The 135632-nt window shown below is 49.1% G+C and overlaps 9 protein-coding genes across 16 annotated transcripts in view; 4 read left to right on the top strand and 5 right to left on the bottom strand.

Annotated features, from left to right (window-relative positions):
* The window catches only part of PRPF31 (pre-mRNA processing factor 31), a 5804-nt gene extending 5178 nt beyond the window's left edge, over nt 1-626 (top strand). For all 3 annotated transcript variants that reach the window (XM_074308082.1, XM_074308083.1, XM_074308084.1), the window contains exons 13-14: nt 107-205; nt 396-626. In XM_074308082.1, coding sequence (XP_074164183.1) covers nt 107-205; nt 396-521 — 225 coding nt within the window. In that variant the 3' untranslated portion in view covers nt 522-626. The remainder of the gene's footprint in view (nt 1-106; nt 206-395) is intronic.
* A 906-nt stretch (nt 627-1532) lies between these two features.
* CNOT3 (CCR4-NOT transcription complex subunit 3) lies at nt 1533-9677 on the top strand. 2 transcript variants are annotated; one of them, XM_074308079.1, is made up of 18 exons: nt 1534-1835; nt 2655-2727; nt 2802-2869; nt 3003-3077; nt 3220-3309; nt 3400-3528; nt 3617-3712; nt 5850-6069; nt 6161-6294; nt 6487-6543; nt 6628-6928; nt 7013-7133; nt 7369-7567; nt 7720-7819; nt 7905-8103; nt 8294-8426; nt 8545-8670; nt 9418-9677. In XM_074308079.1, exons 2-18 carry the CDS (start codon nt 2703-2705, stop codon nt 9514-9516), a joined length of 2172 nt encoding a protein of 723 aa, XP_074164180.1. In that variant the 5' UTR covers nt 1534-1835; nt 2655-2702; the 3' UTR covers nt 9517-9677. The 2 variants fall into 2 exon arrangements, with proteins under 2 accessions (XP_074164179.1, XP_074164180.1); XM_074308078.1 differs by having other exon boundaries at nt 1533-1835; nt 6628-7133.
* On the bottom strand, nt 8965-11159 carry LENG1 (leukocyte receptor cluster member 1). Its single transcript, XM_074308102.1, has 4 exons — nt 10835-11159; nt 10330-10500; nt 9991-10244; nt 8965-9893 (listed from the first exon to the last, which is right to left on the bottom strand). The coding sequence occupies exons 1-4, from the start codon at nt 10964-10966 to the stop codon at nt 9701-9703; spliced, it is 750 nt and encodes a 249-aa protein (XP_074164203.1). The 5' UTR covers nt 10967-11159; the 3' UTR covers nt 8965-9700.
* A 143-nt stretch (nt 11160-11302) lies between these two features.
* Nucleotides 11303-17174, bottom strand: TMC4 (transmembrane channel like 4). The gene is made up of 15 exons (XM_074308081.1): nt 17038-17174; nt 15819-16032; nt 15531-15676; nt 15215-15447; nt 14577-14713; nt 14310-14457; nt 13936-14103; nt 13696-13859; nt 13466-13592; nt 13170-13267; nt 12682-12865; nt 12284-12414; nt 11889-12044; nt 11740-11818; nt 11303-11645 (listed from the first exon to the last, which is right to left on the bottom strand). Exons 1-15 carry the CDS (start codon nt 17093-17095, stop codon nt 11577-11579), a joined length of 2112 nt encoding a protein of 703 aa, XP_074164182.1. The 5' UTR covers nt 17096-17174; the 3' UTR covers nt 11303-11576.
* Nucleotides 17175-17295: 121 nt separating this feature from the next.
* MBOAT7 (membrane bound acylglycerophosphatidylinositol O-acyltransferase MBOAT7) lies at nt 17296-21076 on the bottom strand. Its single transcript, XM_074308085.1, has 8 exons — nt 20948-21076; nt 20415-20494; nt 20154-20283; nt 19902-20028; nt 19558-19705; nt 18652-19009; nt 18138-18314; nt 17296-17979 (listed from the first exon to the last, which is right to left on the bottom strand). The coding sequence occupies exons 2-8, from the start codon at nt 20488-20490 to the stop codon at nt 17568-17570; spliced, it is 1428 nt and encodes a 475-aa protein (XP_074164186.1). The 5' UTR covers nt 20491-20494; nt 20948-21076; the 3' UTR covers nt 17296-17567.
* A 610-nt stretch (nt 21077-21686) lies between these two features.
* Nucleotides 21687-24323, top strand: TSEN34 (tRNA splicing endonuclease subunit 34). Its single transcript, XM_074308097.1, is given in 4 exon segments — nt 21687-22049; nt 22225-22405; nt 22408-22704; nt 23409-24323. Coding segments are annotated over 4 exon segments (909 nt in total). The 5' UTR covers nt 21687-21806; the 3' UTR covers nt 23597-24323.
* A 4331-nt stretch (nt 24324-28654) lies between these two features.
* On the top strand, nt 28655-30085 carry RPS9 (ribosomal protein S9). Of its 2 annotated transcripts, none has more exons than XM_074308103.1 (5): nt 28655-28743; nt 28979-29100; nt 29213-29335; nt 29416-29602; nt 29850-30085. In XM_074308103.1, the coding sequence occupies exons 2-5, from the start codon at nt 29004-29006 to the stop codon at nt 30025-30027; spliced, it is 585 nt and encodes a 194-aa protein (XP_074164204.1). In that variant the 5' UTR covers nt 28655-28743; nt 28979-29003; the 3' UTR covers nt 30028-30085. The 2 variants fall into 2 exon arrangements, with proteins under 2 accessions (XP_074164204.1, XP_074164205.1); XM_074308104.1 differs by having other exon boundaries at nt 28718-28743; nt 28899-29100.
* A 379-nt stretch (nt 30086-30464) lies between these two features.
* LOC141565070 (platelet glycoprotein VI-like) lies at nt 30465-34116 on the bottom strand. Of its 4 annotated transcripts, XM_074308087.1 has the most exons (9): nt 33681-34113; nt 33424-33459; nt 32983-33258; nt 32519-32812; nt 31470-31577; nt 31357-31393; nt 31210-31247; nt 31053-31108; nt 30465-30942 (listed from the first exon to the last, which is right to left on the bottom strand). In XM_074308087.1, exons 1-9 carry the CDS (start codon nt 33793-33795, stop codon nt 30823-30825), a joined length of 1080 nt encoding a protein of 359 aa, XP_074164188.1. In that variant the 5' UTR covers nt 33796-34113; the 3' UTR covers nt 30465-30822. The 4 variants fall into 4 exon arrangements, with proteins under 4 accessions (XP_074164188.1, XP_074164189.1, XP_074164191.1 ...); XM_074308088.1 differs by lacking the exon at nt 33424-33459 and having other exon boundaries at nt 33681-34114; XM_074308090.1 differs by lacking the exon at nt 31470-31577.
* Nucleotides 34117-39533: 5417 nt separating this feature from the next.
* LOC141562650 (paired immunoglobulin-like receptor B) lies at nt 39534-127559 on the bottom strand. The gene is made up of 20 exons (XM_074302654.1): nt 127444-127559; nt 118603-118779; nt 117086-117246; nt 116427-116624; nt 86292-86327; nt 85856-86140; nt 83860-84153; nt 83423-83491; nt 81581-81747; nt 70372-70429; nt 70093-70128; nt 69657-69941; nt 68118-68411; nt 67691-67759; nt 65891-66043; nt 47212-47434; nt 46961-46992; nt 46522-46806; nt 43195-43488; nt 39534-42115 (listed from the first exon to the last, which is right to left on the bottom strand). Exons 3-20 carry the CDS (start codon nt 117177-117179, stop codon nt 41976-41978), a joined length of 3012 nt encoding a protein of 1003 aa, XP_074158755.1. The 5' UTR covers nt 117180-117246; nt 118603-118779; nt 127444-127559; the 3' UTR covers nt 39534-41975.
* Between the last annotated feature and the right edge of the window lie 8073 nt (nt 127560-135632).

Raw genomic sequence — 135632 nt, 5'->3', positions numbered from 1 at the left:
GGCAGTGGGTGGGACTGGGATGGTGGACTCCCGGGGACTGCAAAGTCCCGGAACAGACCCTGCCCAGGGGGAGCCGGGGTCCATCTTATTCTCTTGCACCCTGCAGCGGACCCTGCAGAAGCAGAGTGTGGTCTACGGGGGCAAGTCCACCATTCGAGACCGTTCGTCGGGGACTGCGTCCAGTGTGGCCTTCACACCATTGCAGGTACTGCCTCAGGCCCCTGGGGTGACCAGCCTGGGGGGTCAGCGGGGGAATGGAGGCCTGGGGAAGGGGCTTGTGTATGTGTGTGTGAGACTGGGGGGGGAGGGGTTGGCCTAGAAGTGGCCTGAGGAGAGCAAAGTAGGGGTGGGGGCTGCCCCCCAGCCCCTTCAGCGCCCCTCCCGCCCCTCCCCAGGGTCTGGAGATCGTGAACCCGCAGGCCGCCGAGAAGAAGGTGGCTGAGGCCAACCAGAAGTACTTTTCCAGCATGGCCGAGTTCCTCAAGGTCAAGGGGGAGAAGAGTGGGGTGCTGTCCACGTGATGGAGCCTCCCCAAGGCCCACTATCCTCCCCCTTTTAGTTTTTTCTTGCAGTTTTTAAAGAAAAAGTGGAAAACCAAATAAAAATGTTTATTGAAGGGGCTGGCAGTCATGGCATCCCGGCCTGTAAGCCTCAGTTTCCCTCTGGGTAGCAGAGGACCCGTCTCGGCCGTTGGTCCAATCGGATCTCTGTGCTTGTGGCCCCGCCCCTTCATTGGTGGCTCTGGGATAAGTGGCGGCTACACTAGCCAACAGTGTGCAGGGAAGTCGTGCGCCTGGGGCCGGCCCTCTGCCCGTCCAATGGGCGCCGAGCCGTGGCTGCTGTCGCGGGGGTCCCGGCTGCGGAGCGAGGCCCGGCCTTCTGCACTAAGCAGGGTGGGAGAGCTCAGGCAGAACCGCTCGGCCTATAGGGAAGCGAACGATGTGAACGCGGCCCTGCGGAGGTACGGAGGTCTCCCAAGCTCGGGAACACCCCCGGGCCTCTGGAGGCGGGGCGGGAGTCGGGGCTGGCCAACGGCGAGGCCGTTCCCGTCTGACGGACACGTCGAGCCTCACACTGCCGTGTTGTTGTCCACGGGGGGTATGGCTGGGACCAATGAAGCCCTGCCTTGGCTTCTTCTCTTGACCAATGACAGGCGGGTAGGCGCTACCTAGAGCCCGTGAAACTTGGCCCAGGCTCTGACTGATGCTGCAGCCTCCGGCTCCGCCTCCCCGACCAATAGGGCGAAAGTGGGGCGGGGAGGAACGACGCCAGCCTATGGCGCCGCGACGGCTGCCTGACTGACGCGTCCGTCCTCGCGCCGGCGTGTTGTGCCTGGAGGGGGTGGGAGTCCGAAGGGAGGGGGTGGGAGGCGGGCCGGGCTCGATGTCGCCCAATCGGCGGCCGCTGCCAGCGGGGCGGCCAATGGAATCCGAGCGCAGCGGCGCGGCGCGGCCAATGGGCAGGCGCGGCCGGGGCGCGCGGGCGGGGCGGGGCCGGGCCGGGGGCGCAGACGAGGCCGCCGCCGCTGCCGCCGCCGCCGCCGCCGCCGCCATCTTGGAGCCGGCCAGGGCCGCTTCCGCGGAGCAGCGAGCGAGCGGAACCGCCGCGTCTGGCCCCAGAGCCCCGGGAGCCCTCCCCGGCCCCCCGGGAGCCCGAGCCCGGCCTGCGCCGCTGTCACGAGAGCGCCCGGGCCTGTCGCGACAGGCGCCCTCCCAGGCGCCGCCCCCTCTGCCCGCCCGCCCGCCACCGGGAGCCCGAGGCCGGCCCCGGCCCAGGCCCGGTCCCCGAGGCCGCTGAGGAGCCGCCGAGGAGCCAGGAGCCGCCGGGCCTGTGTGGTGAGAGCGCCGCCCTGCCCTGGCCGAGGGGGCCTGCCTTTCGGGGGGCCCGTGTTCCCGCTTCAGCCGGGTCCCACAAAAGCATCACGCTCCTGCCGCAGAGCCTTCACCCCCCTCCCCCCGGGGGTCGTGCCCCCCAAAGAGCCAGACCGAGACTCTTGCGGGCAGCCGGCCCCGGGGGGCACGTCCCGCCTCCGCGCCGGCCCTCCCCTCCGGGCGTCGTTCCCCCAGGAGCCCCGGCCTCCGCCGGCCCCACAGTCATGCCCCTGCTGTAGAGCCGGACGTGCCCTCCCGGAGCATCGTGCTCCTGGGCAGAGCCGGCCGCCCCTCCCCCAGGGTCAGGCCTGACGTCAGCCAGCCTCCCCAGGTGCTGTACCCCCAAGCTCGGCCCCGCCGCTCCTGCCTCCCCCAGAGCCCCGCTGCAGAGCTGGCCCGGCCCCTTTGTCCGGCCGCTGCCTGGGGGCTGGGCCGGGAGCCCCACGCCAGCCATGCCCCTGCCGCGGAGCAGCGGGCGGCCCCCACACGCCTGCCTGGGCGGGGGTCTCCGATTTCCAGGCCCCAGGTGGGGGTCCCCGGTTCTAGCTGCGGCTGTGGGAGCCCCTCGTCCTGTCACGGGCGCTGGGCCCTGCCCTCCTGATCCTGCTGGGGGGGCGCTGCTGTAAACCCCTCTCCTCCTGGCGGGGGCACTGCCATTTCCCTGGGGGGGCACTTCCTTGACCCCACTCACGTGGGGGGAGGGGCTGCTGCTGGGACCCCCGCCCCCTCCCGGGACCGCCCCTCTGGGGGCCACTGCCCTGATGCCCTTGCCCTCCTCTGCAGTGTCTGACTCTGGGAGCATGAAGAGCAGGTGTGCCTAGGGCAGGAAAGATGGCAGACAAGCGAAAACTGCAAGGTACCGGCCCCCTCCCCCGCTCGCCCTCCCCTCCCCCACGCCGGCCGCCCCCTGACTCTCTCCTCACTCCCCAGGCGAGATCGACCGCTGCCTCAAGAAGGTGTCCGAGGGCGTGGAGCAGTTCGAGGACATCTGGCAGAAGGTGCCCGGGCGGGCGAGGCCGGGGGGGCTGGGCCCGGGACCGGGGGGCTCAGGGCGCGGGTCCCCGACGGGCGAGGGCAGGGCGCCCTCCTCGGCGCCCGCCTCCGCCAAGCCCCGTCTTCTTCCTCCGTCAGCTCCACAACGCGGCCAACGCCAACCAGAAGGAGAAGTACGAGGCCGACCTGAAGAAGGAGATTAAGAAGCTACAGGTAGGAGCGCGGGGGGCGGGGGCGGGCGCCGAGGGTGAGCCAGGCGCGCGGCCCCAAGCCCCGTCCTGCCCGGCCCCTCTCCCCAGCGGACGACGAGGGGCGGGGGGCGCGCGCTCACCCCGCCCCCCGCGCTCTCTTCCAGCGGCTGAGGGACCAGATCAAGACATGGGTGGCTTCCAACGAGATCAAAGACAAACGGCAGCTCATCGACAACCGCAAGCTCATCGAGACGGTAGGAAGGGGGTGATGGCGGGAGACCGGCCGGGGGCGGGGCGCCCCGGACCGCAGCCCCCAGAGCCCGCCCCTCTCTGTCGCACCGCAGCAAATGGAGCGCTTCAAGGTTGTGGAACGGGAAACGAAGACCAAAGCGTACAGCAAGGAGGGGCTCGGCCTGGCCCAGAAGGTGGACCCGGCCCAGAAGGAGAAGGAGGAGGTCGGCCAGTGGCTCACGGTGAGCGCGAGGGCCCGGCGCGGGTGGGAGGCCCGCGGCGCGGGCACCGCCCGGGGCTCACGGCCGCCTCGCTTCCTCCCCTGCCCAGAACACCATCGACACCCTCAACATGCAGGTGGACCAGTTTGAGAGCGAGGTGGAGTCGCTGTCGGTGCAGACCCGCAAGAAGAAGGGGGATAAGGATGTGAGTGTGGGGGCGGCGCTGAGGGGGGGCCGGTGGCCCGGAGAGCAGAATTCGGGGGGCTCCAGGGCATGCCGTGGCTCTGTGGAGTCCGGATGGAGGGGCCCTGCAGCCTTAGTGGCCTACAGGACAGCAGAGGGCCTGTGCTCCACGGTCCTGGAGGGGCCTCGGGCTTGCTTTGGGGCCCTGGTGGCCCGCCCAGCTGTGCCGCCTGCTGGCATTTCGGGACCTTAGGGCCTGGGTGCTGGGGTCTGCAGGCCAGCTAGAAGTCGGGAGCTTTGCGTCTGTGGCAGCATGTGGAGGCCCGGGGGTCTGGGGAGTAAAGTCCTCCACGCGGGACCTCTGCTTGTTAGGGACCTGGGAACTCTTGGGGGGGGGGGGGGTCGTGAGCCAGGTGCTGCTTGTAGAGGCTGGAAGGCTGGGGGTGGGGTCAGCCTCCAGGTGCTATTTCAGGGCTCCAGAGTCCTGGAGCTTCAGTGTCTGGGAACGTTGGGGACCCGGAACCTGGGCTCTGTAGGTACTAGCAGCCCGCTACCTGGCGTCCGAGGGTTGGGTCTGGGGGCTACGAGCCAAGGTTCTAGGCCCAAGGTTCTCGTGTCTGTGAGTCTCAGCCCTCAGCTGACGAGGCCTCCTTTACGCTGTGAAGGCCGAGAGTCCTGGACGCTGGCGATTAGGGTGTGTGGGTCTGGCTGGACTTCCCAGAACCTAGGACAGCATTTGCCGTAGAGGGGCATCTAACGGGTGCCGATTGGCTGACTGGGGGGGGGTCTAAGAGCTGGAGGCTTGGACACAAGGGCCTATGGGATGTGAGGGGCTGGGATGCAAAGGCCTGTGGGAACAAGGGGCTGGGATGCAAAGGCTTGTGGGAACAAGGGGCTGGGATGCAAAGGCTTGTGGGAACAAGGGGCTGGGATGCAAAGGCTTGTGGGAGTGAGGGGCTGGGATGCAAAGGCCTGTGGGAACAAGGGGCTGGGATGCAAAGGCTTGTGGGAGTGAGGGGCTGGGATGCAGAGGCTTGTGGGAACAAGGGGCTGGGATGCAAAGGCTTGTGGGAGTGAGGGGCTGGGATGCAAAGGCCTGTGGGAACAAGGGGCTGGGATGCAAAGGCTTGTGGGAGTGAGGGGCTGGGATGCAAAGGCTTGTGGGAGTGAGGGGCTGGGATGCAAAGGCCTGTGGGAACGAGGGTCTGGGATGCAAAGGCTTGTGGGAGTGAGGGGCTGGGATGCAAAGGCTTGTGAGAGTGAGAGTCTGGGATGCAAAGGCTTGTGGGAGTGAGGGGCTGGGATGCAGAGGCCTGTGGGAACAAGGGGCTGGGATGCAGAGGCTTGTGGGAGTGAGGGGCTGGGATGCAAAGGCTTGTGAGAGTGAGAGTCTGGGATGCAAAGGCTTGTGGGAGTGAGTGGCTGAGATGCAAAGGCTTGTGGGAGCGAGAGGCTTGAATACAAGGGCCTGTGGAAGCAAGGGGCTTAGATACAAACATTAAAGGAGCAGAATAAATTAGAGCCTTCGACAATTGGGTCACCACCTGTAGAGGCTTTCAGGGGTTGGGGGAGGGCAGGGGACTTGGAAGGTGACAGTTAGGTCTGAGTTGGCTTGAAGCTGGGATCCTGGGGGTTCTGTCCCTGGGTCTGAGGGTGCTGGGCCTTGGTGCTGGTGTAAGCGGGCCTGGCTGGCTACGGTCTGGCTTGGCTGCTGGAAGCCTGGAAGCTCGGAAGCTCTAGACATGGGGGATTGGGGCCTGGATTCTAGGAGATGGGGAGTGTCTCTGGGGCGGGGAGCTTGGCTTCTGGGGTTTGTGAGGGCAGGCAGCCTGTGTGTATGACGGGGGTGATGGGGCGCGTGACCTGCGCTGCTTCGTTTGCTCCCTTCCCTTTGTTTGGCCCCGTGCCCGTGCTGTGCTCCTGCCCTGCAAGTAATTCTGCTTGGCAACGTCTGAGGGTGCCGGACAGCTGGGTACCAATGTCTGTCGTGTAGTGACTGGGCTCAAGGACTGGGCTGCCTAGGGCCTGGTTCCCTGGGGCCTGGTTCCCTGGGGCCTGGTTCCCGAGGTCTCGGGCCTGTGGGGTCTGGCTCCTGGGGTCTCTTGGCCCAGCCCCTGGCGTCTCAGGGTTTTGAGTTGGCTCTCCCACGCTGCCCACAGAAGCAGGATCGGATCGAGGGCTTGAAACGGCACATCGAGAAACACCGCTACCACGTGCGCATGTTGGAAACCATTCTGCGCATGCTGGACAATGACTCCATCCTGGTGGACTCGATTCGGAAGATCAAGGACGATGTGGAATATTACGTGGACTCCTCGCAGGACCCTGACTTTGAGGAGAACGAGTTCCTCTACGATGACCTTGATCTCGAGGACATTCGTAAGGAGACGGGGGGCGCACAAGATGGGCTCGGGGGGCCTGGGTCCGAGGCAGGGATTCGGGAGCCTGGCCACGTTCTTTTCCACCACAGCGCAGGCGCTGGTCGCCACCTCCCCCCCGACCCACAGCCACATGGAGGATGAGATCTTTAATCAGTCCAGCAGCACGCCCACCTCCACCACTTCGAGCTCCCCCATCCCGCCAAGCCCAGCCAACTGCACTACGGTGAGCTGAACCCCTGGGACACCCCCAGAGCGGACGGGGATCCAGAAGCCCCTCTGACCTCGAGCCCCCTCAGGGACGACCAGGAGAGCTTCGTGAGGTTCTGGGACCCCGGCTCATCCTTGAGAGGCCCCGAGTGGGTCGGGTCTGGGAGACGGTCTCTTCTGGCCCTTAATTCTATCTTCTGAACCCTAGGAAAACTCTGAAGACGACAAAAAGAGAGGACGGTCGACCGACAGCGAAGTGAGCCAGGTGGGCCCCTGCCTCCCCTTGTCAGAACTCAGGTGCCCCCGGCCCTCCTGTGCCCCTGACCTCTCTCTCTTCTTCCTTCCTCAGTCTCCGGCCAAGAACGGTTCCAAGCCTGTCCACAGCAACCACCACCCGCAGTCCCCTGCTGTGCCGTCCAGCTACCCGGCCGGTCCTGCCCCTGCGCCCCCTGCACTAGGCAATGGGCCTGGCAGCAACGGGGCTCCCGTAGCGCCTCCCAAAGCCAACCCTGCCCCAGGCCACAACGCCAGCACCCCCACCCCGTACGCCCAGGCCGTGGCCCCTCCCGCCCCGAGTGCCGGTTCCGCCCAGCCCAGGCCACCCAGTGTCCAGCCCGGTGGGAGCAGCAGCAAACAGAACGGGGCCACCAGTGAGTGGGGGTCGGGGGCATGGGACATGTCGGGGAAGCGGGGTCTGGGAGCTTTCCCTTGTGACGCTCCCTCCTCGCCCGCAGGCTACAGCTCGGTAGTGGCCGATAATTCTTCAGAACTCAGCCTGAGCGGCAGCAGCGGCAGTGGAGGCAGCCAAGCCCTGGGTCCCCCCCCGGGCCCCCACAACCCGCCACCCACGGCCACGTGAGTCAGAGCCTCAGGCCTCCCCCTGCCCCAAACACAGGCCAGAAAGGGGAGCGGGCCGGGGACAGACAGGCCCCTGCGAGAGTTTGGCTCTGGAGGTGCTCCGAGAGGTCCCCGGCTTCCTCTTCTTCCTTGGGGACCCTCGCAAGAGTCCCAGTGTCTCGTTCCCCAAGGCGGGGAAATTCCCCTCCCTCGGTGAGCCCTGACTTCCTGGTCTTGTTTCTCCCACACCCAGGAAGGAGGCATCTGGGGCAGCGCCAGCAGGGGCAGGGGGCGTGGGCGCAAGTGCGGGGAGTGGTGCTGGAGGACCCAGCCTCCTAGTGCCCCTGCCCGTGAACCCCCCCAGTTCCCCGACACCCAGCTTCAGTGAGCCCAAGGCAGCTGGGGCCCTGCTCAACGGCCCCCCCCAGTTCAGCACAGCTCCGGAGATCAAGGTGAGAGCCTCGGGGCACCTTTTGGCAGCTTCTTCTTCCCCCTGGCTGGCCCTCAGGGGGGCAGCGCATGGAGAGGACACCACCGGGGACTTGGGTCCCCAAGTGCCCTGCTCCCCTACACTCTGGCCCATGGTGCCTCCTTCCACCTGCAGGCTCCTGAGCCCCTGAGTTCCCTGAAGTCCATGGCAGAGCGGGCGGCCATCAGCTCCGGCATCGAGGACCCCGTCCCTGCCCTGCACTTGGCCGAGCGTGGTGAGTGGGAGCCCTGGGGAGCTGGGCCGCGAGAGGGTCCCCGCGGGGGGCTCTCCTCCAGATGCCTCCTGTCCTTCCCCCACAGACATGCTCCTGGGCAGCAGTTCGGCCCCTCCAGCCTCAGCCCAGCCGCCCCTGCAGCTGTCCGAGGTCAACATCCCTCTGTCACTGGGCGTCTGCCCTCTGGGGCCTGTGGCCCTCACCAAGGAGCAGCTCTACCAGCAGGCCATGGAGGAGGCTGCCTGGCACCATATGCCCCATCCTTCTGACTCTGAGCGAATCAGGTGAGTGCCTGGGGGCACCACAGGGAACCTGTGGGGGACAATGGCGAGGCAGCATGCCCTGGGCAGGAGAGAAGGCCCTGGGGGATAGGTTGGCCCCTGTGGGGTCACTTGTGTCTGCGAGGGCAGGGCAGCCCCCTGTGGCGGGCGTGCAGATTTGGGGTTTAACTGGCTGTTCCCTTGCTCTCCACAGGCAGTACCTGCCTCGGAACCCGTGCCCGACCCCTCTGTACCACCATCAGATGCCACCTCCCCACTCGGATACAGTAGAATTCTATCAGCGCCTCTCCACGGAGACCCTGTTCTTCATCTTCTACTATCTGGAGGTAGGGGGCCGGGGAAAGGGCCGCCCCTCGGGAGTCCTGGCCCAGGCAGAGCCCATTCTCACCCCTTGGAAGACTGGACCAAGCTGTCCTTCAACCCCTGCCCTTTGAACCCCACCAGGGCACCAAGGCTCAGTACCTAGCTGCCAAGGCCCTAAAGAAGCAATCATGGCGATTTCACACCAAATACATGATGTGGTTTCAGCGGCATGAGGAGCCCAAGACCATCACAGACGAGTTTGAGCAGGTGAGGGACCCCAGGCCCCCCAGCCTCTGCACCCCGGGGACTGGTGACTTGGCCAGATTTCGAGATGGATTCCCTATCTTGTCCTGTGGATTTTCTGCACGATTCTGAGAAGGGCCTGGATGCAAAGGGGAAGCCCCCTTCTCCAAACACTGGAGTGGGGTGGGACCGTGAGGATGGTCCTGTGAGGAAGCTCTTCGATGCCAAGGCCTCTATTCCAGACTCTCAGACGATTGGCATTGGGCCGGCTCCTTCCCGACCCTGGGGGCGGACATTACCTCTCCATCTCCTCCACACTTTTTTCTTTTTTTTTTTTTAAACTTAAATTTAATTTTCAAAAGTGGATATTGTCTGGGGGGGAAAGAAACATAAATGGACCGTGTAAGGATTGGCGGAGTCCAGAAAACCAGATTTGAATTGGCTTTCGTCTAAACCCGCAGCCCGGGTCCGGCACTTGTTTGATGGCATTGCATGTCTTCCCGGGCTTCCCTGGATACGTCCTTTGTGGTCTTTCATGGCACCACTGAGAATCGAGGGTGGTGCTGGGAGGAGCTTCTACCCCCATCTCTTACCTGCTGGCTCTTGGAGAACATGGGGGTTGGGGGCTGAAGTTCCACCCTCGTTGGGCTAAGAGCATTCGTTCATGGCCTCCCACAGGGCCTTGGTCCCCTCCCTCCCCTAAACACGGAAGGGCCCGTGGCACCCTCTGTGGCCCTCCCGGGCCCTGACTTTCCTGGTCTGTCTTCCTAGGGCACCTACATCTACTTTGACTACGAGAAGTGGGGCCAGCGGAAGAAGGAGGGGTTCACCTTCGAGTACCGCTACCTGGAGGACCGGGACCTGCAGTGACCCCTGCCCGCTGACCCTCTCCCCCTCCCCTTCCTGCCTGCCCCCAGCACTTGGGGCCAAGGACTCTCCTTTCCCCGCCCCTCCCCAGCTGGGGAAGGACTTGTTTTTCGTAAACCTATTTTCATTTTTGAAGATATTTATGAATAAATAGTTTTATATGACGTCCGCAGTCCTGCACTGGGTTCTAGCGCCGCGGGGGCCGGGCCAGCTGGGGGTGGAACTGCGAGTTGTAGCGCCTCTTGCGTTCGTCGGCCTCCTCCTCCTCTTGCGGCTGCTCTCCACGCATGGCGGCCATCAGGGCCTCGGCCCGGGCTCGCTCGGCCGCCTCTCTCTTCAGCCGCTCGGCCCGAAGCTGCTCCAAGGAGCTTCTCCCGGAGCTGTGGGGAGAGGGAAGGGAGGGAGGCTCTGAGCAGCCCGGCCCTGGTTTGCACGTCACTTACCCATCGGTGCCGTGGGGGGGGCCCAGCCCCTTACCTCTGCAGGCGCAGCTTCTCCGGCTCCTTGCGGTGGACGCCCCCTTCGCCGGCACCTCTGCCCCCCTTCTTCTTGCCCAACTGCCTCTTCAGCTCCTGAAGAGGGTCCAGCTGGCTCTTGGCTTTCTCGTTGGGCACAGGGCCGTCCTTGCCCCTGGGCTCTGGGGGCAGCTGGTACCACGGGGGCTGAGTCTGCGCCTCGGCCGCGCTCTGGCCCAGGTAGGTCAGGATCCCCAGGGCCTTCTCCTGTTGTTCCTTTGGGAGAAGGGGGCACACAGGGGTGAGGGGCCGCTGCCGAGCCCGCAGGGGGCAGCAAAGCAGAGCCGCCCCGCCCCCTCACCTTGCTCTGCCTCTTTTCCTCCTCGTATTCCTTGTTGCCACAGGTCTTGCCCTTGCCTTCTTCCACCAGCTCCCGAAACAGGTCCACGGGCCTGGCGCGCGCGGGCGCCGCTGGCGAGCTTGGCCCGGGGACGTTGGCTCGGGCTCGCTTCCGGAGGAGATCGGTGCGGGCCTGGGGGAGGAGCTCGTTAGCATCCTAGCCGGGGGGCACGCGGGGATTAAGTCACAGAGAAGGGAAGGGGGCCGGGGCTCTGCCAGCCTCTCCCTCCCGGAGACGCACTGGCATCCCGGGGAAGCAGGGCCGGGGGCTCCGGGGCCCCCATCCCCGGCACTGCCAGGCCCACGGAACAGGAGGGGCTGAGCCCGGCCCTCTGCGCTTGGGACATCGGTCTTAGGGCACTGCCAGGGGTGCCCCGGCAAGCTCCGCCCGCCCCGCCCCCATCCCCCGCGCGTGCGCAATGGCGGCCACCCCGCCTCGATGGCGCCCGCTCGCCGCCAGCCCGTACCTCCTGTTGGGCCAGCAGCGCCCGTCGTTCCCGCTCCCGCTGCTCGTCCCGGGCCTGGGCTTCGTCCTGTCGTACCCGGGCTACGTTGTCCTTATTCCGAACATGCCAGCTCTTCTTCGGGAGGATATTCATGGTCCCGCGCGTCTATACTTCCTCCGGAGTCACTGGCCCTGGCCCCGCCTCCGGCTCGTCCTCTTAGCCTGCTTCCCTCTTTCCATTGGTAGAAACTGTCTGCCCTGTGATTCGCCCCACCTTGAGGACGCGCCTCTCCTCCCCATCTCGGGCGCTGATTGGTCGAAGGGACCTAGCGTCCCCGAAAAATGGTGCATAGTCGTGGCTTTTTCCTGCTGGCCCCGCCCCATCTGCAATGCTGACAGTTGATTGGCTAATCCATATCCTGCCTTGCCCTATCGTCTTTCCCCGATCGAGCGGAGCTCCAAGGGTGGAGCCGAGAGAAGGAGAAAAACGCCGAGGGGACGAGGCTACGTTTATTAAGAGGGTTTTGGCTTGGCACGCCTGGGCTTCCGATGGGAACTCGGGGCTTGGGTTTCCGGAGACCTTTACAACCCTCCCCACTGCCCGGTGGATTGGCCAGGAGGCCCTCGGTCTCCCAGAAGCCCCTAGGGCACTTTTGCCGCGAGATCTCATGGGACTTGTAGTCTCCGTGCCTCCCACTCCTGGCGGGCGAGAGTTGGACGATGTCGCTCCCGGCCCCCGAGCCCGCTCCGGTGGCTTCTCGGCATCAGAGATCCCGATCCTCCCCGCTGAGCGCCACAATCCTCTGGGCCAAGAGCACTTTACTTTCGCTTTCCTGAGGACGAGGAGAGCGGAGCGCATGAAAAGAGAAGCGGTCCCTGTCCTGTCCAGTCCCCCTCCCGCCCCGCCCCGCCCCGCCCCGCCCTCACCATCTTTATGTGCCCCTTCAGCTTGGAGACCTGGCGGCCGTAGGAACTGGCCAGTGTCAAGGTGTACACCATCAGGACGCTAGGGGAGAGGAAGGACGTGAAGACCCTTTCCCTTTGGCGCCCCCTCCCCCCGGGCGCCCCTGCCCCACCTTGACACGAGCAGCAGAGGGACAGCGAAGCTTAGGGTCCCCAGAAAGAACAGGAAATCTCGGGCAGTCTGGGGCAGGCCCTGGATGGCATGAGGTACGGCCGCCCAAATGGTCCGCTGGCCCCGGAAGGGGCCACACAGCTTGGACGGTGGGATCCTGAAACGGGAATCGGAGCGAGCGCACGGACGGGACCCAGACTCGGGCACTGGAGCGGGCGGCCCCGCCCCGCCCCCGCCCGGTCCCCGGCTCTCGGTAAGGGGGGAGTTGTGGCTCTGCTTCTGCCCCTTGGTCACTAAGAGCAGCTCGCGAGGGCTCGGCGCACGCGCCTTTCTGCAGCGCCCCCGGACAGCACCGAGCTGGGGGAGGGGGAGGAGGAGGACGCCCTGGACACTCACACGAAAATGCCGTAGAGCACGGGGACGGCGGAGACGGCCAAGCCCAGGAGCAGCACGAGTGGGAAGAAGAAGTTCGCGGTGGAGGCGCGGAACGTGCGAGAGGCCGGAGAACAGAAGAAGAAGAGCGAGAACTGCAGCGGGGGAGACTCGTCTGGGCCCGGGGGCGACTGGGGGGGAGACTCGTGGGGGGGAGACTCGTCAGGGCCCCGGGGAGACTGGGGGGGAGACTCTGGGGGGGGAGACTTGTTGGGGGGGGAGACTCGTCAGGGCCGGGAGGGAGACCCATCAGGGCCCCAGGGGAGACTGGGGGGGGAGACTCGTGGGGGGGGAGACTCGTGAGGGCCCCGGGGGAGACTGGGGGGGAGACTCGTCAGGGGCACCCTCCCTCCCGCCCTCACCCTCTTCAGGTAGAAGACGATCAGGAATTTGATTGTGTTGAGCCCCGCTAGGAGGGGGCAGTAGAAGGCCCCTATCCAGACCAGCGTCTGCCCATACACGAGCCCCAGCACCTCCTCCGGGACCTGGAACTCCATGGTCCCCAGCAGACGCCCCAGGCAGCCCCCGCACATACTGCCCAAGAGTCTAGAGGAGGAAGGAGGGGAGGATGCGGCTCGAGGCTTGCTCTTCCCGGGCGTTTTCCTACAGCCCCCGGGCTCGCCGTTCCCAGGTCTGGATAGCCGCCGGCAGCCAGCTCTACTTGCTCCCGGTCTGTGCATTTCTTCCTAGCACTCCCAGGGGAGGGGAGAACGGGGTCTAATGGCGGGGCCATGGTTTTCTGCAACTGAGTATGGGGACCGGGCAGAAGGGGGGGAAATCTTAGGGGACGGGAGGATGCAGAGGGCTTCTAGGCTATCCGAGAGGGGGCGAGGAGTAAACTCGGGCGTACTTGCGCGGGAACTGGACCAGCACCGGGATGGCCAGGAAGGTCAGCAGGTCGAACAGCAGTAGCTTGTACATCTCCTGCCCCACCCGGGTTTCCCAACACTGGGGATGGGGTAGGGGATCCGTCAAGTAAAACCCAAAGCGTCGCTCCCCTTCTCCTGGTCCCCACCCCTCGGGGACCCAGCATCCCTTGAGCCCCTTGAGGCTCCAGATGTCCCTGCCCTGGTCTTCCCCCCCCCCTCGCCCACCCCAGGGCCGGGTGTCCCCAGCCCTGTGCCCTTTCGGGGATCCTGCCATCACCGGTTGCTCCTTGTAGTTGTAGCCGCAGGTGGCACAGGCCTCAGCCTCAGGCTCGCCCCCGCAGGTGATCTCGTTCCAGAGGGACGCCAGCAGGACCACCGGAGAGGCCAGGCGGAGAAACACGGTCCTGGGGGCGGGGAGACAGGCAGTGTGGATGGCGGGGAGGGAGGAGCCCCAGCCAGTGGGGGCGGAGCCAGGTCCAGCCCCCGCCGGCCCGCCGGCCGCATCACCTGAGAAGCAGGAGCTGGAGCTGGCGGCTGCGGGTGTAGCCCTCCAGGCCGGTGATCAGGCCGAAGACGGGAGGCAGAAGGAGGTTAGCGGCAGATATGAAGATGGACGGCAGATAGGCCACCAGCAGCTTCAGGATCGGGGTCTCCAGGACCACAGGGACGTTCTGAGGGGAGGATGGGGCTGAGGAACAGCCCCGCCCTGAGGCTCTCAGCACCCCCCCCCCAGAGCCTGGGTCATACCTGCAAAACCTTGTTGGGGTCCACGGCCCAGTAGATCCCGTAAAAGGCGGCCCCCAGCATGGCGAGCACCAGCAGGTTGAGCAGTATCCGGGCCGCCCACAGGCCGGCCCACTGCGCCCGGCTCCGGGCCTCTGCGCGCTTCCTCAGCGAGGCCTCCTCCAGCTCCACCTGGGCGAGAGAGCGCGGACTCCGAGACCCGCTGGCGGCCGCCCCCCCCCCCCAGCTCTCGTCTCCCGCCTAAATCCCGGGCCGCCCCCTGGCAGCTCCCCCTCCCCAGCCCCGTCCCTCCCCTCCAAGTTGCAAGCCCCGCCCCCAGGCCCCTCCCGGACTTCTGCGCCCTGTCCATGGTCCTGCTCCGGCCGCCCCGGAAGCACCTGCAGCTCGTAGCGGAGCGCTCGCCTGCGGAGCTCCACCGGGCCCGGGCCCCGGAGCCCGAAGTCCCAGGCCGAGAAGATGCGGTGGCTGTAGCTGGTCAGGGCCCCGGATTCGCTCAGCAGGGTCTGCTTCAGTCCGGACACCGACCTGCGTGGGGGCGGGGCCTCAGAGCCGGGCTGGGGGTTAGGCGGAGGGGAGGGAGGGCGGCTCAGGCCCGGGCCCAGGAAGGGCTGAGGAAGGCTGGGGCCGGGGCTCGGAAATCCTACCTGTGGAGAATCAGGAGAAGGCAGAGGAGCCCACAGACGAACGTGCACAGCAAGTAGGCCATGGGCAGCCGGAAGGTGCCGCCGGTCAGCTGCGCCGGGTAGAAACCGTAAAAGAGGGGGGACCACTCTAGATGACCCTGTGAGGGAAACAAGGGGCAGGCGGGCAGGAAGAGACGAAACCCCGGGGCAGCGGGGCGGAGGGGAGCCCGGAATGGGCAACCTGCCCCTGGGGGGCTGCCCGCTCTTCCTGAACCATGCCTTTGGTTGCAGGCTCTTTTTGTGCTCCAAAGCTCTGGGGTCTAATGCTGGGGGAGGGGAAGGGGAGGGGAGGAGGGGCTGACTCTTGGGGCACAGGGGGGTGGGGCCTGACTCTTGGGGCACAGGGGGGTGGGGCCTGACTCTTGGGGCACAGGGGGGGGCCTGACTCTTGGGGCACAGGGGGGTGGGGCCTGACTCTTGGGGCACAGGGGGGTGGGGTCTGACTCTTGGGGCCCAGGGGGGGAGCTTGACTTTGGGGCACAGGGGGGTGGGGTCTGACTCTTGGGGCACAGGGGGGGAGCTTGACTTTGGGGCACAGGGGGTGGGGCCTGACTTTGGGACACAGCGGGGAGCCTGACTCCTGGGGACAGGATCCTTACCTGTCCAGAGAGCAGGTTGATGAGGTACGTGGGGTAGTCCACCAGGCCCTGGGGCAGCGGGTCATAGGGGCCGCAGGGCTGATGGACACCGTGTGAGGGTGGCCCCGGGATGGGCCCCAGCAGGAGGAGGGGCAGCAGGGTCAGAGCTCCTTGGAACAAGGCCCCCAGAATGTTCAAACCCAGCAGAAAGCGAAGGAGTCTGAAGTAGGACTCGGTGCCCGCCCCATACTGGCCTGGACGGAGAAGAGGTGTTAGGGACCCCCTGGTCCGGCGGCTGCGTCCCGGGGGACCCCGGTGTCCCACAGGCCCCACTCACCCCCGATCCTTGTCAGTGTGGTCCTCCAGGGAACCAGGATCTTTGGGGCTCCAGCCAAGCGAGCCCAGGCTCGGCCCAGGAGCAGGGTCCCCTTGGATCCCTGGCTGCCCGACGCCGGCCTTTCTGGCCTGCCAGCTTGGAGCTTCCTGGGGAGAGGGGAGCAGAGGCATGGAGTGGCAAAAACGGATGGGAGAGGAGAGAGAAAACTGGGGGGGGGTTCCCGCCCCTCACTAGCGCCCGGGGCAGGGGAGGAGGCAAGGCAGCAGCTGGGGTGGGGGCAGCTCTCACCACAGAAGCCGTTTGGCCTCCAGGGGCCAGGGCAGCTCTCGAAGGGCCTGGGATTCTGGGGGCGTCCCGGGGGGAGATCCCTCTTGCGGCCAGGCCTCAGGCCCGCTCTGCTCCAGAGGCGGGTCTGGCTCTCCCCAGGGAGGAACTCCCGGACCTCTGTACCTCACTGTGGCAGAGCTCGGGAGCTGGCTAAGTAAGGTGGACAGCGATGCGCCTGCGGGGGGCCGGGAGGAGAAAGGACGGCAAAGCTCTAGGGGATCCAGGACCGCCCTTCCCCACCCTTCCCCCAGCACATCCCCCACCCGCTACCCCGGCCCCGCAGGGGAGGGGGCGCATGGCTCCAGTCTGAGGCTTACCTCCCAGCACGTCCCCCACCCCGTTACCCCGCCCCTCCGGGATCCCCCGCTCCGCAGGGGAGGGGGCGCAAGGCTCCAGTCTGAGGCTTACCTCCCAGCACGTCCCCCACCCCGTTACCCCGCCCCTCCGGGATCCCCCGCTCCGCAGGGGAGGGGGCGCAGGGCTCCAGTCTGAGGCTTACCTCCCAGCACGTCCCCCACCCCGTTACCCCGCCCCTCCGGGATCCCCCGCTCCGCAGGGGAGGGGGCGCATGGCTCCAGTCTGAGGCTTACCTCCCAGCACATCCCCCACCCCGCTACCCCGGCCCCGCAGGGGAGGGGGCGCATAGCTCCAGTGTGAGGCTTACCTCCCAGCACGTCCCCCACCCTGCTACCCCGCCCCCTCCGGGATCCCCGGCTCCGCAGGGGAGGGGGCGCATGGCTCCAGTCTGAGGCTCACCTTCCCCCACTCCGCTACCCCGCCCCCTCCGGGATCCCCCGCTCCCTTTCCTTTGGGCACTAAGCTGTGCTCCTGCCCCCAGCTCTGTTCACTCAGATACTTGGATCCCCCCTCTCCCCGGGGGGCCCCAGGGATGCCCCTGCCCAGAACTCTGGGGGTTCTGAGCATCAGCTTCCTCCCCTGGGCAGCTTATTCTCGGGAGCGCCCCCAGCTCCTCCCCCCGTCTCTCGGAGCCCAGCTTCCCCTCCCCCCATCTAGCCCCCTAAGCTGCCCGGAGCTCAGGGACTTGGCGTCCCCTCCCGCCCCCAGCAGGACTTTGGCCTGGGGCCACTTCCTCCTTCCTTCCGCAGGGCCGGGTCGGAGCTTACACCTTCCTCCTCTCCTTGCTGGGGCTCCTCTCCCTCTCCCCCCCACCCGCACCGACCTCCTCTGCGACCAGGGCCCCTGGGCCTCCAGTCCTCCCCCGCTGCTCCGGCCTCCATTCTTTTGGGTCCCTGGGGCTATGGCAGCGCTCAGGTGAGGCGGGGCGGGGCTGGCCCCTCCCACACCTGGAAAGCTGGCCTCCCAGCAGAGCTCTGGCACCTGGCGCAAGGCCTGGCGGGGGCTGTAGTCTGCGGCCGCCGTCCTGGCAGAGGAAATCTCGAAACAGGGGGGGGGGGCTCCCAGACAATCACACCAAAGCTTTTGTCCAAGGCTCTTTATTGAGAAAATTAAAATTCCACCCCCCCAAGGAGCCAGCCTGGGGGGAGGCCGGCTTCAGGATTCCCAGCCCTGTCAGCCCCAGGAAGACGGCTCATCCTGCCCTAGCTCGGTCCGATCCTCCGGCCCCTCTGGGATCCAGGCTTCCGGGGTCTCCAGCCCCTCAGCCTTGGCGCCCCCCAGGAATTCGGGAGCCCCCTCGGACCTGTGGGGAACTCAGTGCCCGGCCCCGCCCTGCCCGGCTCCAGGGGCTCCTCACTCCTCCCGCAACTTGTCGGGGGGTGGGGGATGCTTGTTTGAGAGGGTCTTGGCTTCAGAGCGGGCACCCCCGCCCCTGCGGCCAGGGCCTCCCCCGCCCAGGGCCAACCCCAGCAGCAGGCCCCCCAGGGCCAGAAGGTGGATGCAGAAATAGATGGAGGCCCAGTAGCGAAGGGTGTCTCGCAGCGACAGCAGGACAAAGCCCATGCACATGTAGTCGTAGGCGCGCATCTTCAGGAACCAGTGGGCCCAGTCCCAGGCCTGCTGGGCCTTGGGGCCCAGGCGGCTTCGAAGGCCGGACTCCAGGCAGCCCTCGGCGGCCAGGCACAAGGGGATGGTCAGGAAGCTCAGGTAGTAGCCGGGGTGGATGCCGTGCCAGTAGGCGCTAAGCAGCATGGTCCAGGCACTCCTATGGGGAGGCGGGAGATGGGACGGAGAGAGTCAGGGGGATGGCAAGTCAGGGGGACAGTGGGGATCAAGGGGATGGGAGATGATGTGGGTGGGGGGGATGGTGGGGGTCAGGAGCACGGGGCCCTCCACTGCCCACCCCCGCTCCCGGGGGCTCACCTCAGCACGTAAGAGCGGGCGGGCGCACTCTTGTAGACGTACTGGGCGAGCCACCACTGCACCGTCATGTTCCAGTACCGCATCCCATCGCGGACGCGTACACAGAAGTCCGTCTGATAGCAGTCGATGTTGCGGATGGTCTCGTAGTCGTATTTGGTGGCTGCTCCGGCTTCTGGGCTGGAGGGACGGCTGGAGGTCGGGAGGGGCCCTGACGCCCCAGCCCAAGGGGACTGGCCTGGGCCCACCGGGGTGACCAGCTCTGCCTCCAGAACCTTCCCTCAAGGCTTGCAGGTGCAATCGCAGGGCAGGGCCCAGCTTAGCCTGGGGGTGGGGGGGCCCTCACCCCTGCATCTCAGGCTGATGGCCACCAGGGGCCCCGGACGGGGAAGAGCACCCTCCCCCACTACAGGATGGCCTGGGTAGTCCCACCGACCACAGCCGCGGAGAGTCTGGAAGCCCACGGGGAAAGGGGCATCCCTGGGCCCCAGCGACCCGACCCGTGGTGGATGCTGACCTGTCTGGCGCAGGATAGGGCTGGGTGGGGCCGCCCCCGGCCCTTGACTTGGCCCCCACGGGGTAGGCCCCGAATCCGGCGGCTATGCAGTCACACTCGGCCGCGATCCAGGCCACGTAGAAGCGCATCCGGAAGGCGAAGAAGACGGGCACCATGTAGAAGAGGCGGAAGGCGAAGGGCCGGTCGTAAAAGGCGTCCTCCCGCACGGCCTCCAGTGGGAAGAGCCAGGAGGACAGCAGGAAGAGCAGGCCAAAGACAGGGGCCGGCCGGGCCCGCAGCAGCAGCGGCTCCCAGCTGGGCACCGGCGCCGGGCCTTGGTGCACCCAGTCGTGGTACGTGCGGTAGCGGTAGAAGGGGCCTGCCGGGAGAGGTCAGGGCAGGCGTGGATGCAGGGAGAGGAGAGGTTGGGGCAGAAGCGGACACTGGGGAGACCCACGGGAGGGAGCACAGCAGACCAGGGCCCAAGGTCCGCCTCATGAGGTCCCCCACGGGAGAAGCTGCCCGGACTTCCCATTCTGCCAAAGAATGGGCGCTTCCGTTCACACGGCTAGGAGGTACCGGGCAGGAGCCCAAGAGAACCCTACCCAATGTGTCACACTGCCCATCGCGGAGCCCCACTTGGCGGGTCTGGAGGCCCCTCACTTTACCAAGGAGCAGTCGGGCCCAGGGAGGTTAAATGGCTGTGGAGGGTCCCTGGGCTGCTGTCACAGGTGGGACTGAACCCACTTTCCCACTTTTCTATCCAGCAGTTGTCACTAGAAGATGCCAGGGAGGTGTGATGAGAGAGCAGGTGTTCTTAGTGGACCACAAGCTCCCGGGTCAGCAGTGGGGTCCCTGTTTAAGAAGGGCACTGCCCCTAGCTGGAGGCCTTCCGGGGGACAGAGGACCCGGGCAGGGGCTGCTCACCCGTCAGGAGGCCCACGTAGCAGTAGCTGTAGCTGAGTATCTGGGGCAGGGAGGGCACGGCGAGGAGCTGCCCCACAGACGGCCGCTTCTGGGGATCCTCTTCCTTGTGCGCCCGGAGCTCCTGCACCTCGCTGGCAAGGCTCACCAGCTGGGAACGGGCACAGGGTCAGGGTCTGCCCTTTTGGCCCATCTCTCCCAGGGAGCTCAGGAGGGGCCAAACTAACTAAGCCCTGTAGCCCGCCTGGGGAGCTGGAATTCCGGGGGGCTCTCGGAGTTGGGGGCCACAACTGGAGATCCCTGGGAGGAGCCTAAGGTGCTGAGAGCTGCAAGTTCCAAGACCTCACCTTGAGTGTGAGCAGCAACTGCACGGCATTGGTGAAGGGTGTGGGGGCGGGGAGCCCCAATACGGTGACCATGCGGAAGAAGAGGAGGTAGAGGAAGGTCCAGGCCAGGGCCAGGGCGTGGCAGGATCTGCCCAGAGGAAGGGGACAGACAGAGACAGACAGAGAGACACCAGTGCCGCTGTCAAGCCGGGCTCTTCCCAACTGGGCCAGAGGGCGGGGGGGAGGGGCTGCCGGGCCGGCCCGGCCAGTTACCTGGGCCAGGTCTCCATGATGATCCAGGTGCCCAGGACGGTGGCCAGCGAGTGCAGGATGTGGGGTCCGCAGGTGAGCAGGGTCAGTGCCACACCCACCCCTGCGGCTCCCCATTGCTTCAGCCCGGGACCTGGAGGGGAGCGGGAGGCAGTGGGACAGGAGGCCGGGCCTCGGCACTGGCCCCCCCCCCCCCAGGCCCTCTGCTCCCCTCCCTTCCCCCATCTGCCCAGAGTCGGACCACAGGAAGGGGAACACACTCACCCGCTTGCTTAAAGAGGAAGCCCACGGGGATGGAGATAAGGAGGATCGCAAGATACTGCCACTCCTCGGGAGTCATGTTTCTGGGTGGGGGTGGGGCCGCAGTCACCCACGCATCCCCCTCCCCGACTCCTTAAGGCTCAGGATGTGTCCTCTCCCGAGTCCTCAGGAGCCCCCTAATCTTCTCCGTCCCTTGGTGGTCTTGGAGCAGACACCTCTCTTCCAGCCTGCCCCCCCCCCCCCCCCCGTCCCGAGAATGCCCCTCCCCCAGGGGATCGGGGATGTCCCCCCCTCCCCGCGCCCCAGGAGGTCCCGGGAATGCCCCTCCCCCAGGGGATCGGGGATGTCCCCCCCTCCCCGCGCCCCAGGAGGTCCCGGGAATGCCCCTCCCCCAGGGGATCGGGGATGTCCCCCCCTCCCCGCGCCCCAGGAGGTCCCGAGCTTGCCCCTTCTCCCTTCCCCTCCGCTCCCCAAGTTGTCCGAGCCTCCCTCAGTCCCATCTGGCTCCAGATGGGGTCCCCGGAACCCCGTCCCACCTGCAGCCCAGAGACCAGGCTGGGACCCGTCAGAATAGCGGAGGCAGCCTCCCAGTCCCACCCCCGGCAACTCCAGCTCAGCCCGCCCCCTCCTGCGGCCGCCCTCCCTTCCGGATCCGGGGCGGAGCCGCAGGCCCCCGAACAGGAGCCCCGACTTAGCAGGGCCTGGCGGAGAGGGGCCGGGCTCTGGGTCTAAAGAGGAAAGGGGGCGGGGCCTGTGGCAGGACCTGACATGTGGAAAGGAGCTGGGCCAAGGCTATCATTTTAATAGAGGGCGGGGCTACTGGCTCCGACCTTCCAAGGGGTGGGGCTGAGGGAAGGGCTACTAGCAGGGGCGGAGCCTGGCCACTGGCTTTCGGGAAGAGGCTGCCGGGTGAGGGTTCCGATGGGGCGTGGCTGAAGTTCGAGGGCTCGAAATGGAGTAGGGAATGAATTAGGGAAGGAGACGGAGGCCGAGGACCGGGCATTCGGAAAGGGGCGGAGCTGAAGCCCGAACTTTGGAAAGAAGTGGGTGCGAGTACAGGGTGGCTGAAAGAGGCAGGGAACGAAGGCGGGGCGTTTGGGCAAGGGGCGGAGCTGAAGGTGAGGGCTTCTAAGGGGGTGGAGCCCAGGGGATGAGCTACGCACGGGGGCGGGTCTGACGTCGAGTCTGGGGAAAGGGGCGGAGATTTGGCAACGGGGCGGGCTGAGGGCAAAATATTCTGGGGGGGGGGGCGTGGCTTTGGCTGCAAGAGCTCGGAAGGGGCGGGGCTGGGGCCGGGCTCCAGTGACGGCTCCGGGAGCTACTGGACACGTGGGCGCTGGCTGGCTCGGCGAGCCCTGCGGTAGCCGGCCCCGAGCGGCTCTGGAGCCCGACTCCATGCTGGTGGTGGAGGTGAAGGCCGGGCAGGCCCTGGTGTGGAGCGCCGAGGCTGCCCAGACGCTGCGGGAACGGCTGGGCGTGGGGGGCCGGCCCGTGGGGAGCCTGGCTCGGGGACCCCGGCAGAACGCGCGCCTCGGTCTCCCGCTGCTGCTGCTGCCGGAGGAGGCCCGGCTGCTGGCCGAGATCGGCGCCGCCACGCTCGTCACCGCACGGCGCCCAGAATCCGGCCAGCGAGCCCAGGTGCCCCGGGGGGAGCGCCGGCGGGGAGCCCGGGAGCTGAGGACCCAGGGGGAGGGGGCGAGGGAGAGGAGCCAGAACCCCGGGGGAGGGCGGGAGAGGCCGGGGAGCCTAGGACTCCGGGGGAGGAGGGCAGAGCCTGGGCCCCTGTCTCAGCTGAAAGCCCCCTCTTCCTCAGGCTGCGGCTGCGTACCGTCTGGAGCAGGAGGCTGGATTCCGGGAGCAGCGGGCCCTGGCGTCCGAGGCCCGGCAGAGGCGCCTACGGGACCTGGCCGAGCACATTGCCCAGGGCCGGGCCAAGAAACAGCGGGGCCCTCCGGAGATGGGGCAAGGAGAGGAGGGAGGTGAGCTGGGGGCCTTTGGGGGAGGGGGCCAGGAGTGCCTGCAGAGGTCCCACCTCTCCCGCTTTGCTCCTCCCCTTCTCCCACAGGGCTGCAGCCCCCTTTCCCGGAGACTGCCATGCTAGTCCAGCTGCCCACAGCTCGCCCCCGAGCAGCCTGGGCCAGGCCCCTGGACTGGCACCATCCGTCCCCAGATTGGCCCCATGCTGGAAACCCAGCTCACGAGCTCCGGTACCAAGTCTACAAGGACCTGTGGGAAAGGGGCTACTTCCTCACCTCCGGGGGCAAGTTTGGGGGCGACTTTCTGGTCTATCCAGGTGAGCTGCTTCTGCCCCCTTCTCCAGGGCCCTTCATGTGTGAGCCCTTTGTTCCAGAGCTGGGGGGAGGGGGTATCACTGCTTCCCTCCTGGCTTCTCTTTAATCTTGAATTGCAGACAAAGCCCCTCCTCCCCCCAGGTTTGGTAGTTTTACCCTAAGGAAGGCCCTGACTTCTGAACCTCAGTTTACTTCTGTGTAAAATGGGGGCGATGGGGTTTGGAGGAGGAGTTGCAGAAAAGCAGATTTGGGTTTAGGGAGCTGCTGTTCTCATTAGGGGGCCTGTTCTCATTGGGGGGCGCCATGCAAGAGCTAGATGACCACTGTCTAAGACAGTGGGGGAGGAGACAGCCCAGTGTGGATTCTGACCCCTGAGCCCATCCCTGAAGTGGAGAGAGAACTGACTCCCAAATCAGGAGGACCCGAGTTCAAATCCCCTCTCAGACATTTAGTACTTAGTAACTGTTGAGATCCTGGTCAAGACCCAGACTGCCTCCACCAAAAAAAATCAGTCAGCTCTGATTCTGTCCCCTTTGCCTTTTGGCCTCTGGTCACTCATTCTTTTCCTGGCCCTCAGTTTCCTCAGCTGTCCTGAGTGAGCCTGGACCCCTGCCCTCCACCTCTTGCTCCTGTCCTACATGTCTGTGTGGGTAGGGTGGCTGGAGGGAGGTTTAACCTGCACTGTCTCCCTCCCTCTGCACTCCAGGCGACCCCCTTCGCTACCACGCCCACTTTGTGGCCCAGTGCTGTGCCCCTGGGGACCCCCTCCCGCTGCCGGACCTCGTCTGTGCCGGACGTCTTGGGACCAACGTGCGCAAGACCCTGCTCCTGTGCTCTCCCCGGCCTGACGGCTCTGTGGCCTACACCTCCCTGCACTGGGCTGGTCTGCCATGATCAGGGAGAGGGCTGGAGGCCTGTCCTGAGCCTTTGGACCAGCTCCTGATGCCATCTAAACCCAGACGTGGATTGGCCAAGGAGAGGGGGAGCCACCTTTTGCTGCTTAACCAGAATCAAAACCTCTCGATGGGTGCGGACTCTGGGGGCTGGGCCTTCCTAGGAGGCTGAGTCAGCTCCAGCCTTTCCTAGAGCTTCCCTCTGGCCTCAGTCTCGTCATCCTTAAAATGGGGATTGCAGTAAGGGGCTTGAGCCTCCTCTTCCCCCATTACATTAATCCTGAGACAGACAGCTAAATGTTGCATTGCTGGGAGGGGATCCTGAAGACCTGAGTTCTACTGTGCCCTCAGACCCGTCGTGGCTGTGTGGTCCCGGGCAAGTCATTTCCCCTAGTTCTGAGCCAGGAAAAGGGGCTAGCAACTCCTTCCCAGGGTTGTTGTAGAGACAAGTTGAAATCATTACTGGAAAGCACTTCCCGCAGTGACTGGCACACAGGAGGTGTGGTAGAAATGGTAGTATTTTGCCATTATTGTCTTCATGTGTAGATATTTTGGGCCCTTCACCTTCCCATTTGCCTCTCTCTGGACCCTGGGAGCAGCCTAGCCCCCAGAGCCCTTGCTGAATCCAGAGACAATCTGCTGAACACCACGTTGCCCCATTATTTGTTTTGTATATAAATTTTATTTTAATACTACTTTATTTTTCCAATTACATTCTCTTGTTGTCATGGTTGTTGGCAGATTCTTTTTTTTTCTTTAAACTTTTAATAGTGTTTTATTTTTCCAAATACATGTGGAGAGAATCTGCAGCATACATTTTTGTAAAACTTCTGTGTTCTAAATTTTTCTTCCTCTCTCCCTTACTTCCCCCTTTCCTGAGACAGCGAGCAATCTGATGTAGGTTAAATATTTGCCATCCTTTTAAACATTTCCATATTTGTCATCTTGTACACGGAGAATCAGACCAAAAAGGAAAAAATAAACCTGTGAGAAAGAAACAAAAAGTAAAAATCCTGTGCCCTGATCCACATTCAGTCTCCACAGTTCTCCCTCTGGATGTGATTGACATTTTCTATTCCTAGTCTATTGGAATTGCCTTGAATCAGAGCTTTGCTGAGAAGAGCTAAACCCATCACAGGTGATCATCTCATAATCTTATTACTGGTACAATCCAACATTCATTTTGGTAAGATTTTGAGTTCCAATTTCTCTTCTCCCTCCATTCCCCACCTTCCCCCTCCACACAACAGCAAGCAATCTGATAGAGGCTAAGTATTTGCAGTCCTTTAAACATATTTCCATAGGAGTCACATTGGGGGAAAAAAAATCAGAACAAAAGAGAAAAAACAAAAGAAAGAAAAAACAAGAGAGCTGAAAACAGTGTGCTTCGATCCACACTCAGTCTCCATTATTCTTTCTCTGAATGCAGATGGCATTTTCCATCCCAAATCTCTTGGAATTGCCTCGGATCACTGCATTGCTGAGAGGAGCTAAGTCTTCCCCTTGCCCTTACTGTGTTCAATGATGCTCATGTCGGCATCAGTTCATTTAAGTCTTTCCATCCAGGCTTTTCTGCTTTTTCATCACTTTTTATAGAATAATAATACTCCATAACATCCATATACCATAACTTATTCAGCCATTCTCCAAGTGATGGGCATCCACTCAATGTCCAATTTTTTGCGACCATAAAAGCTGTCACAGTTTTGCACGTGTGGGTCCCTTTCCCTCCTTTTAGATCTCTTTGGGATGTAAGCCCAGTAGAGACACTGCTGGGTCAAAGGGGACGCACAGTTTGATATCTATTTGGGCATAGTTCCAGTCTGCTCTCTAGAATGGTTGGTTCCATTTACAACTCCACTAACAATGTATGTGTCCCAGTTTTCCCACATCACCTCCAACATTTATCATTATCTTTTCCTACCATCTTTGCTAATCTGAGAGGTAAGAGGTGGAACCTCATGAGTTTTAATTTGCATTTTTTCTAAACAATAGTGAGAATATTTTTTTTCACATGACTGTGGATGACGTTAATTTCATCTGAAAATTCTCTGTTCCTATCCTTTGATCTTTGCCTATTTTTCCAAATAGCTTATGTAACATTGGGATTTTTCTTTAAATATTTGGTAGAATTGACTTCTAAATCCAGCTGGCCTTGGAGATTTTTTGAATTTACCAAGTCAATTCTACCAAATAAATATACTGTCCAAGTACATGGTCAGCTTTTGTGTAGTGGTTGAGGTCCCCCGCTAGTATAGTTTTGCTGTCTATTTCTTCCTGTAACTGAATTAGCTTCTCCTAAGAATTTGGACACTGAACCTCTTGTTGCACACAGGTTTAGTAATGATATGACTTTATTTGTCTAGGCTATCTCTTATCTAGATGATTCCTTATCTCTTTTAATTGGATTTTTGTTTTTCCTTTGTCTGAGATCTAGATTGCTACTCCCCCCTCCCTTTTTTTTTTTTTTTTTTTTGGCAGCTTAATATGTTCTGCTCCAGTCTTTTACCTTTACTCTCTATATCTGTTTCTAAAATGTTTCTTGTAAACAATATATTTTAGGGTTTTGGTTTTAAGCTCTCTGCTTCCATTTTATGGGAGAGTTCATCTGAACTGCATTCAGTTAGCATCATCATCTGTGGATTTCCCTTCATCCTATTTTCTCCTGATTATACATCTCTTGTATATATCTCTTTCCAGCCTGTCCCTCCTCACCAGGGTTTTGTTTCTGACCAGCCCCTCTCTTTTATCAGCCCTCCTTTCTCCTACCTCTTTCTGCGATTTCTGCCCTTCCTTTTCCCATCCCTTTCTGTCCTATTTCTTTTCAGTCCTTCCCTTTTATTTCCCCTTTTTACTACTTCCCTATATAGTAAGACAAAATTTGAAAACCAACAGGGTATGTATGTTATTTCCTCTGAGCTAACATTGATGAGATTAAGCTTTAGACAATGTTCATCCCTCTCCCTTCTTTTCCCTCTAATTGTAATAGGTCTTTTGTGCCTCTTCATGTAATCTGATTTGTCCCATTTTACCTCCCCTTTCCTTTTCTCCCAGGACAATCCTTTTTTCCACTCTTTTTTGTCTTATATCATCACATCAGTCAACTTATACTCAAACCCTCTTATGTATAGCCCTTCTAATTATCCTAATTGTTCTCAAGAATTACAGGTATCATCTTCCCACGTAGGGATGTACACAGTTTTAACCTTTAAATAACATTTTTCTCTTTCCTTTTACCTTTTTATGCTTCTCTGAGTCTTATATTTGAAGATTACATTTTCTGTTTAGTTTATCAGAAATGATTGAAAGTCCCCCATTTCATCAAAGATCCAACTTTTCCTCTGAAAGATTATGCTGGATAATTGCTTTTTGGTTGTAATTCAAGCTCCTTTGCTTTCTAGAATATGGTATTCCAGGCTCTCTAATCCTTATTGTAGAAGCTGTTAATTCTTGGGTAATCCTAACTATGGTTTTTGATATTTGAATTGTTTCTTTCTTGCAGATTGTCGTATTTTCTCCTTAACTTTATAGTTCTGGAATTAAGCTACAATATGTCTTGGAATTTTCCTTGCAGACCTCTTTCAGGGGGTGATTGAGAGATCCTTTCAATTACTTTTGCCCTGCTCTTAAAAAAATATATATATAAATAGCTTTTTATTTTTCAAAATACATGTAAAGATAGTTTTCAACATTCACCTTTGCAAAACCTTATATTCCAAATTTTTGTCCCTTCTTTTCCCCCTCCCCTCAACAGCAAGTAATCCAATAGAGGTTAAACACGTGCAATTCTTCTAAACATTATTTCCACTTTTATGATCCTCTCTTTGTTGACTTCTTTTTAAGATGTTTTCTAGGTTCTTTTTTTATTGATGGCTTTCAGGTAGTGCAGTACTTAAAATGATCTCTCCTGCATCTGTTTTCCTCCTCGCTAGTTTTCCCAGTAAGTTATTTGAGAACTTCTATTTTATTTTTGAGTTTGATTCTTGATGTCTCAGAGTCATTTGCTTCCATTTGCCCAGTTCTGGTTTGTAATGTTTCAGTTAGCTTTCTCACCTCCTTTTCCGTTTGGCTAATTCTACTTTTAAAGGTGTTCTCTTCATCTATTTTTGTCTCTCCTTTGCTAAGCTGTTGACTCCCTCATTTTGCACACCTCTCATTCCTTCTCCCAGTTTTTCTCCCTGTCTTACTAGAGTTTTAAAATCCTCCGGGCGAGGGACCACTTCCCACCTCCGGTAGAGATTTCGCCCGTGGGCGGAGTGGGCGTGGTGAACGTCCCCATCCCCGCAGTAACTTTCGGTGGTCCTGGTTCTTCGTTCCTTCCTTTGGTTTTTGGATGACTCGGTAGCCCAGATGGCCATTAACAGAGAAGGCTTGCAGGGAGAAGCACTGAGGGGATCATCTGGGCCTTTGGTTCTTAAGCAGGCCTTTTCTTCTGTATCCAATCACAAACCCCCATTCTATTCCCTTATAAAAGGACTTGACTGTAGCTCCCCCCCCCCTCCAGCTTTTCCAGGAATTCAGCCCCCGGTCAATGGCACCGCTTGTAGCTACCTCCTTGTGGGTTAGTCAGCCAGCTAAGCAACGATGGCTAACCCCCCTCGGCCTTGAGCCCACTCTTGCCGCGCGCTAAAACCTCTGCCCCCCTTGCAACACTGGCCGATAACCTCAATACGCCTTTGGGGTCCAACGCCCCGAACCCCAACATTTCCCGGCTTTTAAAGTTGAGATCTGCTCCCGGAGGACAGGGGGCGCTGTCTGAGCTTTCTCGGCTTCGCGTGCAGGGTCCCTGTGTCTGCCGACCTGCTTGTAGAGCCGGACTCTTCACCCCGCCTCTGGGGGGGGTTCCTTTCTGCCTGAGTCCCTCCCCCACCGCCTTGTATTTGTTTTGATATAAACGCATAAAACATAGGTTATAGATCATTTCCTGGGGTGGCCGTAGGCGGGATCTAGGTTAGAACCGAGCCTGGGGGCAGCCCCAGGAGGGAGTCGGACTCAGCTCCGCGTCTGGCCACGCCTCTCCGGGACGCTCGCTTCCTGTTGGCCAGCACTGCGCCGGCGCGGTGACGTCAGAACTCCGCCCCCGGAGTTTTAAGGGCCGCACGCCGTTGGGCCGAGTCCTTTCCCGGTCGGCTCGGGGTCTTGCTGTAGGTGAGCGCGTGGTGGCCGGGCACTAGGGAGACTGGGTCAGCGCGGGAGCTGGGACTCGGAGCTCGCCGAGGAGGTTCCCCGACGAGGTTCCCCGACCATCCCCCCTTTCCCCCAAAGCCAGCCGAGCGCACTTTCGGCCTCCTTCCCTCCGCTAGGGCTTGTCTGCGTCTCCGAGTTCTCCGCGCGCAGGCGCCGTAGCGCCTGTGCTGAGCCGCGTCTCTCTCCCCACGCACAGGCGCCGTGAGACCTACTAGGCCAAGATGCCGGTCGCCAGGAGCTGGGTATGTCGGAAAACGTACGTGACGCCGCGGCGGCCCTTCGAGAAGTCGCGCCTGGACCAGGAGTTGAAGCTGATCGGTCAGCGGCCCGCCGAGGAGGGGGGCGGGGAAGGGGTGGCTCTACGGCGGCCGGGAGGGCGCGGGGCACCGCGGGGCTCCTCCACCCACGTGCTCTGCTCGCTTCCCCCCAGGCGAGTACGGGCTCCGGAACAAGCGCGAGGTGTGGCGGGTCAAGTTCACGCTGGCCAAGATCCGCAAGGCTGCGCGGGAGCTGCTCACGCTGGACGAGAAGGACCAGCGGCGCCTCTTTGAGGGTGAGCGGACGGGTGACCCCCTTTCCGGGGTGGGGGAGGCCCCCCGGTGCCAAATTGACAGCGTTTCCGGGGCCCCCCAGGTAATGCTCTCCTGCGGAGGCTGGTGCGGATCGGCGTCCTGGACGAGGGCAAGATGAAGCTGGATTACATCCTGGGCCTGAAGATCGAGGACTTCCTGGAGCGGCGCCTGCAGACGCAGGTCTTCAAGCTGGGCCTGGCCAAGTCCATCCACCACGCGCGGGTCCTGATCCGCCAGAGGCACATCAGGTGCGGCCGAGCCCCCTCCCCCGCCCCCCCAGCTCCCTGCAGGTGATCACGTGGGGGTCTTCCCTCCCCCCCCTGCGCAAGGCTCACTGCGGCTCCGCCGTACACCTTGTGAAGGCGCTCTCGGGCCGGGCCGGCAGGTGAGGGGGCGTGGGGGAGGGTGGTGCCCGGGGCCGCAGCCACGTCGTGGTCCCCCTCCCTCCCCCCGCCCCGGACCCGCCCCCGAACGCCTCCCTCTCCTCCCCGGCAGGGTCCGCAAGCAGGTGGTGAACATCCCCTCCTTCATCGTGCGCCTGGACTCCCAGAAGCACATCGACTTCTCGCTGCGCTCGCCCTACGGCGGCGGCCGAGCCGGCCGGGTCAAGAGGAAGAACGCCAAGAAGGGCCAGGGCGGGGCGGGCACCGGGGACGACGAGGAGGAAGATTAAGAGTTACCCGTCCCTCCCCACAGTCTATCTCCAAGTGGAATAAAGCTCTTTGACTAAATGCGCGCCTGCGGTCTTGGGGAGGGGGGGCGGGGCGGGACCCTGCACTCCCCCCGGGCCGCCTGCTTACAGCCCGGAGCCCTGGGGAGGAAGAAGCCTGTGGCCGGAGGCCCGGCAGTGGAGCCTCCTGGGGAGGCTGGGCCGCCCCGGCCACCGACCCCACCCGGACCACCATTGACCTTCGGGCCTTACTCGAGGAGATGGGGGAGGGGGGATTCGGATAGCGGCGGGCTCCGGGGAAGGGCCAGGGCGTCCAGCCCGAGGTCGCGCGGGGTGAGGGGGCCGGGGCTGGCCGCAAAGGCGCTCGTGGCCACAGGGAGGGTGGGGAGCACCGAGCCCGGGAGGCCCGGGCCGTGCCGTGGGAACGGGCAATCCGGGGAGACGGAGAGCGGAATCGTGTTTATTCACGTGGTGCCCCTCACAGTGCTCCCCTCAGCCCTGGGCTGTGCTCCAGCGTCCCCCCTGCCGGCCAGGTCCGCTCCAGTCCGGAGGGGGAGGGGTGGCGGGTGCGGTGTCCGAGTCGGTCTGGGGTCACTTCACCCAGGGGCCATCCCTCCGTCTGTCCGGAGCTGGGCGTGAGGGCGGTGCTTCCCCTTCCGTCCCCCTGCCTGCCCCGCCCCTGGTAACGTGGACAGAGGAAGGCGGGGGCGGGGGCTTGCGGGCGGCCTCCGTCCCGTTCTGGGGATCCCGGGAGGGCACGTTAGGTGCCGGGCTGCCCTCCTGGGCCCCCGGGCTCGCTCAGCGCAGGGCCGCGTAGAGGCTGGGCGCCGCTGGGCCAGAGCGCGGAGGGTCCGCGGCCCCGGCCTCGAGCTTCAGCTGCGCGTAGGTCACTTGCTGAGGGTCTTCCCCGGTGGGAGCCTGGCCGGAGGGGAGGGGGGGCTGAGCAGGGGGAGGACCCTGACCCCTGACCCCCGGCTGCGTGTGAGCCTGGGAAGCCGCCCCTCCCCCCCCCCAGCTGAGAGACTCACGGCAGTGTCGTCCTGTCTGGCCTCCTCTGTCTGTCTGCCATCCCCCACAGCAGCGTCTGGAGGCAGAGGGGGGGGGAGGGGGGTCAGGACCCCGGCTCCGCCCAGGCCCAGCCTTTCCCTCAGACCCCCCAGCCCCTCCCGCCCTGCCCCCACTCACACAGTCTCTCCTCCATGGGGGTCGCAGCCGGGTCTGAGCTGGGGAACAAGAAGGCAGAGTGAGGGCGTCTGGGAAGGTGGGGGGCGGTGGGGGAGGGTCTGGGAAGGGGGGCGGGGCGGTGGGGGCGGGTCTATCTTGGGCTCCTACCTCTTGAGGGTCTTCTTGACCTCTCTGCTCCCTTTGCCTGTGGGGAGAGTCGGGGTCAGCCTTCCCTGGGGTGCAGGCCCTCCGCCCGGCTGCCCCCAGCCCCAAGAACTCACTGATTCTGGCCCGATGGCGGCGGCGGAGGAGGAGGAGGAGGAGGAGGAGCACCGCTGAGACCCCCAGCAAGATGCTTGCCGTGAGACCCGAGGAAGCTGGGGCTGAAGCTGGGGGGGGGCGCAGATTAAGGCCGCCTGGTCCCCGGGAGGCCCAGAGCCGGCCACTCGAGCCCTGCGCACTCCAGAGCCTGGCCTGGTCTGGGTGGTCCGGCCCGGAGGTCCTGCTGGCTCCTCTCCCCTCCAGGCAGGCGGGAGACAGGAGGCAAGCACTGAAGTGCTCAGCTGGCGCCCAGGGGTGGGGGCGCCGTGGGGAAGGAAGGCCAGTAGGGGTGCGCAGGCCCAGCCTGGACCCCTCCCCAAAGGGAGGGAGGAGGGGAGAGGAGCCTTCAGGAGCACTCAGCCGGCGCCACGCACCCTGAACTTGGAGCTGAGTCCAGTCCAGCCTCAGACACTTGCTAGCTGTGTGACCCTGGGAAGGGGTCACTGGCACTTTACCTCAGTTTACTCATCTGTAAAACTGTCACATGATGAGGGATTAACGGGGATTTCAGGAAAGACATTTTGTAGGAGGTGAACCTTAGAGGGGAGTGAATAAGGAAAATATGCCAAGCACAGCTCGGGCAAAAGTCCAGAGGTGGGAGAAGGGGGGGTAAGGATGCGGTCAGGGAAGAGGGAAAAGCTAGAGCCCGGCTGTCCATCCCGCAAGGGGAGCCCTTCGGGGCCCTCTGTGATTCACGTTCCCAGGACAAGCTCTGCCTGGCTCACCCTCTGGGGTGCTGGGCAAGTCCCTCCCCTCTCTGGGCCTCACTTTCCCATCTGTACAATGGGAGTATAAGCATGAGGTGGGAATGGTTAGAAAGAAGCAGACTTCTGCCCCCTCCCTCTGCACTGCAGAGTCCCTGCAGTAGACACCTGGCCAGGCCCTGCCCACCCTCAGGCCTCTGGGTGCCCCGGCCCTCCCTGATGTGTCCTGGGACCCTTCAAACAGGGGTGCCCCAGGACCAGGGAGGGAGCTTAGGAGGACTGGGAGGAAGGGGGCGGGGTCTCACCTGTGACCCTGAGCTCCAGGGGGTCACTGGGGGCTGACCATTCATGGGAGGTGTAGCTCTGAAAGCTGTAGCATCTGTACGTCCCTCCGGGGGTGGAATTCACAGCAGGGATGGAGAAATTGGCCTGAGAGCCCCGTCCATGGGGCTGGGCCGAGGCCTGGGTGACCGGTGCTCCGTCCTTGTACAGGGCCGAGCAGTCAAAGAACAGCAGGGAATGGCACCGGAGGGTCACGTCCTGTCCTGGAGCCACCGTGGAGCTGGGCCAGGCTGAGAGGGAGGGTGCCGGGAAAAGCCCTGGTGGAGCAGGAGAGCCGGGACTGAGAACAGGAAGAGCCTCCCCTCTCTGGGCCCAGGCTGGAGCCGGCACAGGGACAGAGCAGCGGCCGGCCCACCCCCCTCTCCCTGTCCCGGCTTCCACAGGGCCTGCTGGGGTTGGGGGCGCAGGGGCTCCAGAGCCTCCTCACCTGACACTCTCAGCTCCAGGGGCTCACTGGGCTCTGACCACCGTGACTGGTAGTAGTAGACACACTGGTAGCTCCCTGCAGTGTTTGCTGCCATTTCAGGGATGGTGAACCAGGCTTCCAGCCCAGCTGGAAAAACTTCCACAAAATTATTGCTTCCTCTCTTCCTCAGGTGGTACACACCAGCTCCAGGGGGTCCTTTACACCAGAGGTTCACAGGATTCCCTTGGGGGACCACCAAGCCTGGCTCAGCCCTGAGGGAGGGTCTGGGCAATGTGTCTGGAAGAGAATCAGCCTTGAGATCCCCTCTCAGCCCCTCCCCCACCCCCTCCCAGAATCATCCATCAGCACAGACCCCCTCCCCTTGTATCCCCTTCCCTGTCCCCCCCCCAGCTCTCAGTGCTGAGCAGGCAGGAGGGGCAGGAAGCTGGGGCAAGGACTCACCCTGTTGTGCCCAGGTCCCCCAGCACAGACAAAGCCCTGTAGGACAGGCTGTCATTAGACTCGGCTCCCAGAAGCCCCAAGTTTGTCACCACACTCAAGGGGCATTTAGGCAGCAGGGGACCCCGGCTACTGTGCTGGCTGGGCCCCTTCTCACTGGCCCTTCTTTTCCTGCTCTGTTGGGCCCGGAGCAGGGTCCAGGCAGGTCTAGCTTTGAGGCTGCCTCTGGAATCATGGCTCTCCCACTTCCCAGGACTTACCGAAGCCCAGCAGGGCAGTGTGTGCGGGGGCCATTGTGCCCGAGGGCGAGTGCAGGGCTCTTAGCGGAGCGTCACGGGCACGGGATGTGGTCAGAGTGGCCTTCTCCAAGTTCATGCCCTGCTCCCGCCCAACGATGAATCTGGAAGAAGACGTCCTTCATTAGGCCGGAGGGATGAGTCAAAGCCGGTTGACTCCAATGCAGGCACCAGGGTCTCAGGAGATAGCTGTCCCCTGGGGAATGTCAGAGAACATGGTCATGGGCTTGCAGGCAAGGAAGGCGATGGTCCCAGTGGCAGTCAGAAAAGGATGATTTCAGAGACGTGGATGGAGTGAAGGGCAGCATGGGGCTGGTGCTACACGGTCTCCACACAGTCTCCACCCGGGCTGCTGCATTTGAAAGCCCAGGAGAGAAGAGGAAGAAGTTGTGGAGGAAGGGCCACAAGCAGAACAGGAAGGCAGACAAGTACAAAATGAGCAAGCGATCACATGCTTCAAGCAGCAAGGTCTGTGGAGTGGAGGCTTTTTCCCCTCTTGTGTCAAGTAAAGTCATTGAGTAGTGATTAGGCAGAGGATACAGAGGCGCCTTTTTGGTGTTTAATTTCAGATTAATAATGTACACAGTTTTATACACTCACATGCCACCTTAAAGCGCAGGGATCAGCTTTCTTGAGCCCCGGGGAGCAGACTTCAGCAGTCACCCAGGTTGGAAACCTGATCTTTTGCCTTTTGGAAGATGATGTTCCAATCTCTCCTTTCCTTCAAAAGTACCCGTTATGAAGTCTTGGGAGGTTTTCCAGTTTCAGGGTAGAAGAGGACCTGCATGTGGTACAGCAGAATGGAGGCTGTTTTTGGAATGGGAGGACATAGATTCAGATCTCACTCTTGCCATGTAGTACTTGTATGTGACTTGTATGTGACAGGAGATGTTATTTCTCTGGGCTTCAATTTCCTTTTCCGTAAACTGGGGTGATATAACCAACACATTACACATTCAAGCAGAAAACAAAGCTTCCTTGGGGGTTTCCTTGATATCCTAACTAGCTTTTCCACTGCCAATGGAAATAGGCTTTAGGCTTCTCTTTGGGAAGTGCGGACAACTGAGGAGCCTTTGCTAAGAAAAGCTTACAAAAATTTTCAGGCATCCTTTTTTTTTTTTTTTTTTTTAAAGGTATAGGATTATCTGTTTTAAATTTTAAATGTTATTATATTGTTAGATTAAGAATAAATTTACCATCAATGAAAAGGAAGTTAAAGCAAAAATTAGGAGCTATTTTGCCCAATTGTATGCTAACAAATCTGATAATCTAAGTGAAATGGATGAATACTTACAAAAATATAGATTGCCCAGATTAATAGCTGAGGAAATAAATTACTTAAATAGTCCCATTTTAGAAAAAAAAAAAATTGAATAAGCTATTAATGAAGCCCTAAGGAAAAAAAAACTCCAGGGCTAGATGGATTTATAAGTCAGTTTTTCTAAACATCTAAAGAAGAACTAATTCCAATATTGCATAAACTATTTGGAAAAAAAAAAGTCAAATAAAGAGGATTGCCAAATTCCTTCTATGATACAAATATGGTGCTGATACCTAAACCAGGAAGAGCTAAAACAGAGAAAGAAAACTAAAGACCAGTCTCCCTCATGAATACTGATGCAAAAATTTTAAACAAAATGTTAGCAAAGAGATTACAAGAATTTATCAGGAAGATAATTCACTGACCAATTCACTAGGAATGCAGGGCTGGTTTCCCTACTGGCATAATAGACAATATCAATAACAAAATTAACAGAAACCATATGATAATCTCAATAGATTCAGGAAAAAGCTTTTGACAAAATACAGCACCCTATTAAAAACATTGGAGAGTATAGGAATAAATGGAGTTTTCCTTAAAATGATAACAGCATCTGCCTAAAACTATCAACAAGCATTATTTGTAGTGGGGAGAGGGTAGATGTATTCCCAAAAAGATCCGGGGTGAAACAAGCATGTTCATTATAACTATTATTCAATAATGTAGTAGAAATGTTGGCTCCAGCAATAAGAAAAAAAAAAAAGAAATTAAAGGAATTAGAGTAGACAATGAAGAGATAAAACTGTCATTCTTTGCATATACATGATATACTTAAAGAATCCTAGAGAATCATTCAAAAACCTACTTGAAACAATCAACAGCTTTAGCCCAGTTGCATAATATAAAACAAACCCATACAAATCATTAGTATTTCTGTATTTTATTACCAAATCCCAGCAACAAGAGAAAGAGAAAATTCATGTAAAATAATTGTAGACAAAATAAAATATTTGGGTGTCTACCTGCCAGGACAAACATAGGAACTATATGAACACAATTAGAAAACACTTTTTTTTAAATTTTGTTTTTTATTAATTTTTATAATTATGACATTTTCTTTGACAGTACATATGCACAGGTAAATTTTTTTTTTTTTTTTTTTTTTACAACATTATCCCTTGTACTCCCTTCTGTTCTGAGTTTTTCCCCTCCTTCCCTCCACCCCCTCCCCTAGATGGCAGGCATTCCCATACATTAAATATCTTATAGTATATCCTAGGTACAATATATATGTGCAGAACCGAATTTTGTTGTTGTTGTTGTTGCAAAGGAAGGAGTGTATTCACAAGGTAAAAATAATCTGGGAAGAGAAACAAAACAAAAAAAACCAATGCTCACAGTTTACCCTCATTTCCCAGTGTTCCTTTTCTGGATGTAGCTGATTCTGTCCATCATTGATCAATTGGAATTGGATTAGCTCTTCTCTATATTGAAGATATCCACTTCCATCAGAATACATCCTCATACAGTATCATTGTTGAAGTGTATAATGATCCCCTAGTTCTGCTCGTTTCACTCAGCATCAGTTGATGTAAGTCTCTCCAAGCATCTCTGTATTCCTCCTGATGGTCATTTCTTACAGAACAATAATATTCCATTACATTCACATACCATAATTTACCCAACCATTCTCCAATTGATGGGCATCCATTCATTTTCCAGTTTCTAGCCACTATGAAAAGGGCTGCCACAAACATTTTGGCACATATAGGTCCCTTTCCCTTCTTTAGTATTTCCTTGGGATATAAGCCCAGGAGTAGCACTGCTGGATCAAAGGGTATGCATAGTTTGATAACTTTTTGGGCAAAATTCCAGATTGTTCTCCAGAATGGTTGGATTCTTTCACAACTCCACCAACAATGCATCAGTGTCCTAGTTTTCCCACAGCCCCTCCAACATTCATCATTATTTGTTCCTGTCATCTTAGCCAATCTGACAGGTGTGTAATGATATCTCAGAGTTGTCTTAATTTGCATTTCTCTGATCAATAGTGATTTGGAACACTCTTTCATATGAGTGGAAATAGTTTCAATTTCATCATCTGAAAATTGTCTGTTCATATCCTTTGACCATTTATCAATTGGAGAATGGCTTGATTTCTTATAAATTACAGTCAATTCTCTGTATATTTTGGAGATGAGGCCTTTATCAGAACCTTTAACTTGTAAAAATGTTTTCCCAATTTGTTACTTCCCTTCTAATCTTGTTTGCATTAGTTTTGTTTGTGCAGAAACTTTTTAATTTGGTGTAATCAAAATTTTCTATTTTGTGATCAATAATGGTCTCTAGTTCTCCCTTGGACACAAACTCCTTCCTCCTCCACAAGTCTGAGAGGTAAACCATCCCATGTTCCTCCAATTTATTTATGATTTCGTTCTTTATGACTAAATCTTGGACCCATTTTGATCTTATCTTAGTATGTGGTGTTAAATGTAGGTCCATAGAAAACACTTTCCACACAAATAAACTCAGATCTAAACAATTGGAAAAATATAAATTGTTTATGGGTAGGCTGAGATAATATAATAAAAATGACAATGGTACCCAAGTTAATCTACTTGTTCAGTGCCATACCAATCAAACTCCCCCAAAATTACAGAGCTAGGAAAAATGGTAACAAAATTCATCTGGAAGAATAAAAGAAAAAAAAATACTAAGGGAATTAAGAAATAGTTCCCTAATAGTACCAGACCTAGAACTCTGTTATAATGCAGGAGTCATCAAAACCCTTTGGTACTGGCTAAGAGAGAATGGAGAATCAGTGGAATTCTGCATATGACATAATAATGACTATAGCAATCTAGTATTTGATAAATCCCAAACTCCAGTTGCTGAAAGAACTCATAATTTTACAAAAATTGCTGGGAAAACTGCAAAATAATGTTATAAACTCTGCATAGATGTACTTCTCATACCTCATACCAAAATAAGGTCAAAATGGGTACATGATTTGGGCATAAAAAATGATACTATAAACAAGTTAGAAGAGCAAGGGATAATTTACCTATCAGATCTTTGGAGAAGGGAGGAATTTATGGTCAAAGAAGTACTAAAGAACATTATGAAATCAAAATGGATAACTCTGATTACATTAAATTAAGAAAGTTTTTGAACAAATAAAACCAATACAGCCAAGATTAGAAGGGAAGCAGAAAACTGGGAAAAAATTTTTACATCTAGTGTTTCTGATCAAGACCTCGTTTCTAAAATACATAAAGAACTGAATAAAATTTATAAGAATAGAGGTCATTCTCTAGCTGATAAATAGTCAAAGATATGAACAGACAATTTTCAGGTGAAGAAATTAAAGTCATGTATAGTCATATGAAAAAATGTTCTAAATCATTATTGATTAGAGAGATACAACTTAAAATAACACAGCTACAATCTCACACTTTTCAGATTGGCTAATATGACAAAAGATCATGAAGAATGTTGGAGGGGATGTGGGAAAACTGGGACACTGATACATTGTTGGTGGAACTGTGCACAGATCCAACCATTCTGGAGAGCAATTTGGAATTATGCCCAAAGGGTATCTGACTCTGCATTCCCTTGATCCAGCAGTATCACTACTAGGTCTGTATCCCAAGGAAATCATAAAGGCAATTTTTTGAGTGAAATTAGTATTTCCCCTCTGTTTTAGTCTTTGGGTCTTATCAGTTAAGGCTTGGGTTAATTGGCAGCTGAATTCCAAGATCTACAAATAATTAACTTGTTTGAGAAGCTAATAGGTCTTGTCAGGGGCTGGCATGGTCACAAAACTTGCTGCCCCATGGATGAGGGTACCATGGGACCCCATTCCTTTGGGGGATAATCTGAAATACTTGTGACTTGGAAGTCACATCTGGGAGGGAGCAGTGCTTCAGGCCCCTAAAATGCTTATAGACTTCATATATATGAGACACATAGATATATACAGTTTCAGTTTTTTTAGCCCAGGGCTTGGGAAGCCAAGTCTTTGTGCATAGCCATAGGACTTGAAGTACTTATTGCATCCTGTTCACTCTACATCCCCAATATTTTTTTATTTTAAAATTTATTTTATTAAAAAAATAAAATAAGAAAAAAGAAAAACTGAAAAGGAATACAAAGCAAAATAAAACGGCAAAAGAGTTCTTTGTCATGTGCCCAGCAGAACATTAGGGAGGATTAAAACTATGTAACAACAAATTACCAGTTCAAGAAAGTATTAGTAGAAGAAATTATATCCATGAGCGTCCATCTTTTCTTTATTTTCTTGTAAATTTTTACTTTGTCAGAACTAGGATTGACTCCTGGGAGATTCACAAGGCAGAAACCCACAATTCTATACTCTAGGAGATTCAGTCAAGTCATTCCAAGTTCCATGTTTGTGCTGGTTGGAGACATTTGGACAAGAGCTCTCAGGAACCAAGGAGAGAGGAAGACCTCCAGAAAATGAGCCCCAAGTGAAGGAGATAAGATTTTGGAAGAGACAATAAAGGATTTAGACTTTAACTCCTGGCTGCATTTGGGACTAATGAACTGAACTGAAACTAAGGCTGCCTCCAGAAGCTCCCCAAGAAACCTGCCCCCAAGAGAACGATTACAATTTAGAGAAGAGAACATTACCTATGTTAAATTCCTTGAAGCTGATCTTTGGTATTGGCTCTTATGTGTTAAATTTTCTATGAAGTTTGGTTTTGATTGATTGAAAAATCTGAAAATTTATTGAATGTCCATTTTTTCTCGTTCAATATTATAGATAATTTTGCTTGATATGATTTTTTGGCCTCAGGCCTAGTATTTTTTTTATTGTTGGTAGATATGCTTCCAGGACCTGGGGTCTTTTATTGTGGTTGCTGATAAGTCCTGTACAATTCTAACTAACTCCAGCATATTTGATTTTTCTCTTGTTTCTTACAAAATGTTCACTTTGATCTGAGGATTTTAAAATTTGGTACTGATATTCCTATATATTTTCCACAAAGAATTTTGTTGAGGTGGTGATCGGCAGATTTTTTTCCATTTCTACTTTCCCCTCATGTTCTTTCACTCCAAGACAATTTTCTTGTATTATTTCTTGCATTATTGTGTGAAGATCCTTTTTTGGATTACAACTTTCAGGCAGTCCAATTATTTTTATATTTTCTCTTTTTGATTTATTCTCCAGATCTGTGATTTTTCCTATGTTTTACATTGTGCTCTATTTTTTCATTCTTTAGAATATGTTTTGTTATTTCTTGGTCTCTCATAGCTTCATTGGCATCTCCTTGCCAGATTCTAATTTTCAAAGAGTTATTTTCATCTTTGAGATTCTGTCTCTTCTTTTCTAGTTGGTTATCTTTTTTTTTTTTTTTCCATAATCTTGTTTTTCTTAGATGTTTTTATTTTTAATTTATGTTAGTTATTTTTCAATGTTTCTCATTTGATTTTTGAATTCTACTATAAATTCTCTCTGGGCAAGGAGTCACTTCATGTTACTCTTTGGGGTAGAAGCTTTTTTTTTACTTCAATATCCCCTGAAGATGAACCCTGATCTTTCTTGTTGCCACAGTACGTTTCTATGGTGGGTCCTTTTTTCTTTGCCAATTCAATTTTTTAAATTGAGAAGTATTTGTGTAAGCACGTCTATTCCTGGGGTGGAGGGGTGGTGCCTCTAGTCTCACTTCAGCTCTCCTCTCTGACCAGGAACCCTAATCCAAGGGCTCTGCCCTCCAGCAAGTGCCCGCAGCCAGCAGCCTCCCTCCCTGATGGATTGGCTCCTTGTCCAGGACAGGATTGTGTCAGCAGCACAGCTTGGCCTAGTCTTCCCACTTAGCAGAGGTTCCCTCAGTCTTCCCAGGCTCAAACCCCAATTCTTTCACTGTCCAGAAAGTGAAAGTCTCTGCAATTCCTGTTGAGACTCCAGCCACACCCAGCTCTCTCTGGGTTTTTCTTTGGATCTTGAGTCATACCAGGAGGACCTTGTCTTGCCCCAAGTCTTCTTGATTTTTCACCAGTCTGTGTTTGCCCTGAAGGGCAAATTTGTTCTTTTTGTGGGGAAAATGGAGAGATCTTGAAATTTACCAACCTACTCCCCCACCTTCCCAGAATCCTCCATCCTCAATACTTTTTGAGACATAGGTCTTTCCATCTGATTAAATTCTTGGGAAAGTAGATGGGTTAGTGGGGGGAGAGGGAGAGAGAGACAGAAAGAGTGGGGGAGACGGAAAGAGAATGAAGGAGGGAGGAAATCAGGGAAAAAGGAAGGGAGAGATAATGAGAAACAGACAGGGACAGGCAGAGAAAGAGACAGAGACATAAGAAGAGATAGAGAAAGAGACAAGGGAAGAGACAAAGACAGAGAGACAAGGGGAGAGAGAGAGAGACAAAGATAGAGACAGACCTTGAGGGGAGTCTGGCCCTTTGGGTGGAGAGCGCCCTCTGGGGGCATGGGCAGTCATGGGCAAGGGGCACGTTTAGCATCTGAGACAAGAGCCTCAAGCTGTGATGAAGGCCAGCTACAGGTGGAAGCAAGGGCAGCTCCCTCAGATTCCCACAGGAAGGTTGACTCTGGTCTCCTCAGGAACCCAGGGGTGCAAATGCCTTCTTGTGCACCTCAGGAAGCCGGGTCTGCAACTGCAGGCAGCAGATGTGAGGAGAGCTCGGGGCAGAGAGGGTTTGTGGGCCGGGCCAGCTGAGGGAAGGCTTGTCCTGATTTGGGAGAGGTCGTGGGGGGAAGCAGGGGTCCTGCTGCTGGTCAGGGTGGGCTTAGGGCCCCCAGAGCCAGGATGGCCAAGGAGTGCAGGAGGAGGCTCGGGTGGATTGCTCCTGCCATACCCTTGATGGGGATGGTGTGGACACTCGCCACCAAATGATGAGATTGGTGTAGACCCCCCAAAGGCTGGATCCTTCCTCTGTCTGGGTGTGGGCAGAACTCTGGGAATCTTTGGGATCCATGCCTTCAGTGCCCCCCAGCTCTGGCTTCCCATGTGTCAGAAGGTGCAGGAGCTCCCCCTGGGTTCCCTGCAGCTATTCCAGACTTCAGCCAGCAGGACCCCCAGGAGGATGAGCACCAGCCCGGCCAGACTGAGGCGGATGACGTTGCCCACCGTGTAATCCTGGGCTGCAGGATCTGGGAGGAGGAGAGAAGTCACTGGGAGAGGGACAAGACCCCCAGATCTCAGGCCCCCGTCAGTGGGGGCAGGATTCCTCAGCTCTCCCCAGGCTCAGCCCCAGCCCCTCTCCCTGGGCTGGGAGCCTGGGGATGGGGCTGAGGGAGGGGCTCAGGCAGCTTCCTTCCCCTATTGCTCCCCCTCAGGGCTTCCTCTGCAGGCCCCTGAGTCAGGCCCAGATCCCCCTGGCCCTCACTTCCTCTCCTCCCCCTCATTCTTCATCTCCCACCATGTTGGCAACAGCTTGGGGAGTGGGTAGAGCTTGTGGTGAGGAAGAGGCGAGTTCCCATCCCACCTCAGACACTTCCTCTCTGTGTGAGCCTGGCCACGCCAGGGATGCAGAAGCAGAGCCCCCTCCCCATAGTCCCTGCTATGGCTGCATGGGGGAGGGGTGGGGGCCCCCGGGAGGAATGGGGAAGAGAGAGAAGGGAGCAGAATTGGGGCCGCCCTGCCCATCTCTGCTCCCACATGTCCAGCCCCCTCCCAGGCCAGCCATGCTCCTCCTTCCCTGGCTTGGAGTTCCTCCTGCCTGTCCCAGCTCTCCGTCCCTCCCCCTGCTCCCACACAGGGGGGAGACTCAGCCCTGGCTTAGGCAGCAGGAGCAGGAGAGGATCAGAGACTCCCACCCCTCCTCGCTGGTGGGGAGGGGGTCAGAGCTGGGGATTCCCAGGGTGCTGGAGGTGTCCGGTACAGGGAGAGGGAAAGGGTGAGGGGCTTGTGGGTATTTACCCTCTGGCTATACCCCAGTTCTGCTCCTCTCTCCTGAACCCCTTACCTGGGACCCAGGAGACATATGGGGGACCAGCAGAAGTGGGCGGTGGGAGATGGTGAGGGAGGCTAGAGGGCCAGGGAGCAGAGGCCCGAGGGTCTGCATTGTCTGAGCCCTACCCATTACTCAGACCCTGCCTGCTCTGAAGCTCACCCCCCAGTCCTTCTGGCCCCCGGGGACCCCTGGGACAGGGCCCTGAGCAGGCAGCGAGGTGCCCGGACTAGGGAGGGAGCTTAGGAGGGCTGGGAGGAAGGGGGCGGGGTCTCTCACCTGTGACCCTGAGCTCCAGGGGGTCACTGGGGGCTGACCACTCATGGGGGGCGTGGCTCTGAAAGCTGTAGCAGCGGTACGTCCCTCCGTGGGCAGAGGTCACAGCAGGGATGGAGACATTGGCCTGAGAGCCCCGTCCATGGGGCTGGGCCGAGGCCTGGGTGACCGGTGCTCCGTCCTTGTACAGGGCAGAGCGGTCATATCCCTTCTCGGCCCGGCACTGGAGGCTCACGTTCTGTCCTTCGGCCACCGTGGAGCCGGGCCAGGCTGAGAGGGAGGGGGGGTGGTACAGCTCTGGGGGGGGGGAGGGGCTGAAGTTAGGGCTGTAAAGCCCCTTTTCTGTGGGGGCAGATCTGGCCGCCGGAGGCTGGCCTGGGCTTGCCTGGACCCCAGGATGGGCTGGAGATTCAACTCACGTCCAGAATAAACAAATATTAGAGGTTTTTGGGTAAAAAAAGGCCTTGGAAACCTCTGGGGGAAGAAAAGAAAGTGGGTGCTTGAATAGTGGGAGGGAAAAAGCCGGAGGGCAGGAAGAGAGAGAAGGAAAGAGAGTGGGGGAGAGACAGAGGGGAGGGAGGAGGGGGAGAGGCAGAGAGAGAGGGAGGAGGGGGGAGAGACAGAGAGGGAGGAAGGGGAGAGACAGAGAGGGAGGAGGGGGGAGAGACAGAGAGAGAGGGAGGGAGGAGGGGGGAGAGACAGAGAGAGAGGGAGGAGTGGGGAGAGACAGAGAGGGAGGAGGGGGGAGAGACAGAGAGGGAGGAGGGGGAGAGACAGAGAGGGAGGAGGGGGGAGAGACAGAGAGAGAGGGAGGGAGGAGGGGGGAGAGACAGAGAGAGAGGGAGGAGGGGGGAGAGACAGAGAGGGAGGAGGGGGAGAGACAGAGAGGGAGGAGGGGGGAGAGACAGAGAGAGAGGGAGGGAGGAGGGGGGAGAGACAGAGAGAGAGGGAGGAGTGGGGAGAGACAGAGAGGAGGGAGGAGGGGGAGAGGCAGACAGAGAGAGAGGGAGGAGGGGGGAGAGACAGAGAGAGAGGGAGGAGTGGGGAGAGACAGAGAGGAGGGAGGAGGGGGAGAGGCAGACAGAGAGAGAGGGAGGAGGGGGGAGAGACAGAGAGAGAGGGAGGAGGGGGGAGAGACAGGTAGAGAGGGAGGGAGGAGGGGGGAGAAAGAGAGGGAGGGAGGAGGGGGGAGAAAGAGAGGGATGGAGGAGGGGGAGAGGCCGACAGAGAGGGAGGAGGGGGGAGAGACAGCTAGAGAGGGAGGAGGGGGGGGAGAGACAGGTAGAGAGGGAGGAGGGGGGAGAGACAGACAGGGAGGAGGGGGGAGAGACAGAGAGAGAAGGAGGAGGGGGGAGAGACAGGTAGAGAGGGAGGGAGGAGCGGGGAGAGAGAGAGAGAGGGAGGAGGGGGGAGAGACAGGTAGAGAGGGAGGAGGGGGGAGAGACAGAGGGAGGAGGGGGGAGAGACAGGTAGAGAGGGAGGGAGGAGCGGGGAGAGACAGAGAGAGAGGGAGGAGGGGGGAGAGACAGATAGAGAGGGAGGAGGGGGGAGAGACAGAGAGGGAGGAGGGGGAGAGAGAGAGAGAGGGAGGAGGGGGGAGAGACAGAGAGAAAGGGAGGAAGGGAGGGAAATGCAGAGAGTGTCTAACAGACTGAAAAAGTCACCGAGAGAAAGACAGGAGGCAGGGAAGAGAGACAGATTCAGAGACAGAGAGAGACAATTTGGGTCAGTTCCAAGGAAGGAGCCATGGTCCAGAGGCTTCCTCCCTGGCAGGGGGCTGGCCTCTCTCACAGAATCCCTCCACTGAGGGGCTGGGTGTCCCGCGGGGGCAGAGTTATGGCCGGGTACGACCCGTGTGGGCTGGCCATCGCCCCCAAAGCAGAGGCTGCTCTCACTGTGGACCCTGGGCAGGTGCCTGGGACGGACAATAAGAGGCTTGGCTGGGATTCCCGGTTCCCTTCTATCCTGCCGTCCGTCCCACAGAGACCCTAGAGCTACCCAGAAGAACCTGTGCCCAGGTCTGAGTGGGGGGAGGGCACAGAGCAGCAGCAGGCCCCTCTACTCCCCTCTGGCTTGAGAGGGTCAGAGCTGGGAGGGGGAGATGGCCCACCAGCCCCTTGTTTCATTCCCAGGGAGCCACAGCTCTGTCTAGACTCCTGAGTCCTAAGCTGAACCTCCTGCCTCCATTTTGTCCCAAAGTGGGATCTAATTGAGGCAGCTGGGGGCGCAGAGGCCAAAGCCGTGGCCTGGACTCAGGAGTTCAAATCCAGCCTCCGACACTTTCCAACAAGATGATCCTGGGCTAGTCACTTCCTCTCTGGTCACCTCAGTTTTCCCACATGCAAGGTGGGATAGCATTCAGCTGGCGGAGTTATTGTGAGCATTGTAATGCTGTCTGGTTCGGTTTTCCTGGGGTCTCTGGGAGCAGCCTTTGCTTCAGTTCAGTAATCACCACAAGCACAGCCCGGTGTTAAAGTCCAAATCCTTTATTATCTCCTTCACAATCTAGTTTCCTTTCCTGGGGCCCTGGGGCAGCTTTCTTTTCTTTTCTTTCTTTTTTTCCTGAGGCTGGGGTAAGTGACTTGCCCAGGGTCACACAGCCAGGAAGTGGTAAGTGTCTGAGCCCAGTGGGGCAGCTTTCTTAGCGAGGCTTTCCTTTGGGAGCCTTGGTTTCAGTGGAGAAGCCAAGGAGAGCCTGCCAGCAGGATGGCGTGCGATGGGATGAATGAACCTGAGTCCAAGGGCTTGCGCTTCAGCCTCCAGTCCGCCTGTCTTCCCTGAACCCGAGTGTCTCAGGCCCCCAGGAGCCTGACTGAAGACGATGACTCTCTCCTTGGTTCTGAGAGCTTGAACTCCTGCCTCCAGTTCTCTTGTCTTTTCTCATCTCTGCACCTGAGGACTTCCTGAGTCCCTGCTTATATGCTCCACACGGAGTATAAACCAATCATTATATCACGAGGAAGCCATTATTTGTTGTAAGATTAAATCAAACATTCTGAACCTGCTAAACCAGATAACCATTGTCTCCTCAATTCCACTGACTGAGTACCTTGGAAGCATCCTTTGTTTCAAGTTCAGAGTTCTGGCCCATAACAGAGGCTCTCATGGCATTATAATGTAAACTGCTTGGCATACAGTAGGTGCTGTATAAATGCTGCTTCCCTTTCCCCACTTCTAGCCCCAGGGCAGAGCAGAGGCAGGGGCAGGGTGGAGGAGGGAAGGGCAGGGTCAGAGGGCAGCTTGGGACCCGGCTGGGCTGGGGAGGAGCTCAGGGGCTGCCAGGACCCTGCGCCAGCCCTGCCTGAGGCAGAGGGACCTGGGCTTCCTCACCTGTGACCACCAGCTCCAGGGGGTCACTGCGCTCTGACCAGCGGGATGCTGTTCTGTAGCTGCAGGAGTAGTTCCCTGCGTCATTCAGTGTCATCCGTGGGATGGAAAACTCGACCTCAGCTTCCTCTGACAGCACGTAGGTGATAGGTTTTAATTCACGTCCCAGCTCTTTCTCCAGAACGTATTCAGCAGCCCCCTGTGACCCCCGGCACCTGAAGGTCACTCTTCTCCCTAGGGGGCTCAGTGAGCCATTCTCTGCCCTGAGGGAGGGTCTGGGGAGCTCGTCTGGAAGGGAATGAGAGCTGTCAGCTCCAGGGGATCCCCTTGCTCTGGGCCCCCCCAAACCGGGTCCCCCCTTCAAGCCCTGCAGTGCAGCCCAGACCGCCCCCACCTCCCTCCCTGGGGGAGCTGTCTGCTCTGGGGGGAAGGACTCACCCACCTGCGCCCTCATCCTGTGGCCCAGACACAGTCCTGGCAGAGAGGAGCCTGATTACTGTGGGTCAGCACCCGCACCCTCCCCGCCCAGCACCCCAGAGCAAGGAGACAGAGCCGGCTCAGGGACCCCCCGGGCCTCTAGCTCCTCCGCCTCCCCATCTTGCTGGCCTCTTTCCCCTTACAAAATGGCGGTGGGGTGGGCTGAAATTGGGGCTCTGTAAAGTCCCCTCCATTGTGGGGGTTCTTAGGACTCACCAAGGCACAGCAGGGCAGAGAGGGCGGGGCTCATGGTGGTCCTTGTGGGAGGGGGGCTGCTGGCTGACCTGGACCAAGGCACAGGAGGTGAGCAAGGCTGGCTCTGCTCTGAGGTTCCCTCTGAGGGGCTGTTTCTCCTTGGCCTCCAGCTGTATTCCCCAGAATTTGGGGAGCTTCACTTCCCCTTCCTCTTTGTGGATGCTGCTACCTTGTTGGCCCCATGCTGTGGGGGAGGGGTGGGGCAGTCAACTTGTGACAGACAGAGTAATTCTTGCTTTTTTGGTGCTAATTCTGGCTCCAGAACCTGGGAAAGATGGCCAAGTGATGAGGTTTAGATTTAGGGAGCCCAAATGAAATTAGGGTTTCTAGTGGTCAGGGAGTTAAATGATAAGTTCTAGTGGAAGGTTTGGGGTCCAGGGAACCAAATGGAGAGGTTTAGCTCCCCTGCCCCCTTTGGGATTCGGTGCAAGGGTAGGGAGTTTTGGGGACTCCCCCTTCTGGTGGCACGGAGTTTCTCTGTAAAGGAATTTCCGACCCCAAAACCTAGATTGCTAAAAGAGGCTTATTACAGGGATTGGAAGTAAGGCTAGAAATCCTGACAGAGAGGCATAAAGTCTGGTTAGGGAAATAGGCGAGGATAAGGAGAGGATGGCACTGGAAGAGAATATTATTCCAGGGGGCAGATCTATGGAAAATGGAATTTTGCACTGAGAATGCAGTTCTCAGTGGGCAGAAGGTCCTGGCAGCAAAGGGAGCTGCCGAGCTCATCTGCACAGACTTTAGTTGATGGAAGTGTTTTATTGGTTGCCTTGGTGGAGGTTGGGAAGCCCGAAGAGATCAGAACCAGTGGGGGCTGGGACAAGCCCACTTCATATATTGGAATAAAAGGGAGGCTTTTGACCAGGATTTGTGAATCAAAGGCTCTGGCATCCCAGGAAGACAACTTGTCTGCGGAGGATATGCCTCAGCCAGGAGGGGCTGGGAATCTGAAAGGAGTCACAAATCAATAGGAAATACATTTTCTTGAAGGGACCACAACCTGCTTCATTCCCCTCACAAGCAGTTAAAACTTAAATTCATTTAAGGGAAAAAGGACGAAGATCTCAAATTCATGTAGCTGCTTCAAGCTGACAAGGTTCGTAGAGATTTGGGGGTTCATGCCAGGAGGTAAAGTGTGAGGTGTGGGGTCTGGAATGGCAGCAGGGCATCTAAGGGCTCTTTGTCCCAGTCAGTCGTCCCCAGTTCTCCAGGCTGAAGGGCAGTTGAGAATGCAAAGTTTGAAGCTCAGAGAAAAGATCTCAGGAACAGATTAAAAGTGGGGTGTCCTCCAGGGTGGAGATGGCGACATTTGGGAATGGGGTCTTTAGGAGGAAATGCATCAGGTCCCTTCTGTGGGCTGCCTGTAAGAATGATGAGACTTCCGGCCAAGATGGCGGCGTGGAGGCAGACAGCTGCTTGAGCTCCTCGTTTTCTCTCAGAACTTACTTCATGACAAGCCTCTGACTTAATGCTTGACCCAGAAAGAAATCCACAAATTATCACCAAGAGAAGACATCCTTGAGAGTCGCCAGAAAAGGTCTGCGTTTGTTTGGGGGAGGGTCAATCAGACTGGGCGCAGACTGAGGGCAGACAGCCAGAGCAAGACAGGCAGCTCACACAGCTCAGACCGGAGGGGGAGGGGTGTGATCTCTGCCGTTTCTGTGAAAGGGCTTTTGCCCCAGTGTGGATGCTCCATCTTGGCAGCAAGCCAGGAGCAGCAGAGAGGGTGTAAACACCGGAGGTGAAGATTAAAACCCCAGAAAGCCAGCGTCTCTCAGAGCCCGGCCACCCCCAACCCCCACCTGGACTGACTCGGTGCGTTCTCAGAGCCTCAGAGCTCAGAATCAGTACAGTCATTGCTGTTCTGTTAGTGGCTCTCTGCTGCCCTACCCCCAGTCTGTAGAGGAAGCCCATTAATAACATCCAGCCCTATCCCCCGCAAAACAGACCAATTGTTTCTCTTGTCAGTTTGTTTTCTTTGATTCCTACTCTGACAAAATGAACAAAAAATTCAAAAGGGCTCTAACCATTGACAGCTTCTGTGTGGAGAGGGAGCAGACTTCAAATGCTGAGGAGACTAGGAACAGAATGTCCCCAGATGTATCCCCTGGGAGGGATATAAGCTGCTCCTCAGTACAAAAGAACCTCATAGAGGAAATCAAAAAGGCTCTCACAAGAGAGCTGGAAGAGAAATGGGAAAAAGAAAGGGAAGCTTGGCAAGAGAGCCTGGAGAAGTCATCCCATGCATTCAAAGACAGAGTGGATAAAGAAATCAAATCCTTGAGAAACAAGATTAGTGAGCTGGAAAAGGTAAACAACTCCAAGGAAAACAGGATTAGTGAGCTGGAAAAGGTAAACTACTCCAAGGAAAACAGGATTAGAGAGCTGGAAAAAGAAATCAGCTCTCTAAAAAATAAAATGGATAAAATGGAAAAAAATTCCATAGAAGATAAAAACTCAATTGGACAATTACAAAGAGATATAAAAAAAGTGAGTGAAGAAAATACATCATTGAAAATTAGACTGGAACAAGTAGAAATGAATGACTCAAGGAGAAACCAAGAGGGAGTCAAGCAAAACCAGAGAAATGAAACAATTGAAAAGACTGTCAAGTACCTTACCAGAAAGACAACAGACCTGGAAAACAGATCCAGGAGAGACAATTTGAGAATAATCGGACTCCCTGAAAAATGGGAGGAAAAAAAGAGCTTGGACACCATTTTCGAGGAAATTATCAAAGAGAACTGCCCAGACGTTTTGGAAACAGAGGGTAAAATAGACATTGAGAAAATTCATCGATCACCTACTGAAAGGGACCCTAAAATCAAAACGCCAAGAAATATAGTGGCCAAGTTCAAGAACCATCAGACAAAGGAAAAGATATTGGAAGCTGCTAGAAAAAAACAATTCAGATATGGAGGATCCACAATAAGGATAACACAGGATCTAGCAGCATCCACATTAAAAGAACGCAGGGCCTGGAACATGATATTCCGAAAGGCTAAGGAACTTGGTATGCAGCCAAGAATAACTTACCCAGCAAGAATGAGCATCGTTTTCCAGGGAAGAAGATGGACATTTAACGAAATAAATGAATTCCATCTATTTTTGATGAAAAAACCAGACCTACATAAGAGGTTTGATCTTCAAATACAGAACTCAAGAGACTTCTAAAAAAGGTAAAAAGAAATCTTGAGAACTATACTTCTGTCAAAAAAATATGTAAAGAACATATGTACAATTTGTCTTAGAAACTAGAGGTGGAAAGGAGATTATATCATAAAAAAGTATAAAGTGGTGGTACTACATCTCATGAAGAGGCAAAGGTAACCTATTATATCTGAGAAAAAGAAAGGAGGGAGATGAACATAGCGTGTATCAATAGACATATTCGATTTATGGTGAAACTTCTTCCACTTCATTGAAAAGTGAAAGGGAAGGAGTAAGCTAAGGGGAAGGGAATACAGTAATTTCGAGGAAAAGGGGTAAAATAAGGGGAGGATCTTTAAGGTGGGGGAGGGATCCTAAAAAGGGAGGGCTGTGAAAAGCAAGTGGTGTTCACCAGTTTAATACTGGATAGGAGGGTAAAAGGGAAGGAAAGGGGAAAAGCATAAGCAGGGGTTAGTAGGATGGCAAGCAATATAGAATTAGTCCTTCTAACCATAAATGTGAATGGGGCAAACTGCCTCATAAAGAGGAAGCAGTTAGCAGACTGGATTAAAAGTCAGAATCCTACTATATGTTGTTTACAGGAAACACACCTGAAACAGGATGAGACATTCAAACTAAAAGTAAAAGGGTGGAGCAGAATCTATTATGCTTCAGGCAAAACCAAAAAAGCAGGAGTAGCCATCCTCATCTCAGATCAAGCAAAAACAAAAATTGATCTAATTAAAAGAGATAAGGAAGGGCATTATATCCTGCTAAAGGGAAGCATCAATAGTGAAGCAGTATCAATATTAAACATGTATGCACCAAGTGGTGCAGCATCTAAATTCTTAAAAGAGAAATTAAGAGAGCTGCAAGAGGAAATAGATAGCAAAACTATAATAGCGGGAGATCTCAACCTTGCACTCTCAGAATTAGATAAATCAAACCACAAAATAAATAAGAAAGAAGTCAAAGAGGTAAATAGAATACTAGAAAAGTTTGATATGATAGATCTTTGGCGAAAGCTAAATGGAGACAGAAAGGAATATACTTTCTTCTCAGCTGTTCATGGAACCTATACAAAAATTGATCATATACTAGGGCATAAAAACCTCAAAATCAAATGCAGTAAGGCAGAAATAGTAAATGCATCCTTTTCAGACCATAATGCAATCAAAATAAGATTTAATAAAAAGCCAGGGGAAAATAGACCAAAAAATAATTGGAAACTAAATAATCTTATACTAAAGAATGATTGGGTAAAACAGCAAATCATAGACATAATTAATAACTTCACCCAAGAAAATGACAATAATGAGACATCATACCAAAATGTGTGGGATACAGCCAAAGCAGTAATTAGGGGAAGTTTTATATCTCTACAGGCCTACCTGCATAAAATAGAGAAAGAGAGGGCCAACGAATTGGGTTTACAACTAAAATTGCTAGAAAAGGAACAAATTAAAAACCCCCAGACAAACACAAAACTTGAAATTCAAAAAATAAAAGGTGAGATTAATAAAATTGAAAGTAAAAAAACTATTGAATTAATTAATAAAACTAAGAGTTGGTTTTATGAAAAAACCAACAAAATAGACAAACCCTTAGTAAACCTGATTAAAAAAAGGAAAGAGAAAAAGCAAATTGATAGTCTTGAAAATGAAAAGGGTGAACTCACCACTAATGAAGAGGAAATTAGAACAATAGTTAGGAGCTACTTTGCTCAACTTTATGCCGATAAATTCGATAACTTAAATGAAATGGAAGAATACCTTCAAAAATATAGCTTGCCCAGATTAACAGAGGAGGAAGTAAGTAGTCTAAATAGTCCCATCTCAGACAAAGAAATAGACCAAGCTATTAACCAACTTCCTAAGAAAAAGTCCCCAGGACCAGATGGATTTACAGGTGAATTCTACCAAACATTTAAAGAACAACTAACTCCAATGCTATGTAAACTATTTGAAAAAATAGGGATTGAAGGAGTCCTACCAAATTCCTTCTATGACACAGACATGGTACTGATACCTAAACCAGGTAGATCGAAAACTGAGAAAGAAAACTATAGACCAATTTCCTTAATGAATATTGATGCTAAAATCTTAAATAAGATATTAGCAAATAGACTTCAGAAAATCATCCCCAGGATAATACACTATGACCAAGTGGGATTTATACCAGGAATGCAGGGCTGGTTTAATATTAGGAAAACTATTAGTATAATTGACCATATTAATAATCAAATTAATAAAAACCATATGATCATCTCAATAGATGCAGAAAAGGCATTTGATAAAATCCAACATCCATTCCTACTAAAAACACTTGAAAGTATAGGAATAAATGGACTATTCCTTAAAATAATAAGGAGCATATATTTAAAACCTTCAGTAAACATCATATGTAATGGTGATAAACTAGAACCTTTCCCTGTAAGATCAGGAGTGAAACAAGGTTGCCCACTATCACCATTACTATTCAATATAGTACTAGAAACTCTAGCCTTGGCAATAAGAGCCGAGAAAGAGATCCAAGGAATTAGAGTAGGAAATGAAGAAATCAAATTGTCACTTTTTGCAGATGACATGATGGTATACTTAGAGAACCCCAAAGACTCTGCTAAAAAGCTATTAGAAATAATTCAGAATTTTAGCAAAGTCGCAGGATACAAAATAAATCCACATAAATCCTCAGCATTTTTATACATTACCAACACAATCCAACAGCAGAGATACAAAGAGAAATTCCATTCAAAATAACAGTCGATAGTATCAAATATTTGGGAATATATCTACCAAAGGAGAGTCAGGAATTATATGAGCAAAATTACAAAACACTTGCCACAAAAATAAAGTCAGATTTAAATAATTGGAAAGACATTCGGTGTTCTTGGATAGGCCGAGCGAATATAATAAAGATGACAATACTCCCCAAACTAATCTATTTATTTAGTGCTATACCAATCAGACTCCCAAGAAACTATTTTAATGACCTAGAAAAAATAACAACAAAATTCATATGGAAGAATAAAAGGTCGAGAATTGCAAGGGAACTAATGAAAAAAAAGTCAGAGGAAGGTGGTCTAAGTGTACCTGATTTAAAGCTATATTATAAAGCAACAGTCACCAAAACCATTTGGTATTGGCTAAGAAATAGACTAGTTGATCAGTGGCATAGGTTAGGTTCACAGGACAAGATAGCGAATAAAAATAGCAATCTAATCTTTGACAAACCCAAAGATCCCAAATTTTGGGATAAGAATTCATTATTTGACAAAAACTGCTGGGAAAACTGGAAATTAGTATGGCAGAAACTAGGCCTGGACCCACATTTAACACCACATACTAAGATTAGATCAAAATGGGTCCAAGATTTAGGCATAAAGAACGAAATCATAAATAAATTGGAGGAACATGGGATGGTTTACCTCTCAGACTTATGGAGGAGGAAGGAGTTTGTGTCCAAGGGAGAACTAGAGACCATTATTGATCACAAAATAGAACATTTTGATTACACCAAATTAAAAAGTTTCTGCACAAACAAAACTAATGCAAACAAGATTAGAAGGGAAGTAACAAATTGGGAAAACATTTTTACAGTTAAAGGTTCTGATAAAGGCCTCATCTCCAAAATATACAGAGAATTGACTTTAATTTATAAGAAATCAAGCCATTCTCCAATTGATAAATGGTCAAAGGATATGAACAGACAATTTTCAGATGATGAAATTAAAACTATTTCCACTCATATGAAAGAGTGTTCCAAATCACTATTGATCAGAGAAATGCAAATTAAGACAACTCTGAGGTATCATTACACACCTGTCAGATTGGCTAAGATGACAGGAACAAATAATGATGAATGTTGGAGGGGCTGTGGGAAAACTGGGACACTGATGCATTGTTGGTGGAGTTGTGAAAGAATCCAACCATTCTGGAGAGCAATCTGGAATAATGCCAAAAAGTTATCAAAATGTGCATACCCTTTGACCCAGCTATACTACTACTGGGCTTATACCCCAAGGAACTACTAGAGAAGGGAAAGGGTCCTGTATGTGCCAAAATGTTTGTGGCAGCCCTTTTCATAGTGGCTAGAAGCTGGAAGATGAATGGATGTCCATCAATTGGAGAATGGTTGGGTAAACTATGGTATATGAATGTTATGGAATATTATTGTTCTATAAGAAATGACCAACAGGAGAAATACAGAGAGGCTTGGAGAGACTTACATCAACTGATGCTGAGTGAAACGAGCAGAACCAGAAGATCATTATACACTTCAACAATGATACTGTACGAGGATGTATGCTGATGGAAGTGGATTTCTTCAACATAGAGAAGAACTAATCCAATTCCAATTGATTAATGATGGACAGAACCAGCTACATCCGGAAAAGGAACACTGGGAAATGAATGTAAACTGTTATTTTTACCTTCTGAATCCAATTCTTCCTGTGCAACAAAAAATTCGGTTCTACACACATATATTGTATCTAGATTATACTGTAATATATTTAACATGTGTGGGACTGCTTGCCATCTGGGGGAGGGGGTTGGGGGAGGAAGGAAAATAATCTGAATAGAGGTAAGTGCAAGGGATAATGTTGTAAAAAATTACCCATGCATATGTACTGTCAAGAAATGTTATAATTATAAAATAAAATAAAAAATTAAAAAAAAAAAAAAAGAATGATGATGGCCCATCTATCAATATCAAATGCCAGAGAAAAGTATGAGAGAAAATGCTAGGAGCAGAGGTTAGCCCTTTCGCTCCAAGTTCCAGGAAAGCTAATTTTTTTCGGGGTTGGGTCAGGGTGGCAGGGATCAAGGGTGTGAATCAGAGAGTCAGGCTAGGCAGGAGGCCTTGATATCTATTAGGTTTAATAAGCCACTGATGTCCATAGGCCTTTTTTTTTTTTTAATGCTCCGAATCCCTGGGGTTAATGGCTATCCCAGAGTTAATTTTTAGACCTCTTTGATTAAGAGTCTTTTGATTAAAAACAGCCACTCATCTTTTTGTGAGGCATGGTCCAGGGATGGGTGTGTCCCCACTTGTCATGGCCACAGATCAAGATAAGAATGCAGTTTAAGCTTTTAGAAATCCCTTAACTGTCTGTGCAGTTTAAAAAAAAAATAGAGTTGGTTCCTCAATCTCACCAGAAAAATCACCAAAATGGTTAAATAAAGATCCTGAGCCTTCCCCCCCACTATCCCCACTCTTTATGGGGGAGGGGTAGAAGGGGACAGAAGAAGTGCAAAGTAGCAGCACTGCCTACCCAGCTTACCGACCCCTGAGGTGTTTGGGCTGTCCCGATGGATAAAAGGGGAAACAGGGACAGATCCCAAATTCCTACCCAAGAGCAGGATGCTGGGGGTGGGGCAGTTCAACCTCTGTGGTGTTCGCTGTTGTGGTAGAAAGGCAGTTCCTCCAGTGCTCCTCCTGCTCAAACTCAGGGCAGGGACTGGGGTCTCCTTGGACAGTTTCCTTGGCACCTACAGCACAAACTTTGGGGTTCCCGACCTAAGAATGGGAGAGATTTGCATTAAAAAGGTACCTCCATTCTGAGTGTCTTTTCAGGAGGCAGAAGTTGTCCTGAGAAGAAAAGAGCTGGGAGTCTCAGGTTTTTTTTTAGTTCAGGTGAGAGAGGTAAAAGAAAACCAACAGCTGTTTGTAGCAGCAGAGTGTAGCATCGAGGGCTCAGAATGGGCTCCTCTAGTTTTGGCCTTAGTATACTGGCCTTGTACCCCTGAAAAAGTTGGGGGTGGGTCCCAGGTTTCTTCTTAGGCTGGGAGATTTTTTTAGCTTTGAAAGAGACAATTCTGCTGGGCTTGTGGGCTAGCCGTTTTTTGCCTGAGGGCAGAAATGTTAGTTCCAGGATTTGAAAGAAAAAAGCGTCCCTTTTAAAGTGCAAAGAAGTCTCCTTTCTAGGGCTCCTGAGAGTTGGTGGGTGGAGGGAGACTGGAATTCAGCTAATCTAGTCAGAGTTTAAGTTTTGGGATTGAGGTATTTTTTTCAAGCTGAGTGTGTCTCTGCATTAAGAGACAGCTTAAAAGAGAATCTCTAGGAATGGAGGAAGAAAGCTGACCCATCCTGCCACAAGCCCCAAACTTTCCACTTCCATAGCTCTGTCCTTCTCCAGGCATCCCTAGGAAGGTGTGACTCTTCAGTAAGAGGGCTATTTGTTAATCTGCAGAAATTTGTTCAAGCGATCTTGACCCAAATCCGAACCGAGGTCAAGCTCTGGACAGCTCCGCCTGTGACCCTTGGGGAATTTGAGCTGACCCCGCTATAGAGGGTGATGTGGTGGGCTTACCTCAGTGGAAAAAAAAACCCTCATGGGCAAAGCCTGGTAGAAGGGCCACCAAATGATGAAATCAGAAGACTGAAATCCTTGACTTCTAGGAAAAAAGCTTTAGTGTTCTCCAATCAATAGCTCCTTGCCTGACTCTAGACAGTGTCCAGATTCTATAGTCCCTCGTCCTTCTCTAGAGAAGGAGAGCAACAAAATGCTCCTTGAGCTGTAATGCCAGAGAAACTGAGGAACAACAGAGCAAGGGAGAATTTGTCAGGGACCAGCTGTAGAATAGAGAACAAGTCTAGAGAGAGACACTACAGGAATTCCCACAAGGGAATTCTGCAAGCTAGAGAAAAGGCAACAGGAAAGACCTCTTTCCTTAAAAGTGTTCACCGAATTGAAAATGGTTAAGGAGTTTTCAAACAGTTTCAATCTCTCTCTCTAACTCCCCATTTCCTGCTACAGTCAGAGAATGAGAAAAGAAAGAAAGAAACTCTCTTCACTCTCTAAACAATTGAATTTGCTTTGATTTGAACTTTTATTCCCCAGACATCAAGCATTCCAAATGTCTTTCTTGAAGCCACAATCTGGCCAGGGTTGGAGCTTAGGATAGAAAGCTTTAATTGTTGGCAGGGGCATAGAATGCCAATCCAGAAAAATAGGAGAGTGTGCTAAGAACAAAAGGTCTTGGGGCCGAGAAAATTAGGAGCAAGTGCCCTGAGACTAGGAAAAAAAACCCGAGAGCACTTTGGAATCCCCCGTCTTTGTAAACATGAGCATGCAAAAACATAGTTTTGAGGCTTCTGCAGTTAAAAGGCTGTGATGGGAGGCCCTGATCTGAGGAAACCAAGTCCCGTTTTAAAATGTATGGGACAAACTTGCTTCCTGAGGGCTGGAAGCTGCGGCTCATTTAAGGGCCAGCTAAAAGGTCTGGGAGGGGCGTGGCCCGCTTGTCCAGAATGCCAGGAAAGTTCTGTTTTAAAAATTGGTGGAAAACTTTTCTGGAGACTTGAGAAGATAAGACTGAGTGCCCAATCTCCCCACTGTACAGTACCCCAATAAGGGGACAGGACAGAAACATTTAAATGGCAGGTTGCCAAGCCATATGGGAGAGGTCTGAAAAAGGCCTTGAGTTCTGTGATCCCCACTCCATGGGGGAGGGGGAGGAAAGGCCAGAGTGAGGGTGGGGGAGAAAGAAATGCAGTCTTACCCGGTGCTTCCCAAATAGCGAGGGTTCCTCTGGCAATTTCACGTTGGAACTTGAGAGTGGGGAAGCTCGTCTGAACTCCCAAATCTTGCCAGGAGAGCAAGATCTGAAGGAGAGACTGTTTACTCCTATCCAGGGAGTAGCAGCCGTGGGTAGAGACATGTCTCCAGGCTCACCTCAATTCAGTGACCTTTCTCCTCGTGGCTACAGCCTGACCATTAAAGACTCCATTGTATTTAACAGTGGAGTGGGAGAAGGGCTCAAACTCGACTCCTCTTAAGTTTCTCCAGTTATCTCTCCAGATCAAAGAGAGTGCTGGGCTAGGACCCCCGAGAGGGGGCCCCAGAACTGCCATGTATCTCCTTGGTCTGGGGGGAGGGTTAAAGAGACACTTCCTCTCTTGTCTTGGAGTTCTTGCCTGAGAGCAGGGCTTTCTAGTGAGAGAAAAAGGAATTTAGGAGTGCCTTGAGATGCAAAGGACCCTCCTTTGGTCTGGAGGGGTTGGACAGAAGGAGTTTCCTCAAGCCAAGCATCTGCTCAAGGAAGGATTTTAGAGGCAGAGGTGTGTCTAGATTGTGGACAGATAAAAGCTTTTAGTTTTCCCAAATTCTTGCAGTTTCTCTCATATCTCTAGAGACAGAGTGAGACAAAAGGAGGCCTTCTGTCAATCCACAGCAATTTGTAAATAATTTGCCCGAATGTAGAGCTCTAACAATGACCCAAGCCTGACCTGGGTGGCTTAGGTGTCCATTGCAGGATAGGGAAAGAAAAAAAGTTCTTTTACCTTGTCCAGAGTTCCAGATTTCCTGGTGCCACTATCTTTAAAAATAGTGTGACAAAAAGAGGCCTTTTTGCCAGAAAATGCAAATATTCTCCCTGGGAGAATATTGCCCACAGCCCAGATCTGATCTGGGTGCCCACTACCTTTAGAAATAGAGACAAAAGAAGGAACGCAGGTATTCTTTCTGGAAGAATACTGCACCAACAGCTCAAAACCCGAATTGGTTCTGAATGTCCAGAGTTTTGGGGTTCTAGTTAGGGAACCAAATGATGTCTAGTTTTGGGGGATCCCGTCAGGAAACTAAATGATGAGGTTTAGATTTAGGGAACCAAAATGAGATTAGGGTTTCTGGTGGTCAGGGAGTTAAATGAAAAGGTCTAGTGGCAGGTTTGGGGTTCAGGGAACCAAATAGAGAGGTTTAGCTCCCCTAGATACCTTGGAATTTTGGGGACTCCCTTCTGGCGGAGTTTCTCTGTAAAGGAATTTCCAAATCCGAAAACCTAGATTGATAAAAGAGGCTTATTACGGGATTGGAATTAAGGTTAGAAATCCTGATAGAGAGGCATAAAGTTTGGTTAGGGAAAAAGATGAGGATAAGGAGAGGATGGTACTGGAAGAGAATATTATTCCAGCAGGCAGATCTATGGAAAATGGAGTTTTGCACTGAGAATGCAGTTCTCAGTGGGCAGAAGGTCCTGGCAGCAAAGGAAGATGCTGAGCTCCATCTGCAAAGGCCTTAGTTGCTTGTCTCTGTGGGGGTTGGGAAGCCTGAGCAGATCAGAATCAGTGGGGGCTGGGACAAGCCCAGATCTCCTATTGGAATTCAAAGGGAGGCTTTTGACCAGGATTTGTGAACCAAAGGCTCTGGCATCCCAGAAAGACAACTTGTCTGGGGAGGATATGCCTCAGCCAGGAGGGGCTGGGAATCTGAAAGGAGTCACAGATCAATAGGAAATACACAGGGAAGCCTGTGTGTCAGCCTCACAGACCCCTGCCTCTCCCAAATGGCAGTGTTGAGCTCCCCAAGGGTCTATGAATCTGACCCTGGACCCAGATTCTGTCATCAGCATGAACCCTACTCCCAGCCATGGCTCGTTGAGACTGGGCTCAGTCCCCAGCCCAGCAGAGCCTTCCTGGGTGCTGGTCACTAAGGAGTTAAAACTAAACCTTCAAATAAGGGGCTGATGGGGGGGTTGCTTGGGGAGCTGCTGCCTTAGGGCCCAGGAGTGGGGGGAGGGTCTGTTCTGGAGTTTCCCCAAGAACTTGTTGGCTCCAGCCCATCCTCAGGACTGCCTGGGCCTCTGCCTTCTGTACATGGGAGGTCTGGGATTCCCTCTCCCAGCTTGTCCCAGACTGGAGGGTCAGGTCCCAGGACAGGATTCCCTCTGTTGGGGTGTATGGGGTGCTGAGGGAGAAACTCCTCCTCCAGTGTGAGGGCTGCTCATCTCTCCTTGGGGTTCACAAGTCAGCCAATTCTTACCCGTGGCTCCAGGAAGCTCTGGCACCCACTGTGGCTGTTGGGGTATGTGATTGGACCCCTAAATTTATTAGGGCTTAGGGCTAGGTCTGCAAGGCACTTCAAAATAATTGTAGCCTTAGACCTTTTTCAAATCAAGAGGCAAAGACTTTGTGACCCTGCTGGGAGGAGACTCATTTCCCAAAGAGACTTTTAGCCATTAACAGGGAGGAAGACAAAGGTTAAGTTCCTTAGAGGAACTGGCTGTTAAGAAGGGCATAGATGCCTAAGGTAGGCAAGGGGCCTAGAGGGTTTGTGCCATTCATAATGGGGGCACTTTTTGATGAGCCCTCAGAGAAGTGGGAACAAGTAGGTTCTTTTATGGGGGAAAAACAAGCTCAGAGGTTGCCATCATAACCTGGCCATCTGACTGGCTACAGGGTCTGGGTCCAGGATAATTTTGTCAATGCAAGGAAGTGGAGAAGGCCCCAAAGGCCCACTCAAGAAGCAAAGGTCCATTTCAGGAGTCAGTGCTTCTCCCTGCTTGCCTCAGGCAGTGTCTTGGACGGCAATTCAGGCCTCTCCCTAGGAGCTCCCCAGCTACCAAACACCTGGCCTCCCTTTGCTGGGGTCCCTCTCACCCCCTCATGGCCACATCTGGCAAAACCTTTCTGGCAGACGGCCTAAGCCAGGCCAAAGTCCACTGGTGCGGGAGGAGGATAGCTGGCAGATAAGAAGCCAACTTTCCATGGCAGAATGGGAGGCTGAGCACAACTTGTTCCCAAGGCCCTGAAGGAGGCAGGAGCTGGCTCAGTGGGAGCTTAGAGCTGGCTCAGACCCGGAAGGTGCCACGGGCCTCCACTGAGTTATTCTTAAGCCTCTCAGGACTCACTCACATTGGAGATTTCCTTTAATGTCTTTTATGTTTAAAGTCACCCTGGTGCAAAGGATCCATCATTAAACCAGCTTAGGGATTCTTAGTGAACATGTTCCTTGTTTAGAAACTATAAACCCTAAACAGGCCCAGTTCTTGGGGCTGATGACCCTGCTTATTACCCTGATGGTTCCTAGAAAACTGGCAAGTTCACAAATGAAGGGGAGTCAACAGAGACCCAGGCAGGGGACTGACCTTGCTGTTGCCCACCTCCACTCTTCTTTTTTTTTCAGTGTTAATTTATTTTATTTTTAATTTTTTAAAATTAATTTTATAGTTATAACATTTTTTGACAGTACATATGCATAGGTAATTTTTGACAACATTATCCCTTGTACTCCCTTCTGTTCTGAATTTTTCCCCTTCTTCCCTCCATCCCCTCCCCTACATGGCAGGCATTCCCATAATATTAAATATGTTATACTATATCCTAGGTACAAGATATATGTGCAGAATCGAATTTTGTTGTTGTTGTTGTTGTTGTTGCAAAGGAAGAATTGGATTCGGAAGGTAAAAATAACCTGCGGAGAAAAACAAAAAATGCTCACAGTTTACACTCATTTCCCAATGTTCCTTCTCTGGGTGTAGCTGATTCTGTCCATCATTAATCAATTGGAATTGGATTAGCTCTTCTCTATGTTGAAGATTTCCACTTCCATCAGAATACATCCTCATACAGTATTGTTGTTGAAGTGTATAATGATCTTCTGGTTCTGCTCGTTTCACTCAGCATCAGTTGATTTAAGTCTCTCCAAGCCTCTCTGTATTCATCCTGCTGGTCATTTCTTACAGAACAATAAGATTCCATAACATTCATATACCACAATTTATTCAGCCATTCTCCAATTGATGGACATCCATTCACTTTCCAGTTTCTAGCCACTACACAAAGGGCTGCCACAAATATTTTGGCACATACAGGTCCCTTTCCCTTCTTTAGTATTTCCTTGGGATATAAGCCCAGTAGTAGTATGGCTGGGTCAAAGGGTATGCATAGTTTGATAACTTTTTGGGCATAATTCCAGATTGCTCTCCAGAATGGCTGGATTCTTTCACAACTCCAACAATGTATTAGTGTCCCAGTTTTCCCACAGCCCCTCCAACATTCATTATTATTTGTTCCTGTCATCTTAGCCAATCTGACAGGTGTGTAGTGGTATCTCAGAGTTGTCTTAATTTGCATTTCTCTGATTAATAGTGATTTGGAGCATCTTTTCACATGGCTAGAAATAGTTTCAATTTCATCATCTGAAAATTGTCTATTCATATCCTTTGACCATTTATCAATTGGAGAATGGCTTGATTTCTTATAAATTAGAGTCAATTCTCTGTATATTTTGGAGATGAGGCCTTTATCAGAACCTTTAACTGTAAAAATGTTTTCCCAATTTGTTACTTCCCTTCTAATTTTGTTTGCATTAGTTTTGTTTGTACAAAAGCTTTTTAATTTGATGTAATCAAAATTTTCTATTTTGTGATCAATAATGATCTCTGGTTCTCCTTTGGGCACAAACTCCTTCCTCCTCCACAGGTCTGAGAGGTAGACTATCCTCTGTTCCTCTAATTTATTTATGATCTCGTTCTTTATGCCTAAATCATGGACCCATTTTGATCTTATCTTAGTATGTGGTGGTAAGTGTGAGTCCATGCCTTGTTTCTGCCATACTAATTTCCAGTTTTCCCAGCACTTTTTGTCAAATAATGAATTCTTATCCCAAAAGTTGGGATCTTTGGGTTAGTCAAACACTAGATTGCTATTTTTATTCACTATCTTGAACCTAACATAGTCCACTGATCAACTAGTCTATTTCTTAGCCAATACCAAATGGTTTTGGCGACTGTTGCTTTATAATACAGTTCTAGATCAGGTACAGCTAGACCACCTTCATTTAATTTTTTTTCATTACTTCCCTTGAAATTCTCCACCTTTTGTTCTTCCATATGAATTTTGTTATTATTTTTTCTAGGTCATTAAACTAGTTTCTTGGGAGTCTGATTGGTATAGCACTAAATAAATAGATTAGTTTAGGGAGTATTGTCATCTTTATTATATTTGCTCGGCCTATCCAAGAGCACTTAATGTCTTTCCAATTATTTAAATCTGACTTTATTTTTGTGGCAAGTGTTTTGTAATTTTGCTTATATAATTGCTGACTTTCCTTTGGTAGATACATTCCCAAATATTTTATATTATCGCCAGTTATTTTGAATGGAATTTCTCTTTGTATTTCTTGCTGTTGGATTGTGTTGGTGATGTATAAAAATGCTGAGCATTTATGTGGATTTATTTTGTATCCTGCAACTTTGCTAAAGTTCTGAATTATTTCTAATAGCTTTTTAGCAGAGTCTTTGGCCACCCCCCATTCTTCTTAAAGCTTTGGTGGGCTGTGCTGTTTGATAGCGCCGCCCACCTCCGTGAAGGGAGAAAAGCCTGCTGCACTCTCATTCTTGAAGGTTAGTTGATGAGGCTTCTTTCACCTCTTCCCTCCTGCTCCACACACAATAATGACCAGTTTTAGGTTTAACATGATAATAACTCCACAAATCTTAGTTAACAGCTTTAGAATGTTCCCAAGTAATAGCCAGATAGTTGTAGTTTCCTCTTAATTTTCTAGTAAAGGTGAAAATAATTAACTCCCTAAATTATGCAGTGGGTTAGCAGAAAGCAGATAATAAGCCCTGCAGGTGTGACACACTCTGTGCAGTTGAGGATTGATGTGTGGCAGGCTCACTACTTCTTTGCAACCAAGGCAGAGGATAGGACACCTTGACCTTGTAGACCAGGCAAGTGCTGCTAGCACATGGATGGAACAGGTAGTTCATGGACTTACTGGCCCTCTACAACTTCCCCCTTTTTAAGACACACCCAAAAGCACAAGGGACTAAGCCAATGAGTATAAGAATAACACTTGCAAGAGGAACAAAAGGCAAAAGTCAGATTCTTTACTAGATTTATCTTTTTTAATCACTCAAATATTTGGTTTGTTGTGCTATCGGTATCAATTCAGCACCATTGCTTTTTGCTATGTTTTCTGCCAAGGCAGCTAATTCAGGTGGAGGTTGAATTAAAGTTGGAATTATATATGACTTCATTTATTCTGTTCCTTATTTGAAGCCATGCCACATTGGTAGAAAGGGGCTCTGGCCATTTAACTCTAAGATTTTCCCATCTCAGATCCTAATTCCACTCAGGAATGAAGAGAGAATTTATTCCTTTTATGTTTTTTACTGGTGAATGGGATAAACTGAGGGAAGGCATTTCATGGGAATGTGGCCTTCACCTATGTCTTAATTGTGACTTAGGACTGCAATAACATTTTTGCACAAGTGCATTGCTTTATTTATGGTTCTTGTAAAAAATAGTGGGGGTTCCATACTTATAGATGCAGGACTGAGCCTTTTATTTCTTATCCAGAAGCAGAGTCTCTCCCTCATCACCCCAACTGGCTGGGGAGGACAAAGTTAACAGCCTTCCTGGTCTTCCCATTGCATGTTCTTCTTTGACATGTTAACTCTCCCTCATCAGGCAATCCATGTTCAAAATGGCAGAAGCTCCTCCTTTGGGATTGCCGATTGACTCATTAAGCATGCCCACTCAGTGCTTGCAGTTGCCTTTCCCTCTTCTTGTTTTGGGGTGATTTTTGGTCAGTCTATGAGTTTAGAAGCTCGAAAGCTTCTTTTGTACAACTAACTTGTTCAGCGGATGTGACCTTTGTCTTTGTCCATTTATGGAAACACAATTCTATAGGTGGCTCACAAATGCCTTTTAGCTTTAAGCACTCCTGGTCTCTATCCCTCAGTGGGCAAAGAGAGCCCCAAGCTACCTGTGGAAGGCTGGGCTCTCTTCCCTCCAGATGCCTATTCCACAGTGAATACTCTCAGCCAATAGCAAAGAACCATTTATCCAGGGGTACAGCACCACAGAAGTGAAAGAAGGGATCCATGGGAGCACATGGGGCAGGTAAATGGGTAAAGGTCTTTTTCCCCCTGAGAAGGAGGTGGCTCAGCTCAGCCAGAAGAAGGAGCACTAGGTCTCAGCCAAGGGGAAATTCCCCCAGGGAGCCAGTGGAGATGGGCAGCTCCTGTCCTGGGTGCTTCTTCCTGGCAGGGACTGGAATGGTGCTGTTCTTCAGCAGCTGGATGCTAGAGGAGTGCATGTCTCATCTCTCCCCCTTCACTGACTCCCCCAGGCAGGGCCATGGAGCAAAATCTGGACCTTTGAGGAGAGAATTGGGACTTCCGCCCCTTGGGTGAAGGGCGCCCTCTGGGGACACTGGTGGTCATGGGCAAGGGGCATGTTTAGCATCTGAGACAAGAGCCTCAAGCTGTGATGAAGGCCAGCTACAGGTGGAAGCAAGGGCAGCTCCTTCAGATTCCCACAGGAAGGTTGACTCTGGTCTCCTCAGGAACCCAGGGGTGCAGATGCCTTCTTGTGCACCTCAGGAAGCCGGGTCTGCAACTGCAGGCAGCAGACGTGAGGAGAGCTCGGGGCAGAGAGGGTTTGTGGGCCGGGCCAGCTGAGGGAAGGCTTGTCCTGGGCGTGGGGAATCTGATTTGGGAGAGGTTGTGGGGGGAAGCAGAGGTCCTGCTGCTGGTCAGGGTGGGCTTAGGGCCCCAGAGCCAGGATGGCCAAAGGCATGCAAGAGGAGGCTCAGGTGGATTGCTCCTGCCATACCCTTGATGGGGATGGTGTGGACACTCGCCACCAAATGATGAGATTGGTGCAGACCCCCCAAATGCTGGATCCTTCCTGTCTGGGTGTGGGCAGAACTCCCAGAGTCTTTGGAATCTGCACCTTCAGTGCCCCCCAGCTCTACCTTCCCTTGTATCAGAAGGTGCAGGAGCTCCCCCTGGGTGTCCCTTGGAGCTATTCCAGGCTTCAGCCAGCAGGACCCCCAGGAGGATGAGCACCAGCCCGGCCAGGCTGAGGCGGATGACGTTGCCCACCGTGTAATCTTGGGGTGCAGGATCTGGGAGGAGGAGAGAAGTCACTGGGAGAGGCACAAGACCCCCAGATCTCAGGCCCCCATCAGTGGGGGCAGGATTCCTCAGCTTCCTCCATTTTTTAGGCAGGGCTGCAGGTGAAGGACTGCCCACACTCTCACCTGTTCCCATTCAAAGGAAAACTGATACACCAGTGTGGCTAGAACAGTGGCCCTTTCAAAGTGAAAAAGTTCAGGCCTTATTAGATATAGGACAGGAGGAACTTGACCAAGGACACTTACAACCTTCTCTAAGTCCTTAGAATTCCCCAGTATTTGTTGTAAGAAAGAAATCTGGAAAAGGGAGGATGTTAACTGATCTAAGAAGAGTAAATGAACAGATGGAAACTATGGGAACTCTTCAGCCTGGACTTCCATCTCCTACTCAGTTGCCTAGAGAATGGCCTCCTTGGGTTATAGACGTTAAGGATTGTTTCTATTCTATTCCTCAATATAAGGAGGATATGAAAAGTTTTGCCTTCTCAGTGCCCAGCGTTAACTTAGTTAACTAGCTGAGCCTTAGAAAAGATATGAATGGACAGTTTTGCCACAGGGAATGAAAAAACAGCCCTACTACGTGCCAAATGTATGTTGCTGCTGCTCATGCTCCAGTAAGAAAAGCCTTTCCAAAAGTAATATTGTTACATTATATGGATGATATCTTGGGACGGATACTATATGAAGTACCAAGTACATGTAAGACTAGATAACCATTGTCTCATCAATTGCACTGAGTTAACCCCTTATTGTAACACTAAATCAATCATACTGAGCCTTCAGGATACTTCTCCAGAGTTCTGGCCCATGACAGACTGGGGTCTCAAGGTGTCCCAAAAGAATTTGCAGGTTTGACCCCATCTCCAAGTCAAAGGCCAACATTCACATACTTGTAAGCTAATTGAAGTGGGATAAGTTTCAGAGGGATTTAGCAAAGAACCAGGAGCAAGAAGATAATTTTACAGGAAAAGACAGATCTGGTTCTTCATGTCACCGGTGGATCTGCTAATTTTATGGCCCAGGAGCAGAACTGGGGAGGGGTCTGGTATGCACCTCACCAGTTGTCTCAGAAACCCTAATGTCACAGCCCCAGAGATTGTTGTCTGGCAGTCAGGAAAGTTTGCAGGAGATTATCACAGCATTCCTGAAGTTAGGAAGCTTTAGGGACAATGACAGCTTGTCAGAACAGTAGCCCTCTGAAGCTCTGGGGCCTCAGGATTACTGCTACATTCCTCCCAGAAGCTGGGCCCTATCACTTCCAGCTTAGAGGAATTGGGCTGAGGGCATCTGAGTAACCCCTCCCTCATCAGTGGGGAAGCAGGGATGGCAGAAGCAGAGCCCCTCCCCGTCGTCCCTGCTGTGGCTGCATGGGGGGGGGGACAGGGGCTCCAGAAAAGGATAGAGAAGGGAGCAGACTTGGGGCTGCCTCCCCCATCTCTGCTCCGCCCTCCCCAGCCCCCTTCCTGGCTGGCCGGGATCTTCCTCCTTCCCCAATTGAAGTTCCTCCTGGCTGTGTCCCAGCCCTCCATCCCTCCTCATTCTCAGAGACAGGAGGGAGCCTTGGCTTAGGCAGCAACAGCAGGAGAGGAAGAGGGGAGAGGGACTCCCCCCCTGTGCTGAGGATGCCTGGTTACTCACTGGGTGGGGAGGCTGTCAGAGCTTGGGTGTCTCCAGGGCTGTGGGGGAGGGGAGGATCCTTTGAGTTTCCTGAAACAAAGAAGGGCTTGTGGGTATTACTCTCCCCCACTGACTCACCCCTTCTCTGCCCTCCTCAACCCCTTTCCTGGGACCTGGAGAGAGCTTATCTGTGTGTGGGTAACTGGACTGGCCGCTAAGGGGGAGGAGTCCAGACGGGCCATGGAGCAGAGGCCCCAGGGCCTGCCTTCTCTGAGCCCCAACCATTGCCCAGATCCTTTGTGCCCTCCTTCTGTGCTTCACCCCCCCCCAGCCCTGCTGGCCCCTGGGGGCCCCTAGGGCAGTGCTCTGAGCAGGCAGCCTGGTGCCCCAGGACCAGGGAGGAAGCTTACAAGGGCTGGGAGGAAGGGGGAGGGCCGGGGTCTCTCACCTGTGACCCTGAGCTCCAGGGGGTCACTGGGGAATGACCACTCATGGGGGGAGCGACTCTGAAAGCTGAAGCATCGGTAAGTCCCTCCGTGGGCAGAAGTTACAGCAGGGATGAGGAAACTGGCCTGAGAGCCCCGTCCTTGGAGCTGGGCCGTGGTTTTGGTGACTTGTTCTCCGTCCTTGTACAGGGCAGAGCGGTCATATCCCTTCTCGGCCCGGCACTGGAGGCTCACGTTCTGTCCTTCGGCCACCGTGGAGCCGGGCCAGGCTGAGAGGGAGGGCGGGTGGTACCGCTCTGGGGGGAGGGGCTGGAGTTAGGGCTGTAAGGCTTCTATTTTTTGGGGGGGGCAGATCCTTACTGCTAGGAGGTGGCCTAGGCCTGCCTGGACCCCAGGATGGGTTGGAGATTCAACTCACATCCAGAATAATACAAATATTGTAGGGTTTTGGGTAAAAAAAGTGCCTTGGAAACCTCTGGGGGAAGAGAGGAAAGTGGGTGCTTGAGTAGGGGGAGGGAAAAAGCCTGAGGGCAGGAAGAGAGAGAAGGAAAGAGAGTGGGGGAGAGACAGAGAGAGAGAGAGGAGGGGGAGAGACAGAGAGAGTGAGGGAGGAAGAGAGGAAGAGATGGGGGAGAGGGAGGAGCAAAGAAAGACAGACGGAAAAAGACACCAAGAGAAAGACAAGGGACAGGGACATTCAGAGACAGACACAAATTTGGGTCAGTTCTGGGGAAGGAACCATGGTCCGGGAGGCTTCCTCCCTGGAAGGGGGCTGGGCTATGACCCCCAAGCAGAGGCTGCTCTCACTGTGGACCCTGGGCAGGTGCCTGGGATGGACAATAAGAGGCTTGGCTGGGATTCCCAGTTCCCTCCTACCTGAAGTCCCAAAGAGACCCTGGAGCTACCCAGAGGTGACACCCCCTCCCCTCCCTGTGCCCAGGTCTGAGCTGTGGGAGGGCACAGAGCAGCACCAGGCCCCTCCTCTGGCTTGAGAGGGTCAGGGCTGAGAGGGGGAAAGGACCCATCAGCCCCGTGCCTCCTCCCCAGGCAACCAACAGCTCTATTTGGGCTCCTGAGCCCCAAGCTGAGCCTCCTGCCTCCACAATGCCCCCAAATAGGAGCTGATTGAGGGAGCTGGAGACCCAGAGGCTAAAGCCCTGGCCTGGAGTCATGAAGATCCTGAGTTCAAATCCAGCCTCAGACATTTTCCAGCAAGATGATCCTAAACTAGTCACTTCCTCTCTGTTCACCTCAGTTTCCCCACCTGTAAGATGGGATAGCATTCAGCTGGCAGAGTTATTATGAGGCTCTCATGGCATAATAATGCAAAATGTTTGGCACACAGTAGGTGCTGCCATAAATGCTGATTCCCTTCCCCCACTTCTAGCCCAGAGGCAGAGCAGAGGCAGGAACAAGGGAAAGGGCAGAAGGGCAGGGTCAGACGGCAGCTTGGGACCAGGCTGGGCTGGGGAGAAGTTCAGGGGCCTCTGGGACCCTGCGCCGGCCCTGCCTGAGGGGCAGAGGGACCTGGACTTCCTCACCTGTGACCACCAGCTCTAGGAAGTTACTGCGCTCTGACCAGTGCGAAGCTGTTCTATAGTGGCAGAAGTAGATTCCTGCATCTTTCAGTGTCATCTTTGGGATGGAAAAGTTGACCTCAGCTTCCTCTGACAGCATGTAGTCTATAACTTTTAATTCACGTCCCAGCTTTTTCTCTAGAAGGTATTCAGCAATCCCCGGTGACCCCCGGCACCTGAAGCTCACCCTTCTCCCTAGGGGCCCTAGTGGCCCATTCTCTGCCCTGAGGGAGGGTCTGGGAAGCGGGCCTGGAAGGGAATGAGAGCTGTCAGCTCCAGGGGATCCCCCTGCTCTGGGCCCCCCCAAACCGGGTCCCCCCTTCAAGCCCTGCCAGTGCAGCCCAGACCGCCCCCACCTCCCTCCCCGGGGGAGCTGTCTGCTCTGGGGGGAAGGACTCACCCGCCTGCACCCTCATCCTGTGGCCCAGACACAGCCCTGGCAGAGAGGAGCCTGATTACTGTGGGTCAGCGCCCGCACCCTCCCCGCCCAGCACCCCCGGAGCAAGGAGACAGGAGCCAGAGCTGGCTCAGGGACCCCCCGGGCTTCCAGCTCCCCCCTCCCCCATCTTGTTGGCTGATCTCTGACTTGTCAGGCCACTTCTCCCCACAAAATGGGGTTGGGCGGGCTGAAATTGGGGCTTTGTAAGGTCCCCTCCATTGTGGGGTTCTTACGACTCACCAAGGCATAGCAGGATAGAGAGGGCAGGGCTCATGATGTTCCCTGTGGGAGTGGGCTGCTAGCTGACCCAGACAGGGACACAGGATGGCAGCAGGACTGGCTCTGCTCTGAGGTTCCCAAATTCTGGGGAGTTTCACTTCCCCTTCCACTCTGTGGGTGCTGCCCCCATGCTGTGGGCGAGGGGTGGGGCAGTCACCTTGTAACAGATGGAACAATTCTTGCTTTTTTGGTGCTAATTCTGGCCCCAGAACTTGGGAAAGATCCCCAGGGAAGTAGGAGGGGTCAGTCTCACAGACCCCCACCCCTCCCAATTGGCAGTTGTTGGGCTCCCTAGAGGTCTGTGAATCTGACCCTGAGGACCAGATCCTGCCCCCCAGCCCTGGCTCTTTGGGCCTGGGCTCCATCCCCAGCTCAGCAGAGCTTTCCTGTGTGCTGGTCACTAAGGAGTTAAAACTAAACCTTCAAATAAGGGGCTGATGAGGGGGTTGCTTGGGGAGCTGCTGCCTTAGGGCCCAGGGGTGGGGGGAGGGTCTGTTCTGGAGTTTCCCCAAGAACTTGTTGGCTCCAGCCCATCCTCAGGACTGCCTGGGCCTCTGCCTTCTGTACATGGGAGGTCTGGGATTCTCTCTCTGTTAGGATTACAAGGTGATAATTCAAGTTGTCTAAACAATTCTGTAGCTCAGAGTTCACACTTTTAGACTTCTGAAAAGGAGTTTACACATTTAAAGGAGTTTATACCTTTAACAGGAGTTCGGAAAAGGAGTTTACACAACCTTTAAATGAGCAAGTTTATTGGTTGAAGGACTTCCCACAAGGGCCTGGGAGTTCTCACAATTTCATTCTCTGGGAGGATAAAAGAAGACAACATTGGGCCTGGAGAAGCAGTCTGGATTAGGGTCAAGGGCAAGACTAACCAGGAGAACTTCAGGGAAACTGGAGGAGATTCAGAGACAAGATTCAGGAAGAAGAGGAGTCAAGATTCTACCTTTGCCCTGGTTGGAGGCTCCAGAACCCTGTGAAGAAACCTGCTCACAGAGGAAAAGATTCAAAGAGAAAAGAATCCTCCTCCCAGAGAAGGATTATAATTGAGACAACAGGACATTACAATTTGGCGCCCAATGTGGGGCAAGGACTTATTCTGAGCCCTTCAGAGGAGCTAGGCTGGACCTTGATACCTCTTCCAGCTTGTCCCAGACTGGAGGGTCAGGTCCCAGGACAGGATTCCTTCCTTTCAGGTGTTTGGGGTGCTGAGGGAGAACCCCCTCCTCCAGGCTGCTCTTCTCCCCTTGGAGTTCACAAGCCAGTCAATTCTTACCTGTGGCTCCAGGAAGCTCTGGCACCCGCTGTTAGGATTACTAAGTGAGAACTGAGGTTGTCTGGACAGTGACAAGGTGAGAATTCAGGTTTTCTGGACAATTACAAGGTGAGAACTCAGGTTGACTTGATAGAGGGGGCAAGCTCATTGGCTGGGGTGGTTCTTCCCAGAAGCCCTTGCATTATCCCACGCCCATTCTCTGGGAGAATAAAAGAGAGGACTCTCAGAGAAAGAAGAAGACTCTCTGAATTGCATCAGGCTTGACGGGGCTCTCTGCAGGAAGGGAAGTCACTTCTTTGGACAAGAGTTAACAGCAACTGCCTGGAGACAACGGTTCGTTACAGGAAGAAGAATCTGTCGGAGAGATTTGAGTAGAAGACACAGCAGATCTCTTCCCAGAGAGAGATCCAGCAGCTTCTGGAGACGACAGCTCGCTACATTTGGCGCCCAACGTGGGGCAAGGACTTTTGCTTATCCTGACAAGAGGAGCTAGACCAGACCTTCGCAATTTGGCGCCCAAACAGGGACAGACACAGTCCTGATTCCAGTGGAAAAGCTTCCGATCTAGATCTCAGTCTCTCTGACCCAGAACCGTGAGTAACGAGGAAACTTTGTTAAAGATTAAGTGAGCGTGCTAATAGATAAATAAGGAACTTAATTTGTTAAGGGCTAAACCAGGAATCTCTTATAGCTGAAATGGGGCAGATGTTAGCTATATTCAATCCCTGGACCTCAGCCGACTCAACCCCAGCCCCAGAAGCAACCTCAGCTCCATTCAGGAATGGTACTATAGAGAGTATAATCAAGATAATTGAGGAGCAGAGTTTACTTGTAACCTGGGTACAGATTGCTAAACTCTTGGCTGCATTAAGACGCACATCCCCTTGGTTCTTAGAGGAAGAAAAGATAGATGTAGATAAATGGAAGCTTGTGGGATATGAAATGAAAGAATTTCAAGCAAAAAATGGGCCTCGTTCAATTTCTGCAGAAGTATTTTATATCTACAACATAGTTCAATTAGCCTTAAACTATCAAGCAAGTTGTAGGAGAAGGAAAAGTTCTAAAAATGAACAGAGGAGGAAGTGTGAGGAAAAAAGGAAAGATCAAGATCTTTCCCTAGAGCAAGAGGATTTAAATGAGGAATTATGGTATGATTCTCTTGAAGAAGCTTCAACCCTGCCTAGAGAACAGATTATTGACAGGCCCACATCAACCCCACCTTCAGAGATGGAGGAAGAAAGAGGGGAAGAGGCAGAAACACAAACAGAATTGCCTGTGAAGAAGCCTAAGCCTATGACAAGATTAGAAAAAGCATTGGTTAAAGCTAAGAGAGAAGGACAGGATATAAGTGATTTTATACATGCATATCCTGTGATTGAAAATACTGACTCTGTAGGTAAAAAAAGGAGAAGATATGCACCTTTAGATTTGAATAAAATTAAGGATTTGAAAAAAGGTTGTACCCTTTATGGGGCTACATCAGCTTATGTCAAAATGTTACTAGATGGTTTGTCTTATGAAGTCCTAACCCCGAATGATTGGAAATCCATAGCAAGGACATGTCTGGAACCTGGAGAAAATTTATTATGGCTTGCGGAATTTCATGAATTATGTAAAATTCAAGTCAGATGCAATTTGGAAATAGGAGTTAACACACAATTCACTTTTGAGCACTTAGCTGGTGAAGGTCAATATGGAGAGAATTCGGAACAGATTAATTATACCATGACAATATATGAACAAATTGCTAAGGCTGCAATAAAAGCTTGGGGTGTCCTTCCTGGACAGAAAGATCGTGGAGAGGCTTTCACTAAAATACAGCAAGGTCCCAATGAACCTTTTGCAGATTTTGTGGGACGTTTGCAAACTGCTGTCAAAAGAACTATTGGAGAAAATTCAGCTACAGAAATAATGACCAGACATCTGGCTAAGGAAAATGCCAATGAGATTTGCAAAAGAATTATATGGGGATTAGACAAAGATGCTCCTTTAGAGGAGATCATAAGACGCTGTGCTACAGTGGGAACAAATGCTTTTTACACCCGGACAATGATGAATGTGGAAAGACAGGGTCCCTCCTGGCAAGGACCTTCTAGAGAAACTTGGCGATGTTTTCAATGTGGAAAAATTGGGCATCTAAGAGCTCAGTGTAGATATGGAGATACAGTGAGAAGACAGGGTGAGAGAAGACCTAAAACCCCATGTCCAAAATGCAACAGAGGACTCCATTGGGCATCAGAGTGTAAACTAATTCAGGGAAATAGGATGAGGGGCCCAGATCCAGGGCCCCAGGCAAAAAAGACTTGGGGCATGATGGCAGCTGATGTTACACCCAAAGAACCTTTAGAAGGCCAGGACTCTGATTTAATCAACCAGCAGAAAAGCAATCACATGGCAGAAAGGGATTACCTGATAAGTGAGTCAAAAGGCAATCAGATTGCAAAAATGGATTACACTTGGGGAGAATACAGGCCTTTTAAACCAACATGGCTGTATCCAGTGCAAACAATTCCAATGTAATTGCCAGATGATGAGAAGAGATTTAGAAAGTGGTAAATAGAAGGTAATTAGATAGGTTAACTGCCTGGGAGAGAGGGTTTGCTTGTATTTCTTCAGCAGGAGAAGGAATCAGATGGGTGCCAACGAGTCATATTCGCCTTGTCCATCAGAGAGAGACAGAAAAAGAGAAAGACCTCAAAATAAAAGAGAAGATCTAAGAAACATCTGACACTGAAAGAGCATGGATAATAAGAAGACTGTTAAAGAACTTTAAAACCAGCAGGAATCATTGGACTTCCTCACACAAGATGAGACTAATGGACAATGGACTTATGGACATTTATAAATTTTCAATTTATGATTATGTTATATACTTCTAGCATGTGTTATGTTACTATGTTACTATATGCTTATGTAATTTATGTAATTATCTGTAATACTTCCCATATTGATGGATTTATGTTTCAAGGTCATTTATGTAATTATCTGTAATACTTCCCATATTGATGGATTTATGTTTCAAGGTCATGACTGTCCTATGTTCTAAATCAAAAGAAAGGGGGAGATGTTAGGATTACTAAGTGAGAACTGAGGTTGTCTGGACAGTGACAAGGTGAGAATTCAGGTTTTCTGGACAATTACAAGGTGAGAACTCAGGTTGACTTGATAGAGGGGGCAAGCTCATTGGCTGGGGTGGTTCTTCCCAGAAGCCCTTGCATTATCCCACGCCCATTCTCTGGGAGAATAAAAGAGAGGACTCTCAGAGAAAGAAGAAGACTCTCTGAATTGCATCAGGCTTGACGGGGCTCTCTGCAGGAAGGGAAGTCACTTCTTTGGACAAGAGTTAACAGCAACTGCCTGGAGACAACGGTTCGTTACAGGAAGAAGAATCTGTCGGAGAGATTTGAGTAGAAGACACAGCAGATCTCTTCCCAGAGAGAGATCCAGCAGCTTCTGGAGACGACAGCTCGCTACAACCCGCTGTGGCTGTTGGGGTGTGTGAGTGGACCCCTAAACTTACTGGGGTTAGGGCTAGGTCTGCAAGGTACCTCAAAAGAATTGTAGCCTTAGACCTTTTTCAAATCAAGAGGCAAAGACTTTGTGACACTGCTGGGAGGAGACTCATTTCCCAAATGGACTTTTAGCCAGTGACAAGGAGGAAGACAAAGGTTAAGTTCCTTAGAGGAACTGGCTGTTAAGAAGGGCACAGAGAGGGTTTGTGCCATACATAATGGGGGTATGTAACGTGCTCTCCTGGCAGTTACAATTACTAGTCTGTCCTAGACCCACCAGAGTACCTTTGACCACTGTCCTTTGCAGTGTGAGCTCTACCTGGCTCGCCTCCTCTGAGGCCTTCTAAGGTCTCTGGCCACAATCTCTTGAATCTATAGCTTAATAACCGGTAGCGCACTCAAGAACAACCACGTGTAATCTTAAAAGCCTTTATTATACCTACTCACATAATGCCCTGACTTGTTGGTTCCCGAGTGAACACCTGGTCAGAAGACCCATGTGTTCACTACCAAAACCCTTACCTCTTTTGGCTACCCATCTTGGCTTGGCCACCCAGGCTAGGGAGCCAGGGTGAAGAACGCCAGATTAAAGAGGACCGCCCGCTGCCTGCAGTGGGCTTACATAGGGCCTGTGAGGTCACACACACAGCCAATCAGCGCGAGAGTCACCCATTATGAAGCTATCTCAATATGGCCAGGATCCCGCCCAAGGGCAGTCCTAATATCTACAGAAATTACTTCCGGGCCTCCATCTCCCAATGCACTGTGTCCGCCCATTTAAAGGGCCCTTACAGGGGTACTTTCTGATGAGCCCTCAGAGAAGTGGGAACAAGTAGGTTCTTTTATGGGGAAAAGCAAGCTCAGAGATTGCCATCATAACCTGGCCATCTGACTGGCTACAGGGTCTGGGTCCAGGATAATTTTGTCAATGCAAGGAAGTGGAGAAGGCCCCAAAGGCCCACTCAAGAAGCAAAGGTCCATTTCAGGAGTCAGTGCTTCTCCTTGCTTGCCTCAGGCAGTGTCTTGGACGGCAATTCAGGCCTCTCCCTAGGAGCTCCCCAGCTACCAAACACCTGGCCTCCCTTTGCTGGGGTCCCTCTCACCCCCTCATGGCCACATCTGGCAAAACCTTTCTGGCAGACGGCCTAAGCCAGGCCAAAGTCCACTGGTGCGGGAGGAGGATAGCTGGCAGATAAGAAGCCAACTTTCCATGGCAGAATGGGAGGCTGAGCACAACTTGTTCCCAAGGCCCTGAAGGAGGCAGGAGCTGGCTCAGTGGGAGCTTAGAGCTGGCTCAGACCCGGAAGGTGCCACGGGCCTCCACTGAGTTATTCTTAAGCCTCTCAGGACTCACTCACATTGGAGATTTCCTTTAATGTCTTTTATGTTTAAAGTCACCCTGGTGCAAAGGATCCATCATTAAACCAGCTTAGGGATTCTTAGTGAACATGTTCCTTGTTTAGAAACTATAAACCCTAAACAGGCCCAGTTCTTGGGGCTGATGACCCTGCTTATTACCCTGATGGTTCCTAGAAAACTGGCAAGCTCACAAATGAAGGGGAGTCAACAGAGACCCGGCAGGGGGCTGAGCTTGCTGTTGCCCACCCCAATTGTTCTTAGCAATTTGGTGGGCTGTGCTGTTTGATAGCGCCCCTCACCTCTGTGAAGGGAGAAAAAAAAAAGCCTGGTGCACTCTCATTCTTGAAGGTTAGTTGATGAGGCTTCTTTCACCTCCTCCCTCCTGCTCCACACACAATAATGACCAGTTTTAGGTTTACAGTGACAATAACTCCACTAATCTTAGTTAACGGCTTTAGAATGTTCCAAGTAATAGCCAGATAATTATAGTTTCCTCTTAATTTTTTTTTCCCTGAGGCTGGGGTTAAGTGACTTGCCCAGGGTCACACAGCTAGGAAGTGTTAAGTGTCTGAGACCAAATTTGAACTTGGGTCCTCCTGAATTCAAGGCTGGTATTCTATCCACTGTGCCACCTAGCTGCCCCCTCCTCTTAATTTTCTAGTAAAGGTGAAAATAATTAACTCCCTAAATTAGGCAGCGGGTTAGCAGAACTCCTAATAAGCCCTGCAGGTGTGACACACTCTGTGCAGCTGAGGATTGATGTGCAGCAGGCTCACTACTTCTCTGCAATTAAGGCAGAGGATGGGACGCCTTGACCTTGTAGACCAAGCAAGTGCTGCTAGCACATGGATGGAACAGATCTGGGGGTCGCCTGTGTGACCACAGAAGCATCAGGAAAGCGTGTTTGACAGAAATTCAGTATAACTTTGGCGATAACGAATGCCTGGAACAGCAACAAGCCCCCAGAAAGTAGACAATTTGGGATTATCCTGTACGGAGTTACTGGTTAATATTAATGTCTGGCTACAATGTAACAGCGGGATATCTTGTATGTAACTTGGAAACACCCGGTGTTACTGCAACACTAGCACAAAGAGGATTTAAACCCTGGCTCTCAGATCAATAAATGAACTTGGAAATTCAATCATCAGAGTCCACCTGCAACAGTTCAGGAAGGCGTTTCTCGCCATTGCTGGGTTACTGACTTAATCATCAGCCAATCAAATTCAGAACTCAAAAGAATATCAGTTACAGTCCCAAGAGATTTTAGCTCCGTAGCAAATTCTAATCACAGTTTAGGGCCAGATCCATTATTTTAAAAAGTTTACCAGACTTACACACAGAGGAGTGTTGGAGTCCAACTCCAGTGAATAAGTGAGAGTGTGAATGAATATCCAAGGGCAGCTGGAAGATGTGCTTTGCCATCTCTGTTTATTCATCTGAGGGTCAGGCTCATTCTACTTTTAGGCTAGTGTTCCAATATTCTAGCTATCTTCAGGAGAGATCATATACCTCCCAGGATTAATGCACAATCCATTCTGGGACATTTCAATATCACCTTAACTATCTATACCCAGACACTTATGAACACAGAATTGTAAATAGCCCAGTTGTGATGCTTATTAACATCAACAAAATTGTATATAGTTGTGATGTTTTATCAATGCCAAAGTACTTGTGCAAACTGAGTAGTAAATAGCAGAAATTACCCTGCTCATATATTTGCCTCAAGTATGCCTTTAATTCATTGTTAAGGAGCAAATAGTATAATCAAAATGCCTTGTTCCTGTGGCATGGATCTCCTAAGTTGGCCCAGAATATGTCTTTCAAAGATTGTTAGAAGAGATGGTGAGCCAGTATGGACTTGATGCAATAGAGAGTGGGTCTCAAGGAATACCTGGACCAGTCTCCTGTAGTTCATGGACTTACTGGCCCTCTACAACTCCCCCCTTTTTAAGACACACCCAAAAGCACAAGGGACTAAGCCAATGAGTATAAGAATAACACATGCAAGAGGACCAAAAGGCAAAAGTCAGATTCTTTACTAGACTTATCTTTTTTAATCACTCAAATATTTGGTTTGTTGTGCTATCGGTATCAATTCAGCACCATTGCTTTTTGCTATGTTTCCTGCCAAGGCAGCTAATTCAGGTGGAGGTTGAATTAAAGTTGGAATTATATATGACTTCATTTATTCTGTTCCTTATTTGAAGCCATGCCACATTGGTAGAAAGGGGCTCTGGCCATTTAACTCTAAGATTTTCCCATCTCAGATCCTAATTCCACTCAGGAATGAAGAGAGAATTTATTCCTTTTATATTTTTTACTGGTGAATGGGATAAACTGAGGGAAGGCATTTCATGGGAATGTGGCCTTCACCTATGTCTTAATTGTGACTTGGGACTGCAATAACAGGTTGAGATATAGCTAGAAGCTGCAGGTGTTCAAGTGTTTTAGATGAACATTTCTCTCCCTTTTGCCCAACCGCTTAATTAGCCTCGAAGCATCTAATGGTTAAAGAGTTTGTTATTTCTGTTGTTTCTGGATAGCTTTTCTTCATTTAGGGTGTAAGCCTGGACTCCCCTAGAAAGTGGAAGAAAAGTTGGGGGAGTGCCACATATAGGGTCTATAAATTTTGAGTTTTGCAGTTTGAGCTTTGCATTCCTCTACTGAAACCTTGTCTATTGGGAGTTGCCCTTCCTCCCAAAATGGTAATAAATCCTTATTTTTTCTTTTTACCTTGAGAGTCTCTGACTTTAATTTGTATGAAAGTTGCTGTCCCACACACAGAACTACTTTTTTCAGGCCAAGTCATTTGCTGCCTGGAGTTGTAGACCCGGCTTCCTGATGTTCAACACATTTTTCAGATTTCTCCCAAAAATCTTGGGTTTGAAGCTCAAAGTGGTCAGAGAACCTGGTTGAGGATGGGGTCATCACAGTTTTCTCAGCTCTCAAGCTAGATCTCCTGATCTCCCTCAACTCTGCCAGATTTAACAGTAAGCACTCATTTTCCCTCACCCAAAGCCACACACACTCATGGGACCATACTTTCTTTTTTTTTTTTTTTCTTTCTTATTTTGAACACCCATTGCTTTATGAATCATGTTGGAAGAGAAGGATCAGAGCAAAAGGGAAGAAACAAAAAAACATAGGAGAGATAAAATAATGGAAAAAAGGAGGTAAATATAGCACTTGTTGATTTACATTCAGTCTCAGATTTTTTCTGGGTGCAGATGGCCTTTTCTGTCCAAAATCTAGTGGGATTTCTTTGGATCACTGAACCGCCAAGAAGAACCAAGTCTTTCAGAGTTGATCATGTCACATCTTGCTGGTATTGTGTACAATGTAGTCCTGGTTTCTCTTGTTTGGCTCAGCATCAATTTGTGTAAATCTTTCAGGACTTTCTAAAATTGGCTGGTTTTTCAGTTTTTATAGAGCAATACTATTCCATGCCCTTCAAGTACTACAGCTTGTCCTGCCATTCCCCAACTGCTGGGCATCTATTTATTTTCCAATTCTTTGTTACCACAAAAAAAGGCTGCTACCAACATTTTTTGCACAAGTGCATTGCTTTATTTATGGTTCTTGCAAAAAATAGTGGGGGTTCCATACTTATAGATGCGGGACTGAGCCTTTTATTTCTTATCCAGAAGCAGAGTCTCTCCCTCATCACCCCAACTGGCTGGGGAGGACAAAGTTAATAGCCTTCCTGGTCTTCCCATTGCATGTTCCTCTTTGACAGGTTAGCCCTCCCTCATCAGGCAATCCATGTTCAAAATGGCAGAAGCTCCTCCTTTGGGATTGCCGATTGACTCATTAAGCATGCCTACTCAGTGCTTGCAGTTGCCTTTCCCTCTTCTTGTTTTGGGGTGATTTTTGGTCAGTCTATGAGTTTAGAGGCTCGAAAGCTTCTTTTGTACAACTAACTTGTTCAGCGGATGTGACCTTTGTCTTTGTCCCTTTATGGAAACACAATTCTATAGGTGGCTCACAAATGCCTTTTAGCTTTAAGCACTCCTGGTCTCTATCCCTCAGTGGGCAAAGAGAGCCCCAAGCTACCTGTGGAAGGCTGGGCTCTCTTCCCTCCAGATGCCAATTCCACAGTGAATACTCTCAGCCAATAGCAAAGAACCATTAATCCAGGGGTACAGCACCACAGAACTCAGAAAAGGGATTCATGGGAGCACATGGGGCAGGTAAATGGGTAAAGGTCTTTCTCCCCCTGAGGAGGAGGTGGCTCAGCTCAGCCAGAAGGAGCGCTGGGTCTCAGCCGAGGGGAAATTCCCCCAGGGAGCCAGTGGAGATGGGCAGCTCCTGTCCTGGGTGCTTCTTCCTGGGAGGGGCTGCAATGGGGCCTTTCTCCAGCAGCTGGATGCTAGAAGAGCAGACTCCATTCACATCTCCCCCACCAGGGCCATGGAGCAAAATCTGGACCTTTGAGGAGAGAATTGGGACCTCTGACCCTTTAGGTGGAGAGCGCCCTCTGGGGGGATTGGTAGTCATGGGCAAGGGGCATATTTAGCATTTATGACAAGAGCCTCAAGCTGTGATGAAGGCCAGCTACAGGTGGAAGCAAGGGCAGCTCCCTCAGATTCCCACAGGAAGGTTGACTCTGGTCTCCTCAGGAACCCAGGGGTGCAAATGCCTTCTTGTGCACCTCAGGAAGCCGGGTCTGCAACTGCAGGCAGCAGACGTGAGGAGAGCTCGAGGCAGAGAAGGTTTGTGGGCTGGGCCAGCTGAGGGAAGGCTTGTCCTGGGCGTGGGGAATGTGATTTGGGAGAGGTTGTGGGGGGAAGCAGGGGTCCTGCTGCTGGTCAGGGTGGGCTTAGGGCGCCCAGAGCCAGGATGGCCAAAGGCATGCAGGAGGAGGCTCAGGTGGATTGCTCCTGCCATACCCTTGATGGGGATGGTGTGGACATTCGCCACCAAATGATGAGATTGGTGCAGACCCCCCAAATGCTGGATTCTTCCTCTGTCTGGGTGTGGGCAGAACTCCCAGAGTCTGGGATCTGCACCTTCAGTGCCCCCCAGCTCTGCCTTCCCTTGTGTCAGAAGATGCAGGAGCTCCCCCTAGGTGTCCCCTGCAGCTATTCCAGACTTCAGCCAGCAGGACCCCCAGGAGGATGAGCACCAGCCCGGCCAGGCTGAGGCGGATGACGTTGCCCACCGTGTAATCTTGGGCTGCAGGATCTGGGAGGAGGAGAGAAGTCACTGGGAGAGGGACAAGACCCCCAGATCTCAGGCCCCCATCAGTGGGGGCAGGATTCCTCAGCTTCCTCCAGGCTTCTCATCTCCAGCCCCTATTCCTGAGTACTTCCGTTTTTTAGGCAGGGCTGCAGGTGAAGGACTGCCCACACTCTCACCTGTTCCCATTCAAAGGAAAACTGATACACCAGTGTGGCTAGAACAGTGGCCCTTTCAAAGTGAAAAAGTTCAGGCCTTATTAGATATAGGACAGGAGGAACTTGACCAAGGACACTTGCGGCCTTCTCTAAGTCCTTGGAATTCCCCAGTATTTGTGGTGAAAAAGAAATCTGGGAAAAGGAGGATGTTAACTGATCTAAGAAGAGTAAATGAACAGATGGAAACTATGGGCACTCTTCAGCCTGGACTTCCATCTCCTACTCAGTTGCCAAGAGAATGGCCTCTATGGGTTATAGACATTAAGGATTGTTTCTATTCTATCCCTCTAGATAAGGAGGATATGAAAAGATTTGCTTTTTCAGTGCCTAGTGTTAATTTGGCTGAGCCTTATAAAAGATATGAATGGACAGTTTTGCCACAGGGAATGAAAAACAGCCCTACTATGTGCCAAATGTATTTTGCTGCTGCTCATGCTCCAGTAAGAAAAGCCTTTCCAAAAGTAATATTGTTACATTATATGGATGATATCTTGGGACGGATACTATATGAAGTACCAAGTACATGTAAGACTAGGTAACCATTGTCTCATCAATTGCACTGAGTTAACCCCTTATTGTAAGACTAAATCAATCATACTGAGCCTTCAGGATACTTCTCCAGAGTTCTGGCCCATTACAGACTGGGGTCTCAAGGTGACCCAAAAGAATTTGCAGGTTTGACCCTATCTCCAAGTCAAAGGCCAACATTCACATACTTGTAAGCTAATTGAAGTAGGATAAGTTTCAGAGGGATTTAGCAAAGAACCAGGAGCAAGAAGAGAATTTTACAGGAAAAGACAGATCTGGTTCTTCATGTCACCGGTGGATCTGCTAATTTTATGTCCCAGGAGCAGAACTGAGGAGGGGTCTGGTGTGCACCTCATCGGTTGTCTCAGAAACCCTAATATCACAGCCCCAGAGATTGTTGTCTGGCAGTCAGGAAAGTTTGCAGGAGATTATCATAGCATTCCTGAAGTTAGGAAGCTTTAGGGACAATGACAGCTTGTCAGAACAGTAGCCCTCTGAAGCTCTGGGGCCTCAGGATTACTGCTACATTCCTCCCAGAAGCTGCGCCCTATCACTTCCAGCTTAGAGGAATTGGGCTGAGGGCATCTGAGTAACCTCTCCCTCATCAGTGGGAAAGTAGGGATGGCAGAAGCAGAGCCCCTCCCTGTCGTCCCTGCTGTGGCTGCATGGGGGGGGCACAGGGGCTCCAGAAAAGGATAAAGAAGAGAGCAGACTTGGGGCTGCCTCCCCCATCTCTGCTCCGCCCTCCCCAGCCCCCTTCCTGGCTGGCCGGGATCTTCCTCCTTCCCCAATTGAAGTTCCTCCTGGCTGTGTCCCAGCCCTCCATCCCTCCTCATTCTCAGAGACAGGGGGGAGCCTTGGCTTAGGCAGCAACAGCAGGAGAGGAAGAGGGGAGAGGGACTCCCCCCCTGTGCTGAGGATGCCTGGTTACTCACTGGGTGGGGAGGCTGTCAGAGCTTGGGTGTCTCCAGGGCTGTGGGGGAGGGGAGGATCCTTTGAGTTTCCTGAAACAAAGAAGGGAGAAGGGTGAGGGGCTTGTGGGTATTACTCTCCCCCACTGACTCACCCCTTCTCTGCCTTCCTCAACCCCTTTCCTGGGACCTGGAGAGAGCTTGTCTGTGTGTGGGCAACTGGATTGGCCGCTAAGGAGGAGGAGTCCAGAGGGGCCATGGAGCAGAGGCCCCAGGGCCTGCCTTCTCTGAGCCCCAACCATTGCCCAGACCCTCCCTGCCCTCTCTCTGTGCGTTCCCCCCCCCCCCAGCCCTGCTGGCCCCTCCTGGCCTCTGCCACAGGGCCCTGAGAGGCAGCATGGTGTCCCAGGACCAGGGAGGGAGCTTAGGAGGGCTGGGAGGAAGGGGGCGGGGTCTCTCACCTGTGACCCTGAGCTCCAGGGGGTCACTGGGGAATGACCACTCATGGGGGGAGCGACTCTGAAAGCTGTAGCATCGGTAAGTCCCTCCGTGGGCAGAAGTCACAGCAGGGATGAGGAAACTGGCCTGAGAGCCCCGTCCTAGGAGCTGGGCCGTGGTTTTGGTGACTTGTTCTCCGTCCTTGTACAGGGCAGAGCGGTCATATCCCTTCTCGGCCCGGCACTGGAGGCTCACGTTCTGTCCTTCGGCCACCGTGGAGCCGGGCCAGGCTGAGAGGGAGGGCGGGTGGTACAGCTCTGGGGGGGAGGGGCTGGAGTTAGGGCTGTAAGGCTTCTATTTTTTGGGGGGGCAGATCTTACTGCTGGGGGGTGGCCTGGGCCTGCCTGGACCCCAGGATGGGCTGGAGATTCAACTCAGGTCCAGAATTTTACAAATATTGTAGGGTTTTGATTTAAAAAGGGCCTTGGAAACCTCTGGGGAAAGAAAGGGAAGTGGGGGCTTGAGTAGGGGGAGGGAAAAAGCCAGAGGGCAGGAAGAGAGAGAAGGAAAGAGAGTGGGGGAGAGACAGAGAGAGAGAGAGGAGGGGGGAGTGACAGAGAGAGAGGGAGGAGGGGGGAGTGACAGAGAGAGAGGGAGGAGGGGGGAGTGACAGAGAGAGAGGGAGGAGGGGGGAGTGACAGAGAGAGAGGGAGGAGGGGGGAGTGACAGAGAGAGGGAGGAGGGGGGAGTGACAGAGAGAGAGGGAGGAGGGGGGAGTGACAGAGAGAGAGGGAGGAGGGGGGAGTGACAGAGAGAGAGGGAGGAGGGGGGAGAGAGAGAGAGAGGGAGGAGGGGGGAGAGACAGAGAGGGAGGAGGGGGAGAGACAGAGAGGGAGGAGGGGGGAGAGACAGAGAGAGAGGGAGGAGGGGGGAGAGACAAGTAGAGAGAGAGGAGGGGGGAGAGACAGAGAGGGAGGAAGGAGGGGGGAGAGACAGACAGGGAGGGAGGAGGGGGGAGAGACAGACAGGGAGGGGGGTGAGGTGCAGAGAGTGATTGAAGAAAAAGACACTGAGAGAAAGACAGGGGCAGGGAAGAGAGACATTCAGAGACAGACACAAATTTGGGTCAGTTCTGGGGAAGGAGCCATGGTCCGGGAGGCTTCCTCCCTGGCAGGGGGCTGGCCTCTCTCACAGAATCTCTCCACTGAGGGGCTGGGTGTCCCCGGGGGGGCAGAGTTATGGCTGGTTATGACCCGTGTGGGCTGGCCATCGCCCCCAAAGCAGAGGCTGCTCTCACTGTGGACCCTGGACAGGTGCCTGGGACGGACAATAAGAGGCTTGGCTGGGATTCCTGGTTCCCTTCTATCCTGCCATCCCACAGAGACCCTGGGGCTATCCAGAGGAGACCCCCCCTCCCTGTGCCCAGGTCTGAGCGGGGGGAGGGCACAGAGCAGCAGCAGGCCCCTCTACTCCCCTCTGCCTTTGGGAGGGTCAGAGCTGGGAGGGGGAGATGACTCACTAGCCCGTGCCCCCTCCCTGGGGAACCACCAGCTCTGTCTGGGCTCCTGGGCCCCAAGTGGAGCCTCCTGCCCCAAGATGGGGCCTGACTGAGGCAGCTGGAGGTGCAGAGGCCAAAGCCCTGGCCTGGAATCAGGAAGATCCTGAATTCAAACCAGCCTCAGACACTTTCCAGCAAGGTGATTCTAGGCTAGTCATTTACTCACTGTTCGCCTCAGTTTCCCCACCTGTAACATGGGATAGCATTCAGCTGGCAGAGTTATTGTGAGGCTCTCATGGCAAAATAATGTAAAATGTTTGGCTCACAGTAGGTGCTGTATAAATGCTGATTCCCTTCCCCCACTTCTAGCCCCAAGGGAGAGCAGAGGCAGGGACAGGGTGGAGGAGGGAAGGGCAGGGTCAGAGGGCAGCTTGGGACCCGGCTGGGCTGGGGAGGAGCTCAGGGGCTGCCGGGACCCTGCACCGGCCCTGCCTGAGGCAGAGGGACCTGGGCTTCCTCACCTGTGACCACCAGCTCCAGGGGGTCACTGTGCTCTGACCAGCGGGATGCTGTTCTGTAGCTGCAGGAGTAGTTCCCTGCATCATTCAGTGTCATAATTGAGATGGAAAACTCGACCTCAGCTTCCTCTGACAGCAAGTAGTGGATAGATTTTAATTCGTGTCCCAGGTCTTTCTCCAGAAGGTATTCAGCAGCCCCCGGTGACCCCCGGCACCTGAAGGTCACCGTGCTCCCTAGGGGCCCCAGTGAGCCATTCTCTGCCCTGAGGGAGGGTCTGGGGAGCGGGCCTGGAAGGGAATGAGAGCTGTCAGCTCCAGGGGATCCCCCTGCTCTGGGCCCCCCCAAACCGGGTCCCCCCTTCAAGCGCTGCCAGGGCAGCCCAGACCGCCCCCACCTCCCTCCCCGGGGGAGCTGTCTGCTCTGGGGGGGAGGACTCACCCGCCTGCGCCCTCATCCTGTGGCCCAGACACAGCCCTGGCAGAGAGGAGCCTGATTACTGTGGGTCAGCGCCCGCACCCTCCCCGCCCAGCACCCCCGGAGCAAGGAGACAGAGCCGGCTTAGGGACCCCCCGGGCCTCCAGCTCCCCCCTCTGACTTGCAGGCCCCTTCTCCCCCACGAAATGGAGTTGGGGGAGGGTTGGACCTGGGGCTCCATAAGGTCCCCTCCATTGTGGGGCTTCTTAGGACTCACCGAGGCACAGCAGGGCAGAGAGGAGGGGGCGCATGGTGGTCCTGGGGGCAGGGGGGCCGCTGGCCCAGACCGAGGCACAGGACATGAGCAGGGCTGGCTCTGAGGCTCCCAGACTCTGGGGAGCTTCACTTCCCCTTCCTCTCTGTGGGTGCTGCCTCCTTGCTGGCCCCGTGCTGTGGGGGAGGGGTGGGCAGTCACCTTGTGACAGATGGAACAATTCTTGCTAATTCTGGCCCCAGAACCTGGGAAAGATCCCCAGGGAAGCGGGACGTGTCAGCCTCACAGACCCCCCCCTCCCAAATGGCAGGTGCTGAGGTCTATGAATCTGACCCTGGTCCCCAGACCGGATCCTGTCCCCAGCCACGGCTCCTTGAGACTCCCCCCAATCCCCAGCCCAGCAGAGTTTTCCTGGGTGCTGGTCACTAAGGGGTTAAAGGTGAACCTCCAAATAAAGGGCTGATGGGGGGGCTGCTTGGGGAGCTGCTGCCATAGGCCGGGGGCAAGGCGGGGCATCTGTTTGGGAGTTTCCCCAAGAACCTGTTGGCTCCAGCCCATCCTCAGGCCTGCCTGGGCCTCTGCCTTCTGTGGATGGGAGCTCCGGGACTCCCAGCTTGCCCAGACAGGACGGTCATGTCCCAGGACAGGATTCCTTCTTTTGGGGTGTATGGGGTGCTGAGGGAGAATCTCCTCCTCCAGGGTGAGGGCTGCTCATGTCCCCTTGGGGTTCACAAGCCATCCAATTCTTACCTGTGTCTCCAGGAAGCTCCGGCATCCGCTGTGGCTATTGGGGTGTGTGATTGGACCCCCAAACTTACTGGGGCTTAGGGCTAGGTCTGCAAGGTGCAGAACCAAATTGATGGTCCTTGTCTGGAAATCCCTGAGCTCACCAATGCTCAGACTCCACACCTGCCTTTGTCTACCCTGATCTTAGAGCCACCTATAAAAACTCTTAGAATCTCACATTCAAAGCTGCTGCTGCTGCTGGGACCAAAATGGATCCTTTCGTCCCAGAAAAGCTCTCCAAATAAATCCAAATAAAATATTAAAACCTCTCTCATTTCTATCTTACCTCAGTTTCTCTGGCATTACAATGACACAAGAAACCATCCTTATTTCAGTTTGATAATATTCAGTTTTGTCCAATTTTAACAGTTTTACCTTATCAGACTCAGGAATAATCAGGTGGATTCTTATTCAAGGAGACAAAATTGGGGAACTGAGTCTGAAGGATCCTACCTCAAGCAGAAACTCCCAACTCTTGTCCAGATACATACCTCTACCTGTTCAGGGTCAGATTTCTCTCACATATGATCATTCTCTCAAGTGGTGGGTTATTGACTTAATGATTAAACAATTAAATTCAAAACTCAAAGGAATATCAGTTATACTCCCAAGAGATTTTATCACTAATAGCAAATTCTACTAATTGCAGTTTAGATAAAGAATTTTTTAAAAGTTTACCAAAACTTAGACACATAGTTCATTGTTTAGCTTGTTTTGTATGTTAAAACTCATCCTGGTGCAAAGGATGAATCCTTAAAGGATTTTTGGTGGATCCTTTTCTTGATATATATTACTATATCTCCTGAACAGACTCATCTCCCAGGGCTAACAGATTACTTATCCTGAAAGTTAAGAAACCTGGCAAGTTTACAAATTAAGGCTAGTTCACTACTGTCTATCTACCCAAGTTACTTACACCTTCGGAATCCAATACTTAACGTGCAACAAGAAAATGGGATTTACACACATATATTGAATCTAGGTTATACTGTAACACATGTAAAATGTATGGGATTGCCTGTCATCCAGGAGACGGAATGGAGGGAGGGAGGGGAAAATTTGGAAAAATGAATACAAGGGATAATGTTATAAAGAAAATTACTCATAAATATATACTGTCAAAAATGTATAATCATAAAATTAATTAAAAAAAAAATAAGGCTAGTTGACAGAGGCCCAAGGGAAGGAGCTGAGTTTTTGTAGCCCAACCCCCACCATTCTTAGTGTTTTTATGGCTTGTGCTATATACAGTAATTCTCAGATTTAGATTTAACACGATGATAATAACTCCAAGTAACTTAGTGAACAATTCTGGACTTTTCCCAAGTAATAACCAAATAGTTTTAATTGTAACTTCTTAATTGTCTAGCGACAGTGAAAAGATCTAGTTCCCTAAATTACATTTTCAAAATAATACAAAATAGGATTAGCAAGGCTAAATAAACTTTCCACTTCATTTAGTTAACAAATCTATTATGTCTCCAAAGTGTAGAGCTGGGAAATTCTCAGGGAGGCTTTCCATTCCAGTAAATAATTTTTCTTTTTGTTGTAAGGAGAAAACAAGATAAAAATTATTTTTTTTCAAAATAAAGTAGATTGTAAAATTTAATTAACTTAAGTTCGTGAGATTTTCTAAATTTCAATTAAAATGTTCTAGACAAACTGAATTGCATTTTGGTTATCTCCCAATTCACACAAATCATTTATCTCTTTTGTAAGCCAGGAAAGGGTTAAGATGTGAATTGTTTTGTGGCTGGGCCCTGAGAAGCCGGACTTCTCTGTGTTATCTGTGAAGATAACACAAAAGTAGGCTGGATTGTTGTTGTTGTTGTTTTTGGCAGTTTTTAAGTAGCCATGAACTGCTTTTCTGTTTTCCTAAATTAAGTGCAAATAGATTGCAATTTATATATCCATTTAATGGGCTTTGATTAAAGCTCCTTTAAACTGCTTTTATTAAATCTCAAATAATAAATTTCACTAAATTATGTATATTTTCTTTCTCTCCCTCTTACCCTGTTATGGGCCAGAACTTGAAACAAGGTGTTAATGTACTTAGTTCACACCTTTAAAGAAGTTCACACATTAGTTCACACATTCACACCTTTAGAGAACACATCTAAGGACAAGCCCACTAAAGGACAAGACTACTTTGAGGAGATTCACAAGTTGGGCAGAAATATAGGCAAGAAGCTCTCAGGGAGAAGCCCACAGAAACCCACAAGCCCCCTCTCTGGGATGAGGAGTCACGATTCATTCTAACTTCCACTTTTGTGCTGGATGGAGACATTTGGTGAAGATCTTGGAACCAAGGAGAGAGATAGGCCTCTATTAAAGTTAACCAGGCCCAGGAAAAGAGACCAGATTTTGAAGGAGAAAATAAAGGATCTGAACTTTACCTCCTGGCTGCATTTGGGATTATTGAACTGAACTGAAACTAAGGCTAACTCCAGAAGCTCCCCAAGAAACCTTCTCCCAGAGAACATTACAATTTAGAGAAAAGAACATTACATTACCCCTTCTTCCAATTAGGGAAGAAGGGTGGGAGGAGGGAAGAGAAAGAGATTCTCTGCCTTATCTTCCTTGGCCCAATGAGGCCTTAATTTAGCTGAATTTGTTTAATTTAATTTACACACTCAGAAGTTATTTATCTCAACACTGGCCTTGCATGTTGGTTACATCTAAAATCCTATAAAGTTGTCAAATATGAAGCACCTTTATCCAACAAAGCAGTTAACATTCATATAGCATGTTCCGATCTTCACAACAGTCATTATTAGTTATCTTTACACATCAGAAAACTGGGCAGAGAGAGAATAATTTGCCATAACTTACTTAGCTAATACACTTCTGTAACAGGATCAGAGAATGTGGCTTTACTGAAAACAGAGGCTGAGTGGCTTTTTTACTTTATGCTGCCAGGCTGGGCACTGCCAGGGGCGCCCGGATTCTTCCCAAGCAGTTGTTGGACAGAACCTGCTCAAGGCTGGGGTGACTGGTGCCAGGATATCCCTTTGATGGTAGGATCAGGGGCCAGGACTCAGGGAATGCTGACCATGGAGCCTGACCCTGACTTCATCCCCGTTTTCCCAAGCAGGGTTGAAGAAGCCCTTGGCTGTTGCTGCTTTCCCTTCAGTACTTTTGCATTCTCTTTTCTTAATCAAATCTGAGATGAAAGAAGTTAGCAAATAGATCTTGTAAGCAATCCTTACCAGAGTCCACCCTTCATCCCAATGGATTAAAAGGTCATTCCAGACACGATGAAAATAAAAGAAATATTACCAAAAGTTGCTATTTACCTGTTTTTTTCTTTTCCTTTTCTTTCAGAATGGGGTAAATTACTGGAATTATCCCCAATATTTTAGGAAGTTTTCTTGCAATCTTAAAATGACTAATTGCCAGAATTCTTGATCATTGCTTTCAAAATGTTGAGAATTTACTAAGATGTTTTGCTCTCAAAACTTTTGAGTATCTGTAAAGGTGTTATTTTAATTTAAATTAGCTAACTTTTTTGTAGCCCTCAGCTTGGCCAGAGCTGAAGTCCACAGAAAAAAGTTAGGGCTTTTACAGAAATTTTCCCAACATTTTCACTACAGCAGGGTTTTTTTCCTGGTTGTATTTTAAATCTTTCCGGGTAATATAATCTAGCTCATAAAACAAACATGACACAGACATTCTGCACAGAAACATAGACACAGACACAGCCAAAAATGACAAGGAAGAAGACTGTTCCAGCTTTGCTGAAAGCCATAAACTTGAAAAAAAAACTTAATTATTAATATTTTGTAAACATAAACCATTCTGGTAAACAATGGAAATAATATCAAAGGAATCTTATTTTAAGTAATAGGATGTCCAGGCCTGGGGCTGTTTCATAAATAGCAAATTTGCTATCTGAAAAAAAATGAGAAGAAATTCTTGAACAGTACCCAATGCAGTAATAATTGCATATAACTCATTCTGTGTGTATATTCAAACAGGGTGTTAGAAACATTTAGTAGTAGGTGGAATATATTTAAAGAAGCTGGTTGTTTATTATCAACATTTGTAAATCAGCTATTCTTCAAACTTCTTTTTGAATCAGGGTTACAATCTCCTCTTAAAATTTTGAATAATTTTGCTGATTTATGTATTTCCAATTTCAAGTACAGTTTTATCTCATTCATATTCCTCAGCAATTTTTGATAATCATTTAGTGTAATTAAATTATCCTTTCTAATTTCTATTTTAAAATTGGCCTAGAATCAGTGATAGATTGCATCCAGAATGCCTTTGTTCCTGTCCTCCAAAATTGTCACCACCTTGACTTTTAGTTTTTTTTAATTATACATATATATATATATATTTATGATTTTCATATTTTTGTAAGATGTTATTAATAACTGCACTATTCTCTCACCTTTTAAAAAAAATCATGGTGAGAAGTGGCAGAATATATTTTCCCAAAAATCTACTTCCCCAGGCATACCCTTCAACCCTAGCAATGCCTGTGAACTATATCTAAATATGAGACATAGTATACCAGCGGGAAGTGGACTTGAGTGCATTTCTAGTGGGGGGAGAATATATTCTATATTATCTCTAATTCGGTGTGACTTCAGAGGGGACAAATCAAGGCTGGCACTCTTCGTGGCAACATGCATTAAATCTGTCCTGTCAATAAGTAGGATTTAAGGTATTTTGTTTGCACACCCAGCTTGAGGAGAAATAAGTGAAAGTGCCCATTATTTGATTGGGGGTAGTCCTGGGAATGGTTTCCCAATATCAAACTACTTTCCCTATCATTCTGAGTGACATTCAGAAGCCCAATGTTGATCCTTCCTGCATTTTGGACTTAAAGTCAGAGATTTATCTGCTGAATTATGATGAAGTGCAACCTCTGGAGTAATGCAATTTTTTTTTCATGGAGCCCAATTGTCCATAATTAAAGCATCTACGAGAATCTGAAATATCTTTAGAGAGCAAATTTCGTGCAGCCTCTTGAAAAGTAGCAGTCTCACTATTTGGATACCTTTGAATCATTTCTACTACAGTCATTTTCAGTTTTCCCCCAGTTAATGCTTTCTTATAATCAGCATTAGCATTTTCAAAGGTAAATTGCTTCAGTAAAATTTAAGTTGCCTCCCATGCTGACTGAAGACTGGATTGCCAGCATTAAACAGTCAGCAAAAGTCTCCTTAGGTCCTTGTCTGATTTTTGTATAAGATGTTCCTCTACCAAAGAAGTTCAGGAGAATATTTTCAGATAATATTCTCTGTCCCTGCTACCTGATTGATTTTGCCTTATTCTGAATCAGTATGATTACTAGATTGATATCAGCTGAATAAGGATCAGTCTTACAGATTTTCTTATATTTGATATCATATTTACAATTTTTATCTTATAATTTATATGAAATCTAATATCTTATAACATATTTTACATGTGATATTTTATATCTTATTTCTTGTGTCAGCCTGGTGATACTTTATTTTTCCTCTTGCTTATATTAATCACAGAGCTCACCCCTTGTTCAAGGAGCCATCTGTTGGAATCCACCTCCAGTGAATAACCCCAGAGAAGGGGCTGAGCTTGCTGTTGTCCACCCCAACTATTCTTAGTATTTTACAATATTATATAGCTATTTGATATCTCCTGCTACTCTGCGAAGGAGGAAAAAGGTATTACACATCTTATACTTGAAGATGAACTGCTAAGGCTTTCACCTTATTCCTCTTGTTCCGTACACAGCAATGACCAATTTTAGGTTTAACATGATGACAGTAACTTAGTTAACAGTTCCTAAGTAATAGTTTTATGTTATGGGCCAGAACTTGAAACAAGGTACTAAGTGGAATTGAGGAGACAGTGATTAAATCTAGTTTAGCTTTGATTTAATCCTACAACAAATAATGGTTTCCTAGTGATAGAATGATTGGTGCATACTCAGTATGGGGCATGTAAGCTAGAAGCCTCAGCCAGGGAGATTCAGAGATTCAGAGACAAGGGGGCAGAATGCTGGAGCACAAACCCTTGGACTCAGACAGATTCATCCCATCTCACACCACCTTGGTGGCAGGCTCTCCTCCTTCGCTTCTCCACTGAAATCAAGACTCCGGAAGGCCTCCACAAAACTAGTGGAGGCCCAAGTGAAGGAGATAAGACTTTGAAATAGACAATAAAGGATCTGGACTTTACACCTGGCTGCACTTGTGGTGATTACTGAACTGAAACAAAGGCTGACTCCAGAGACCCCAGGAGAACCGAAAGAGAACATTAGAGTTTTAGTTGTAATTTCCTCTCAATTTTTTAGCAAAGGTGAAAATACCAAAATTCCTTATTTGCATTCACAAAAACATTGTAAAACGGGGTTAGCAAGGCTAAATGAACTTTCCACCTTCTTTTAATTGTTTATTGACAGTTTATTTTGTCCCCAACCTGTTGCAACTTTGGAAGTTCTCAGGGACGATTTCTATTCCTTTAAATAAGTTTCCCTTTTTATTTTAGGGAGAAAACAAGACAATTCTAAAAATTGAGATAGGACAGATTTGAAAATTGACTTAACATTACATAATGAGATTCCCTAAAATGTAATTAAATAGTCTAGACAAATTGAATTGCCATTTGGTTATTTTCCAATTCACATGAACCATTTTTCTTGTGTGAGCCAGAAAAGGGTTAAATTGTCTTTTTTCTTTTTTTCTTTTCTTTTTCAGACTGGGGCCCTCAGAAGTCTGATTATCAATAGCTGAAAAGCAGACTGTTTGTTGGCAGTCTAATGCAGGAGCAAACTGCTTTTCGGGTTTCCTAAAGTTCCCAAACTTTTAAATCTTCTATTAACACAGGCAATGCAAGTAAATTACATTTTACATATCCCTTTACTGGGCTTTGATTTGAGCTCTTTTAAAACTGCTTTTATTATCATATCTCAAATAACAAATTTCACTGAACTGAATATATTTTATTTCTCTGCCTCTTACCCCTTCATCTGTGTATCTCTCCTTCAGTCAGGGAAGAGGGGAGGGGGAAGAAAGAGAAAAAGACTCTCTTTCCTTTCTGTACTATCCTTCTAATCTATAGCCTTAATTTAGTTGAATTTGCTTCCAAATTATTTTACACACAGATAGAAATCATTGATGCCATTATTAGCACTCTAAGATCAGGGGATCTCCTCACTGCCATGTTTTCCTAGAAGCTGTACTCCATCATGGCTGCACAGTGCCAAAGGTGACTAGGATAGCAGTCAGGAATCCGTCAGTCAGGGCTACAGTGGACAGGAAAGCAAGCTTTCATTGTTGATGGAGGTACACCTTTAACTGGAGAGGAACTTCAGTGGAGTGATTCCCTAGAAAAAGTGACAACTTTGGCTTAGACAAAAGGAGAAAGGCCTTCCCAGAAGGAAGGAACCTATGATGTAGTGTAGAAACACATGAAAACAGTCTTATGGAAGGAGACAATTCAACAGCAAAGGGTTTTAGAGGGTAAATCCTGAACAGAGTGAGTGAAACTCATGATGCAGTGTCTCCAGGCCTGGGTGTTTAGCTCTATACTGTTATGCAAAAAGAAGTCTTTTTGGGATTCCCAAGGCAACCCAGAAATTAAACACATGCCTTTACAATTGCCTTTATTGTGGGTCAAGGTCAGAGGTAGGGTGACTGATTTGTTGGGCCAGGCTCTAGTATCCTCATGTTATGAGGGGCTTTTGTTTTCTTATGAGATATCCCAGTTCTATTCAGGGAAATCTGTGGCTGGAGGAGCTGGCCAGAGGAATAGAGTGAGACATTAGGAAAGGAAGCCAGATGTGGGTCCCTGGGGGTGAGGCATATATGACTGTTGACCAGAGTAAAGGGATTAGGAGTAAAATAATCATTTTGGAAAATGCAAGACCAAAGACCACTCTAGTAGCAAGGAGGGAGAGGCTTAGTTTATAGAGTGACTGTGAACCTTAAGCCCACATCCAGTTTCTTAGGAACAGCTGTCTGCCTCAGGGGTGGGCTGCTTTAGACCCCATTTGCTTTCCAAGGTCAGGTCACCTATAGGTTCTGTAGGGACTAGTAATTGAATAATATTTTTTCCCTTAGACTTTAGGGAAGCTGTATCAGTGAGCCTGGGATTGTTCTAACAATCTGTCTACCAGTGATTTGAAGTCTTCTGGCCTTAGAACAGTCTTATAAGCATTACTGTCTATTGGTCAGTCATAACCAAATTCTTGAGACCTCTCCTTGGTTCTACCTCTAGCCATAAAATCAGCACATCAATGACGTGAACAACTGGATAAATGTGTTTCTTGGCTAAATGAACTTTGGTCCACTTCAATTGGTGTTACAATTACAATAAACTTTGCCTTTGACTTGGATATGGGTTCAAGTCTGCAAATTCTTTTGAGACACCTGGGGACCCTTTGGGGTCCCTTCCCACCCCAACAAGCAGAGTTTGGCTGCAGTGGGAATGATGGGGAGGATTTCAAAAACACCTTTCCACCATGGCTCCAAAGAGGGCTTTCAGAGATGACATTTCCAGGAGACCACTCCCCTAAAGAATGGGACTGTGAGACAAGTTGGTAAGTCTCCCATAGTTTGTAAGCCAACCTATGTATTTCTTTAGAAACTCCCTATATTGGGATGATTTTCTTCCTAAGAGGATTTTTGCTTACTCCAATGTCCTCAGTAGCAGAGACAAGGCCTGTTGGGACCATTGATGCCTTAAGAGAGGCCTTTAACAATATTGTTAAAGTTTTACCATAGTATCCCACTGGACAAAAGTTTTCACCATGTTTCTGTATTAGTACTCTAACCACATCCCCTCCTTTCTCAGAGACACATAAATCAAATGGGAGAAAATAGTTGGGGAGAAAATAGTTAAAATCTCATGGGGACAAGTCTTGTTTTAATATCTGTGAGAAATAAGTCAGTGACTCAGTGAACTCCTGTGTCAGGACAGTCCAGGCAAAAGTAAATATGATTTTATCTTTCCAGATAAAAGCAAATATGATTAGGCTTTCAGGGGCAATGGGATTGAGAACAAGGTCAGAGGTCAGCCACCATGAAATGAGTGGCTCAAGGTGGTACAAGTTTAAGCAGAGAATGAGGGTTGGGGGCTGCAGGTACTCTGCATATTGCAATAGCATTAACTGCTCTTTCATGACTTTAATATGGGCCTTTCCTTTGCCTCTGAATACTATTTATTATAGCTGTCCCATTCAAGAGATTGAATTCCTTATTCTTTTTTAAATTATTATACCTTTTTATTGACAGAACATATGCATGGGTAATTTTTCAACACTGACCCTTGCACACAATTCTGATTCAACTTGCCCCTTCCTTCCCTCCACCCCGTCCCCTAGATAGCAGACAGTCCCATACAAGTTAAACATGTCTTAAATATAACGTATGTGTACATATCTATATAGTTCTCTTGTTGCACAAGAAATATTGGATTTAGAAAAAAGGTAAAAATAGCCTAGAAAGAAAAACAAAAATGCAAGCAAACAATAACAGAAAGAGTGGAAATGCTATGTTGTGCTCCACACTCATTTTCAATGTGTGTAGCTGGTTCTGTTCATCACTGATTAATTGGGTGAGTTCCTTATTCCCTAGCTCCTGCCTTAAATACTCTAATTTGATTTGATCAAAACTGCTCCAACAAAGCCATCAAAGTTTGGGTCATCCCTAGTCAAATCAACCCAATGTTAGCAGCAGAAGGGACAGTCAGAATGGTGTTTCTTATACATTTGAAAGGCACACGTTTGTTCTGAGAAGTGCCCCGAACTTCCCTTTTGTCTTTACCACACATCTGTCTCATTTTAAAGGTAAACACTCAAAGAAAATAATAATATTTAATTAACAAGTCAACATTGTACACAAACACAAGAACAGCTTAAAGGAATAAGACAATATAAAACACAAATACAAATAACCCACACTGAGCTAGCAATTCACTTAGATTACAAGAGCAAACATTTCACAATTCTAAATGAGCATGCCATTAAACTGCTCATTTCAACTGGTTTCAACCACACAAAACTAACTACAAGAGCAATTCTTACATAAGTAAAGCTTACAGAAAATGAACCTTGCAGTCCATAGCCGGACATGCATTTATAAAAGAGAAAAGATGCATGCAAAAGCCAATCCATGTGCAAAAACAAATCATGTCTTATGAAACTGATCACTTAAAGACAAAAATGATGCCGATCACACTTATTTTTCATGAAAATGCAGGGAAATGTGAAATGTATGAAAGTAAAAATAAAAAACTTGTGTGTTTTCTACAAATTAACTGAATGCAAGCCAATGATGAATTCTTTTTGTCTTTTTTTGCTGAGGCAACTGGGGCTAAGTGACTTGCTCAGGGTCATATAGCTAGGAAGTGCTAAGTGTCTGAGGCCAGATTTGAACTCAGGTCCTCCTGACTTCAGGGGTGGTATTCTATACACTGCACCACTTAGCTGAATTCTTAATTCTTGATTAATGATCAATGATGATCTTCTTAATTACATAAGGGATTTCTGGAATTAGGGTCTAAATGCAAAATGTTTCCTAGAGGTTTCAGTCAAGAACAGAGGGACATATTCTTGGAATTAACTAGGAAGAAAAGGATTTTTCAATAACAAAAGGCCTTTCCTGCTACCTTCAAGTCCAAGCTGAAACCACACCTTCTGCAGGAAACCTTTCTCAACCTTCTTTAATGCCTTCCCTGAAGATTGCTCCACATTAATCCTGTCTATATCCGGTATGTATATAACCATTTGCATGTTGCCTTCCCCATTAGACTATCACCTTCCTGGGGAGGAGATACCAGTTTGTTGCTTTTCTTTGCATCCCAAACAACAGCACAATACAGTAGGTACTTAATAACTGCTTCTTGATGTCCTGACTATTGGTGCTTCTCCACTCCACAGTCTAGGATATAACATTGCAGTGTATCCAGAAGTCCATGTTTACAATTTTGCTCTAGGATGAAGCCACATTCTGCTAGAGAACAAACATGGGAAGATTTAGGTTAGAAATGTAACTTAAGGTCTGTAGAATCCATTAAGCAACTAGTTTTATTTTAGTAACTTTTTGAAAAGAGTATTTCTTAGGGTGATGGAGTAGGATCTACTAAGTCCTATTTGGGCTCAGAAAAGTACAGGCAAGGACATTTCACTCTCAGGAACACGTTCCCACTTTAAGCAATCCTGAACAGTTTCTGTGAGGAAGAAATGGCTCACAGGAACAGACTTACTTCCCCGAGGCAACCATGGACAGCTCCCAAGAGAAGGAGATGGCCAACAGGTTCAGGCTTCCCCAAGGCAACCATGGACAGCTCCCAAGAGAAGGAGATGGCCCACAGGTACAGGCTTCCATTTTCTCGCTGGCTCCCTAAACCAAAAGGAGAACTTCACTCTGTTCTCCTCTGCCTTGTCTTCTGAACAGAGAAGGGATGCTCAGAGAGCTGAAATTAGACTCTTCTTCTCTTGTACATGTGTCATAAAAGCTGGTTCCCGAGTTCCCTCTTGACAACAGCCTCCAACAGTTTCCTCACTAGAAACCAATAAGTGATTGCTCATTTTCTTTACTAAGGTGTCCCATGAAAGAATGGACTTTTCTCTTGTCAAGGCCAATGCCCTGCATGTGTCTTAGATCTCACCTCCTTCCATCTTCTCTGGGCAATTTCTCCCTAGTCATTCCCTCCACCCATTAATTCCTCTATATCTCCTGGTTGCTTCCTAGCTGCCTACAAACACACCCTCCACATTCAGTTCTGAAAAACAAATCTAAATTGGCCCTGACCCTACTCTTCCCTTCAGCTGTCCTCTGTTTATAGGCAATCTCCTGGACAGGACCATTTGTGTTTATGACTTTCTCTACTTTTCACTCATTTCCCCTCTCCTTTCTCTCTGGCTCCTGACATCCTCACTCCATTGAAACTGTTTTCTCCAAAATTATCAGTTATCTCTTTTCTTCTCAGTGAAATCTCTTTTTTTAATCTCTATCCTTTTTGAGTTCTTTCTCCTGCCCTGAATGCTATTGACCAATTCCTCCTCCCAGTTGGTCTCTCTTCTCTGGGTTTCTATGATTCTGTTGCCTCTTGGCCTTCTTCCCAACCATCTCTTAAGTCATTTTTGCAGGATAGTCATCTATATCACATTCTTGACCTGTTTGCTGCCTAAGACTATCTGTGGTGCCTTCTTTTCTCTTTTTAAACTCTTAGTGATCTCATTAAGTGTTCATTTAGCTTCTCCATGCACATGACTCCCAAGTCTATGTAACCAACTTCAATCTCTTTGCTGAGCCCTAGAGCCCCACCACTAACCATTAGTTTGACAGTTCTATTTGCATGTTTGTGGCCATCTCCGAGTCATGTTAGACAAAATAGACTTATTGTCTCATGTCACAATAATGTGTCTTATTATTTCTTTGGAAGGCACCCCAGGCACCTAGATTCAGCATCTCAGGGTCTTTCTCTGTTACACCCCTATGGACTACTCTAACTTGGTAGCTCCCCTTTGAGCTACTCTTAATGCCCATCTGTCGATGGCACAGCTAAGCCACACTTACCCGTCTTCGGGCACCAACCCAGATCCCACAGAGACAGACCACCATTAGGTAGGGGTGAAGCAAAAGAGAACTTTATTCTGAGATAGCACATATTTATACCCCACTGAGGATATGAGGGAAGAGGGAAGTCCTCTAGGAACCTGGCATAATGGGATTGGCCTGAGAAGAAGGAGGGAGGCGTGCTAGGCTTTAAAAGCACTAAGGAGGGAGGCATGGTACCTGGACTCAGACACTGCCTCATGGGGCTATGCCCCACCTCCATGTAGGACTCGCCTGCACCTCAGAACCTCTCATCCCTCAGGTCCTCCCACATGCCTTGAACTGCCTTCCTTGCTTCTAGAGGCTTTTTAACCCTTACATATCCCCCTTTTTTATTAATAAGACAGAGTGTTCTCATGTTGACAAATGAGAAGCTCTTCCATATAAGCACCTCTAAAGAATTTTTAAAAGAATATATACAAAGCATCCTAGCAAAGTAGACAAAAACAAAAGAAGCAACAATACAAAAATGGCTACATAGAGCCCATGGAATATAATAGAAGGGGTTGGGAAAGTAAGTATGTTGGATCCAATCACTAAGTTGGTCCAGCAAGAGTAGTCATCTCTCTGCTATGGTGCTGTTTTGGGCGTCTCCTGGGTCATCTCCTTCTCTTCTTCAGCCCCTGTTTTAATAGGGGCAACTCTCCTTGTCCTTCTTTCTGGAATCCAGCGGCCTTCCCCATCAGAATCTGCAAGACATAAATATCCCGGCCCTTTCCAAAGTAATAAGGATGGACCTTGCCAATGTCCTTCTTCATCCTTCCAAAGGACATTTTGAATATTCTCTAGCACTTGAAGTGCAGTTTTTATGGAGCTTAGTTTTCTGTCCTGTCTATAAGATTGTGCCAAATGTATCATTCCTAGAGAGAGGCTGATATCTCTATCCAGGCACAAAAAATTGTAATTATATAAAGTCTTATCCATGTCCACCTGTGTGGGCCATCGTGGGTTCTGTCTATTTACTCCCCCTTTCTGTTTAACAAGGTTGGCCTTCAGAGTATGATGGGCCTGTTCCACCAGGGCCTGAGCCTGTGGATTATAGGGAATCCCTGTAAAATGCTTAATGGTGAATGTGGTGAGAATGGTGGCCATATGCTTAGAGGTATAAACTGGCTCATTGTTGGTCTTTATGGTATTAGGAACTCTATGAGAGGAGGAACAACTATACAAATGTTTAATGACTGAAGGAGTGTTCTCACAGAAGGCCACTGTGGCCCCAAGGAATCTAGAGTAAGCATCAATACAGACGTGGATGGTCACACAATCCACATGTGTCACATCCATTTGCCACAAATCATTGGGGAATAAACTCCTGGGATTAACTCCTTTACTAGGTGGAGGAGGGAGAAACTGAACACACTGCTTCCCTATCTGTTGGTCTTGTTCCCAGGTGAAGCCATAAAGGCTATGTAGAGAATTAGCAGGTAAGTGGAGAAATTCATGGGCACATTCAGAGGGTGTGGTGACTGTGAGAAGGGAGCATTGTAAAGCACGGTCCATCACTTCATTGCCAACAAATATGTCTCCTGCACAACACTGGTGAGAATATACATGCAGGATGTAAATGGGATGTTTCCTAGTCTGTAAAATCAGCTGCATTTCATCAAGAAGGTCAGCAATTGAAGAATTCTGAGGTTGTAGGACAGCATCCTCAATGCCTCTGAGCACTTGGACAGCATTTAAGCTATTTAATATGATATTAAGGGGCTCTGAGTATCTTTTACATCCTTTTAAGATGTGATATAAAGGCTGCATTAAAGAAATAGGAATAAGGACATGAGCCCTTAACCATTGAATTTGTCCAACTATTTTCTGAAATAGGTTCAGAGTATTCATCTTGTCTAATTGTAAGTTAGGTATCTGATTAGTAACTGTAGAAGTCCCCATGCAGAGTCCCAGGTAAATGATGGGATACTTATGTGGGATCTTTCCTGGGGCTACCATCAGTCCATGTGGAGCAAGAATGCTCATGGTCTCTTTAAGCAGGGCAGAGAGATCTTTCTGGCTGCTCATTGATAACAGTATATCATCCATATAAGGCAGTATCATGGCATGAAGCCACACCTTCCTAATTGGCTCTAGCCCTTGCACTATGTACACCTGACACAAATTGGAGCTACAACAAATCTCTTGGGGGAGAACTTCCCATTGGTGGTGCAAATCAAGTTCTACATTGTTTATAGAGGCAATGGTAAAAGTAAATATTTTCTTATCCTCTGGGTCCAGAGGGATGGAGAAGAAACTATCTTATATGTCTATTACTGTAACTAGCCAGCCAATGAGTACTAGATTAGGAGATGGCATGCCAGTCTGTAGGGCTCCCTTAGGTTCAATAGTAGCATTAACGGCCCTAAGGTCCACTAGCATTATGAATTTTCCACATTTTCTCTTTTTAATAAATACAAGACTATTACATGCGCTGGACATTGATCCTATGTGTCCAGCCTCCCACTGTTTTATAAATTCACATAAGGTTCAGGTTTTATAAACTGAGAAAGGCCATTGAGGTACCCAAACCAGGGTGTTAGATTTCCATGTTAATGGTGTGGGTGTGATATGAAACAACACCAAACACTCAATGACCCCGATTAAAAATCCTGTGGAGGTTGTATATAAATTGAGGCTCCACAAGCCTTCAATATGTCCCTGCCCCATAGATTGTATCTGAAACTTGCAACCACCAGAGGTTGGAATATCCCCTGTTTGCCTGCAAACTGCCAGGGCAGGTCTTTTGCTACAATCTCTTTAGATATAGCAGCTGCAAGGGCATCCATTTGAAAGGCACTGGAGATTACATTCTCATATCTCTTTATCATCTCTTCCAGGCCAGCCTCCCCATCAATAGTAGGCATGGCCCTCTGGCAGTTAGTATTAGCATTCTCCCCTGTCAATTTCTGCATAAGGAGGTGGGAGGCTTCTCCTCTACCCACAGACCTCTCAACAGCCACCTGTAGGTGTGCCACAAAATCATGAAAAGTTTCTTCTGGGCCCTGTTTAATCCTAGTCATTGAGGCCTTCTCCTTTCCAGAACCTTGAATTTTGCTAAATGCTTTTTGGGCACATTGAGACACAGCTGCATATACTGCTGCATCATATTGCATTTGATCCTCATTTCTTTTATATTTTCCAGCTTTCTGTATTATTTGTCCTGAACTTGTCTGGGAATCTGCAAAGCCTTCACAGGTGGGAGCAGAGGGGAGACATGTCTCTTCAGGGAGGGTGGGGGACAAGGAGGAAGGCCATGCCTGAGAGACAGAGGCGACCTTCCCTCTGTTTGCTTTCTCCTCCCTCGTCTTATCACCCTCCTTTACTTCAAGGTCATATGTCTCTCTGCTTATTTTCTCATTACTCATCTTATCCCTGCCCCCTCCTGTTCCATCATATCCACTTCCTGCTTCTTCCTTACTACCTCTTCCTTCTTTCACGTCACATCCACCTCCTTCATCTTCCTGTTTATTTTCTGATTCTTTTCCATAGTTAACTTCTGCCAGCTCCATTTTATGGGCACGGTGGGATCCCGGTGAGTGCCGGTTTATGACCCTCATTTGTTTTATGACTCTCCTCCGTTTGCACTACATTATCTACTTTTAATGGATTGGGGCTTGCACCTCTTAAAGTGCCCCCAATCACTTGATGCCATTCCGGGATGGCTCCCAGAGTTTCCTTATCATAGAAAGCCATCTAACTACCTACTACCTCCCACTTTTAAAAATCCATTTCCATTTCTACTTGCTTTACTATTCTAGAAGCTTCTTTTCCTGGTACCTTCTGGTCTGGGACCATCATAATAACCTGTCCCATTTTCCTAACTTTCTACTCACTTTAGAGCAGAGTTCTGTCTCTCTTCCCACCTGTAGACCTGCTACAAGGTGAGGTCCTAGCCAAAATTGTCCCATGTTGGGCGCCACTTGTCACACCCCTATGGACTACGCTAACTTGGTAGCTCCCCTTTGAGCTACTCTTAATGCCCGTCCGTCGACGGCACGGCTAGGCCACACTTACCCGTCTTCGGGCACCAACCAGGATCCCATAGAGACAGACAACCATTAGGTAGGGGTGAAGCAAAAGAGAACTTTATTCTGAGATAGCACATATTTATACCCCACTGAGGATATGAGGGAAGAGGGAAGTCCTCTAGGAACCTGGCATAATGGGATTGGCCTGAGAAGAAGGAGGAAGGCATGCTAGGCTTCGAAAGAGCTAAGGAGGGAGGCGTGGTACCTTGTAACGTGCTCTCCTGGCAGTTACAATTACTAGTCTGTCCTAGACCCACCAGAGTACCTTTGACCACTGTCCTTTGCAGTGTGAGCTCTACCTGGCTCGCCTCCTCTGAGGCCTTCTAAGGTCTCTGGCCACAATCTCTTGAATCTATAGCTTAGTAACCGGTAGCGCACTCAAGAACAACCACATGTAATCTTAAAAGCCTTTATTATACCTACTCACATAATGCCCTAACTGATGCCCTGACTTGTTGGTTCCCTGGTGAACACCTGGTCAGAAGACCCATGTGTTCACTACCAAAACCCTTACCTCTTTCGGCTACCCATCTTGGCTTGGCCACCCAGGCTAGGAGCCAGGGTGAACAGCAGGAGGTTAAAGAGGGCGGTTGCTGCCTGCAGTGGGCTTATATAGGGCCTGTGAGGTCACACACACAGCCAATCAGCGAGAGAGTCACCCATTACAAAACTATCTCAATATGGCCAGGATCCCGCCCAAGGGCAGTCCTAATATCCACAGAAATTACTTCTGGGCCTCAATCCCGATGCACTGTGTCCGCCCATTTAAAGGGCCCTTACAGTACCTGGACTCAGACACCGCCTCATGGGGCTGTGCCCCACTTCCACGTAGGACTTGCCTGAGCCTCCGAACCTCTCATCCCTCAGGTCCTCCCACATTCCTTGAACTGGCTTCCTTGCTTCTAGAGGCTTTTTAACCCTTACATTTCTCCACATGATCCCCTATGTCAGTCAGTTACCTATTTTGTTCAGTTCTCATCCCATTACATCTCTCTCATCCATCCCCATCCTATCATTCACCCAGTTACAATTCATAGTTAGTTCATGTCCTAATCATCTCTCCCCTGGATAACTATAGTAGACTCCTAAATGGCCTCCCTGCCACAGGTACATCATCCTCTCTCCAAACCACTCTACACAGTGTTTAAAATGGCATTCCTTTAGCCCAGGCATTCTTCATGCCACCCCCCCTGCCAGGTTTAGAATATTATTTTTAAATTCAATTTTATTTTGTTTCTAGCTTCTAAATTTTCCCTCCCTTCTCTCCATCCACTACCCAGTGAGAAAGCAGGAAAAACAAACCTTATTATAATATGTGTAATCATGTAAAATAAATCCCCCATTTGGCCTGTTCAAAAGAAAATCTCTTTTGACCTATTTTCTGAGTCTACTCACTCTCTCTGGAAAGGGATAGCTTAATTCCTCATGAGTCATTTGGAATTGTGTTTGGATGTTGGGGTTTGATGCAAATTTCTGGGTTTCTCCTAGCTTTCTTCATCCTCTGTCTCTTATGTCTGCTCTCTCCAATGTACTATCTGGTAGCCTCCCACATAACTTTTAATAAAGCTGGTCATATTGCTCAGGAACCTCAGTGAGAAGCCAGGACTACATTGAAATACAGGCAAGAAGTGTGTCTTGTGGAATATAAAAATTGGCTGTACTAAGAAAAATGGGTTGGGATGCCTATGTGGCTAATCATGCTTCTTTCTGACACTTAGTGAATATGAGACATGTTTGTCACTTGTGATCTTTGCTAAGGGGACATAACTATCAGACTCCCTATCCCTATGGAAGGAAGGGATGAAATCTCTCCCAGTTGCACAAGGACAGGTAAGGATAGACTTGTCTTTTGGGGACTGTGCCAGGTCAAGGTGCTTGGGCTTATAGATAACATTCAGATGGCCCAGAGGCTAATGGTATAGATGATAACTTAAAAAAATAACTGGGGGAAAGTGGGTATGATTATTCTTGAACATAACTAAAAGACAGAAAAATGTGGCTGGAACAATTGGGACAGTAATGCAGAATATTAATTTCAGAATATAATTTATTATTAAATAATAGTGAATAATTTTAATTTCCTTACTCTGTTCCTCATCTTCTTCTTCCACTCCTCCCCTACCCTGGGATTACTCATTTCCATCAAAGCTTATCACAGACATTATTCCTCATGAATGCTCTTTCCTGATCTACCAGTTGTTAATACCTCCCTATGAAAGAAATCTGGATTTCTTTTATATACAATTTGTATATAAGGGATTATCCATTTGGATGTCAGCAAAGCTGATAGAAGGGGCAGAAGGCAGAGAAATAGAAATGAGAATCCATGTCAGTGTTTAATGTAGTGTCTGGTCCATAGTAGGCACTTAATAAACATTCATTGATTGATTGTCAGATCAAAAGAATACATTATATAGTTTAAGAAAATAATATACTCCACACTAGGAGTTTTTCTTTCCCCCTGAGGCTAGACTTGCCCAGGGTCACACAGCTAGGAAGTGTTAAGTGTCTGAGACCAGATTGGAACTTGGATCCTCCTGAATTCACAGCTGGTGCTCTATCCACTGCGCCACCTAGCTGCCCCTCCACACTATGAATTGTGATCAACAACAAACTTTTACTGCAATATACTGGGAGAAATTGAAAATGAAATTCAGACTAGACTTTATCACCTTCAAAGAATAAATTTTATAGAGAAATTTATTTATACTTATACAGTAGGGAGGGAGGAGAAATTAGCATTTAAATTTTAGTGCCTCTTGGACCCACATTTAAAGCCACATACTAAGATTAGATCAAAATGGGTCCAAGATTTAGGCATAAAGAACAAAATCATAAATAAATTGGAAGAACATGGGATGGTTTACCTCTCAGACTTGTGGAGGAGGAAGGAGTTTGTGTCCAAGGGAGAAATAGAGACCATTATTGATCACAAAATAGAAAATTTTGATTACACCAAATTAAAAAGCTTCTGCACAAACAAAACTAATGCAAACAAGATTAGAAGGGAAATAACAAATTGGGAAAACATTTTTACAGTTAAAGGTTCTGATAAAGGCCTCATCTCCAAAATATACAGAGAATTGACTTTAATTTATAAGAAATCAAGCCATTCTCCAATTGATAAATGGTCAAAGGATATGAACAGACAATTTTCAGATGATGAAATTAAAACTATTTCCACTCATATGAAAGAGTGTTCCAAATCACTACTGATCAGAGAAATGCAAATTAAGACAACTCTGAGATATCATTACACACCTGTCAGATTGGCTAAGATGACAGGAACAAATAACAATGAATGTTGGAGGGGCTGTGGGAAAACTGGGACACTGATGCATTGTTGGTGGAGTTGTGAAAGAATCCAACCATTCTAGAGAGAAATCTGGAATTTTGCCCAAAAAGTTATCAAAATGTGCATGCCCTTTGACCCAGCCATACTACTACTGGCCTTATACCCCAAGGAAATACTAAAGAAGGGAAAGGGACCTGTATGTCCCAAAATGTTTGTGGCAGCCCTTTTCATAGTGGCTAGAAGCTGGAAGATGAATGGATGTCCATCAATTGGAGAATGGTTGGGTAAATTATGGTATATGAATGTTATGGAATATTATTGTTCTGTAAGAAATTACCAACAGGAGGAATACAGAGAGGCTTGGAGAGACTTATATCAACTGATGCTAAGTGAAAAGAGCAGAACCAGAAGATCATTATACACTTCAACAACAATACTGTATGAGGATGTATTCTGATGAAAGTGGATATCTTCAACATAGAGAAGAGCTAATCCAATTCCAATTGATCAATGATGGACAGAATCAGCTACACCCAGAAAAGGAACACTGGGAAATGAGTGTAAACTGTTATTTTTACCTTCTGATTCTTCCTGTGCAACAAGAAATTCGGTTCTACACACATATATTGTATCTAGAATATATTAAATATTATAATATATTTAACATGTATAAGAATGCCTGCCATCTGGGGGAGGGGGTTGGGAGAGGAAGGGAAAAAAACTGAACAGAAGTAAGTGCAAGGGATAATGTTGTAAAAAATTACCCATGCAAATGTACTATCAAAAAAAAAGTTATAATTATAAAAAAAAAAAAATAAAAATAAAAATAAATTTTAGTGCCTCCTTTGTGTGGGACAGGGTGCTAAGTGACTTTTACAAATATTATCTCATTGTATCTTCAAAAGAAACCATTGACATAAGTATAGGTAACAATGACTCAGAGTTCACCTAGATTAGCTTCTCTTTACCCTTTGATGAGAAATAAGCTCTCCCAATTGGGTGGGGTCTAACCCAAGAATGAGACTTTGTCAGCTTTGTTTTTCATAAGGTCTGTGATTTGAAACAGGAAATAGGAGAAAAAAATCCCTGGTTCTCCTTGATCTGAATAATTGGTTATTAATAATCATTTCTCTTACTTTCTAGAGAAAAAGCAAGTACAGGGTATCTATGATCAAAGGAAAGGAAGATTAAAGAGGGCACTATACTGGCTTCCTTGACTTACTTTTTATTTTGGTTCTGAGTAAGGTCTAGCATAATTAGTACAAAGAAACTTTTAAGCTTAATATGCATATATTATATGTGTATAATGTACATGGTGTCCCCTTTAATCTTTGGGAGAATGATAAGAAAGGAACCTTTGGGGGAAGGGTTGGAAAGAACCTTTGGGGAAATGTGCTCCTGACTCTCAAATCCTCCTGGCCTCTGGAAGGGGCCCACCCATTCATGAAACTCCCAGATAAGTAATCTCATTCAATTGGAGACCTTGGCCAGGGGCATAATGGAAATGGAATGGAAAAATTAGTCCTTAATCTCCTCAGCCTCAAATCTCACAAGGCTAATAACAGATGACTCTGAACCCCCAATCTTTGCTAATGTCCTTCTGGACTTAGCCCACTGGGTCTTTGTCAGTGTAAACGCATCTTAGCAGAAGTCCTAACAGGATTTTGCCCACTAAGAAAGCTGTCTTCTTAGTGTTCTGTTCTCTTCTTGTAAATAAACCCATTCTTTGCCACAAACCTTATGCTTGTATTTATTGGGGTTTGCGTATCTTTGACAAGCCTGCCACTGGCCAAGGGGATTCCATTGCTGTTAGGGGGTCTCTCGACCCTCATTTCTGACACCTCATCATGTACACACATATATTTTTTTCCATGAGGAAACTTCCTGCATAATTGAGAATTTGAGGCTCTGCTGCAGCAGAGACAGAAGTTGTCTTAGCACTGTGTTCTCTATGCATGTGATTCACTATCATTGTGTCTTTAAGTTTATTCCCACTTTTTTACCTCTCATCGCCTCCAGGGACTTTTTGTGTATTTGTTGGAGAGTAAATCCCAAACTATTTTGAGAAATATTCCATAAAGATTGATGCAAATCATTATTAATCAGAGAAATGCAAATTAAGACAATTCTGAGATACTACAATATACCTATCATATTGGCTAAGATGACAGGAAAAGATAATGACAAATGTTGGAGGGGATGTTGGAAAACTAGGACACTGAAGCATTGTTGGTGGAGTTGTGAACTGATCTAACCATTCTGGAGAGCAATTTGGAACTATGCTCAAAAAGTTATCAAACAGTGCCTACCCTTTGATCCAGCAGTGTTACTACTAGGCTTATATCTCAAAGAGACATTAAAGAAGGGAAAGGGACCTGCATGTGGCAAGATGTTTGTGGCAGCCCTTTTTATATAGTGGTAAGAAACTGGAAACTGAGTGGATGTCCATCAATTGGAGAATGGCTGAATAAATTATGGTATATGAATGTTATGGAATACTATTGTTCTATAAGAAATAACCAGCAGGATGATTTCAGAAAGACCTGGAGAGACTTCCATGAACTGATGCTGAGTGAAATGAGCAAAACCAGGAGATCATATATGTATCTGTATGAGGATCAATTCTGATGGATGTGGCTATCTTTGGCAATGAGAGGATTCAAATCAGTTCCAATTGATCAGTGATGAACAGAACCAGCTACACCCAGCGAAAGAACACTGGGAAATGAATGTAGACCACAACATAGCACTTTAACTCTCTCTGTTATTGTTTGCTTGCATTTCTGTTTTTCTTCCCAGGTTATTTTTACTTTCTTTCTAAATCTGATTTTTCTTCCCAGGTTATTTTTACTTTCTTTCTAAATCTGATTTTTCTTGTGTAGCAAGACAACTGTATAAATATATATACATATATTGTATTTAATGTATACTTTAACAGATTTAACATATATTGGACTATCTGCCATCTGGGGGATAGTGTGGGGGGAAGGAGGGGAAAAGTTGGAACAAAAGTGTTTACAAGGGTCAGTGTTGAAATGGAAAATTGCCCATGACGGTACAACTATATTGGCTTCCTTGACTTACTTTTTACTCTGGTTCTGAGTAAGGGTCTAGCATAGTTAGTACAAAGAAACTTTTAAGCTTAATATGCATATATTATATATGTATAATGTAAATGGTGTACCCTGTAATGTTTGGGGGAAGGGTTGGAAAGGAACTTTTGGGGGAAGGGTGCTCCTGACTCTCAAACCCTCCTGGACTCTGGGTCAATAAAAAGCTATAATAATAATAGTAATAATAAAGATTGATCATGATATGCATTTGAATAAATATTTCTCCCCAAAAGTTAGAAAAAAATTTTTTTTTCTGATTATAAAGGAGAAGCACACTGATGGGGCGTTTAACTTTTTAATGATGGGGAGATAGCTACTCTCAGGGTCATTCATTGAATCAGAGATAACAGTCCCTCCCTCTGGGTATCCAACTTGACAGTTCTAGTGTGAGACAGGAGAGTAAGATATTGGAGATTTATTTATATGACAGGGAGTTTTGCTTTTAGGACCACAATTTAGCTGGGATAGTCAGGAAACAAGGATCCCAGATAATAAGGCTTGAATCTATCTATCTATCTATCTATCTATCTATCTATCTATCTATCTATCTATCTTTCTATCTATCTAAATGTAGATGTAATGTATGGGCTAGTTCCCTGGAGGGCCTCAGGATCAGAATCAGGATCAGTCAAAGTCCTTGGTCTTTAGGAGAAGTGAAGAAGGCAGCAAACTGCCACATGGCTTGTCAAATGTGGAACCTGGACTCAGGAGTCTGGAGCCTGAAGTTTTTTCCCTGCCGAGCACCCTGTGGCAGAGAGACTCTGACCGTCTCCCTCTGTCTTCCAATCCTTGCCTACAATTACCTCATCACACATTCAGCAATTGCCATCATGAGGAGAGCCATCACATCACCACATCATATAGAGCCATGATCTCCCACTGAGTGGGTAATTAGCCTTAAGTGCTCTGCTGCTCTGGATTCAAGTGCACCTTTTCAGAGTTCCAGCCCTCTATATATAGATATAAATAGATAGTTTGTTGTTGTTCCTGAGGCTGGGGTTAAGTGACTTGCCCAGGGCCACACAGCTAGGAAGTGTTAAGTGTCAGAGGCCAGATCTGACTTCAGGGCTGATGCTCTACCCACTGCATCACCTAGCTGTCCAGATGGATATATATATATTTTTAACACCTTCAGTTTTTTAAAAAAAAATTTTATTTTGAACTTAAAGACCAAAAGGTGAGCATTTGTATTCTCAGGGCAGAACCAAAGAAGAGGATTCTTTTTTTTTTTTTTAATTAATTTTTATAATTATAACATTTTCTTTGACAATACATATGCATAGGTAATTTTTTTTTTTTAACAACATTATCTCTTGTATTCCCTTCTGTTCCAAGTTTTTTCCCTCCTTCCCTCCACCCCCTCCCCTAGATGGCAGGCTTTCCCATACAAATATCTTATAGTATATCCTAGGTACAATATATATGTGCAGAACCGAATTTTGTTGTTGTTGTTGCAAAGGAAGGATTGTATTCGGAAGCTAAAAATAATCTGGAAAGAAAAACAAAACAAACAAAAAAAAACAATGCTCACAGTTTACACTCATTTCCCAGTGTTCCTTTTCTGGATGTAGCTGATTCTGTCCATTATTGATCCATTGGAATTGGATTAGCTAAGAAGAGGATTCTTTATAAAACTGTGAAACAACAACTTTGTAACAAGGAAGTCAAGTGGGACAAAGCCAACCCCCAGATCGAGAACGTCTGTACTTTTCAGTACCCGGTGTCCACCACCTCTCTACCAGCTTGTGGATCCCTTCACCTGGCCTCCTCCGGAGTCCTGCTTAGCCTGGTCAGAATTCTTTGCTCTTTCACTGTTACTTTTCTTTATAAAGTTGACATAAGTTGTTCTCTTGCTTCTGCTCACTTTGCCTGCCGGTTCTCTACTCAGTTCTCTGAGCTGCCCCTCACTCACACAGGCTCTGCTCCATGAGGATCACATCTGGGTCTGAGCTGGGGAACAAGAAGGCACAGAGTGAGGGGGAGGGTCTGGGAAGGGGGTGGGTGCACTGGGGGAGGGTCTATCTGGGGCTCTTACCTCCTGGAGGTCTTCTTGATCTCTGTCCCTCTGCACCCATTGCCTGTGGGGAGAGTCGGGGTCAGCCTTCCCTGGGGCTCAGGCCCTCCGCCCGGCTGCCCCCAGCCCCAAGAACTCACTGATTCTGGCCCGATGGTGGAGGAGGAAGAGGAGGAGGAGGAAGAGGATGAGGAGGAAGAGCAGAGCTGAGGTGGCCAGCAAGATACTTGCATGTTTCTTGGAGAGACCTGGGAAGTCCAGGATGAAGACTAAGGGGGGGGGGTTTGAAGGACTCTTTTCTTCCCAGAGCCTCGGCCCAAGGGAGGGGGACAGAACCCCGTCCTCAGGGAGGCCCCAGGCTTCTTAGGAATCCAGGCCTCCAGACTTTATTAAGCCTCCCCCGCCCCCCCCCCCCCCAGCCAGAGCACACAAGACAAGACAGAGCAGCCCCTGCCCTCGGGGGGGTGGGGGTTGGGGGAGTTACATTCTCCGGCTACATTTGGGTGTCTTGTCCACAAACACACCCATCCCTGGGGGCGGGACTCCTAGTGTCTGAGGTGGGGGAGGGCAGGAAAGTTTCCCTGGGGGGCTCCTGAGCTAAGGGTGGGGGACCTTTGCCTTGTCAGAGGAGGAGGTGGGGAGGGAGAGCGTGCAAGATGGGGGAGGGGGCTGTGGGCAAAGGCCCAGAGGTGGGAGGAGAATCACTCAGTCAGAGTCAGAGATGGGGGGCCATGGGGGGGTGAGCAGGCCTGACAGGGCTGTTGGGAATCCCCCAGTCACTCACCGAACAGCCAGTTCTGGCCTTCAGGGTTCTCAGTGTTAGTCTCTGTGGATGAGGAAGGGGCAGGGTCAGGGCCTGGGCGGGGGAGCCCAGAGAGGCCCGGAGGGAGCCCCTGGCGGGAGCCCCAACGCTGCCCGGACTTGCTGCCTGTGGGAGTGGGACAAGAGCCTCCCTTCTCTGGTTCTCACTTTTCCGTCTGGGAAATGGGCCCGTGGGCTCATGACTTCTGCTGTCTGGCCAGTTGTGAGGTTTGGTGCTCCCGTGGTGCCTGAGAGCCCTCTCCTAGCTGCTGCCTGAGCACTGGGGGCCGGGCTTGTGGCGATGCTCCCTCCCCCCTTCCCGGGTCTACTCCCCAGGTGTGCTTTGCCCTCCTCAGCCCTGGGCCCAGGAGACATATTGTCATGTGGGAGACCGGCACAATGGGCAGTGGGAGATGGGGAGGAGTAAGAGGGCCAGGGAGCAGAGGCCCGGGGTCTGCCTTCTCTGAGCCCCACCCATTGTCAGGCCCTCCTCCCCCTCTCTGAGCCTCCTCCCCCCCAGCCCTCCTGGCCCCTGGGCAGGGCTCTGAGCAGGCAGTGTGATACCCCAGGACCAGGGAGAGAGCTTAGGAGGGCTGGGAGGAAGGGGGAGGGGTCTCTCACCTGTGACCCTGAGCTCCAGGGGGTCAGTGGGGAATGACCACCAATGTGGGGAGTCACTCTGAAAGCTGTAGCATCGGTATGTCCCTCCATGGGCAGAAGTCACAGCAGGGATGGGGAAATTGGCCTGAGAGCCCCGTCCATGGGGCTGGGCCGTGGCCTGGGTGACCTGTGCTCCGTCCTGGTACAGGACAAACCAGTCATGGAGCAGCTGGGAATGGCACTGGAGGGTCACATTGTGTCCCGGGGCCACCGTGGAGTTGGGCCAGGCTGACAGAGAGGGTGGATAATATACGTCTGGGGGAAACAGAGGCAGAGGTTAGGGCTCTAAGGCTTCTCAATCAGGGTGGAGCAGATCTGGTTAGAGCCAGGATGGAGCTGGAGATTTAGATCATCTCTGGAAGAAAGGACATCTCAGAGAGAGAGAGAGAGAGAGAGAGAGAGAGAGAGAGAGAGAGAGAGAGAGAGAGAGAGAGAGAGAGAGAGAGAAAGAGACAGAGACACAGAGACAGAGACACAGAGACAGACAGAGAGAGACAGAGACAGAGAGAGACAGAGAGAGAGAGACAGACAGAGAGAGAGAGAGAGAGAGAGAGAGACAGAGAGAGAGAGAGAGAGAAAGAGAGAGAGAGAGAGAGAGAGAGAGAGAGACAGAGACAGAGACACAGAGACAGAGACACAGACACCAAGAGAGACAGAGAGAGACAGAGAGACAGAGACAGAGACAAAGAGAGAGACAGAGACAGAGAAAGAGGCAGAGACAGAGACAGAGACAAAGAGACACAGATAGAGATACAGAGACACCGAGAGAGACAGAGAGACACATAGAGACAGAGAGAGAAACAGAGATAGACTGAGACAAAGAGAGACAAAGAGACAGAGACAAGAGAGAAAGAGAGAGACAGAGACAAAGAAAGACAGAGAGAGAGGAAGAGACAAAGAGAGACAGAAACAGAGAGAGACAGAGACAGAGACAAAGAGAGACCGAGACAGAGATACAGAGACACCGAGAGACAGTCAGAGAGAGACAGAGAGACAGAAACAGAGACAGACAAAGAGGCAGAGACAGAGAGAGACAGAGAGAGGCACACAGAGACAAAGAGAGAGACAGAGACAGACTGAGACAAAGAGAGACAGAGAGAGACAAAGAGACAGAGACAGAGAGAGGGAGAGAGACAGAGAGATAGAGACAAAGAGACAGAGACAGAGAGACAGAGACAGAGACAGAGACAAAGAAAGACAGAGAGAGAATTGAGAGACAAATTTGGGTCAGTTCCAGGAAAGAAGCCATGGTCAGGGAGGCTTCCTCCCTGACGTCCTCCCATGTCCCACAGAGACCCTGGGGCTACCCAGAGGAGACACCCCCCCTCCCTGTGCCCAGGTCTGAGCGGGGGGAGGGCACAGAGTAGCAGCAGGCCCCTCTACTCCCCTCTGCCTTTGGGAGGGTCAGAGCTGGGAGGGGGAGATGACTCACCAGCCCGTGTTCCCTCCCCAGGGAACCACCAGCTCTGTCTGGGCTCCTGGGCCCCAAGTGGAGCCTCCTGCCCCAAGATGGGGCCTGACTGAGGCAGCTGGAGGTGCAGAGGCCAAAGCCCTGGCCTGGAATCAGGAAGATCCTGAATTCAAATCCAGCCTCAGACACTTTCCAGCAAGGTGATCCTAGGCTAGTCATTTACTCACTGTTCGCCTCAGTTTCCCCACTTGTAAGATGGGATAGCATTCAGCTGGCAGAGTTATTGTGAGGCTCTCATGGCAAAATAATGTAAAATGTTTGGCACACAGTAGGTGCTGCATAAATGCTGATTCCCTTCCCCCACTTCTAGCCCCAGGGCAGAGCAGAGGCAGGGGAAGGGAAAGGACAGAAGGGCAGGGTCAGAGGGCAGCTTGGGACCCGGCTGGGCTGGGGAGGAGCTCAGGGGCTGCCGGGACCCTGCACCGGCCCTGCCTGAGGCAGAGGGACCTGGGCTTCCTCACCTGTGACCACCAGCTCCAGGGGGTCACTGCGCTCTGACCAGCGGGATGCTGTTCTGTAGCGGCAGGAGTAGTTCCCTGCGTCATTCAGTGTCATCCGGGGGATGGAAAACTCAACCTCAGCTTCCTCTGATTGCACAGAGTCAAGAACTTTTAATTCACGTCCCAGCTCTTTCTCCAGAACGTATTCAGCAGCCCCCCGTGACCCCCGGCACCTGAAGGTCACCCTGCTCCCTCGGGGCCCCAGTGAGCCATTCTCTGCCCTGAGGAAGGGTCTGGGGAGCTCATCTGGAAGGGAATGAGAGCTGTCAGCTCCAGGGGATCCCTCTGCTCTGGGCCCCCCCAAACCGGGTCCCCCCTTCAAGCCCTGCAGTGCAGCCCAGACCGCCCCCACCTCCCTCCCCGGGGGAGCTGTCTGCTCTGGGGGGAAGGACTCACCTTCCTGCGCCCTCATCCCATGGTTCAGACACAGCCCTGGCAGAGAGGAGCCTGATTACTGTGGGTCAGCGCCCGCACCCTCCCCACCCAGCACCCCCGGAGCAAGGAGACAGAGCCGGCTCAGGGACCCCCCGGGGCCTCCAGCTCCCCCCTCCCCCATCTTGCTGGTTGATCTCCAACTTGTCAGGCCGGTTCTCCCCCATGAAATGGGGGTGGGGCGGGCCGAACCTGGGGCTCTGTAAGGTCCCCTCCATTGTGGGGCTTCTTAGGACTCACCGAGGCACAGCAGGGCAGAGAGGAGGGGGCGCATGGTGGTTCTGGGGGCAGGGGGGCCGCTGGCCCAGACCGAGGCACAGGAGGTGAGCAGGGCTGGCTCTGAGGCTCCCAGACTCTGGGGAGTTTCACTTCCGCTTCCTCTCTGTGGGTGCTGCCTCCTTGCTGGCCTGTGCTGGGGGCAGGGGGGGGCGCAGTCACCTTGTGACAGATGGAACAATTCTTGCTAATTCTGGCCCCAGAACCTGGGAAAGATCCCCAGGGAAATGGGACGTGACAGCCTCTCAGACCCCCCCCTCCCAATTGGCAGGTGTTGGGCTCCCCAGGGCTCTGTGAATCTGACTCTGGGGACCAGATCCTGCCCCCAGCCCTGGCTCTTTGGGACTGGGTTCCATCTCCAGCCCAGCAGAGCCTTCCTGGGTGCTGGGCACTAAGGGGTTAAAGCTAAACCTCCAAATAAGCCGCTGATGGGGGGGCTGCTTGGGGAGCTGCTGCCATAGGCCGGGGGCAGGGCGGGGCGTCTGTTCTGGAGTTTTCCCAAGAACCTGTTGGCTCCAGCCCATCCTCAGGCCTGCCTGGGCCTCTGCCTTCTGTGGATGGGAGGTTCTGGGACTCCCAGCTTGCCCAGACAGGACGGTCAGGTCCCAGGACAGGCTTCTTACTCTGTGTCCCATTGTTTCTGAGCCGCCACCGGGCGTGTTCCTGGAAAACATTAGCCAGCTGCTGCCTCCCCAGTGTCACCGAACCAAATGGCATCAGTCAGCTCCCGGGATTCCAGCAGCGTTTCTCCAACTGTTCCAGAAGGAAATTCAAGGCGAAGGCTCTGCAAGTAGCAGGGACAAAGCCGGGGGGAGAGGGGGCGTCTACCCCCTGCCCCCCACGGGGCCTTCGGGCAGTGGGTTGTCAGGTTCCCCCCAGGGGCCCGGGCCCCAACTTTTGACCCTACTCTGATACCTAAATCCTCCTGAGCCCCAAGGGCCACCAGCCAATGCCATCCCGCCACCAGCTGCCATGTTCCCTGCTGCAGACCCCTTGGGAAGTAAGAACTGAGGCGTATGAGTGTGTGTGTGAAGTGGGTGTATATGTGTATATATTTATTAGTGTATACACCTATGTGTGTATATGTATGTTTACTAGAGCATGGGGAGGAGCACATGTGTAGGTGTGTATGTGAAGGCATGGAGAGGAGTGTGTATGTGAGTGTGGGAGCATATCTGAGTGCACGTGTGTGCTCATGCACCTGGGAGTGTGTGTCTGGCCACAGGCGATCCCATGGAAAAGGTGGCAGGCCCTTGGGGGGCCTCCCTGAGAGTCCCCCCTCCCCTTCCCCCCTTCCGGAGGAGGCTTCTGGCTGAACGCTGTGAGGACCGCGTTTGCACCCTGGATAGCTTAGAATCAGCCGAGTCAGGATAAGCAAAAGTGCTTGGTCTTTATTCTTGGTCTTTAGGGGTAGGAGAGAATGGATGGACGCAGGATCTCCACAACCTCTCCTCTTCATCTCCCACCCAGAAGTCTCTGGCTGGTCTTATTTCACCCCCTAGTCCCTCCCACAATTCTCTGCATACACCAAACGATTGGGCCAGCACAGGATAGTGGGAAGGGCCATTTCCCAAGCATATTCTAATAGAGTATTGGCCAATCAGTAATTAGCCTTAAGTGCTCTGTTATCCAACCTTTGTGCATGAACTCAGTTTCAGCCCTTTACAGGACCCTCCCTTGTTGGCCCCTGAGGGTGTCTCCCCACACACATGTCCCCATGGCTGGGGGTCAGAGGATCTGAGGGGAGGGCGGGGCACAGGCCTCAAAGCCAGCCAATCAGCAGAAGCTGGCCTCTGACCCTGAGCCCTGTGCTCCCCTGGGGACCCCTGCACCTGGGACCCTCTTTGCCAAATCTATGACAGGGACAGTTCTCAAATCATCAGCAGTCCTCTTGACTCTGTCCTGCTATTGGACAGTGATGGCTCTGGAAGAGAGAGTGATGCTGATGACTTCATGCAACTCTGCCTCACTTAAATCCACTTTAGCATGGACCAAAAGATGTTCAACAAATAAGGTCTTCTCCACTCTTGAAGCTCAATCCTATCACTTGTGACTCCAAGCAGCTGTAACGGTAGCATGTGCAGTAAAGCCTTCTTGTTAGGGGGGCTAAAGCAGATTGAGGGGAACCTACAAGCCTCACCTGTTGGTGAATTAGGGGTGTGTCTCCCCAAGCGTTTAAAGACTTTCCCTTGTGGTTTTGGTGGATAAGAACAATTTGTTTCAACAGTCATGGGGGTGGCTGAAGCAGGCGCCGTCATGGAAGATGTCGAGGTCACCCACTGCATCCTGTGTCATCGCCAGTCATCTAGATGCCAAACTGGATTATAAAATGATATTTATCAAAACAATCTGTGTACTTATTAAGCAACAGAGGGATAGATCAGTGGAAAAGATTAGGTACATACATTATAGTAAAAAACCAAAACACAGTATCTAGTATATGAGAACCCAACATCCAAGCTTTTAGAACAAAAGTGCATTACTTGATAAAAATTGCTGGGAAAACTGGAAAACAATATAGCAGAAACTATATTTAGATCGGCATCTTACATTGCACACCAAGATATGGTCAAAATAGATACATGATGGGGCAGCTAGGTGGTGCAGTGGATAGAGCACCAGTCCTGAAGTCAGGAGGACCTGAATTCAAATTTGGCCTTAGACACTTACTTCCTGGCTGTGTGACCCTGGGCAAGTCACTTAACCCAATTGCCTCAGAGGGGAAAAAAAGGTACATGATTTCCACATAAGTGGTCATAATATAAATGATTCAGAGTGCATAGAATAGTTTATTTGTCAAATAGGTGGATAAGGGAAAGATTTAGGACCAAACAAGAGCCAGAGAATATTAAGATATTATGTAAAATAAGAACATTTTGCACAAACTCCTCATGCACTCAACTATAGAAAAGCAGAAAACTGGGTGATTTTTTTTGCACAAGTATCTCTGATGAACTCCTCATTTCTCAAAGTATATAGGAAACTGAGTCAAATTTGTAAAAAAATTACAGTCATTATTCTGTGGTTAAAGGATATGAAAAGGTAATTTTCAGAAAAATAAATCCAAGATATCTATAGTCATGAAAAAATGTTTTAAATCATCATTGATCATAGAAATAAAAATCAGAACAACTCCAAGATACCACCTCACACCTATCAGATTGACTAACATCATGAACAAAGAAATTGCGAAGTGTTGGAGGAGATGTGGGAAAAAATGGGACATGAATACACTACTGGTGTAACTGAACTAATTGAACCCTTCTGGAGAGCGATTTGGAGCTATGCCCAAATGTCTATAAAGTTGTGCATAGCCCTTAATTCAGAAATAGCACTGCTGAGTATATATCCCAAAGACATCAAGAAAGGGAAAAAGGACCTATTTGCACAAAATATTCATAGTAGCTCTTTTTGTGGTGGTTAGGAATTGAAAATGAAGAGGTTGCCCATTACTTAAGGAATGGATAAACAAGCTATGATATATGATTGTAATTGAATATTATTATGTTATAAGCAAGGTAATTTCAGAAAAATTATTAAAAGATTTACATGAACTGAACTAAAGTGAAGTGAGCAGAACTAGGGGAGTGTTATACAAAGCAACAGCAATGTATTTCAGTGAAGAACTGGGAATGACTGCATTCTCAAGAAGAAAATGATACAAGACAATCCTAAAGGACAATGATGAAACATACTATCTTCCTCTAAAGAAATTATGGATACTATCTGAATACAAACTAAAGCATGCTATTTTTTTCTCAATAGTATTTTATTTTTCCCATTTCATATATAGTTTTCAACACTCATTTTGGTAAGATTTGAATTCCAATTTTTTTCTCTTTCTCCTTCCTCCCCAAGAAAGCAAGCGATCTGATATAGGTTACAGATAAACAGTCTTTTTAAACATTTCCATATTAGTCATAGTGTGAAAAAAAAAAATTAGAACAAAAGGAAAAACCACAAGAAAGAAAAAGCAAAAAAAAAAAAAAGCTAAAAATAGTATGCTTTCATGCGCTTTCAGACTTCATAGTTCTTCCTCTAGATACAGATGGCATTTTTTCATCCCAAGCCTAAAGGTTTCGCTGGTATGAAGGGTAAACACCTCTAGGCTAGCTCCACCAAAACAGTAAAGGGGAAGCTTTGAGGTCGCCTCAGACCAAACTGCAGGAATCACAGAATATGAACTTGGTCTGAGTCTGGGAAGAATGAAGGAACCCTCTGCCAATAAGGAATGCCAGGCTCAGCTGTGCTGCTGAGATGCAGCCCTGGGGGAGAAGGAACCAGAGCATGCTCATGAGTGCAAAAGCAGTGAGGCAGGGAGGGTGGAACTTTTGGTTTTGGTTCTATGACAGAGGGGCAAAACTGAAGTGAAACCAGAGGCATCATCTCCACTCACCCCAGGATTAGAGGTGATTACACTAACAAATTCTTATTTTATTTTAAATTATCTTATTTTAAAATAAGCAGGCAAAACAGAAAGAACCCAACCATTAAAACGTTACTTTGGAAATAGGAAAGAGTGGGATTCATCTGCAGAGGAGGATACTGAAGTAAAAAAAAGTCTCTCTTACCCCAAAGATTGATGTTAAGTGGTTACCTGCCCAAAAAGAATTTTTCAAAGAACTCAAAAAAGACTTTAAAATCAAATAAGAGAGATTGAGGGGAAAAAAATCTAAGAAACACAAGATTGTCATGACAAGAAAATCAACCAATTAGAAAAGGAGATTGCATCTTAAAGAAGAAAATGATTTTTTGAAAATTAGAACTGGGCAAGGGGAAGCCAGTGGAGGTATAAGAGACCAAGAAATAACAAAACAAAATATAAAAAAATGAAAGATCAGAAGAGAATGAGAAGCATAAGAAAAACAAGAGATCTGGGAATAGATTAAAAAGAGAAAATATAAGAATAATTGGACTATCTGAAACCTTTTCAGGATTTTGTCTCAAACAAACCTGAGCTCAATAGAAGATTTAGTATATAAGAGCCAACATCAAAGATCAATTTTAAGGGACTCATTAAGGACAAACTGTTTATGTTTTACTTGTGAAAATGTAAAACATATGTCTAAGATTGACAGTAATTTGTAGCAGAAAAGAAAAATTGAGATAGAGTTGAGTATGATGTGACTCTAAAAAGCAAAACTATCTAGAAATAACTAAAAATAACAAATATGCTATATATATATATGGTGTGAGAGCAAGAAGCAACACAGAAGAATTAGATGGGAGAAGAGGGCTGTTAATTCTATTAACCTATTCACATCAGGAATGGGTTAAAGAAGAATCTCTCTCTTTCTCTCACTCTTTTTACACACACACACACACACACACACACACACACACACACACACACACATACACATAAAGAAGAGTACAGAAAGGTGGAGCCAAGATGGTGGAGTAAAGGCAAGAACTTGCCCAATCTTTCCCAAACTGCTCCATATTCCTTTAAATCAGGGACCCTCAAACTATGGCCCACCTGCTAAGCACTTTTATGCAGCCCACCGGGTTATGGTAAAATCAGACCGGAAGTGATGTTCGACCTAAACTCGCATTAGCAACGCATACTTCCAGCACTGGGGTGAGCCGGCAGAGACAGAGTATGAGGCCATACTGTGGGGAGCTGAGTTCCCAGGCCCGGGTGTATGTTGTGGGGAAGGGAGAGAGATGCAGAAGACGGAGAACTGACGGCCCGTGGCCTTGTAAAGTAATGGAAGCCACCACAACAGGCAGGCATGAGGGATGCACAGTGCATGCTGCGCATGTCACGGCCACTGCAGGGGGAATATATGGGCTGTGTCTGGTGCGAGGGTATAGTGACAGTTAGTACTACAAGTTCCAGCTTGACGCTATCATTGTCATTATGCTGTAATGGCAATGTAACGGCTTCCTCTCTAGAGCATGTTGTGGTACTGACTGCTATTGTCGCCCAGACCATACCAGGCCGTGGCCCTGTATCCATAGTGACCTCATGTCTGGCTGTTGTGGTCATCAGTTTTATCATTGTGTGTATGTTCTGTAATTTCATAAAGAGATGGAATATTGCTAACATATGTCATCACCTTATAATCACTGGGGGTCTGACCTTAGTGCCCCCCCACTTATCCTGAGTATGAAGCGGTGCAGAGCTGATGTATTGCTTCATCCCCCTCCAGATTCTTAAGGTCCCCATACACTTGTGCAACTTCAAGTCACATGATGACCTTCCCCGGAAGCCCCAATGTACGATTTGTCACTGAAGCTCATTCTGCACATACAATATATCGCACAATTATATACATATATGCACAGTGTTGCCTGCGATTATGATAAATTACAAGTGCAGCATGTTCGATCATGCAGCGCTGGATCATGAGAATTGATCCCAGGATTCAGAGGAAGCCAGGCATTTGGGAGAGCTGCTTGAGCGGTGATTTGTGTGCAGTGAAGGTCTGAAGCAGGAGAGAGAGTGTGGGAAATGGAGGCATCCCAGCACAGAGGCAGCTTGGAGGAAGTTGGGCATTGCAGTGTAATAGCAATTTGGAATCCCTTAGAAATAATGATGTCAAGAAAAAGAAAAATTGACTTGGAATGTAGGATATTCAAAGAACAGTGGACTTATGATTACTTTTTCATGCAGTACAAGGAAAGAGCTGTATGTCCGATATGCCAGAATATAGTGTCTGTGTTCAAAGAATATAATTTGCATCAACATAATGAAACTCAACATAAGGATAAATATGATTGGTTGAAGTGAGAAAAGATAAAATATTAAAACAGAAAAAAACACTGATGACTCAGCAAAATATTTTTGTGAAGCAGAAGCAGCTAAATATTTCATCACTGCGAGCAAGTTTTCAAGTTGCCAAGCTAATAGCACACACTGTCAGACCATTTGTGGGGGGAGAATTTGTTAAAGAATGCCTTCTTTCTGTTGCCAAAGAGATGTGTCCAGAGAAGGCCGATTTATTTAGTACAGCGAGTTTTCCAGGACCTACAATTACTCGGAGGATTGGAGAAATGGGAAATAATCTGCATCAGCTTTTGCAGAACTCCACAAAAAAAATGTCATATTTTTCCTTGGCACTCGATGAAAGCAATGATGTTCGTGATTGTGCACAACTTCTAATTTTTATTCGTGGGATGAATGATTATTTTGAAGTCATAGAAGAGCTTGCTCTGCACTGCAAAGCATCAAAGGAACAACTACAGGAGAAGATATCTATGAAAAGGTTTGCCAAACTATGAATGGTTTGGAGCTGGCCTTGGCTAAACTAGCCAGTGAGACAACTGATGGTGCCCCTAGCATGGTGGGGTCTAAGAAAGGAGTAATTGCTCGAATTAACCAAGAGATGGACAAACATAACTATTCTCATCCAATAGCCATACACTGCCTCATCCACCAACAAGCACTGTGTAGTAAATCACTGAAGTGGGACTCTGTTATGAAAATTCTGGTATCTTGTGTTAACTTCATTAGAGCTAATGCAATAAATCACAGACAATTTCAGGAATTTCTGTCTGAGCTAAATGTTGGGTATGAAGATGTTCTATGTCACACAGAAGTCCGTTGGCTGAGTCGAGAGAGAGTTTTGAAACATTTCTACGACTTACTTCCACAGATTACAACTTTTCTGCTTTCAAAAAACAAAGAAGTACCAGAGCTCAGTGATGCAGAATGGAAATGGCACCTTGCCTTTCTGACAGATGTAACAGAGCTGCTCAACAATTTCAATATGCAACTTCAAGGAAAGGAGAAGCTCATCTGTGAGCAATCACATGTCAAAACATTTGAAGTAAAGTTAGGCCTCCTCATCAAACAAGTGAAGGAGGAAAACTTCTGCCATCTCCCCACAACTCCAAATCTGTTAACAGAAAAACCGCTGATTGCATTCCCAAACAAAACATGTGTGGATTCATTGGAAAAATTGCAAAAGGAGTTCCAATTTAGATTTAAAGAGCTTCATCTCCATGAACAGGACATACAGCTTTTCTGCAACCCATTTTCTATTGACATTGAAAATGTGGATACAATTTACCAAATGGAACTGGCTGAACTGCAGAATTGTGACTCTCTGAAAGACGCATTCAAGTCAAGTAGCCTTCATAATTTCTATGCATCTCTCCCCTCTGAGACCTATCTTCATCTCAGGAATCATGCACTCAAAATGGCAACCATCTTTGGCAACACTTATGTCTGTGAACAGACTTTTTCTAGAATGAAACATTTGAAATCTCCAACCAGATCAAGACTAACGGATGCAGACTTGCATCACTTGTTATGACTAGCGGTGACAAATATGGAACCAGACATTGACCATCTCCTTAGCCAAAAGCAGGCCCATAGTTCCCATTGAAATACTGGTAAGTTTGTTGATTTAACTTTACTTCACTTTAAATATTCTATTTGTTCCCATTTTGGTTCTTCACTTCAAAATAAGATATATGCAGCGTGCATAGGAATTTGTTCATAGTTTTTGTTTTTACTATAGTCCGGCCCTCCAACAGTCTGAGGGACAGTGAACTGGCCCCCTATTCTAAAAGTTTGAGGACCACTGCTTTAATTAATGACTCTAAATGAGTCTAAATGGTGATACTTGTAACTCATTAGAATGTTCTCATTATTATGGCAGTTAAAAGGAGTATATACAGATATGAGTTGAGTCTGAAGGGATAATATCTTTTTAAAAATGATGAAATTAAGGGGTGAGAGAGGAACATACTAGGAGAAATGGAATGGTGTAAATTATCTGCTTTAAAGACAGTAAAAAAAAAAAAAAAAGCTTTTACAATGCTGAGAAAAAGAGGGAGGAGAAAGGAAGTAAGGGAACCTTACTAATCAGAATTGGTTCAAGTAGGAAATAACACACATATTCAATGAGTGTATAGAAATCTATCTTACCCTGCAGGAAAATAGGAGGGGGATAGGATATGGGAAGCAGGGGTCAGTGATAAAAGAGAGGGTATATTGGAGGAGGAGTGATCAGTAACAAGACACTTGTGAGGAAAAAGAGAGTGAAAGGAGAGAGAAAAATGGAAGGGAATATACTTAGCAATAGTAAGTGTAAAAAAAAAATCCAAAGCAAATTTCTCTGTTGGAATATTATCATTTTATAGGACATGAAGAGCAGGATACTCTCAGAAAACAAACAAGCAAACCTGGAAAGTGCTCCATGAATAAAGTGAAATATACTGTATACAAAGTAGCAGCAATGTTCTGGGATGACTAGCTGTAAACGATTTTGTTATTCTCAGTAGTACAATCACTTACAACTATTCTAAAGGACTATCCATACCCCAAGAAGGAACTGATCGAGTCTGAATATCAATTGAAGGATTTTCTATTTGTCTCTTTTTATTTTAATTTTTTCTTGAGAGTTTTAATTTTCATTAGGGTGGGAGATCTATGTTTTCTTTCACAATTTAACTTTTATGGAAATATTATACATAACTTCACATGATATTTCTTAAATATGAGTGGGGATAAGAGAGAAATTAGAACTCAAAAATCTTTAAAAAAAACAAATGTAAAAAAAAAAGTGTTTTGAATGTAACTGGAGCAAGTATTAAATAAATAAATTTTTAAAAAGAATGGCATAGCACACTCCAAAATCTATAAAGAAATAAGGAAAGAGGGGACAGGATAAAGTGGAATATAGAAGGGTATGTAGATAAAGGGGAATGGGATAAAGTGTGTAAATTAGCATTAATAAAATAAAGAGAGAGGGAAAAGGTGAGGGGAGAAGATAAGGGAGTGATCCATGGGGAAGGGCAGTGAGGAGGGTAAGTAATAGCAAGGCAAATTAAGCACAGAAGTAAAGTAGAAGTGGTAGCAGGGATAAGAAGAACTATACACAGATATAATAATAATGATTAGGAGTAGAATTTATTAGAAAAAAAGTAGTGGTAGTAATCATTGACCTCAAAGTCAAACTTTAAAAAAAATTCAATCAAGAGAGAAATCTACATCACGTTAATATTGTAACAGCAATATTGTTTTAAAAAAGACTTAAGTGACTAAGTGCTCGAATTCTGTCTTCCCAGAAATCAGCCTGAGCCAGGATAATCAAAAGACTTTATTCTTGGTATTTTGAGGTCTCCTCAGGGGATTAGATCTAGCAATCTCCACACCTCCTACTCCACCACACAAGTCACTTCCCCTTCTTAGTCCACACCCTCCAATCCAGCCAGAATAGCTGGGGAGGGTCATCCTCCAAACATGTTAATAGAGACTTGTCCATTTGGCAATTAGTCTCACGTGCTCCATGATCCAAGTGCATTTGCTCAGTTCTAGCCCTTTACAAATAAGTCATTTGGACGACTACAAATACATAAATTAAAAATAAAGGCTATATGAAGAAAACTGCTATGTACATCCAGAGGGAAAACTAATAAATACAAATAAATATACAATAATCTTTCATACCTATATAATACCCATTTGTCTGATGGTAGCCATCTCTAGGTCGGGGGGGGTGAGGGAAGAAAAAAAGAAAAGAAATTTATACAATAACTTTGATATATATTTAAGAGGAATAGCAAGTTGCACATAGTAGATTTTCAATTTAATGTACAATTGTCTATTTTATGATACTATTATGCAAATGCTTGTTTTATTCTATAAATTAAATAGAGAATACCATTTGACTTAATAAGATATTGAGAATATTTTGCAAGAAGTTATAGGGGAATGCTAATTGCATGAAAAGAAAAAAAAAAACATTTTATCCGTTGTCTACCCAGACACAGCCCTGGCAGAGAGGAGCCTGATTACTGTGGGTCAGCGCCCACATCCTCCCCTCCCAGCACCCCCGGAGCAAGGAGGCAGAGACTGGCTCAGGGAGCCCCCCCCCCCCCAGGGTTCCAGCTCCTTCCCCTTTCCCATCTTGCTGGCTGATCTCCGACTTGTCAGGTCCCTTCTCCCCTACAAAATGGGGGTGGGGCGGTCTGAACCTGGGGCTCTGTAAGGTCCCCTCCATTTTGGGGGCTTCTTAGGACTCACCGAGGCACAGCAGGGCAGAGAGGGTGGGGCTCATGGTGCTCCCAGAGGGAGGGGGCTGCTGGCCGACCCAGACCGAGGCACAGGACGTGAGCAGGGCTGGCTCTGAGGTTCCCAAACTCTGGGGAGTTTCACTTCCTCTTCCTCTCTGTGGGTACTGCCTCCTTGCTGGCCCAGTGCTGTGAGGGAGGGGTGGGGGCAGTCACCTTGTGACAGATGGAACAATTCTTGCTAATTCTTGCTAAGTAACAGAAGGTTAGATCAGTGGAAAAGATTAGCTATACACTACATTATAGTAAAAAAAAAAATACTCAAAACACAGTATCTAGTATATGAGAACCCAACATCCAAGCTTTTAGAATAAAAGTGCATTACTTGACAAAAATTGCTGGGAAAACTGGAAAACAATATAGCAGAAACTATACTTAGATCGGCATCTTACATTGCACACCAAGATATGGTCAAATTGGGTACATGATGAGGCAGCTAGGTGGCTCAGTGGATAGAGCACCAGTCCTGAAGTCAGGAGGACATGACTTCAAATCAGAACTCAGACACTTAACACTTCCTAGCTGTGTGACTTGTGACACAGCTAGGAAATGTGTGACCCTGGACAAGTCACTTAACCCCAATTGCCTAGCCCCCCCAAAAAATGGGTATATGATTTATATATAAATTATAAACAATCTAGAGTGCATAGAATAGTTTATTTGTCGAATCTGTGGATAATGGAAAGATTTAGGACCAAACAAGAGCCAGAGAGTATTAGGATATTATGTAAAATAAAAACATTTTGCACAAACTCCTTATGCAATCAATTAATAGAAAAGCAGAAAACTTGGCATTTTTTTTTTTTTTTTTGCACAAGTATCTCTGATGAAGTCCTTATTTCTCAATTATATAGGAAACTGAGTCGAGTTTATAAAATTACACTCATTCTTCAGTGGTCAAAGGATATGAAAAGGTAATTTCCAGAAAAAGAAATCAAAGATAGCTGTAGTCATGAAAAACTGTTTTAAATCACCATTGATCATAGAAATATAAAACAGAACAACTCTGAGATACCACCTCACACCTATCAGATTGACTAACATAATGAACAAGGAAATTGAGAAATGTTGGAGGAGATGTGGGGAAAAATTGGGACACTATTGGTGTAACTGAACTGATTGAACCCTTCTGGATTTGGAACTATGCCCAAATGTCTAGAGGGCATTCAGAAACAGCACTGCTGGGTATATATCCCAAAGACATCAGGAAAGAGAAAAAGGACCTACTTGCACAAAATATTCATAGTAGCTCTTTTTGTGGTGGTTAGGAATTGGAAATCAAGAGGTTGCCCATTACTTAAGGAATGGATAAACAAGCTGTGATATATGATTGTGGTTGAATATTATTATGTTATAAGCAGGGTAATTTCAGAAAAAATTCTGAACTGAACTAAAGTGAAGTGAGCAGAACTAGGGGAATGCTACACAAGTAACAACAATGTATTTCAGTGAAGAACTGGGAATGACCTATTCTCAGCGATAAAATGATACAAAGGCAATCCTAAAGGGCCAATAATGAAACATACTATCTTCCTTCAAAGAAAGCATGGATACTATTTGAATACAAACTGAAGCATGCTATTTTGTTTCTCAATAGTATTTTATTTTTCCTATTTCATATATAGTTTTCAACACTCATTTTGGTAAGATTTGAGTTCCAATTTTTTTCTTTCTCCTTCCTCCTCAAGAAAGCAAGTGGTCTGATATAAGTTACAGATTCACAGTCGTTTAAAACACATTTCCATATTAATCATATTGTGAAAGAAAAATCAGAACAAAAGGGAAAAACCACAAGAAAGAAAAAGCAAACCAAGCTGAAAATAGTTTGCTTTGGCATAGTTCTCCCTCTAAATACAGATGGTATTTTTCATCCCAAGCCTATTGGAATTGTTTTGGATTACTATATAGCTGAGAAGAACAAATTTCTAGGCTCTGCAGATTTTTTCCCGCAAACCAAAAATTACCTTGAAATGAATTCAGAGTTGCAAAAATAAAAGAGTAAAACGGTTGTTCACCTGAGACAACCTTAGAGGACCTGAGAAAAGAGGCTAGAGAGTGGCTTGATCTGAGTGAAGTATGGACACCTCCAGGCCAACTCTACTGAATCAACAGCAGGCCTTGGATCAGTCCACCAGGAAGTGGACACACCTCAAGAAAGTTCACCTCAATTTTTATCTCACTCATGGCCTGAAGAAATTTCACCTTATGAACTTTCATCCCACAGAAAATTTCACCTGACAAACATTCATCAAATGAAAGCAGAATGTTGAGTGGAGGATGATTGAAGGACCTCCCCCATTGTTTCTAAAGGACAGGCCTAGTGGTATTAACTAGAACTGATCCTGGGATGGAGAGAGGAGTAAACATATCTCCTGTGCCTGAATGTATCACAGGGAGTAAGAACAATGTGGGGCAGCATGGCTGGGGCCCCAGTTGTGGCTTAGGGAAGAAGCAGAGTCCTTGAGGTTGAGCTTCTGGACAGAAAAGAATAGAAATGAGGACCTGAGGTGACATTATCTACAACTTGGAATTAAAACTTGATCATGATAATAAGTTGATAAAACTTAAATAAAACAAAACAAAACATTTTTTAAAAATGAATGAGTAAAGAAAAAAAGAATTCAACCATACATAGCTACTTTGTTGTAAAAGAAGATCTTTATTTATATTGGAGGTTAAAAAAAGTTACTCCTACCCCAAAGAATAATGTCAAAGGGTCATAAGCTCAAAATGTGTTCTTGGAGGAATCTAAAAAAGAATTAAAAAAAAAACAACAAATAAGGAAGATTAAGGAAAAAATAATATCCAAGAAAATTATGATTAAAAATTAATCTTAAGAAAGAAAATAAGGATCCTCCTGGGACAACTAAAGAACACTGGAAGACCGGAGGATAAAGGTTTCATTGGTATAAGAGTAAATACCTCCATTCTAGCTCCACCAAAACAGCAAATGGGAAGCTTTGGAGCTAGCTGCAGTCAGAGGTAGCCTTAGACCAAACTGCAGGAACCACAGCATATGAACTTCACTCAGATCAAGCCACTCTCTAGCCTCTTTTCTCAGGTCCTCTTAGGTTGTCTTAGGTGAACAACCGCTTTACTCTTTTATTTTTGAAACTCTGAATTCATTTCAAGGTAATTTTGGGGGGTCTCAGTCCCCGAAGAATTGAAGGAACCTCTGCCAATAAGGAATGCCAAGCTCAGCTGTGTTGCTGAGATGCAACCCTGAGGGAGAAGGAACCAGAGCATGCTCATGAGTGCAAAAGCAGTGAGGCAGGGAGGGTGGAACTTTGGTTTTAGTTCTATGGCAGAGGGGCAAAACTGAAGTGAAACCAGAGGCATCATCTCCACTCACCCCAGGATTAGAGGTGATTACATTAATAAATTCTTATTTTATTTTTCTTATTTTAAAATAAGCAGGCTAATCAGAACGAACCCAGTCATAGAAAATTACTATGGGAATAGGAAAGAGTGGGATTCATCTGCAGAGGAGGATATTGAAGTAAAAAAAAAAAGTCTCTCCTACTTCAAAGATTGATGTTAAATGGTTACCTGCTCAAAAATAATTTTTTGAAGAATTCAAAAAAGATTTTTAAATCAGATAAGAGAGATTGAGGAAAACAAAAAAAAGTCTAAGAAACACAAGATTGTCATGACAAGAAAATCAACCAATTAGAAAAGGAGATTGCATCTTAAAGAAGAAAATGATTCTTTGAAAATTAGAATTGGGCAAGGGGAAGCCAGTAGAGGTATAAGCGACCAAGAAATAACAAAACAAAATATAAAGAATGAAAAACCAGAAGAGAATGAGAAGCATAAGAAAAACAAGAGATCTGGAGAGTAGATTAAGAAAATGTAAGAATAATTGTACTATCTGAAAGCTATGACTAAAAAAGAATCTTGACACAAAAATAATTAAAGAAATGGAAGAGTGCTTGTCAAGTCTTTTGGAAATCTTAAAGTGCTGAGGAAATGCTGTCTATTACTTTATTATCTATATGACTGAGGACCCATCTGGATGGTGGGATTGCTTCAGATGACTGGCATGGTCGGTATAAAATTATGTAGGCTTTATTGTACTGTCATCTTAAAAGCATATTCTGCCATGATCATCAGGCCTCAAATGGATATTTCTCAGTGATATGTTCCAGAGGTATAGGAGGCTGATCCTCAAACATCTGTTCTATGCTTTTCATATTCTTCACATTAAAATCCCATAAAAACTGTTGGCAAAAAAGTAATTTAAGTTTAATTGTGTCTATGTAGTTTTCAATTTTAGCTGCTCCTCAAATCCTTTCTTGTTTCCCCCTAATCCTAATGGGTTTCCTCTGAGATGATCTCCTCATTATTCTTTCTAGAGCTTGTTGGTACATTACTATTGGAACCTGGTTGTCCCCTCAGTTAGAAGGTAGCTCCTCAAGGGCAGAGATATTCTTTGGGTATTCTGAGTGCTCAGCAGGGTTCTTGGCACAAAGTGGGTGCTTAATAAATGTTGACTGATTGTTTGTGTTAAAGTATCTGAGTTGGGACCCAAATCACTGGTTGTGCTTCCTCCTGTCAGCCCAAGTGAGTCAAGCTCATCAAACAATTCCAGTCTAAAAGCCGTTGAGTTGGTCTGTTTTCCATGTTAAGATGGTGAAATTTGTGGAATTAAGATTCTGGGAAATAAAGCTGGTGTGGGATAGATTTTGTACAAGGCGTGCCCTTTGGGATTCCATGCCTCTGAGTATTTTCTGAAACTTTTTGCAGTTTCCTATGACATTAAGGAGAATCCTGTCTTCTCCAGAAGATGTGAGAATCAAGATGGGGAATTCTGGGAGGAGTCCTTATGGTTTCAACTAAATTCTGGTTTTTAGGGTGAAATTTAGCAAGTTGAATGAAGTTTATCAATTGGAACTAATGTTGAGATTGTTCCTCAGACTTCCGGCCAAGATGGCGGCGTGGAGGCAGACAGCTGCTTGAGCTCCTCGTTTTCTCTCAGAACTTACTTCATGACAAGCCTCTGACTTAATGCTTGACCCAGAAAGAAATCCACAAATAATCACCAAGAGAAGACATCCTTGAAAGTCGCCAGAAAAGGTCTGTGTTTGCTTGGGGGAGGGTCAATCAGACTGGCGCAGACTGAGGGCAGACAGCCAGAGCAAGACAGGCAGCTCACACAGCTCAGACCGGAGGGGGAGGGGTGTGATCTCTGCCGTTTCTGTGAAAGGGCTTTTGCCCCAGTGTGGATGCTCCGTCTTGGCAGCAAGCCAGGAGCAGCAGAGAGGGTGTAAACACCGGAGGTGAAGATTGAAACCCCAGAAAGCCAGCATCTCTCAGAGCCGGGCCACCCCCAACCCCCACCTGGACTGACTCAGTGCATTCTCGGAGCCTCAGAGTGCAGACTCAGTACAGTCATTGCTGTTCTGTTAGTGGCTCTCTGCTGCCCTACCCCCAGTCTGTAGAGGAAGCCCATTAATAACATCCAGCCCCATCCCCCGCAAAACAGACCAATTGTTTCTCTTGTCAGTTTGTTTTCTTTGATTCCTACTCTGACAAAATGAACAAAAAATTCAAAAGGGCTCTAACCATTGACAGCTTCTGTGTGGAGAGGGAGCAGACTTCAAATGCTGAGGAGACTAGGAACAGACTGTCCCCAGAGGAATCCCCTGGGAGGGATATAAGCTGCTCCTTAATGCAAAAGAACCTCATAGAGGAAATCAAAAAGGCTCTCACAAGAGAGCTGGAAGAGAAATGAGAAAAGGAAAGGGAAGCTTGGCAAGAGAGCCTGGAGAAGTCATCCCATGCATTCAAAGACAGAGTGGATAAAGAAATCAAATCATTGAGAAACAAGATTAGTGAGCTGGAAAAGGTAAACAACTCCAAGGAAAACAGGATTAGTGAGCAGGAAAAAGAAATCAGCTCTCAAAAAAATAAAGTGGATAAAATGGAAAAAAATTCCATAGAAGATTAAAAACTCAATTGGACAATTACAAAGAGATATAAAAAAAGTGAGTGAAGAAAATACATCATTGAAAATTAGACTGGAACAAGTGGAAATGAATGACTCAAGGAGAAACCAAGAGGGAGTCAAGCAAAACCAGAGAAATGAAACAATTGAAAAGACTGTCAAGTACCTTACCAGAAAGACAACAGACCTGGAAAACAGATCCAGGAGAGACAATTTGAGAATAATCAGACTCCCTGAAAAATGGGAGGAAAAAAAGAGCTTGGACACCATTTTCGAGGAAATTATCAAAGAGAACTGCCCAGACATTCTGGAAACAGTGGGTAAAATAGACATTGAAAAAATTCATCGATCACCTACTGAAAGGGACCCTAAAATCAAAACGCCAAGAAATATAGTGGCCAAGTTCAAGAACCATCAGACAAAGGAAAAGATATTGGAAGCTGCTAGAAAAAAACAATTCAGATATGGAGGATCCACAATAAGGATAACCCAGGATCTAGCAGCGTCCACATTAAAAGAACGCAGGGCCTGGAACATGATATTCTGAAAGGCTAAGGAACTTGGTATGCAGCCAAGAATAACTTACCCAGCAAGAATGAGCATCGTTTTCCAGGGAAGAAGATGGACATTTAATGAAATAAATGAATTCCATCTATTTTTGATGAAAAAACCAGACCTACATAAAAGGTTTGATCTTCAAATACAGAACTCAAGAGATTTCTAAAAAGGTAAATAGAAATCTTGAGAACTATACTTCTGTCAAAAAAATATGTAAAGAACATATGTACAATTTGTCTTAGAAACTAGTGGTGGAAAGGAGATTATATCATAAAAAAGTGTAAAGTGGTGGTACTACATCTCATGAAGAGGCAAAGGTAACCTATTATATCTGAGAGAAAGAAAGGAGGGAGATGAACATAGCGTGTATCAATAGACATATTCGATTTATGGTGAATCTTCTTCCACTTCATTGAAAAGTGAAAGGGAAGGAGTAAGCTAAGGGGAAGGGAATACAGTAATTTCGAGAAAAAGGGGTAAAATAAGGGGAGGATCTTTAAGGTGGGGGAGGGATCCTAAAAAGGGAGGGCTGTGAAAAGCAAGTGGTGTTACCAGTTTAATACTGGATAGGAGGGCAAAAGGGAAGGAAAGGGGAAAAGCATAAGCAGGGGTTAATAGGATGGCAAGCAATATAGAATTAGTCCTTCTAACCATAAATGTGAATGGGGCAAACTGCCTCATAAAGAGGAAGCAGTTAGCAGACTGGATTAAAAGTCAGAATCCTACTATATGTTGTTTACAGGAAACACACCTGAAACAGGATGAGACATTCAAACTAAAAGTAAAAGGGTGGAGCAGAATCTATTATGCTTCAGGCAAAACCAAAAAAGCAGGAGTAGCCATCCTCATCTCAGATCAAGCAAAAACAAAAATTGATCTAATTAAAAGAGATAAGGAAGGGCATTATATCCTGCTAAAGGGAAGCATCAATAGTGAAGCAATATCAATATTAAACATGTATGCACCAAGTGGTGCAGCATCTAAATTCTTAAAAGAGAAATTAAGAGAGCTGCAAGAGGAAATAGATAGCAAAACTATAATAGCAGGAGATCTCAACCTTGCACTCTCAGAATTAGATAAATCAAACCACAAAATAAATAAGAAAGAAGTCAAAGAGGTAAATAGAATACTAGAAAAGTTTGATATGATAGATCTTTGGCGAAAGCTAAATGGAGACAGAAAGGAATATACTTTCTTCTCAGCAGTTCATGGAACCTGTACAAAAATTGATCATATACTAGGGCATAAAAAGCTCAAAATCAAATGCAGTAAGGCAGAAATAGTAAATGCATCCTTTTCAGACCATAATGCAATCAAAATAACATTTAATAAAAAGCCAGGGGAAAATAGACCAAAAAATAATTGGAAACTAAATAATCTTATACTAAAGAATGATTGGGTAAAACAGCAAATCATAGACATAATTAATAACTTCACCCAAGAAAATGACAATAATGAGACATCATACCAAAATGTGTGGGATACAGCCAAAACAGTAATAAGGGGAAGTTTTATATCTCTACAGGCCTACTTGCATAAAATAGAGAAAGATAGGGCCAACGAATTGGGCTTACAACTAAAATTGCTAGAAAAGGAACAAATTAAAAACCCCCAGACAAACACAAAACTTGAAATTC

This window comes from Sminthopsis crassicaudata, chromosome 3 (genome assembly GCF_048593235.1).
Source record: "Sminthopsis crassicaudata isolate SCR6 chromosome 3, ASM4859323v1, whole genome shotgun sequence".
Lineage (NCBI taxonomy): Eukaryota > Metazoa > Chordata > Mammalia > Dasyuromorphia > Dasyuridae > Sminthopsis > Sminthopsis crassicaudata.
Note: the sequence above shows the minus strand (reverse complement) of the source record. Positions and strands in the feature narration are given on the sequence as shown.

Excerpts from the sequence above, each read along its gene's own strand:
- CNOT3 (XM_074308078.1), top strand. The coding sequence starts at position 2,703 with ATGGCAGACAAGCGAAAACTGCAAG. Across the intron at positions 6,544-6,627 it reads CCGACAGCGAAGTGAGCCAG|TCTCCGGCCAAGAACGGTTC; the intron begins GTGGGCCCCTGC and ends TTCCTTCCTCAG. Across the intron at positions 7,568-7,719 it reads GCACAGCTCCGGAGATCAAG|GCTCCTGAGCCCCTGAGTTC; the intron begins GTGAGAGCCTCG and ends TTCCACCTGCAG.
- LENG1 (XM_074308102.1), bottom strand. The coding sequence starts at position 10,966 with ATGAATATCCTCCCGAAGAAGAGCTGGCATGTTCGGAATAAGGACAAC. Across the intron at positions 10,501-10,834 it reads CGCTGCTGGCCCAACAGGAG|GCCCGCACCGATCTCCTCCG; the intron begins GTACGGGCTGGC and ends CTCCTCCCCCAG. Across the intron at positions 9,894-9,990 it reads GAGAAGCTGCGCCTGCAGAG|CTCCGGGAGAAGCTCCTTGG; the intron begins GTAAGGGGCTGG and ends CTCTCCCCACAG.
- TMC4 (XM_074308081.1), bottom strand. The coding sequence starts at position 17,095 with ATGGAGGCCGGAGCAGCGGGGGAGGACTGGAGGCCCAGGGGCCCTGGT. Across the intron at positions 14,104-14,309 it reads CGCTCCGCTACGAGCTGCAG|GTGGAGCTGGAGGAGGCCTC; the intron begins GTGCTTCCGGGG and ends TCTCTCGCCCAG. Across the intron at positions 13,268-13,465 it reads ACAACTACAAGGAGCAACCG|TGTTGGGAAACCCGGGTGGG; the intron begins GTGATGGCAGGA and ends CCCCATCCCCAG.
- MBOAT7 (XM_074308085.1), bottom strand. The coding sequence starts at position 20,490 with ATGACTCCCGAGGAGTGGCAGTATCTTGCGATCCTCCTTATCTCCATC. Across the intron at positions 20,284-20,414 it reads CTTCCTCTTTAAGCAAGCGG|GTCCCGGGCTGAAGCAATGG; the intron begins GTGAGTGTGTTC and ends GCTCCCCTCCAG. Across the intron at positions 17,980-18,137 it reads GCCCGCTCTTACGTGCTGAG|GAGTGCCTGGACCATGCTGC; the intron begins GTGAGCCCCCGG and ends GCCTCCCCATAG.
- RPS9 (XM_074308103.1), top strand. The coding sequence starts at position 29,004 with ATGCCGGTCGCCAGGAGCTGGGTATGTCGGAAAACGTACGTGACGCCG. Across the intron at positions 29,101-29,212 it reads CCAGGAGTTGAAGCTGATCG|GCGAGTACGGGCTCCGGAAC; the intron begins GTCAGCGGCCCG and ends GCTTCCCCCCAG. Across the intron at positions 29,336-29,415 it reads CCAGCGGCGCCTCTTTGAGG|GTAATGCTCTCCTGCGGAGG; the intron begins GTGAGCGGACGG and ends GGGGCCCCCCAG.
- LOC141565070 (XM_074308087.1), bottom strand. The coding sequence starts at position 33,795 with ATGAACTTGGAGAAGGCCACTCTGACCACATCCCGTGCCCGTGACGCT. Across the intron at positions 33,460-33,680 it reads CACTGCCCTGCTGGGCTTCG|GGCTTTGTCTGTGCTGGGGG; the intron begins GTAAGTCCTGGG and ends CCTGTCCTACAG. Across the intron at positions 32,813-32,982 it reads CCTGGAGCTGAGAGTGTCAG|GGCTTTTCCCGGCACCCTCC; the intron begins GTGAGGAGGCTC and ends CTGCTCCACCAG.
- LOC141562650 (XM_074302654.1), bottom strand. The coding sequence starts at position 117,179 with ATGCCATTTGGTTCGGTGACACTGGGGAGGCAGCAGCTGGCTAATGTT. Across the intron at positions 67,760-68,117 it reads CCTGGAGCTCAGGGTCACAG|GAAACTCAAAGGATCCTCCC; the intron begins GTGAGAGACCCC and ends TCTTTGTTTCAG. Across the intron at positions 46,807-46,960 it reads GCCACAGGATGAGGGCGCAG|ACGAGCTCCCCAGACCCTCC; the intron begins GTGGGTGAGTCC and ends ATTCCCTTCCAG.